The sequence below is a fragment of the Stegostoma tigrinum genome, chromosome 27 (assembly GCF_030684315.1).
Source record: "Stegostoma tigrinum isolate sSteTig4 chromosome 27, sSteTig4.hap1, whole genome shotgun sequence".
NCBI classification, from domain to species: domain Eukaryota; kingdom Metazoa; phylum Chordata; class Chondrichthyes; order Orectolobiformes; family Stegostomatidae; genus Stegostoma; species Stegostoma tigrinum.
Window position 1 is genome coordinate 32,387,389 of NC_081380.1, and position 144,179 is coordinate 32,531,567.

Here is a 144,179-nt window from a genome sequence, read left to right on the forward strand (position 1 = left end):
ATGTGTCTGCTGGCCTTGTCCTTCTAGATGGAAGTGATTGTGAGTTTGGAAGGTGCTGTCTGAGGATCTTTGGTGAATTTCTACGGTGCATCTTGCAGCTGGTACACACTGCTGCTACTGAGCATCAGTGGTGGAGGGGGTGGATACTTGTGAATGTGGTGCCAATCAAGCAGGCTGCTTTGTCCTGGATGGTGTCAAGCTTCTTGAGTATTGTTGGGGCTGCGCTCATCCAGGTAAGAGGTGAATATTCTATCATACTCCTAACTTGTGCCTTGTAAATTGTGGATAAACTTCAAAGAGTCAGGAGGTGAGTAATTCGCTGCAGTATTCCTGGCTTCTGACCTTCTCTTAGATTAGATTAGATTAGATTCCCTACAGTGTGGAAACAGGCTATTCGGCCCAAGAAGTCCACACCGCCCCTTGAAGCACCCCACCCAGACCCATTCCCCTATAACCCACACACCCTGGAACACTATGGGCAATTTCGCATGGCCGATCCAACTAACCTGCACATCTTTGGACTGTGGGAGGAAACTGGAGCACCCGGAGGAAACCCACACAGACACGGGGAGAATGTGCAAACTCCACTCAGACAGTCGCCCGAGGCTGGAATCGAACCCTGGTCCCTGGTGCTGTGAGGCTGCAGTGCTAACCACTGAGCCATGGTGCTGCTCGTTGTGTTCATGTGGTGAGTCCAGTTAAGTTTATGGTCAAAGGTAACCCCCCAGGATGTTGACAGTGAGGATTCAGTGATGGTGACACCATTTAATGTCAAGGGGCAGCGGTTAGATTGTGTTTTATTGGAGATGGTCATTGACTGGGATTTGTGAGGCACGAATATTACTTGCCACTTACCAGCCCAACCCCAGATATTGCCCAGATCTTGCTGCATTTGAACATGGACTGCTTCAGTATCTGAGGGGTCACGAATAGTGCCAAACCTTGTGCAATCGTCAGTGAAGATCCCCACTTTTGACCTTATGATGGAAGAAAGGTCATTCACAGCACTCTGTGTACTAAGTCTCTGTAATTTCCCTGCAGTTAACAGTTCAAATTGTTCAGTTACTGGTGTTATGTTAAGCAAACTAACGTCCAGCAACCCTTCTTCTTTTAAGGGGCAAAACAATCCCCATTTCTCCAGTTCTAAATAGGAAAGGAAGCTATAGTTAAACAGACAATGTTTGAATAATTACACCTAGCAGCTTAATAACACAAAAAAAATGACTGACTTCGTTCCTTCATCAAGTTTCCCAACATCAAATATCCAATTCAACATAATTAATACCTTAATTTCTGTTCCTATCAGCTTATTATCTCACAAACCACTGCAAACTTACTGGTCAGGATGAACATTTTCTGCTAAAAGCTGAAATTAAAGATGAGCATATGATGCCATATATCCCTCCTTAACAATCTTACACTTTCTTCTGCTAGATTTAAAAACGTACAAAAAAACCCATGCGTCAAAAGTCGTGGTATGTTGTGCCCACAATGGCTTCAGGGCTCACTTTGAGAAACCAGGTGTCAGGTGGTTTTTTAAGACTAAAAATGACGGGAACTGAAAGCTGGCCAACACAATCAGCTGACAAAGATGAAAGACAAAATATGTTAGATGCGGCATTGACACATGAAGGGGCACATGCATTCTAGTAAGGCTTAGTTTGAGTTAGACATTTAACCAGTGTTTCCTTTACTGCAGAAGTGGGTTGCTACACATTACATGGTCATAGTAGATATCTGCTTTTTGATTCTATGTGATAACTGTGAGCTGTGAAAGACAATACTGGGTTTACTGTGACCAGTCGTGCTCTGGTATTTGTTCTAGATTTCCATATAAGGATTTGTGAGTACTTTGCAAAAAAAAACCTACACTCAGAACCCATTGCAGTTGCCTTCCAAAAAAATGACTGATTGCAATATCTGACTGTTAGTGTGTCATCAAACAATCCTTCTTATCTCAAAACCGTGATGGGGGTTTACGGATGGCTCTAGTTTTTAAGACAATTGAATAAAAGACAGAAGCCCATAGGTGTCTGCAACAAAAGTTTGGAAAACACCCACCAATTGAGGGATCAATTCATAAAATCTCTACAGGCCATTCAGCCCATCAAGTCCACACTGACCTTCCAAAGAACATGCCACCCAGGCTTACTCCCTGCCCCCCCCAAAACCTATAACCCTCCATTTCCCATGGCTAACCCACCTAGCCTGCAAATTCCTGGGCATTATGGGCAATTTAGCATGGTCAATCCATTTAACCTGCACATCGTTGGACTGTGGGAGGAAGCTGGAGCACTCAGAGGAAGGTTATGGAGAGAATGTGAAAACTCTGCAAAGACAGCCACCTGAGGGTGGAATTGAACCCAAGCCCCTGGTGCTCTGAGGTAGCAGTGCTAACCACTGAGCCACTGTGCACCTCCAACTGCTGCATGACTTGGGCAATGGCAAGGCAGTTTTGAAAATATTGCAAGATTGAAAAGAAATCAGATTCTTGATGTTGACAACGTCTGAGAATAGTGAGATGAAAATCTGCTCGTGAACAGCAGTAGGCTGTATTTGATGTGTTTATATCTCATTAGTATCTAATTTCACTTCATTGCTAAGTAGTTAGCTGCTGTCCCACGTGCTGGATGGAAACAGATGACGACAGTTCCCAACACGTAAATGGCTTGCTCCTCCAGCCCTCCCTCTTGGGTAGCAGTCCCCAACATCATAGGTACACTCCACAGGCAGCCACCACCTGCCATTCCCCCATCCATGGAGGCATTGGCTAGCCTTACCACATCGTCACGGCACATCACCGACTTACGTAGAACACAACTGCCCACTTCTGCTGCACGTTGGAGCACCCCAGCACATTTCATGGTGATGTGGCTGCCAGGGCACACTGTGCTCAAAATCAGGCACCTACGTCAAGGATCGGGCCAAGTGTACTCAGGGCCTGTCGCTTACTCTCTGAGACACTGCTCACTTTACTCTTGTTCTCACAACATCTCTGCCGTGCTTTGTCTTGCCTTTTCGAAGGGAGTCTGCTTTATGTTGGGATATTGATACCATAAGTCAAATGCACCATCCAATATCAGTCCAGGGACTTGATTATAGTTGACCTTTGAGATGTTCAGCTGAGGGGTCCTTACCTCTACAATCTGGAGAGTGGTAAATGGGCATTCCTTCAGATTTGGTTCAACTTGTCCCAGGGATTGTGGAGAGTGAATTAGGGAGCTGCATGGAGATTAGTCAGGGTGCTGATCCTTCATCAGTTGGGGCTATCAGTTCAGTTGGCCAGGGGGATGGGCCAATGTCTGTCTAAGGGTGTGTCCAAGACTTGAAGGACCATTGTGGGGTTACGAGGGGCCACTGCTTGTGTTAGGGAAATCAATACTAGGCACTGAAGGCAGCCTGCTGGGGCACAGAAGCAATAGCAATTGTGAAAGAGGGTAACTCAATATATAGATGGTGGTAGGTGATAGAACATGGCAGAGCAAGGGGTACTGCAGGAGATAGGGGTGGGTCATCATTGACAGTCACCACCGCATTGGCTTCAATAGGGAGACAGAGTGTGACTGTGTTCAACATGATTACACGTTATGTTTCTCATCCTCATCCAAATTGCAAATGTGTAATGGACATGAAAATGACTGGCAACATCCTGGGCGATTGGATATTAAAGTGTTTCATTCTATGAGGCAGGGGGAAGGGTTCCACAATACATAAAACAAATGCCCACACGGTATAGGTGAACGACATCTGTTATCACAAATTGCTGTCTGTGGGCCTCTTGCACTGAACATTTCTAAAAATTCATTCTTCGGATGAGGGTGTCACTGACTGGGCCATCATTTATTGCCCATCCATAGTTGTTCAGAGGTCAGCCAAGAGATAACCACATTGCTGTGGGTCAAGAGTTACATGGAGGTCAGACCAAGTAAGGATGGCAGTTTCCTTCCCTAAAGGGTCTCAGTGAACCAGGTGGGTTTTTGCTGACAATCTACAATGGGTTCACACTCATCATCAGACTTCTAATTAAGATTTTTTAAACTTCCATAGTGCGGTTCAAACCTACATCCCCAGACCTGTGTCTCTAGATTAATAGTCCATCACCTCCTTTACCAACTGTATCCACTAAAGATCCAGCCACAAGTGCTCTAGACTACATCATTCATCATTACAAATCAATCCTACACACGGCCAAGAGGCACGTACAATTTTTTTTGGAATAGAAAGATTCATTGTCGTTGCCGAGGTATCGATCACAAGTTACACAAGCTGCAGGAGGTGCTCACCTCCACACTTTGGATAATAAAATGCCCAAACTATTCACCTCTACACAATGCTGCCTTTCTTGTGGAAGCTTGGGGGAGGAGTTCTCATTATTTCTCCAACATCTACAACCTGCTACTGCATATTCACTGAAAAGTTTGAGTAACAGACGTCCGTAACAGGGCAATAATTGCAAAATCGAGATGGAGGCAGCACATTAGACCCAATTACAGGATTCTCCACGTTCTGATGTTTGGAGGGCTTTGTTTGATGGTTATTTGTGTCTGTGCTGTGACTGCTGAATGGTCAGGGTTTGAGTGAAGATTTGTAGCTCAGGTGCTGGTTGTAGATTTTGGTGTGTTCGCCAAGCTGGGAGATTTGATAGCAGATGTTTCATTTCCCCTTAATAGGTGACACCCTGACAGTACTGATGATGTCACCTAGTAAAGGGGTGAAATGTCTGCTATCAAAACTCCCAGCTCGGCAAACACACCAACATCTACTGCTGAGTGGTCACTTTCCTGAGGAGGTGCTTTAGTTCTGCAATGGCCTACATAGGCTCATTAGAACTGTTTTCTCAGTGGATCCAGATACAGAAGTTGTGGATTTCCGCGTAGTCACTGTACTAAGGGCAGCTACACAAATGGGTAAGGGACATGTGTATCCATATCAATGTCTAGTGGATGTGTAACTGAACCCCTATGGCAGAGTTTCTGCATTGGGGGCGCTCATGATAAGGTAAGGAAAGCCACAGTTGCTCGCTTCCTGTGGAATGTTGTGCAGAGGAGAAGGGAAGTGGTTTTATACTCTGTCTGGAGATGGAGGTCAGAATGCTGTGTTGTGCTGTCCAGTGTATCTGCAATGAAACATCTCCTTCCTCTGAGGGCTATCAAGGGAATGACTTGATCCTCGCAAAAACTCTGCCCTGGAAAACTGGAGAATGCACAGAGATGATGGGATGAATGTTAGGATCCATGATCACTGCAGCATTGTGCTGAGCAAGATAGTAGGATGCTCTTCAGAGGGAACAGCTTTCAATATCCTACAGTGAGCAGCATCAGGCAAAGCAACAACTGACAGGATGTCTCTGCGAATAGAACTACGCTGCATGAATTCATCTTTCACTGACTGTAACAGATTAGATGCTGCTGAGGCCAGTATCCCCTGTATAATCCCAATGGTTTAACTCTTTGATCTTTCTATGCAGTTCATGCTTTTTAGCAAAGTGTTACAGTTACAAAAGGGTGGAAACTTTCTTAGCATCTGATACTCCTTTATTCAGTGATGTACATGAAGGTCATAAGGTCTCACCTAAGAGATTAGCATGTAAAATTAAAGCTTGTGGCATTGAGGGTGCTGTATTGAGATGGATAGGGAACTGGTAGGCAGCCAGGAACAAAGAGTAGGTCATTTTCCAAGTGGCAGCCAGTGATCATATCAGTGCTTGGACCCCAATGGCCTCAATGAGTGAGTTGGCCATGCAAAAAGCACGCTGGGCTAGCAGTTTGTGGAGTTGGGGATATGGGGTGGTTGCTACAAGCTAGTGCAGGCAGATGCTGTGTGCAATAGTGAGAGTGGTGGAACATTAGCTTTTGTGGGAGGTGTGCGCAGTAGCAGAGTGAGAGTGAGTGTGAGGCAGCAGAGAGAAGATGGTGACACTGAGAGTTGCAGAGTGCGTAAGGTCACAAACTTCTTCCTGCAACCACACGTTGTCTGGGCCATGGAAATGGCACTGAGACAGGTGGTGGCTCTGAACCAGGCTGGCAGGGTCTGGTGCCATGGTCTCCACTGGCAGTCCAGAAGAAAGAGATCCTGGAGATCCCAGCAGTGGTGAGTACTTCTGCTGTTGTTGCATGAATGAAATCATGAGCACAGCACCATAGAGCCAGTGTGTAAACAAATTGGGGCCAGCAATGAATAATTGCTTGAGAAAACTCACTGGAGCTCACAGAGAGGACCTCTCCATGAAAATCCCTGAAATTAGCCCTTATCTCATTTTGGGCAAAATTCAGCACAGAGTTAGTTTGCCTGTTGTGGAACCTTTATTATTTCCTTGTGCTGAAATCTCATTATTTGACTGTAGATTGGCCAAAGACAAAACTTCATAGAACCCTCAGTTCTGTACAAGAACAAGTAGAAGTCTAGCTGGCTAAAACTGCACAGCCTACTAGTATGCACATGTAATATGCTTCTCACAACTTGCCCACTGAATATGCCACCCTCACAGTACCATTGTTGCTGATTGCCTTTTGAAGGTAAGTGTCCTGAGATACCTTGGGGTCAGCTCTGACATTAGGCTACAGTCTCTTGGAAGGATTGCTACTTCTGGTAGTTATTCATGGTTTGATTTTCAAGGCCTGCAATTTCCTCATCTGCCTGATTGGTTTCTTTCATAATTTTAAAATCTGTCTTACAATAACGACAGATGCACTTATTTTGCTACTTCCGCGGGTTATTTTATCCTCCAATTCCATGCCTGCATTTGCTTTGGTGTCTGCTTACAAAACTGAATTTTTTATTGCCATGGTAAGTGTAGACATGCTACTGCAATATTTTCAATGTTTCCCCTCCTGACTCATGTTCCTGATGCTGCGCTTTGAATTGTATTGTTTTCATTTTGCAGTAATTGTTGTCAGGCTCACTGAGGTAGCATGCTAGAAACCAAGCCTCACTGTTCCCAGAGTTGCAACAGATGTGGAAACTTAATGGAGCTATTAAAAGTTGCAGTTTGTCTCTGAAGGATAAAAGGAAACCGTACCAGATATTTTCTGTAACAGGTAAAAAGTAGTTCTATTGATTATCATACTCACAACTTTTAACACAAAATGTAAAATAATAAGATTTTTGATTTATGTAAATTAAGCTTTTTTCTTAAAAGCTCCCACATAGACACACAGAAAGAAAATAAAAAACAGACCGAACATTTATATGATGAGGGGAGGAAAGATTATTCGGATTCTTTGCGGAAGTAACAAGCAGATCAGGTAGAGGGAATCAGCAAATGTAATGCATTTGAATTCCAAATTTCAATAAGGTACCACATTGAAACTGGTTAATAGGTAAAGAGGGCACGGTGTTGATGGTGGTATAACAGCATGGATAGAGGATTGGTTCACTAATAGAAGACTTAGAGTTAGCATAAACATTGTATTTTTAGGATGGCAAATTGTAACCCTTGAAGTGACACCGAGATCAGTGCTGGGGCACATTAATTTACAATGTATATCGATGACTTGGATGACAGAAGTTAATGTTTGATTACCAAGTCTGCAGAAAACACAAAAATAGGAGGGGACAAATGGGGTCTACCGTGGAATACAGAGAGTTTAGGTGAGTGGGTTAAAACTTGACAGATTGAATATATTGTGGGAAACTAAATGGTGTGCTCTTTATCATGAAGTACAGAGGAACTTATATGATTTGAATGGTCAATGATGCAGAAATCTGCATCATAGAGGGATTTGGAGGACTCTGTGTAAATCACAATCAGCACCTAAGTTTGGCAGGTGGTGGAGAAGGTTAATGGTATTTTGGCCATTATTTTAAAGGTAACAGAGTATAAAAAGGGGGAAGTCTTGCTAAAATTGCACAAGGTATTTGTTAGGCCACAGCTGGAGTACTGTGAATGTTCTTGGGTCCTTTATTAAAGGAAACATATGTTGAATTTGAAGGCAAACCAGAGAAAGCTGACAATATTGATCCTGGGCATGGAGGGATTTTCGTATGAGGAGAGATTGAATAGTTTGGGTCTATTATCATTGAAGTCTAGAAGAGTGAAAGACAATCATAGTTGAAACATTTAAGCTTCTTAGGTTGACAAGGAGATGCAGAGTGGTTGTTTCTCGATGTGGGAGAGTCTAGCGAGAGAAGGCATGATCTCAGAATAAGGCGTCACCTATTTAAGAGGAAATTCTTTTCTCTCAGAAGATAGTGAATCAGTGGAATTCTTGACTGCAGAAGGCTATGGAGGTTGGGCAGAATTTGAATCAGCGAGAGAATCGAGGATTATGATGAAAAGCGGGAAAGTGAAGTTGAGGGTTATGATTACAACCGACGATTTCATTGAATGGTAGAGCAGTATTGATGGGCTAAACAGTCTCCTTCTGCTCTTACATTTTACTATGGCGTGGCCTAATGACAGAAAATAGTCAGGAAATGTAGTTCTGTATCACCAGCCCAAATAATAAAACTAAATGGGTTAGTGTCACAATCCTTTGAATTCTTTGATGGTTTCTTGATGCTACCTGCACAGCAGTGATCAGACTGTAGTTCACTGATTGGACCTTTCTGGTTGTCTTTACCAGATTTTAGAATAATTTTTTTCAGCATCTCCAAAAGTAGTCTTTTCTGCACTTCTGTTAGAAAATTGCATCAAGAAACTTCACAGAGAAAGAGGAAAGAGAAAGATTGATGTGGCTATCTTCTGGATATCTCTTTGCTTCTGTTTGTTAGTCTCCTCACAGAGTCTGTATTTAGCTATAATCTTACCAATCAGAGGGTTGTTGCTATGCTGAGCTTTCCTGAACCCATCACAAATAGCACCAATCCTCCCAATTGCAAACAACTCCTTGGACATTCTTTCCGCTTTAAAGCAGTGCCCATTTTCCCCATTTTTCGTCCACAGTCCAGAAATAAAAAGACACGTTTTCCTACACTGTTATTAGGTGTTATGGTCTTACGGTAAATGTAACCTTATGGTCTCAATGGTAAATATATTCAATGAGTACGTTGTCCATTGTACATTATATTTAGGTGAGTTCCTGAACCAGAAACAGTTTAGAACAATCATGTAACAACCTACAAACTACATTATTCCAGTTGGATGAATTCCTACCACCGCTGTGTAAAGATATTCTGCAACTGACAAGTATAATGTGTTCCCAATTAACAAATAAATTTATGTCATGCAAAGGCAAAGTTTGATCAATATACAAATATATGTGAAATACCCCGAATGAAGAGAGACACTTCTATCTAATGCCTTTCATGATGTTAGTGATTTACATTTTTGAAGTAATTTTCAAAGTGTTGTCACTGTTGTAATATAGGAGACCGAGCAGCCAATTTGCATGCAGCAAACACATGCAAAATTATAATGACCAAATAATCATCTCTAACATTTACCATAGCCATGGAAAGAGAAAGGAGCAGTTACCAGGGGAAGATATTTAACTGGGGAAAAGGAAACTATGACGCTATCAGGCAGGAGTTGGGCAGTACAGATTGGGAGCAATTGTTCCACAGAAAGGGCACAACAGACCTGTGGAGACTGTTTAAGGAGCAGTTGTTGTGAGTGATGTATAAATTTGTTCCTCTGAGACAGGTAAGAAGGGGTAAGGTTAAGGAGCCTTGGATGACGGGTACAGAGGTGCTTCTTGTCAAAAAGAAAACGGTAGCTTACGTAAGGTGGAGGAAGCAAGGGTCTAGCACAGCTTTAGAGGATTACAGGCTTGCTCAGAAGGAGCTCAAAAGTGGACTGAGGAGGGCCAGGAGGGGGCACGAGAAAGGCTTGGCAGGAAGGATTAGGAAGAGCCCGAAGGCATTTTACTCATATGTGAGGAATGCTCAGGGACAATATAGGGCCGATCAGGGATAGCGTAGGGAACTTGTGCATGGAGTCTGAGCAGATAGGGGAAGCCCTAAATGAGTTTTTTGCTTCGGTTTTCACTAAGGAAAGGGACCTTGTTGTGAATGAGAACTTTGAGGAGCAGGAAAACAGGCTTGAACAGATCAAGATTGAGGAAGTTGATGTGCTGGAAATTTTGGCAAACATTAAGATTGATAAGTCCCCAGGGCCAGACCAGCTTTATCCTAGGTTGCTCCAGGAAGCGAGAAAGGAGGTTGCTAAGCCGCTGGTGAAGATCTTTGCTTCCTCACTCTCCACGGGAGTCGTAGCGGAAGATTGGAGGGTGGCAAATGTTGTTCCTCTTTTCAAGAAAGGGAATAGGGAAATCCCTGGAAATTACAGACCAGTCAGTCTTACGTCTGTGGTCAGCAAGGTTTTGGAAAGAATTCTGAGGGATAGGGTTTATGACTATTTGGAAAAGCATAGCGTGATTAAAGGGAGTCAGCATGGCTTAGCGAGGGGCAGGTCGTGCCTTACAAATCTTATTGAGTTCTTTGAGCAAGTCACAAGACAGGTTGATGAGGGTCGAGCAGTGGATGTGGTGTACATGGATTTCAGCAAAGCATTTGGTAAGGTTCCCCATGGCAGGCTCATTCATAAAGTCAGGAGGTATGGGATACAGGGTGATTTGGCTGTCTGGATTCAGAATTGGTTGGCTGACAGGAGGCAGAGAGTGGTTGTAGATGGTAAGTATTCTGCCTGGAGGTCAGTGCTGAGTGGTGTCCCGCAGGGCTCTGTTCTTGGGCCTCTGCTCTTTGTAGTTTTTATAAATGACTTGGATGAGGAGGTTGAGGGGTGGGTTAGTATGTTTGCTGATGACACAAAGTTTGGAGGTGCCATTGATAGTATCGAGGGCTATTGCAGGCTTCAGCGAGACATTGACAGAATGCAGAGCTGGGCTGAGAAATGGCAGATGGAGTTCAACCTGAATAAATGTGAAGTGATGCATTTTGGAAGGTTGAACTTAAATGCTAAATATAAGATTAAAGGCAGGATTCTCGGCAGTGTGGAGGAACAGTGGGATCTTGGTGTTCAAGTGCATAGCTCCCTCAAAGTTGCCACCCAGGTTGTTAGGATAAGGTTGTTAAGAAAGCATATGGTGTTTTGGCTTTCATTAACAGGGGGATCGAGTTTAAGAGCCGCGAGGTTATGCTGCAGCTCTACAAAACCCTGGTGAGACCACACTTGGAATATTGTGTCCAGTTCTGGTCGCCCTATTACAGGAAAGATGTGGAGGCTTTGGAGAGGGTGCAAAGGAAGTTTACCAGGAGGCTGCCTGGACTGGAGGGCTTGTCATACAAGGAGAAGTTGACTGAGCTCAGACTTTTCTCTCTGGAGAGAAGGAGGAAGAAAGGTGACCTTTTCGAGGTGTACAAGGTAATGAGAGGCATGGATAAAGTCGATAGCCAGAGACTTTTCCCCAGGGCAGGATTGACTGCCACGAGGGGTCATAGTTTTAAGGTGTTAGGAGGAAGGTATAGAAGAGACGTCAGAGGGAGATTCTTCACCCAGAGAGTTGTGAGCGCATGGAATAGTTTACCAGTGGTAGTCGTGGAAGCGGACTCATTAGTGACATTTAAGCAACTGCTGGACATGCACATGGACAGCAGTGAATTGAGGGGAATGTAGGTTAGGTTATTTAATTTTTGGATTAGGATTATTCCACGACACAACATCGTGGGCTGAAGGGCCTGTACTGTGCTGTACTTTTCTATGTTCTATGATCTATGTTCTAACAGCGTTGCTTGAGGGATAGATTTTGGTCGGGAGACTGTTCTTCACAATTGTGACTTGAGATCTTCTGGGTCCAATTGGATGAGACCTTTTTTTAGATCTCACTAAAAAGGTAAAAGTGGAGAATAATCTGTGATTAAAAAATTGATTTTTCTACATAGCCCGAGATCTAAAAAGAACACTTCTAAAAGCAAAGGATTCTGGGTCACACCAGCTAAAATGTTGCATTTTTAAAGAATGCAAACTTTAGCTTTGAAGGTCCAAATTCTACATTGTTCTAAGATAGTTCTCTCATTACTGAGCTTTTGTAGGGTGTTGAAATGCTACTGGGTTCTTGAGCTAACAATCAGAGATGTACAGACTGCCGTAGAACAGAAAGGAAAGCTTTCTCGCTGCTTTTGAAGTGCCTCTCAAAACTGGGCTGTAATTTGCAGGCCCGCCAGAAGTCTTCATTTCTACAACCTGAATGCTCTTAAGAGAGAATTCCAAATCAATTTGACTTGCCCCAGCCAGTACTGCAGAATGACTGCTGTGGTAAGAAAGTCCAATCTTAAGAATATATTGCAAGCTTGACTCTTTGACTTGGTGGCAGTGTCTCATTAGTGGATCAGATGAGCAATGAAACAGGTTTCAGCAACAGATGATGCTAGTTATTTTACTCTGCTACTACTTTGTATCAAGATGCGTGTATCAAGATCAGGATGCTGCCATTGACCCCAGCACACAAATATGTAAAGTGGTATATAAATTTCAGTGCCAGGTATTTAGGCTGTGCAGTCTGGTGATTTCTGGATTGTATATAACAGCGTCTCTCTTTGGCTATTCAAAAGAGAAACAGAATTGACTACATTCAACGGGTCTACTGCTGCAAAACTCAGAACATAGTATCCAAAATCAGAGATGATTGGACATTGCTTACTGTAAAATTGTGAGTCTGCTAAGAATTGCACTATAAACCAATTTTAAGATTATAAGTTAGGCTTGTAGTATGGCTCACGTATGCACGCTAGAAGCTACATCTATTCATACGTAGTGCCTTGAACCAAAAGAAAGAATATGTCAGGGCATTGCACATTTTTTCAGTTAAACAGATGCTTGGGGGATAATGTCACCTGGTGCCTTCCCCATTGTGATGCTTCGATTTATCAGGGTCAACTTGCCTTTTTTCAATCTAAACAACATGTTCAGGTACAAATGCATCCTGGTGCAGTCGCCTTGGCAACATCTCAACCAATCAGAGTTCAAACAGCACCCTCTTTTCATACAATCTAACTTGTAATTATGTTTGAAAAGTAATATTCTTATGTCTGTCCTGATGAGTGCAAGATGTAAACCTATGACAGTATTTTTAAGCAATGCTCAGATTTCTGCACTGCAAAGTTACTTTGTTTTGTCATACTTTCAATAGGTCAAGAGCTGTAATATTCCGTGATATGTAAATGTCCCAGTGAAAGGTATATTTGTTTTGTGTTCTTTATTGTTTTATGGAATCTACTAAGACATCTTTTGATAAATGAGTTTTATTTCGGGTCTAAAAGGCTGTGAATCATGTTATTGAAGTTCTTGAGTCAAATCAAGAGAAGCTCATTGATTGAGTTTTACTTTTCAACCAGGTTTATTCTTGCAATATTTTCAGTTGTTCTGTTAAATGTCACTGATGTTAGCTAATAAGCACATATTTTTGACATTCATGAAAGATTTCAGTTCAGAAGTAACAATCAATGTTTTGCTAGTTTACAATGCAAGATTCAATGCAACTTATTACAATTTAAGAAAAACAAACTGTAACATTATGTAGCAAAACATGGCCTGGCTTATATTTTTAGATAGTAAGATAATCAACATGCATTGTACTATTTTGTTTAAAATCAGACAGTAATAGCTCAAAGGTAACATTCTTTACAAACAAAATGACTGAAGGATAATGAGGGACAGTACTGGAATTATAAACAAAGTCCTGATTTTTGAATTTTAAAATACAGGCAAAGGTTAGGGCGGTGGCAATGTCAATAGTCACCATTTATGTATTGCTTTAAATGTAGAATTATCCACAGTGCCTCACAGAGTTGTGAAGAATGCTGAGTCAAAACCGGAAGATTAGAAAGGGTGATTAGAAGTTTTAATAAAGTCCTAATGTAATTAAAAGATATTAAGAGAAGAGAGGGAATTAGAGGATGAAAACTGAAAACCATAGGACTAAAAGTGCTAATGGTATAACCACAAATGTTAGTACCGAGCAGCACAAACAGCCAGAGATGTTGAATGGAGTATTATGTGTGTTGTTCTGGGACAGAGATAAGCACAGAAATAGGTAGTGGCTATGTCAGAGGTGATTTATAAATATTTTAAAATAGATTTACAAAAGCTTATAAATAAAACTTAAGAGATTAGAGGTTCACTTTAGCTCACGTACAGAAGGAAGTGTTTGGCAGGCATGGTTTAAGCTGAAGTTTATAGAAAGGGACATTTTTTTAATATTCATTCATGGAGGATGAATGCTGTCTGGGCCAGCATTTATTGTCCATCCGTCATTGCCGGAATGGAGGGTAGTTGAGAGTCAACCACATTGCTGTGGGTCTGGAGTCACATGTAGTCCAGGCCAGGTAAGATTAGATGAGGTTAGATTCCCTACAGTGTGGAAACAGGCCCTTCAGCCCAACAAGTCCACACCACCCTTTGGAGCATCCCGCCCAGACCCATCCCCCCATAGCCCTGAACACTACAGGTAATTTAGCATGGCCAATCCACCTAGCCTGCACATCTTTGGACTGTGGGAGGAAACCGGAGCACCCGGAGGAAACCCACGCAGACACAGGGAGAATGTGCAAGCTCCGCACAGACAGCCGACTGAGGGTGGAATCGAACCGAGGTTCCTGGTAATGTGAGGGAGCTGTGCTAACTACTGAGCCACCCTGCTGCCCGAAGGATGGCGGTTTCCTTCCCAAAGGACATTAGGGGTGAACCAGATGGGCTTTCCCCAACAATCCACAATGGATTCATGGTCATCATTAGACTTTCAATTCCAGATTTTTTGATGGATTCAAATTCCACAATCTGCTGTGGTGGGATTTGAACCCAGGTCCCTGGAATAATAGTCCAGTGATAATACCATTAGGTCATCACCTTCTGCTGTTAATTTAAAATTCTGTACTCCCAAATTTATGAAGCTGCATGGTCACTGAGCATAAGTGGAAACACACTTAGATATTGAAATATAGTTTGGGAGTGACAGCACAGTTGGTGATATATTCACTGTAACTTTTATGCTCATTTGTTTCTCAGACTGTCTGTTTGCCATCTCATCACCATCGATAATCATAAATGACCAGAATGTCGTTAGCCCGAACTTCCTACATCCTGCCTTTTGCAGTCATTTTGAGAACATGAAAACATTCAAATGGTTCCCAGACTGATTAACTACCGAGGCTCATTTGTTAAAGTGAAATGCAGATCCAATCACTTTACTCTTTCAAACTTACATATTCACATTTCAATCCATACAATAAAGTAGATAATAATTAACAAAAACATTGCAATCAGGATAATTTAATAATTCTGAGCCAAAATACATGCTAATTCTATACAAAATAATATACAATATACAGAGCCATACATAAATGCAATGGACTAGCAAGAGGTGCCCTTGAATGTGCAAAAATTGTTCAGGAATTGTTGGTGAGGTGTGATGAGTGGTATTGCAGTTACAGGTGATATTTTACAAAGATATCACTGATGATATTTGAGCATATTTTATTAATTTGGTTTCCTCCACCATTTCTGCTATGGCTGCATAATGGTTGTATTTCCTCCAGCTCACTGTATGGAAGATGATTGCTCTGAAACTCAGAGCAATGGGGAATGCACAGCAATGTAAAATAATACCTGGTTTTCCAACCCCAGCTTTTCCTGTCCAAAAAAGCACACCTCTTGCCTAAAGCACACCTCTTGCCTCTTTTGTTTTCATTAATGTATGTCCATTATTAGCTTACATAGTAGTCTGCTATAAACATTACAAAAGTTGCTTTTTATGAACATATCTGAATGCTCGATAAAGGAAAAGCACCACTTAATCAGAAAATAATAATGCTACAAAATCAAACTACTTTTATCTAGCTTTAAGATGAGTGTATTGATAATAAAGGATGATTTCCTTGTGCAAGTGTTGCGTCCTCAGAGTGAAAGAATTCATGTTGTAAATTCTGTAACAGAAAGTAAAAGTTTAAGTCATGAAATTAGAAATTAATGTTGATCAAAATAATTTATGAGGTTCAATTTTATTCTTTGCATTTTAACAAGTCTCACAATGCAGACATTCCACCTCACCTTTGATGCAGACAATCATGCCTGATGCCAAGCCATGCAATGTTTTTTGTTTTTCTGACTTGCTCCATGGAGTGAACATTATGTGCATTTTCACTCAAGGTTTCAGACATTCTGTGAAATGAGAGGAAGAGTAGGTTCAAGGGTGAAACACCCTGTTCTATTCTCCTTCTTCCTAAATGCATGGGAACGGGTCTCATGTTACCAGAACACGTCACTGACCACCTCTGTATAAAGAGACAGGATATTTTACAGACAGTACTTTTTGTTCAAATTCTCCTTGTTTTCTAGATGCTCAGTTTCGAATGTGTTTCCCTGTTGAGCAATGGTGTGTATTGGGAATTGAGGAATATCAGGAGCAGCTGAAACTATCTGCTCCTAAAAACAAGCCTTAAATGAGCAAAGTAGCTCAAATTTTTCTGATGGTGGGCACGTTTAATGCATAAAGTTATGAACATTTAAAACCATAAAGTGTCTTCCCTGTACAGTCAAGTGGTTTACAAAAAGCCCATTTTAGATTGTGGTGGTATTGGATATTGGTAGGTCCAAAACAATAAATGTATATATAAATATGTAACTGCAAAATTTGAATGCATACCATAACTGTTAGATCATGAACAGGTGCAGCACCATCTCCTGCGATTAAATCAACTTAGAATGTTTACATGTATAATGCACATATTGCAGTGTTATAAACAACATAAAGCCCCATAAAATACACACAATTTTAGGAACTAGAAAACAGATGTTAATTTAGGAACCAAACCCTTATCTTACAAGTATTTTACTTTTATTTACTTCTGAAAGGAATTTTGAAAGTTTATATTCTAGAACTATTCTAAATGCATTCTATAATCTCTTAACAATATACTAATTTTTCTGTACATTTTGGCGTGATTGAACAATTCAGTAAAGAGCTGTGCCTGGAATTCCTGGGAGTGGTGGTGGTAACGGTGTTGGAGCGGGTTAGACTTCCCAACCCCAAGGGAGATGCTTGCCGGTGGTGAAATAAATTAGAGAGTGAATCATTCATGTTTGCTCTCACACACCTTCAGTGGATAGTTGGAAACTTGCTTTGTTGGCAGTCTGGGCGTAACCAACATGATGTTGCACAAGGTAGAGGTCACCATGAAAGCCATGCCTCCTCAACCTTTCCCCTTTCCTGAGGTGTGGTGACCTTAAGGTTAAACTCACTACCCATTGTCTCTCTCTAATGAGGGAGCAGCCCTATGGTCCTTTGGGACTATGATGCAGTTCATGCTCAATGTAGAAGATTTAAAGAAATTTGTCCAGAAGATTTAGGGTGTAATGGCAATCTTTTGCATGATATCTAGCCATACTTGTAAAAATGTTCCCCAAATTGATGTCGCTTTCCCTGTTGTTTTGAGATCTCATGCAAACCTTGGGCAGGAAAATGGGGTGCTTGAAATAGCAGATGAAAATAAACAATGCGGATGTCAGCTGTTGCTGGGTAAGTAACACATTTCCTTTCGTGTCAAGGTTGTGAATTCAAGTCCCACTCCAGTGACATGAGCAACAGTAGGTAGCCAGCACTTCATTGCAGTACTGAAGGGGTGCTGCAGTGTCGGGGGGTGCTGTCTCTTAGACGTGTTGTTAAAACTAGATCTTGCCTGCCTTCTTGGGTAGACAAAGAAGATCTCATGGTTCCATGGCAATATGTTGTCAAGGTTTTATCCCCTCAAAAGGTGAGTTATTTTGAGGCTTTGGAAAAGATGCAGAGGAGGTCTAAAAGATGATTCCGCAGTGTAAAACAGCTTAATCCCAACAGAGTATATTCAGAAGAGAACTGACTGAGGTTCATAAGATAATGCCAAAACTAGATTGTGTTTATCTGGACCATTCATATCAACTGAATAATGTATCAGTTGGTTGGATCAGGGCGAACAAGTAATTGTGTTTACAAATCAAATGAAAGGTGGGACTAATTGGATGTTCCTTTTATTCCTAAAGAATAATAAATGGGCTACTGTCTCAAGTGTGCTGAGTTGCTGTATTTTTACAGGACAGACTGTTTCTGTCTGGGAAACTGACCTTGTCCAAGAGCATGGTGCCCTATCATATAAACCAAGGTTGTATCAGTGATAATGGGAACTGCAGATGCTGGAGAATGCAAGATAACATAGTGTGGAGCTGGATGAACACAGCAGGCGAAGCAGCATCTCAGGAGCACAAAAGCTGACGTTTCAGGCCTAGACCCTTCATCAGAGAGGGGGATGAGGGGAGGGTTCTGGAATAAATAGGGAGAGGGGGGAGGCGGACCGAAGATGGAGAGAAAAGAAAATAGGTGGAGAGGACAGTATAGGTGGGGAGGGGATAGGTCAGTCCGGGGAAGATGGAAAGGTCAAGGCTGCTTGGCCTGTTGTGTTCACCCAGCTCCACACTTTGTTAACTGCTGTATACTGATGCTCAGTCGCTACTTGGGCTGACTCTTGTTGAGAGTGTTGAAGGCTTGTACCCTGACTGACTTACCAGTGCTTATCTCTAAAATGGTTTGGTGGTTTTGTCAAAATGAAATCTGGCTTTTTAGCTGTTTCACCAAGGTTTTGAAACTCATGCATATTTTTACTCCTATCATCCGCAGCTTAATCATTATTAGAAGAGTAATTTAGTTACAGTTTGATTTCATATATGCCATGCCTTCATTAGGTTTGTTTCTTCACTCAGAATGCCCTGTACTGACCTATGTTGACTCTGCTTAGATTCTTTATGATTCTATTAACATTTTTCATTGCCACATCAGCCTTACCATTTGACTAGGGATAATGTGGAGATGCATAGTGTTGAATTACCCAATTATTTAGGAAGTGGCTAAATTCTTCACTCTGAACTGAGGACCATTGCCACTCACCTCTGGAAATTCATATTGGCTGAAGTGTTCTTACAGGCATTCTACAGTTTCAAAGATAGCCATTAAAATCAGCTGGTCTAACTCCCAACAGTCAGAGAAGTAGTCTGCAATTATAAGATGAAGCAATTCCTACTAGGCTGAAGAGGTCTGCTGTATACTTATTAGGGTTTGCTTGGTTTGCTTGATACTTATTACATATACTGCTCTAGTTGATGTGGTACTTAATCTCATTGCCAATGTTTGGTCAGTACTGCATTTCCCTTCTGACTCGACCTAATTCCTTCATAGTTAATGGCTCTCCCCTTCTCTCTGTGCCATTTCTCTGATGGGTTGATGATTCTCTGATGTTTGGCTGTTGCTTCTCATTGAATCTAAAAAAATTCTCACACTGTATTAGCATCCTCAACCCTTTCAACTCTTGACAGCAGGCCAAAAAATTCCACATTTTTGTCTGTTCCTTTCTTGTCTGACCCAATCAGATGGTATCTCTGACCAGAGTAACATTCTTTGCAGATACTTCAGAGCAGATGGCCACAGTTTGAGGAAAAATGTTTTGAAGTGCCCTGTGGTTGGAATCAAACGTCATTTTGTCTGTTCCTGTAAATATTAGTGAAAATGTTCACAATTAGGGACAATAACCAAATGTAATTAGTTGTGCTTGCTGCATAAGCGTTGCTCCAAATCCTGACACATTGGCATCACATTGACATCATCATTAATGTCATAGTACCTCAGCACTGGTTACATAATTTCAGTGAATGCTGTATACTGTTCTGTGGCCCAAAACCACTGCGCATCCTTGGCAGTAAGTTGGTTCACACAGCAAATTGGGCAAATGTTTTGCTAAACATTTCTCACCACAATACTTCTATAGATCTCACCCTTTTGAGATCTGGGCAAAAGCCTTTCGCTGTCATAGAGTCATCCTGCACAGAAACAGGCCCTTTGGCCCAATTCATCCATTCTGACAAGTTTTCCAATCTGAACTAGTCTCATTTGCCTGCATTTGGCCCCTATCCCTTTAAATCTTTCCTATCCATGTACCTGTCCAAATTCCTTTTACATGTTATAATTGTACGCACCTCTACCAATTCCTCTGGCAGCTTGTTCCATATACTGTGATAAAAAGTGTCTCTTATATACCTTTTAAATCTTTCCCCTGTCACCTTAAACCTATGCCTGCTAGTTTTGATGACATACATATTTGACAAGATATTTAAATGCAATTTTTTTCTTGTATGGCTTCAGGCTTTAAATGTAAATGTCTTTGAAACAATCCTCAACCCACACTGGCCTGCAATTGTAGTTGCTGTGTTTTGTAATCTGAAATTGCCCTGAACAACTGCAGGACCTTATTTTTTTCCAAACTCATTAATACACCAGAACAGAGCTAGCAAATGCTGTCCATGTTAACAACTCCACCTCAATGACCATCCAATTTTGTTACCAGCTCTAATTTCTCCTTTTGTGGCTTGGTGTCAAGTTTTAATTTTTAATGCTCCTGTGACGTGACTTGCCGTGTTTTTGTCTGGCCAAGGAATAACAGAAAGATTATTGCTAGGACCTGAAGAGAACATGCTTCCTCACTGAGTGGGAAGGAGGAATTAAAAAGTGAAAAACCACAAAGCACTTTTGGTATATCTCCTATTTGTGAATTAAACAGTGGCAGTACATTGCTGGATGCCTGCCTCTCCACTAATCTTGGGAAATTTAATACAATGCTAGGACGAGAGGGATACAAGAACTTTGTAACTGTAGAATTAAGATGAAAACAGGTAGGCAATATTTACTCATGCAATGGGCTCAAACTATTTTATAAGTTTCCTTCATTTGGAAGAAGTTATTACATTTCCAAATTTTGTACTGTTCGCAATAACATTCACAATAGCAGACATTGCGTTGTGTGATGCTTATGCAGCACTTCCCAATGTATAACAAAGCCACAATGCACTTCTTAGACATACATTGAAACAAAACATGAATGCTGAGCTTTGGGATGCTCTAGGTCAGTAGTTGGACCAGAGTGTGTAAATAACTAACTTGTCTTATTTTAACTCGCCAACAGCCCCCATGCCCTTAGTTGACACCAAATGAGCCAAGTTAAAAATCAAGGCCAAAATATTAGCTCAGACAGGTTGTCACAATATTATTGCATCCAAAATGAACTGAAAACAAATCAAAAATGATTCAATGTTTATAAATCATTACGTTAAGCATGCCTTTTTTTAGTGCTCCCTATGGTTAGCACTTGTAATAAATGCATAACATGGACACTCTTGCGGGGAGCAATATACTGTTTTGAGAAATCACAATACTTTTGATGACTGTCTCTGGAATTTGGCGAATATTGCAGTAATTTTAAACATTGGGATTTTTGTTGAAGAGTCTCAAAATTATGGTGCATTTTACGTTTATTGCTCAGACAAGTGGGAGAGAGCTTAGAGGACTGATGAATATTCATTTGTCTCAAAAAGAATGTTGAAGTGTTCGACCAATTTCCCTGCCCCTCCACTCAGGACATATTGGATCACCTTCACAGATTGATTAAAGACAAATTTGGCAGAGCTACAATATACCTGTTAAAGGGGTTCCATCTGATTTTCCTCTGTATGGCATCCTAGATAATTGGGTGCAAGTAGAGGAAATCCTGCCAATAAATTTACCTTAAAATAAGATATGTAGAGCACATAATTTTCAACCACCTTAAGCATAGTCTTTGTCTTCACATAGGCAAAGTCATATATAAACACAGTAATATATAAGCAAAGTTATATATATAGAAAAATATAATTCATCTATTAAATATACTACCCAAACAAACTGTTAAAAATTCCTTTTAAAATTCCTGTGATGTCAGTTCCGAAGAAGAGACTCAAAATGTTTCCTCTGTTTCTCTCCCCACAGACACTGCCGGACCCTACTGAGTTTCTCCAGCATTCCCTGTTTTTATTCACATTAAAATTCCCTTCCAGAGTAATTACCAATTGCTCCCTTCTAAATAATCCTCTGATTCCTTCATTGTTATTAACAGTTCGATTGATATTTTCAGTCTTGAAAAGAGTTATAAATCAAGGAAAGTTAAAAAAAAGTGAAATGTTGATGACTAACCTGTTATACTGGTGCAGCCTAAGATGCAGAATTCTCTTCCTCGGGTTCAGGAATTTCAACTGTTGTCTCTCTGAAATTTAAACGCAATCATCATCTTACACCGTTTGTTACAAACAAATTGTTCACTGGAATCAATTCTAAGGCAATGGTATCAATCTGGAAAGATGTTTGAAAAATGAGAGGAACATTTAGCTTTTAATCTTATCAGAATGTAGAAAAATTGGTACATATGAAAGATTGCTGATGTTGTGATTGATCTGATTGCATTGTATTAATCCTACATGAAATGTTTCGATGGAAACATTGAAATAGCCATAGAAAGTCAACGAACAACAGTGAGGATGGATTTTACAAATGAGCAACCTCAGCACTATTGAAATGTTGTAGGTTTTGAGAAATGTCTTAAAAATTACCTCTGCCTAAAAGAAATTTCAAAATGAGATCATAAATGAAGAAACTTTTCTGAAGAAGGATCTATGCGCAAAACATCAGCCCTCCTGCTCCTCTGATGCTGCTAGGCCTGCTGTGTTCTTCCAGCTCCACGCCTTGTTATCTCAACTATTTGACTGATCTTGCTTGCGTCAGCTTTTTGAAACTTAATCCAACTATCCTATTTCTTCCCTGTAGCAAGAGGGCATCTTTTTCCTTTTCAAGTGTTTCTCTAATTTCCTTTAGAAAGTTACCACTAATTCTGCTTCCATCTCCTTTTGACCCTCTTTTCATTTTTGTTTCTGTTGGAGATTGCTTGAAAGCGACTAATCTGGTGGCTGTGGTATTGCGTGTATCAATGATCAGGCAAATGTGCAGCTTTATGAAAGCTAAGGGTGAAATCATGCCATGAAATAGTGTGACATTGTGTCATGTGATATTTATGTATACAGGTGTCAGCCCTATCTTGAATACTTGTTTCTGTACTTTGGAATCTATCAAGAATTTCAGTTTGTCAGTCAGCGTGCTTAAGTGAGAGACACAGACTATATAGATGTGCCTGATAGCGTTGTAACCCATTTAGTTGCTCTCGGAATAGATCTCCAGATAATTGTTCTCAGTCAGAAACCCATTCAGTGTTCATATTATAAGAGCTAAAATAATAACTTCCTGATCTCTGTTTTACACAATCCCCAAAAGTTAAATGATCCCACAATATTTCTTAATTTAATTCTTTATTTGCCTGTGTAAGTATATTGTATGGGCGTGGCATCAACACCTTTTTATTACAGCTAGCAAATAGTGAAACTATCATTTAACAGTTTCGTACCAGCTGTGTTTCACCACCTATTTCCCTTTTCAAACGCCAATTGCTGAGAATTTGGATGAACATTACTGTCTATTGTTCACTGCTTGCGAAATAACCCTACTTGTGCTGAGAATTATATCAATGACCAGTATAAAACTATCATTCTGACTCAGAGTGTGGATCACTTACATGTGCTGGAAACATCCCTGCTGGAACAGGACCCTTTCCTTTGTAAGTGGAAACAATACACGCTGGCATGACACCTTTTCAACAGTTCCAATTATTGTTATTCCAACAGTAAACATAAAAAGCATTGGAATTGGTGGTGTCACTCGGCCTAATAGTTCAAAAGGGAACTAATAGTGCAGGAAAAACATATTAACTCAAGATAGCTCTGAGTTATTGAAGCTACTTTGGGCAGTTGACCTTTACAACACCTTTAGGATGCATGTGGTAACAAAGTCAATAGGATTTGATAGTTAAAGTAAGGTATTTTGCTTTCTATTAAAGATATGGAAATGATTGGGGTGTTTCTGTAAGATATGCAGCCGACATGATTCCAAGTCAGGGGAAGTTATTGGTGGGATCGTGCTGTGATGCAATGGTTTAATTTGCATTTACGACTATGACAACTCTACGTTAGTGAACACTTCAGTGAGAGACTGAATAGTGGACAAACAGATATCAGTGATGGAAGGAAGTGGGTTATCGGAAGATTAAAAGAAAAGGTGCAGCTGAAAATAAGATCTTCGGAGCTGGTTGTTGAGAGATTAAGGTGAATTCCAGAAAATAGGCCTGAGATGACTGGAGTCTCAACATCCAAGGTTGGATAGCTGGAAAATGGTGAGGATTAGGAAGCCTGTGTTACAGATCCAGAGTCATGTAGCATGGAAACAGACCCTTCAGTCCAACCAGTACATGCTGCTCATGTTCCCAAACTAAACTAGTCCCACCTGCCTGCGTCTGGTCCATATCCTTCCAAACATTTCCTATTTATGAACTTATCCAATCATCTTTTAAACATCGTAACAGTGTGTCTGCATCCACCATTTCCTCTGGCAGTTCATTCCACACACAAACCACTCTCAGTGTAAATAAAAACTGCCCCTCACGTTCCTTTTTAAATCTCGCTCCTCTCATTTTAAAAATATACCCACTGGTCTTGAACTCTCCCACCATAGGGAAAAGACCCTTGTCATTCACTTCATCCACGCTCCTTATGATTTTAAAAGACTCAATAAGATCAAACCTCAACCTCCTACACTCCAGTGAAAGAAGTTCCAGCCTATTTGTATACCTCAGACTCTCCATTCCCAGCAATGTCTGGGTAAATCCTTTCTGAACCCTCTCCAGTTGAATAATATCCTTCCTATAATAAGTAACCAGAACTTTACACAGTGCTTCAGAGGTCTCACCAACAAGATAGAAGATGTGAGAGACCAGGTGAGATCTAAGGATGGGATGACTGTGGAATTAGACTAGCATAACACCATGTAGGTAACAATGGCATTGAATCAAATGAATAATAGGATGTAGAGCCAAAGTGAGTATCTGAGAACAGACGTTCAATGTGGTAAGTGTTAATGAGGCGCTGGCACATAGTTGGTTTTTCTTGGAGATGTTAGAGCTTGTTAGGGTGGACAGTTGGGAGTCTGAGAAGTTGAACATGGAACACGGAGCGCATATATGTTAACGGAATAATGACGATTTTCATGCATGATGGAATGTTGCTCTGAAGATCACTGTGAACTTCGGGAGAATTGGAAGTATTTGCAAGGAACATGAACTGAAACTCTAAGTGTAGAGAACTTGCTTTTAATGAACGTACAAAAGTATATGGCCTGTATGAAGACAACACGATAAAACATAAACACTTACTCCAAATGTGTCATTTCAGGATACATGTCTGCCATTGGGACGGAGAAAGTTCCAAAAACAATGACAGCATTTGTACCATAGGGGTCATCTACAGGTTGTACGGGTTTCTGTCAGGAAGAAAGAAGAGTATCACTTTAACGAGATTCATCTCAACTTATGAATAAAGATGGCACAATCTAAACATCTCCTTGTTGTATTTCTGTTGAGTACCATGTGCTTTTAATTTCAATCCCAAACTCAGATTATGAATTCATTTTTTTATAAGGTGGATTTTTAACTTGCTAATTGTGCCCAAGACTGAGGCTGAGTTGGTCATCCATTTTTTAGATTCGTTGTAATCAATGGATGTGTCCTTAAGGCACAGCTGATCTCCTATGATAGTTTAACTCCTGAGGAGCAAGTTGATCGCTTTTCGTCTAAATTCTTAAACAGGCATTGGATTTATTCCTGTAACTCCCAAGGTGCACAGTCTAACTTTTGCTAAAATGAATGTTTGCACTAGAAGTCTGACAAAATTTGTATTTGGTTATACGATTAGGTCAAACAAACTGCTCCTATAAAGTTATGTATCTTTGCCACTAATTTATCACTAAACATTGCTAACAATGTGGCACTGAAATATCCCAGTTGTGTCACAAAAAAAATCTTTTAATTGAGTCCGCGATGCGTAAATTGAGACTTTCATCTACTCATTGCATTTAAAGCTGATGTTAATTGCATGTATTCTTAAAGGAATGGTATGTTTGATTTGATCAAAAAACCAAATGTGGCTTTTTCTCTCATGAGCTGTGTAATGTGAAACTTAACTTGCAATGGATTTTTTAAAATGTTTTGAGCAGGCATCAAATGCTAACTGTAAGTTTAAAAGTGTGATTCTTCAACATTCATTGATACTAAACTTTCAAACAATATACTTCTGTTTTACAACCACTAAATAATTTATTTTTTATGCCCTCCTCTGAGATCATTCTAAATGCCTTGTGATATTTTGCTGCACGAAAGGAATTATATTCATTCAAATTGTCAGCTATGATATTTTCCCTATGCCAAAGCATAAAGTGGCTTAGAGACTGATTTAGTAAATTAAAATCTGCAAATTACACTGAATGATTAAGTGACATTGCTATGATTTGACCTTAACCATCCCACTAAATTTAAGTCCAACATTTTACTCACAACCACATAGACTTCTGTATCTGACAAATACCAGTTAACAAGCAATTAAATCACAGGAAACTATATTCACACCAGTTGTGAATGAAGGTTGGTAGGCTTCCAACTGTTATAAAACACATAAACTGATATCATTAATTGTCATCACAACTGCTTGGTCAGATCTCATCTGCCTGTGGTATCACTGTTAAGAAGTATGAATGCTCTAAATGACCAACAATGAGACAGGACTTTGTGCATCAGTTGCTAATGTTATGCACAATATCACAATGATGAGAAAGTTGACTGTGTGCAAATTGGTGAAATAAGTCATAATTGTGAACTTTTTGGAGCAAGCCAGGGTAGAGAAATGGGTCATTAGGGATCAAGATGGAGAAGAAAGCAATTAAGCCACAGTTGAAGCTTAGAACTTCATAACAAGTGCTCAGAAAGGTACAGTCAACCATGGAAAGACATAAGTAAACGAATCTTGATTAAGTGCTCTCAGGGATTTATTTGATCTAACACCTGAAATCTCCTGAAGTTTCAGTTATTTATTAGATCAGCTTGCATTTCATTTTCTTCATAAACATAAGCCTGCAATTTTTAAGTGAATTCTGTTTTTTTCCAGCAATCTTGTCTTTGTTTTTAGGGAAATGGTTTGAAAAGTGAATTTGTGATGTGGTGCTGTTGACCCAGTTTAAATCTCACAAGTGAGAAAGATTAAATACCATTTAAAGATAAAATTGATTTTGTGCTTTGTCAGTATCAGTGTAAATAAAACTGATTTTCTGGAAAAAGCATTGACAGTCTGACCTATGTTAGTCCTTATATGTTCTTTATTATTCACTAAACGGATTATTGACCTGATTTTGTTTTGTGTGTGTACAAATATGGGGAGCACATTACCACATTCACAGAAACATGAAATTGCTTTCAGATCTTCTCAGATGTTTGGTCCTTCATAGTGGGGAACCCCCCGCCAAGGAGATTCAATAAAATAACTTCCCTTTATTAAGACATAACAAGGTATAGAGCTAGATGAACACAGCAAGCAAAGCAGCATCAGAGGAGCAGGAAAGCTGATGCTTCGGGCCTAGACCCTTCTTCAGAAATGGGGGAGGGGAAGGGGCTTCTGAAATAAACAAGGAGAGAGGGGGAGGCAGATAGAAGATGGACAGAGGAGAAGATAGATGGAGAGGAGACAGACAGGTCAAAGAGACAGGGATGGAGCCAGTAAAGATGAGTGTAGGTGGGGAGTTAGGGAGGGGATAGGTCAGTCCAGGGAGGACAAACAAGTCAAGGGGTGGGGGGGGGGAGCGGAATAAGGTTAGTAGGTAGGAGATGGGGGTGGGGCTTGAGGTGGGAGGAGGGGATAGGTGGGAGGAAGGACAGGTTAGGGAGGCTGGGACAAGCTGGGCCTGGTTTGGGATGCGGTAGGGGGAGGGGACGAGCTGGGCTGGTTTTGGCATGCAGTGGGGGTAGGGGAGATTTTGAAGCTTGTGAAGCCCACATTGATACCATTGGGCTGCAGGGTTCCTGAGCGGAATATGAGTTGATGTTCCTGCAACCTTCGTGTAGCATGGTTGTGGCACTGTAGGAGGCCCAGGATGGACATGTCGTCTGAGGAATGGGAGGGGGAGTTGAAATGGTTTGCGACTGGGAGTTGCAGTTGTTTAGTGTGAATCAAGCATAGGTGTTCTGCAAAGCAGTCCCCAAGCCTCCGCGTGGTTTTCCCAATGTAGAGGAGGCCCTTCATTAAGACCTCTGAAACATTGAAACTACCTAGGCCTGAAACGTCAGCTTTCCTGCTCCTAAGATGCTGCTTGGCCTGCTGTGCTCACCCAGCTCTAGACCTTGTTATCTCGGATTCTCCAGCATCTGCAGTTCATATTATCTCTAATACTGAAAATGTGCTGACTTACTCATACTGATCAAGACAAGATCCATAACAGTTTGTACTATTCTTCATACTGGTTCCTAACAGTCCAGATTAGAGAGTTGGACATGACCAAGGTGTAACGTCATAGAGTCATGGAGTCATACAGCATGGAAACGGACCCTTCAGTCCAACATATCCATGTTGACCATAATCCTATGGCCCATCTTGCTCCAAACACTTCCCACTCATGTACTTACTCAGTCTGAGAAACAAATCTCCATCAACACCCTCTGTCTTCTGACATTAAGACAATTTTATATCCAATTGGCAAGCTCACCCTGAATCCCAGAACTTTACTAATTATTCTAATATGCAGAACCATGTCGAAGTAAACATAGTGTACTGCTCTGCCCTCAAAAATATCAATATCTCCGCAAATGGGAACTAACAGCACATTCCAGGCAAAATTTGAGAATCTATTGTTCCATTACCTGAGCTAAATTTGATGGATCAAGTATGTTTTATGGCAACTCTGATGGATTACTCCATATTTACCTCATCATCAATGTTCCCTCTGCCATTATGAATTCCACTATGGTTCAATGTTCCATGAACAAAACTCAGAATTGTGTACAGTAAGGATAAAAATTAGAGGGAAGACTAATTGCCATATGTCACTGCTTTCCCCTCTGTACTTTGTGCAACAAGATTCTAACCACATTCTTGATAAAGGGATTAATCATATAGTTGGGTATAAACAGGGGAACCTTTGCACTATTCTGTACAGATCTTTGATAAACTGGACTTACTTGATGATACTGCTGGGTTTTGGTAATGCTTCAGAAAATGTGCCAGGGCATTTTACCTGTATACAATCAAAGCATTGAGTGGCAACATTCCTGATAAAGTTAATGAATTTATCGGAATTAACGCGACATATTAGGAATCGGTAGTAAAACTAATCTAGAAAGAGCTTCCTTCACTGTGATCATCTTCCTCAAATGTTCAATGAAAAATAGTTCACAGCAGCAATATGTCCCTTTCCCAGGAATAAATGGATAAACAATAATAAAATCACCTCATCCCAAGAGGTCACATGCATTGCCTGGGAGTTAATAACATTGGTACACAGACATTTCACTCAGTTATTTGAGGTTCCTCTGTCTATTATTTTCACTGGGATATTGGGGAACATGATATAATTTTGTCAAATATTTATACAATCAACTCTGAAGATTCAATTCTTAATTTTGATGAGAAATGGGAGAGCAGTGAATTCTCCCTTGCCAACTGAATTCAAAGTCTATTATGATTATTATTAAATAAACAGATCCAATTATGACAGCAATGTTAACAAAATGCCACACTTAAGCATTTGAATAGATTTTTTTTCTGACAGGAACTAGCGTAGTTGCAGGTTTAGAGCTGAAGCAGGACTCAGATTAAACATAATGAATTCTCCCCAGATTATTTCTTCTCATAAGAAACAAACTTTTTTCCTTGACTCTAAAAGTAGTTCAGCCAAGAGTAATCAATATATGCTTGATGAACTGCCACATTTGGTAAACATGATATTATCAGCCCTGAAATAATGGTGTTCCCCACAGAATTTAACTTTGACTATCTCTATGCTGCCAGAATCATCTTTATGTCATGACAAAGTAGTTACACCAAAAATGGTAATTAAACTGACAATGTGTAGGTGCTCTCCCCTAAGTATCATATTTCAATTTGACTCACATACATTCTAGCAGGCTCACATTGATTTCTACTGGATTCTGCTTTCACAGATTTTGTTTATTACTGCATCTTAACAACTTGATTGAAAAAAGTCCTCGACTGAACCAAAATCCTACGTTTTATCAAATCAAGATTACTGATTATGGAATTCTGATGAAAGGGCATTGACCTAAAACATTAACTCTATCTATGTCGCCAGAGGGACTACCTGACCTGCTAAGAAAAACATTTTCTATTTTTATTTCAGATTTCCAACATTTGCAGTAGTTTGCTTATATTTAAATAAAAATAATGTATTCCTGGGATCTGGTCATCATTGACAAGACCAGCATTTGTTGCCCATCCTCCACTAGCCCTAGCACTAAGTGGCTTTCTTTGCCATTGCAGAGGGCAGTGACACTGCTGGGTGTTTGGGGTCATAAGCAAGCCAGAGCAGGATTACAGACTCCTTCCTTAAAAATGACACGAGTGAATCAGATTGGTTTTAAATTTTAAGATCACCAGGCAAGAAATTCTGCAGTTGTCTATCAAGACTCGATAATCCCGTGTGTACATTTTTTGGAGATATACATATGGATTGCTATAGCCCAAGGACCAACATATACAGTTCCACAGGAAGAAGTCTTCCATTTGACATATGTTAATATGATTAGAATACTTTTCCTTCCACTCTCATTTAGAAAAGTTCCCATCCGCTTCTATGTTTACTGATTAGTAACTGAAATTGGGAGCTGTCTCTCCCTTTCTAATGATACCAGTTGTAACGTCCCTCTCTCTAGTTGAGATTAACTCATGCAGCACATTCTAGGGATTAAAACATAGGCCTTCCTAACTTTTATGTGCCCACTGCTCAATGGATAAATTTGTTGAAACTTTGGAAAATTAAATGTTTCTATTTATACAATGCCTCTGTGTCCAATTAAACCATATCTCAGGACTAAAACTGATCAGATTGTCTCAAATGATCCCATTATTGGAAATGAACAAAATATAATGTATCATTTATTCTGCAGCATTCCAAAAAAATTGTGCTTTAAACTGCAGATTCGTGACAAACACACAGGATTGGAAAATTCGTTCTACTTTTAAGTGCCCACTGAACGTTAGTCTCAGAAGACACTAGCAGACAAACTCTTCATTTCTAAGATGCCTGACAGCTGAAGCCAAAGCATTCACTTATGTTTGAATCTCAAAACTGAAGCAAAACATCAGCTTATCCGGCATTCTTTAAAATACAAATAACACATTATTGACAAAAAGTTAGATGCAACTGAGATCCCAATAATATTGAGCATTTAACTAAATCAACAGAGATTTTTCAGAAAACCAAAGTGCATATTTTGATAGATAAGTATAAAGCAAACACGAAAGGAGCTATAGCTTTTTAAATTCACAACCTGGTCCGCTGACCCTGACCACTGTGTGTTAAGAGCCACTTTGTGTAGATTCTTCGGCTGATAAGAAATAAGGAACTGTGCAGGCAAACCTCCCGAGATCGTGAAACATCAATGCATGAACTTAATTTTAAACAATCTCCACCACAAAGTACACAAATCTCCATATTAACTTATAAAACATGAAAACTGTATGATATCTAATGAAGTGAAATACACAGAAGGAAATCTGTTCAAGAGACCTCAAAAACTTTCTTTATGCATTTTCAAATAGCAGAAACAATTACTAATAGGTGATACACACATCCGTTATGTTAGTAATTACACAACAAATGTCTTAAGTAGAGTTATTTATTTTCATTGAATTTAATTATCAGTTGTCTGTTACTAAAGTAAAGTACTTATCTTCATTCTCAAGTCCTCAATCCTCAGTCCATCACACACAAAACAGCAAAAAATTCTCAGAGCAAACTTAAGTTGCAATCGCTGAAAACTTTTGTAAAATAATTTCAATTACAAACCTCAGTGGTAACTTCAAAGTATGGTACCGCCATTTTGAAGCCACGTAAACACCAACTACCACGGTCTCAATCGATCTCACAATATGAAATTGCATTTGACGTGTGACGTATACATCAGGTGATTCACAAGGCTTGACTTTACAGAACCCACCTCAATAGCAAATTGGGCACTTCCAATTTTGGATTTGAGCGCAATGAAACATTGAACGGAATAGCATTGCCCTTGTTTTAGGGCTATGTTGATTTCAGCATCACTAAATGACTAATAGACTATGTGGTACTAGTTTTGGAAACGCATTTTTCAACATAATCATCTGGAGACAATTAAGCTGCGATTATTTTTTCAGATAATATACCATTTTAATTCACACTTTAGATATGTTACAATTTGAATGCAAGAAAGTCCAACAATGTCTCTACTTCCTCAGGAGGCTAAAGAAATTCAGCATGTACACATGGTGTGGCAACTGCTGTTCTCAAGACCACAAGAAACTACAGAGAGTCATGAACACAGCCCATTCCATCAGGCAAACTAGCCTTCCATCCATTGATTCTATATATACTTGCTGCTATCTTGGGAAAGCAACCAACATCAGCAACTCTTCCCATTCCAGGTATGCTCTCTTCCACCCTCTTCCATTGGGCAGAAGATATCAAAGTTCAAATACACATATGAATCGATTCATATCTTCCCAGCTGTTGTCAGAGTTTAGAATGGACCTCTCAAATGTTAATTCTGGTCTCTCTCTCTCTCTCTCTCTTTCTCTCTCTCTGCACCTTCTCTGCAGCTGAAACAGTGTATTCTGCATTTTGTTCTGCTACCCTGATGCACTTTGTATGGCACAATCTGCCTGTATAGCATGCAAAACAACACTTTTCGCTGTATCTTAGTCCATGGGACAACAAGAAATCGATCAATCAGAAAGCATACTGTGTGCAGAGTATTCAAAGAATAAAAGAATGCAACAAAATAATTCATGATAATAGAAAACCTATAATTCACTGGCTAGTTTAAGTTCTCCTAGTGTTACGTGAGGAATTTTTTTAACCTACTTTTCCTAGTCAACTATTTTATTGCACTTTTAAAGCTATTTGTTAGTTCATGTGGGCTTTAACCACACTACTTAAAAATTTGAGATAACTAGATTAATAGCAGACTGTGGGATTTCATGGGAATGCGAAGTCCACAGTATTCAACAGCACCTCCTCAGCAAAGGGCTCACCTTTGTCCCCCTCCACCCACACATCAACGAATACCAGTCACGTTTGGACATTGAGCAGTTTTTCCGCAGCCTTCGCCTCCACACTTAGTTCTTTAACTGTGAGCCTAACCCTCCCTCTACTGATCCCTTCTCCTGCCTCCAACACAAGCCCTCCTCCTGGACACCACCCCAAGGCCTCCCACTCTCCCTTGACCTCTTCATCTCCAACTGCCATCGAGATATCGATTGCCTCAACCTCTCCACCCCTCTCACACACTCCAACCTCTCCCCCGCAGAACGTGCAGCCCTCCTCTCCCTCCGCTCCAATCCCAACCTCACCATCAAACCCGCGGACAAGGGAGGCGCAGTTGTAGTATGGCGCACTGACCTCTACATTGCTGAGGCCAGACGCCAGCTCTCCGACATTTCCTGTACTGCCCCCGGATCATGATCCCGCCCCCGGATCATTATCCCACCCCCGAGCACCAAAACATCATCTCCCAAACCATCCACAACCTCATCACCTCAGGTGACCTTCCACCCACAGCCTCCAACCTCATCATTCTCCAACCCCACACAGCCCGCTTCTATCTCCTTCCCAAACTCCACAAACCTGCCTGCCCTGGTCGACCCATTGTCTCCACCTGGCCCTGCCACACTGAACTTATCTCCACCAATCTGGACTCCATTTTCTCCCTCTTGGTCCAGGAACTCCCTATCTACGTCCGTGACACCACCCACATCCTCCACCTCCTCCAGGACTTACAATTCCCTGGTGCCCAACACCTCATTTTCACTCTGGACATCCAGTTCCTATACACCTGCATTTCCCACACAGATGGCCTAAAGGCCCTCCACTTCTTCCTCTCCCGCAGGCCCGACCAATCCCCCTCCACTGACACCCTCATCCGAAAAACAGGGGCACAAAATGTCAGCTTTCCTACTCCTAAGATGCTGCTTGGCCTGCTGTGTTCATCCAGCTCCATACCTTGTTATCGCACATCCATTGTAATGTTTTCACTGAGCTATAATATGCACAGTAACTATGCAGATCACTTATTCTATCTCAGGTAGCCATTATTTCATATTGGTTAAAATGGGAGACCAATACATCTTCAAAGACATTCAGGAGCAAATTATTGCACTCCTTATTCATAAGACCCTTGGACATAGGAGCAGAAGTCTGTTCACCAACTAATGAGATCTTGGCCAATTTGATAATCCTCAACTCCACTTTCATTCCTTATCTCAACAAAACTTAATTTCCTTTCTTATGGAAAATCATTCTATTTCAGCCTTGAATATACTTAATGATCCAGCCTCAAAGACTCTCTGTGGTAAAGAATCCCATAGGTTGACTACACTCTGAGAGGAAAAAAAAATCTCATCTATATCCTAGCTGGACAACCCCTTATTCTGAAATAATGTTCTCTGGTCCTAAACTCTATTCTTAAAATTTCTTACTTACTAACTCACTCTCTCACTTACTCAGTTACACACTTACTTACTTTCATTTCCATTTATTTATCTTTTCCAGTTATTTATTCCCTCTCCCCCTCTTGCCCCTTAATAAATTAGTCATTTTGGAATGTGGTTAATATCGTGTACTGTGAATATTGATAGATTGCTGCAAGTTTTATTTAATCTTTATTTAAGTACTGCCACTTTCTAGTTCGCCATTATTACTGCCCCAGCAAAGATGTTCTTGCTGTCCATATTTTCTATTAGTTGCATGTTTACCCTCTATGTTTGGTTTCTCCCTTTTCTTGGTCGTTTTTAAAACTTTCTCAATCCTAAGGCTAACCACTACACTTTGTCTTTTTGCTTTGTTTTCACTTTGATACTACTCTTAACATCCTTGGTTTATCACAGTTGGCTTACTCTCTTCCTCTTCCATACAAGGATATATTTTGGTTGTGAGTCATAAACTCTTTTCTTTAATATCTGCAATTGTTACTTAATCATCTCAATTATGCCACCCTCCTTTCCCAGCCAATTCTGCCCTCATCTCTATTTAAGTTTAGCACATTTACTTCTAGAATAGAATCCCTACAGTGTGGAAATGTCCCTTCAGCCTAACAAGTCCACACTGACCCTTGGAGCATCCCACCCAGACCCATTTCCTTACTACCCACCTGAGCTACACATCCCTGAGCACTACCAGCAATTTAGCATGGTCAATCCACCTAACCTGCACATCTTTGGACTGTGGAGGAAACCCACACAGATACAGGGAGAATGTGCAAACTCCACACAGATAGTCACCCAAGGGTGGAATTGAACCTGGGCCCCTGGTGTTGTGAGGTATTAGTGCTAACCACTGAGCCACCGTGCCGCCCTGATCCATAGTTCCCACTCTCACATTGACTGTTAAATTCCTCCATCTTATGGTCACTGTTTTTGAGGGAATCTGTCACTCTGAGCTCATTCAAATAATGTAAATTAAATTTTCCTCATTGTACATTACCAGGCCCAAAATAGCCTGCCCTCTAGTTGGATTCAATAAAATATGATTCTGGGAGACTGTCCTGAATGTACTGGACGAATTCTCTCTCTCATGGTTACCTCTGTTAATTTGACATTTCTAATCTACATGAAGATTAAAGTCACCCATGACTAATGCGTAGCATTCTTTTCATGTCCTCATTTATTTCCTGACTTCTTTTCTTTCCTACAGTATACCCACGATTAGAGAGTCTTAGACCCTCCCACCATTGTCTTCTTGTAATTTTTTATCATCACCCAAACAGATTTTACGTCTTCTAATCATTTCTTGCTATCGTATTTATTGCAGCCATGCTAACAATGCTACCCCATCACTTTCCTTCCTGCCTGTCCTTTTGAAAAGCTATATTCACCTGAATATTTAGTTTGTAACTTTGACCTTCTTGTAACCATGTCTCATTAATGGTTTAAGATCATACACTTTAACCCCTGTTTTGTCATTAATTCATTTATTTTATTCAAAATATGAAGTTGCATTTAAAAGCCGTTAATTTAACCCTTTTTTCTCCTTTGACTATTTGCTGCTGTGTTTCTATGTTTGTGCGCCTCCTGGCCCACTCTGGAGTCATTATTCAAATAGCTGCTCTGTAATGTTGCCATATCCCCTTGATTTGCAAGCATGAAATTCCTGCTACCAAATCTTTCCCCTACAATAATTCGGGCAAAGAACTCTGTACATCCCTAGTTTTTTTTTAATTCACCAGGGAACTGGTCACAGCACTGTTCAAATGATGCCCATCCCACCAGGACTCCCTCCTTTCTACCTCAATATTGGTACTCCACGAACAGAAATCCATTCTACCCACACCAATTTCTCAGTCATTCACTTATCTCCTCGACTTTGTTTGTCCTATGCCAGCTTGCCTGTGACTCTGCTAGTAACCTAGAGATTACATACTTTCTTGGAGGTTCTATTTGTTAATGTAGCTCCTAACTGTTCAAATTCTTTCAGCAGAGCCATCTTTCTGCTCCAATCCATGTTGCTGTACCAAAATAGATGATATCTGGATCCGTCCCATCCCATTCCAAGATCTTCGCCAACTCTGAAGAGACGTCTTCAACACTGGCACAGGCAACATAGCCTCCAGGACATGCTCACACCTCTGAGAAAAGTATCTATCTCCCAAATTAGGCTGAGCCCCCCTACCACAACTATGTTCCTATTTCCTCACCCACTTTAATGGCCCCCTGTACTTTGGTGAGCAGCCAGGGATAAACAGCAGTGGTCTGGGCGTGGTGGTGGTGGTGGTGGGGGGATGCGTGGGGGTGGCGGGGTTGGAGTAATTTGTTCACCCATTACTGAAATCAGGGTCACTACACTCAAGTGAGTTCGGCCCGGATCAAATTGGAGGGTTTTAAAAAGGAACAGTTAACCACGTGGAAGTGGAGGAGGTTTTGTGGTGTCCTCTGTGAAGCAGAGTGTCCTCTGGGTAATGGACAAATTGCCTCTCAGGACTCCAGTGGCTCATCATCCCTGTAGTCCCCACTCTCTGTCACATAGTTTGCAAGAATGCAATGATTGTTGGGCAGTTGAAGGGTCTGAAGCATCTTGGATGCAAAACCATTCCCCCACCCCAGGCCTCGTTCATACCTCACCTGCAGTTACACCCTCCATTACCATGCCATTTAGCTTACCAAACCTATAATGAGTCAGGATGATTTACTGACTAATTTTTGCCTCAGAGGAGATGGTGGTCATGCCGCAAAGCCAGTAATCCTGAGCACTGGGGTGATGTTCCGGTGACAAGGTTTTATATCCCATCCCTTTAACACGTGGAATTTAAACTCAGTTAATAAATCTGGAATTGGCTGTGATGGATTTGTTCTGCCTTTTGCGTAGAAGATACGTTTGGGCAATTTTCCTCCCTCCTCCCTACGTCCCCACATACACTTGCCATTACTGGCTCCATCCCCACCTCTTTGACCTGTCTGTCTCCTCTCTACCTATCTTCTCCTCTATCCATCTTCGACCCGCATCGCTCTCTTTTCCCATTTATTTCCGAACCCTTTTCCTCTCACCCATTTCTGATGAAGGGTTTAGGCCTGAAACGTCAGCCTTCCTGCTCCTAAGATGCTGCTTGGCCTGCTGCATTCATCCAGCTCTACGCCTTGTCACGCTGCTATCTAGTAGGACAGGAGGTGCAGGTACATGCAAATACCACTGCCTGCAGGTTCCCCCCCAAGCCACACAACATCCTGGCTGAGAACTTTATCACTGCTCCTTCACTGTCACTGGGTCAAAATGCTGGATCTCCTTTTCTAACACAATAGTGGCTCTCCCTTAACTGTAAGCTAACTGTACGTGGTTCAAGCAGACAGCTCACCATGAACTTTCCAAAGGGAATTAGGGACTGTTGATAAATATAGGCCCACACTATGCTGCTCACATCCCATGTCTGAACAAAAATGAATGAATAAAAAAGATATAAACAAGGAAAATGGTATGCAGTTTAAGTGAAAGAGCAGGGGAGTGAACAAATACAAAAGAGCTGATTTCAGTTTCTGCGGTACTGTTTTCCAATACTATAGTGAAATTGCTTTAATGGTGTTTGATCAAAACAACACCGTATACATGTGAATGTGAAAACCTGGCACATCATTGTAATCTGAAACTGTCTGCTTTCTAATATAGTTCCGAGCATAGGTTAACTGATGGAAGTGAAGGTGATCTGACCTTTGAAACTACAAGTTTAATGATGAATTTCCAGAGGTTCTTGATGTTGTTATTCAATAACATCAGCGGCTTTTGTCCATGTTTTTATACCACTGTGAAACATCTCTCTGTTTGAGTAGTTTATATTTGTTTGTTAAATGAATTGCAAATACAATATGAAAGCATAAATGGTAGAGAAAGTTACTCCACCCCCATGAAACTTTAATGTAAGGATTTTGCAAATGCTGACTAATTGATCTCAAATGTAATCTGTTCAGTTTTCAAAATATTTGGCATTGCTGCATTCCGACAGGGCCACAAGAAAGATGTAGGCCGCTTTGGCCTTCTAAGTTTATGCCTCTTGTGAAGCATATAAATAACCTTACTTCATTAAAGGGGCTACGTAAATGTAAGTTGTTGCTGCTGGTTCTCACCCACCTGCTTTAGCAACAGAGGTTGGATAATTCAGTCATTGTATCCTTGCTGTCATGATCCCAGCTGATGTAGCTACTGGACAAGTCAGATTTTCGAATGATAACAAAGTGTGGAGCTGGATGAACACAGCAGGCCAAGCAGCATCTCAGGAGCACAAAAGCTGACGTTTCGGGCCTCGATGAAGGGTCTAGGCCCGAAATGTCAGCTTTTGTGCTCCTGAGATGCTGCTGGGCCTGCTGTGTTCATCCAGCTCCACACTTTGTTATCTTGGATTCTCCAGCATCTGCAGTTCCCATTATCACAGATTTTCAAAAGACTCTGGTTTGATTTAAAATATATCGTCTTTTTTGTAACATGGTAGCCTTTCACAGAAACATAAGCAAACAAGGCTACAGATTTGATTTTAACAATAAAACAGAAGTTTGTTACATAAAGAAGTAAAAATAAAAATATATTGAATCCATCTATCTACATATAACATAGTTTGAAAGATTTCAAAATACTCTGCAAAATGCCATCTTTACAGTTCATCAAAATCATGGGAAATTTTCCCTCCCTGTCCAATTTGTAGGTTTGACCAATCTGCGTCTTTTCAGTTCCAGCCCTGTAAGATGCTTCTTTCTCCAGAACATTAGCATTATGAGTGCAGTGATAATAACCACAGCCTAACTGTCTCATCATTTGGGTGAGAGAATGTAATAGAACTCTGAGATATTAAAGTAACAATCCCAACAATATTGAAGTTTAGCCACAAGTTGCCTAGAGATGGTATTGACATGATGCCTGTGGCTCAGCAATCATTCGAAAAAGTTATTATTATTTAATTCTGATGGATCAGAATGGTACTGTTTCAGAATCCTGAACCAGAATGGTCAAAACACAAGACAAATTGGTTCCTGGCTCGCACTGCAGTAATTGGGATGTGTTGTATTGCCTCTAGGCACCTCTCCTTCAGGTAGCCTGATGGATTGTGGGTTGTTTGCCTCTACAGCAGAGGTATTCAGCTTAGGCCATGGTGGAGGTATAGTCTAGGAGGCAAGAGACAGGAGTAGGATTGCTTGGAGTGGGGTTGGCTGGACTGGGGGAATAGTGCTGCAAAACCATGAGGAACACAGCTCCTACTTCCACCTCCCCTTGGCCCAACTGGAGGTAAACCTCCCGACAGCCTCAAGTTGTCTCCATAGGAACTACCAGTTGGTTTGTAATAGGACTGCCACACGCACAGCACATGCTCTGACCAATGTTGCAGGTTCTCAAAACCATGCCCTCTGCTCCGTTTGAAGCAGCTCCCATGGCTACCTATAAAAAGAAGCCCTGGTCAGATTTGCTGTGGCCCACAGTTTCAGATGCGCAGGGCACAGATGGTAACATGCATTACTTGGGTACAACTGTGAATCTCCTGCCTATCATGTATTTTGAGGTATTTAATCCTTCGTCTCGCTCATGATCTTTAACCTTTCAAACCAAATGGAGCACAATCATTCATGTTAAGTGTACTTATTTCTAAAGAACAGCAGTGTGTGGGAACACCATCCCCTCCAATGCTCAGACAACCCTGACTTGGATATATCATTGTCCCTTCACTGTCGCTGGGCTAATGTCCTGGAATTCCCTACCCAACGTTACTGTTGAAGGACCACCATCACAAGGAGTGCTGCCTGTACCTCAGCATGCTCCATGTCCCATTTACCCAACTCCTGGGAAAGGTAGCGGATTGTTTGGAGTTGGGGGCGGGGTGGTAGGGCAGTGATGAATGGCTGGAATTGCTGTGCTCCCCCTCTTCAGGATAGAATGGATAGGGAATTGTTCCCTCATGACTAATTGCACTCTACATCTGGTCAACAGTCTGACTCTAGACCAGGCAGCTTGACCTCAATATGAGCTTGCGACCTTATATCTTCATCGTTACCAAGGCCACCTATACACCCATAACAATGTCTAGCTTCACTGCTCCTCAGCACATCTGCTACTGAAGCCCTCATTCATTTTTTGTTACTTCCAGGCTTGGCCATGCCAAAGCTCTCCTGGCTGGCCCTTTGCCTTCAGCTATCAGGAAGCTTGAGGTTGCTCAAATCTCTCCCGCCTGTACCTTAACATGCTCCAATTCCCATTTACCCAGCTCCTTAGTGCTTGCTGACCTATATTTGGCTCCTGTTCAAGCAACACCTTGATGTGAAAACTCTCCTCTGTGATCTCCTCCAACAGCACAGCTCTGAGGTATCTATGTTCACCCACTGAGCACTTGGGAATTCCACATTTCAATTTGTTTCTGCCATTGGAGTCTTTATCTTCATCTTCCTCAACCCTAGAAGTTCGTCCCTAAATTATTCTCATTGCCATCTCTTTCAAGACAGATATTCTGAGTCAATCTGTTCAGGTACGTCTTGACACAGCTTCAGGGCTTGAACTTGGGTCTCCAGGCTCAGAGATAGGGGCAATACAACCACAGTTGGTGTAAATTACCTCCAAACAAGTTCCTGATCATCTGTCCTAATTGCCTTAAGTCTCTATTTCGCTTTGTCAAGCTTGGGTGCGTAACCCTTGGAGATATTTCACTAAGTGACAAGGAGATACACAAATATAAGTTGTTGTTGAAGGCTGTTCTTGAAAATCTCTGCAGCGTTTGTGAAGAGAATGAACGTGACTAAAATGTTTCAAACCAACAACATTTTGAAAGGTTGCTGTCCTGAACAATGAACTCTCTTTCTGGCGTTCCCTGTCCGTACGACAATCTCCTGTGTATTTGCTTTGTTTTTTATTTCAGAATTTGCTTTCAGAGATGGGAAAACTGGTTTTCTGACACGGAATTTTTGCTTCTAAAGAGAATAAGAAAATGATCCTGCAGTTGCTGGGGACAGTATCACAGAACAAAAGTAGAGGCAGACAGTTAGAGTCTGAAAAGCTGTTGCAGAAAAAAGACATGTCGAGTGTGAAACCTCTGCACCAGAGCTGTGTGTTAAATTTTAAAATTCCACATGGGTCTCAGAATGTTAAACGAGTAACACAGGATGTGCTACGATGATATTGAAAACATAACATAGCTGTAACTTAGAGCAGCTACACTGTGAGGCTGAAGGCAGAGACAGATTGGTTACACACATTTTCAAAATGATTTAATGTCCCTGTATGCTCATGAGGGCATTTTAAAGGGGCTGCATCGCACATGCAGTTCACTGGATCCCACAGGTTAAAATTTCTGGACCTGCTGCACAGCTCATGCCCAGACAAATCATAAAACATAGGAGAAGATTGAGGCCATTCAGCCCATTGAGTCTGCTTTGCCATTCAATGATATTGTTGCTGATTCGATAACCCTCGACTCCACCTTCCTGCATTTTCCCCATGACTTTTGATTCCCTTACTGATTAAAAGTCTGTTTATCGCAGCCTTCAAAATACTTAACGATATAGCCTCAAAAGCCCTCTGCAGTCAAAAATTCCACTGTTTCCTCCAGGAGAAGAAATTCTGCCTCATCTCTGTTTTAAACAAGTGACCCCTTATTCTGAGATAATCTCGTTTTGACTGAAACTCTACCACATGGGGAATCAACCTTTCTGAATTTACCTTGTCAAGTCCTGGCAAAATCCTGTATGTTTCCATTCTTCCAAACTTCAATGAATACAAGCCCCACCTACTCTACCTCTCATTACAGAAAATCCCTCCATGCCCAGGATCAACTAAAGCAAACTATCTCTGGCCTGAAACGTCAGCTTTTGTGCTCTTAAGATGCTGTGTTCATCCAGCTCCACACTTTGTTATCCCTGGACTGCATCTGGTCTCAGAGTATGTTTCTTTATAGATAAGGGATTTAAACTTGTCACAGTATTCTGGTTCAGAGAGAACATCACCAGTCAGGTGGTTAAAAACACTTCATCGATCAATGGGGTTGATGATGTGATTACTTTCAAAAAGTAAAAGATAAACATCTAGGGAGGTGGAATAAAGTTAAAAGCATCCAAACTAAAGTGTTGAAAAAGATAACTAGACAAAGCGTGAATCCTAGGAAACAAGGAGGCTTTGTTAAAAGCAAACGGAGATATCTGAAAGCTGGTACAGAGCTGAATAAACATCCACAGCACAGATATAGCAGGCATGCCACTCCAAGAACATCTGCATATTACAATACTGCAAAGCCATGCTGCCCCCCGACAGGAACAGTCACTGACATGGGCCAACTTCTGAATATACCATTCTACAAGGAGAGAAATTATTCATTAATGGCTGTTTGCGAAATTGTAATAAAGCAATCTCATTATTCACTAGCGTGAGGAATAGCAAGAGCAAAACAGAAGCAGCTGGAGCTTCAGACTTCAGAATCTGAAACTGTACTTGTCGACTTGAAAAAGGTACTGCAAATCACCTGCTACGAGCTGAATGTTCACCTCCTTGTGCGCTGCACTGTCAGAGGGTCAGTGCTGAGGGAGTGCTGCACTGTCAGAGGGTCAGTACTGAGGGAGTGCTGCACTGTCAGAGGGTCAGTACTGAGGGTGTGCTGCATTGTCAGAGGGTCAGTACTGAGGGTGTGCGGCATTGTCAGAGGGTCGGTACTGAGGGTGTGCTGCACTGTCAGAGGGTCAGTACTGTGGGTGTACTGCATTGTCAGAGGGTCAGTACTGAGGTAGTGCTGCACTGTCTAGGGGTCAGTACTGAGGGAGTGCCGCACTGTCAGAGGGTCAGTACTGAGGGAGTGCTACATTGTCAGAGGGTCAGTACTGAGGGAGTGCTGCACTGTCAGAGGGTCAGTACTGAGGGAGTGCTGCACTGTCAGAGGGTCAGTACTGAGGGAGTGCTACATTGTCAGAGGGTCAGTACTGAGGGAGTGCTACATTGTCAGAGGGTCAGTACTGAGGGAGTGCCGCACTGTCAGAGGGTCAGTACTGAGGGAGTGCTACATTGTCAGAGGGTCAGTACTGAGGGAGTGCTGCACTGTCAGAGGGTCAGTACTGAGGGAGTGCTGCACTGTCAGAGGGTCAGTACTGAGGGAGTGCTGCACTGTCGAGGGGTCAGTACTGAGGGAGCGCTGCACTGTCAGAGGGTCAGTACTGAGGGAGTGCCGCACTGTCAGAGGGTCAGTACTGAGGGAGCGCTGCACTGTCTAGGGGTCAGTACTGAGGGAGTGCTACATTGTCAGAGGGTCAGTACTGAGGGAGTGCTGCACTGTCAGAGGGTCAGTACTGAGGGAGTGCTGCACTGTCAGAGGGTCAGTACTGAGGGAGTGCCGCACTGTCGAGGGGTCAGTACAGAGGGAGTGCTGCACTGTCGAGGGGTCAGTACTGAGGGAGTGCTGCACTGTCAGAGGGTCAGTACTGAGGGAGTGCCGCACTGTCGAGGGGTCAGTACAGAGGGAGTGCTGCACTGTCGAGGGGTCAGTACTGAGGGAGTGCTGCACTGTCAGAGGGCCAGTACTGAGGGAGTGCTGCACTGTCAGAGGGTCAGTACTGAGGGAGTGCTGCACTGTCAGAGGGTCAGTACTGAGGGAGTGCTGCACTGTCGAGGGGTCAGTACTGAGGGAGTGCTGCACTGTCAGAGGGTCAGTACTGAGGGAGCGCTGCACTGTCAGAGGGTCAGTACTGAGGGAGTGCTGCACTGTCAGAGGGTCAGTACTGAGGGAGTGCCGCACTGTCAGAGGGTCAGTACTGAGGGAGTGCTGCACTGTCGAGGGGTCAGTACTGAGGGAGTGCCGCACTGTCCGAGGGTCAGTACTGAGGGAGAACGGCACTGTCGAAGGGTCAGTACTGAGGGAGTGCTGCACTGTCAGAGGGTCAGTACTGAGGGAGTGCCGCACTGTCAGAGGGTCAATACTGAGGGAGTGCTGCACTGTCAGAGGGACAGTACTGAGGGAGTGCTGCACTGTCAGAGGGTCAGTACTGAGGGAGTGCTGCACTGTCAGAGGGACAGTACTGAGGGAGTGCTGCACTGTCAGAGGGTCAGTACTGAGGGAGTGCTGCACTGTCAGAGGGACAGTACTGAGGGTGTGCGGCATTGTCAGAGGGTCGGTACTGAGGGTGTGCTGCACTGTCAGAGGGACAGTACTGAGGGAGTGCTACATTGTCAGAGGGTCAGTACTGAGGGAGTGCTGCACTGTCAGAGGGTCAGTACTGAGGGAGTGCTGCACTGTCGAGGGGTCAGTACTGAGGGAGCGCTGCACTGTCAGAGGGTCAGTACTGAGGGAGTGCCGCACTGTCAGAGGGTCAGTACTGAGGGAGCGCTGCACTGTCTAGGGGTCAGTACTGAGGGAGTGCTACATTGTCAGAGGGTCAGTACTGAGGGAGTGCTGCACTGTCAGAGGGTCAGTACTGAGGGAGTGCTGCACTGTCAGAGGGTCAGTACTGAGGGAGTGCCGCACTGTCGAGGGGTCAGTACAGAGGGAGTGCTGCACTGTCGAGGGGTCAGTACTGAGGGAGTGCTGCACTGTCAGAGGGTCAGTACTGAGGGAGTGCCGCACTGTCGAGGGGTCAGTACAGAGGGAGTGCTGCACTGTCGAGGGGTCAGTACTGAGGGAGTGCTGCACTGTCAGAGGGCCAGTACTGAGGGAGTGCTGCACTGTCAGAGGGTCAGTACTGAGGGAGTGCTGCACTGTCAGAGGGTCAGTACTGAGGGAGTGCTGCACTGTCGAGGGGTCAGTACTGAGGGAGTGCTGCACTGTCAGAGGGTCAGTACTGAGGGAGCGCTGCACTGTCAGAGGGTCAGTACTGAGGGAGTGCTGCACTGTCAGAGGGTCAGTACTGAGGGAGTGCCGCACTGTCAGAGGGTCAGTACTGAGGGAGTGCTGCACTGTCGAGGGGTCAGTACTGAGGGAGTGCCGCACTGTCCGAGGGTCAGTACTGAGGGAGAACGGCACTGTCGAAGGGTCAGTACTGAGGGAGTGCCGCACTGTCAGAGGGTCAATACTGAGGGAGTGCTGCACTGTCAGAGGGACAGTACTGAGGGAGTGCTGCACTGTCAGAGGGTCAGTACTGAGGGAGTGCTGCACTGTCAGAGGGACAGTACTGAGGGAGTGCTGCACTGTCAGAGGGTCAGTACTGAGGGAGTGCTGCACTGTCAGAGGGACAGTACTGAGGGAGCGCCGCACTGTCAGAGGGTCAGTACTGAGGGAGTGCTGCACTGTCGAGGGGTCAGTACTGAGGGAGTGCTGCACTGTCAGAGGGTCAGTACTGAGGGAGTGCTGCACTGTCGAGGGGTCAGTACAGAGGGAGTGCCGCACTGTCAGAGGGTCAGTACTGAGGGAGTGTCGCACTGTCAGAGGGTCAGTACTGAGGGAGTGCTGCACTGTCGAGGGGTCAGTACTGAGGGAGTGCTGCACTGTCAGAGGGACAGTACTGAGGGAGTGCTGCACTGTCAGAGGGTCAGTACAGAGGGAGTGCTGCACTGTCAGAGGGTCAGTACTGAGGGAGTGCTGCACTGTCAGAGGGTCAGTACTGAGGGAGTGCTGCACTGTCAGAGGGACAGTACTGAGGGAGTGCTGCACTGTCAGAGGGTCAGTACTGAGGGAGTGCTGCACTGTCGAGGGGTCAGTACAGAGGGAGTGCTGCACTGTCAGAGGGTCAGTACTGAGGGAGTGTCACACTGTCAGAGGGTCAGTACTGAGGCAGTGCTGCACTGTCGAGGGGTCAGTACTGAGGGAGTGCTGCACTGTCGAGGGGTCAGTACTGAGGGAGTGCCGCACTGTCAGAGGGTCAGTACTGAGGGAGTGTCGCACTGTCGAGGGGTCAGTACTGAGGGAGTGCTGCACTGTCGAGGGGTCAGTACTGAGGGAGTGCTGCACTGTCGAGGGGTCAGTACTGAGGGAGTGCTGCACTGTCAGAGGGTCAGTACTGAGGGAGCACTGCACTGTCAGAGGGTCAGTACTGAGGGAGTGCTGCACTGTCGAGGGGTCAGTACTGAGGGAGTGCTGCACTGTCAGAGGGTCAGTACTGAGGGAGTGCTGCACTGTCAGAGGGTCAGTACTGAGGGAGTGCCGCACTGTCAGAGGGTCGGTGCTGGTATGGGGCTGGGTAAAGGAAATAGAGGAAGATGTTCAGGATTCAAAGTTATCCACCTTGATATTGAGACCTGAAGGCTGCAGGCCCCCCAAGCAGAAAGGAAGGTATTGTTCTTCCAACTTTCCCACTTGCACTGAGATTCACTGGTGTGCTGAGACAGAGACGTTGGCCAGGGAGCATGATGATGTGATGAAATGGCAGGCAACAGGAAGCTCAGGGTCATTTTTGCGGACAGAATGCAGGTGCTCTGCAAAGCAGCCTCCTCAGTCTGCATTTCATCTTCCCACTGTCGGGCAGACCACATTACTGTTTTATTACCTAACAAGTAGCAGTTGTTCGAATCGTATTAAGCACCTAGTTGGTGTACCTCTAACATTAAACAAACATAACAAACCTGACAGAACTTTGCATGTAAAGAGACATTTTGCTTTTCTGTCCACGATTAGAAAGGAATTCAGAATTTGCTGTTTGTAAGTCAGAACCTCAGCCTGTACACAATGAATCATTGAATTACACAAAGCAGGAGGCCATGCAGCCCATCATGTCTGTGACTGCTTTATTGAAGGAACTCTCAAACTATCCCATTCTTTATGCACGGGCCTGCAGAGTAGGCATTCTCATTTAACCTTTATGAAGGTGGTTCACTCTGGATGGTCAGGATGGGAATCTTGGGTATGTTTTTGTGGACAATTTCAGAACTTGCATTTCTATAGCACCTTTTCTGACCTCAGGGAAACCCAAATAATTTACTATAGATTAGATATCTTTGAAGTGCAGTCACTGTTGCTGTGCGGCCAGTTTGTGTACAGCACGATCCCACAGCGGAGCAGGGCCACATCGCCCTGATATGGCCTGTCGGATGAATAATCACCTAGAGACTTGCTCTTCTTAAGGGTGGCACCGTGGCTCAGTGGTTAGCACTGCAGCCTCACAGCGCCAGGGACCGCGGTTCGATTCCTGCCTCGGGTGACTGTCTGTGTGGAGTTTGCACATTCTCCCTGTGTCTGTGTGAGTTTCCTCTGGGTGCTCCAGTTTCCTCCCACAGTCCAAAGATGTGCAGGTTAAATGGATTGACCATGCTAAATTGCCCATAATGCCCAGGAATTTGCAGGCCAGGTGGGTTAGCCATGGGAAATGGAGGGTTATAGGTTTGGGGGGGGAGCAGGGAGTAAGTCTGGGTGACATGCTCTTTGGAAGGTCAGTGTGACTTGATGGGCTGAATGGCCTGTAGAGATTTTATGAATTAGTGTTCAGGTGTGTGGGTTATAGGGGATGGGTCTGGGTGGGATGTTTCAAGGGGCAGTGTGGACTTATTGGGCCGAAGGGCCTGTTTCCACATTGTAGGGAATCTAATCTAATTCTTCAAAAACTATAATCGACCATGAGAGGGTAGGTGGGGCCTCAATGTAAATCACATCCAAAAGTTGGCATGCCTGGCAGTGTGGCACTGTTACAGTAAAGATTGGCGTGCCTTTGATATAGAGATAGAAGCCCAACTAAAGGACAAAGATAAATATTTTGATAATGACTTTAGAGTCCCAAAGCCAATATTCCTTTTTTATACATTCGCAGGATATGGGTGTTGATGGCTGGGCTAGCTTTCGTGGGCTTGTCTTCTTGAGCTGTCCATTTGTACACTCACAATGCTGTTAGGGAACGGGTTTTCCCAGGATTTTGACCCAGTGACAGTGAAAGAAAGGCGACACATTTCCAACTCAGGATGGCTTGGAGAGGAACTTGCAGCTGGTGGTGTAGCCATGTATCTGCTGCCCTTGACTTTCTAAATGGAGGCGATCACAGGTTTGCAAGGTGCTGTCTCGGGATCTTCGGTGAATTTCTACAGTGAAGCTTGTAAATAGTACACACTGCTGTGTCTGAGTGTTGATGGTGGAAGGAGTAGATGCTTGTGATGCCAATAAAGGTTTGACTCGTATCATGGTTCATATTCATGACTTTAGTATGTGATTGCAGGATGTCTGGCGTTCCCTGGATGAGAGACAAGAAGATGATTTTTGACTCCTTTGGTCAATAGGTGACATTATCCGCCTGTTCTAACAAGCCTGTTGCTCACCATGGTGGAGACTGCCACCTGGTGGCTACGAACATAGTTACACCATTAGTTTTTTTCATCAAACTTGATTTTTTTTGCAGCTCTGCTAAATACAAAAGGATTGTCTACTGGGTTATAGTATAATGCGTCATTTTTCAGTACCATACCCGAACAGTGACGATTTGCAGGCTAGTCAACTGTGGTAGTTCTCAGAGTTGAGGCCACAGCTGTTCTCATTTGACATTCATGCTCACATATCTCGAACAACATCCTTCACCCAACTCAACTGACCCTACATACTTTGAAGCTCTTTATAATCTGTAACTTAAGCAGAACATGTGCAACCAATGGATTGGAACATTTGGCTGGAAAAGTTATATGACAGTAACAGACCGTAAGACATAAGAGTAGAATTAGGCCTTTTAGCCCATAGAGTCTGCTTCACCATTCAATGCTGATGTTTCTCTATTTTCCGGCCTTTTCCCCATATCCCATGATTCCCTTACTGATTAACAATCTATTCATCTCAGCCTTGTATATACTCAATGACAAAGCCTCAACAGCCCTCTGCACTAAAGGATTCCACAGATTCACAAACTCCTCAGAGAAGAAGTTCCTTCTCATCTCAGCATTAAATACGTAACCCCTCACTCTGAGAAGATGCCCCCTTGACCTAGTCTCTTCCACAAGGGGAAACAATCTCCTGTTCCTTTCCAATTAAGGCAGGTTCACGCCACTTTCTCCGTCCTTCCTCAAGCTTGGCCTGCTGGCCCATTCCCCTCAGGAAGGGAGGTTACTGTGTGGCCAACAGAAGGCTACCACAGTGGGTGGGCTCAATTGGTGGCGAATGGGGCAACCAGGGTTTGGCACTCTCTGGCACTGTCGGCCAAGTGGTTCATTGGCAGTGAGAGCTGCCATGACTATGGCCAGGATGAGGCCCCATCAGGCCTAGAAAGGACCGAGCAGGGAAGGGTTCAGCCTCACTAATACTTTGAAGCTAGGATCCGATGGCAATAGCAATTCTTTGAGATCTCCAAGAACCATACAATCCCTAGGGTGAGGGAACAGGCCGTTCAGCCCATACTGAGCCTCCAATGAACATCCCACCTAGATCCACTACCTCAGCCCATCCCATCCCTGCGTTTCCCATGGCTAATCCCACCTGGCCTGCACATCCCCCGCATGCTATGGGACAATTCATCATGACCAATCCATTAGCCTGCACACCTTTGAACTGTGGGAGGAAATTGGAGCATTCAGAGGAGTTCTGCATGGACAGAGGGAATATGTGCAAATCTGCGCAGCGAGTCACCCAAAGCTGGAATCGAACCGAGGCCCCTGGCACCATGAGGCAACAGTGCTAACCACTGAGCTACTGTGCAACCCAAAGGGGAGAGAAGGAGAAAGAGGAGAGAATTAAACAGATGTTCTATAACAGATACGAAATGAGACTGCAGGATTATTAACACCAACTCGAACAGAGATGGTGGTATGTGACTAGATTAGTAGGTCACATGCAGTGTGCTGGTCCCTGGGTGCTCATGTCCTACGATGGTAACTAACAAGATTTGAATTCAATTTAAAAAAGACAATCTGAAAGTTTAAAAACCTTTGCGGTGACTAGAGTCCATTGTCTTAAAGCCCCTTGAGTTTACTAATGCTCTCTAAGGAATGAAATCGGCTGGTCCAGACCCATAGCAATATAGTTAACTCTTAACTGCTCTCTGAGCAATTAGAGATGGACAGTAAAAGCAGGCTTTCAGTGAAAAAGTTATTGTTACTTAAGAAAACATTAAGATTGCCAAGCTGTTTCTGCTCTGTCACCAATGATGAAACACCTTGGAGACTGACCTGTTGGGGGACGATGTTCTCTGATGGGGAGGGGTATCCCTCCCGGAGACGGTGTTTTGGTTGTGTTTTGAAAAGTTTCAGTGACAGTTCAGTAAGCTTACTTTTCGATCTTTGGATTTGTTAACTGGCGGTGGTTAACCTATGTAATGTCAATGTAAAACTTGTCAGAATTACGATTAACCTTTAGGGAAACAGGGGCTGGGTGTATCGTCCAACCTGTGGTACTGAAGTACTAAGCTTGATAAGTTTCCTTTGACGCTTTGATCTTTACTTGGCGACAGAGCTCCATCTGGTACAGTCAAACCCAGTCAATGTTGATTTACGGGGAGGAGAAGGGAGGATTACATGATTCTTCTGACATAGTTTTAGTGACCCTTCCTCTGAGATAGAAACTCCGAGTACAAATTGGAGGTGACTCCTAGCATGCCGGAATGGGTCAGTTCGAAGTACCTTGTCGAGAAACAGAAATTGGCAACGAGAAATAACCAGAAGCCCATTACACATAGCCTGAGGGTGTTTGGGTTGTGAGGTGTGTTTCGAACAGAATTGAGGAAAAACGTCTTCACCCAGAGAGTGGTGGATATGTGGAATGCTCTGCCCCCAAAAGGCAGTGGAGGCCAACTCTCTGGATGCTTTCAAGAAAGAGATGGATAGAGCTCTTAAAGATAGTGGAATCAAGGGTTATGGGGATAAGGCAGGAACAGGATACTGATAGTGGATGATCAGCCATGATCAAAATGAATGGTGGTGCTGGCTCGAAGGGCCGAATGGCCTACTCCTGCACCTATTGTCTATTTCAAATTCCGGTCTTGAGGAAGGAAAGGGGGCAATGTTATCTTCAGTAGGAAAGGGTTGCACAAGGTAGAAAGGGCAGCCCTCAAAAGATTGTACCCATTTCTTAGAAATCACTACAGAGTAGAAGCAGGCAACTTGAGTCCATGCCAACCCTTCAAACAACATCCCATCTCCCTACCCTATCCCTGCATTTTCCATGGCCAATCCACCCTAACCTACACATCTTTGGACGGTGGGAGGAGACCCACACAGACAATGGGGAGAAAGTGGAAACACCATGTGGACAATCACACAGGGTGGGATCGAACCCAGGTCCCTGGCCTTGTGAGGCAGCAGTGCCAACCACCGAGCCACCGTGCCATCTCACTGTCCCCACTTGTCCTTTTAAAAACCAGGCTGCCCACTACCGCCCACGCTAACTGCGTTAAGGTGTGTGCGGTGCAAGCTCAGTTAAGCTCATCAAGTTCAAGTGACCACTTGATTTAAATGTGGCAGTCGGGCTGCCCAGTTTTGCTGTCTGGCCACCCTAATATTATCAGGGCCATCTTCAGGGGAGGCGGGAGGGGTCATGGGTGGCACCCCAGATTTATTTAACATGACTTTTGTCCCAGAATCCATCTGACAGGAGAGGGCTGTAAAAACCAGTCCCAGCGTAGTAACAAAACAGCTCTCACCACAAGTCAAAATGAAACCCAAGTTACTATAACAAAGGTCCTCGCTCATCTCATTCAGTGGTAAAAGTCCATTCTTCTGAATTCCCTATCGGGCTTTCCTGGTGACTGTCTGGTGAACTCTCCTTTGGATCTCCCTCACAAGAGGAAACATTCTCTCTCTCTGTATCCCGACCACCAAAGGGCTTTCTTTATTTTAAAGACCTCTTTTGCGTTACCTCTCAACCCTTTTGTTTGAACAAGAAAGATCCACACCCCCTTTCTCCTTTCCTGATTGGAATATCCCTGCTGTAAAACCTACCCTTTTTGGTCATGTTTTGCCATCTCTGAGCTGTACAAGCCCCCAGATGCCAGTCCATGCTGTGCTAACCTATCCCTGCCTGGGGTACAGGTGGGATGATCAATTTGACCACAGCACTCAGGGATAGGTGATGGAAGTTCAGCCCAGGTTCTCTCTTCCAATTGACGCTTGTGGACACACAATTTAACTCTACTGCATTCTTGTGCTTGGTGCTAATCTGATTTGTGAAGTTCATTTGGGTATAAAAGCCTGGGAAAAAGGAGCAAGAGCAGGCCATTCAGTCCATCGAGCCTGCTGTACCATTCAACAGGATCACGACTGATGTTGTGACTCAATGGCACTTTCGCACACCATACCAGTATCACTTGTTATCCCAAATATCCAAAAACCTACCAATCTCGTCTTTGAATCTAATCAAGGCAGAGTTTCTGTGTTCCTTTGGGGAGAAGGACTCACTATCATCTTCGTGAAAAATTCCCACCTCTTCTCATAGGATCCTGACAGTGTAGAAGCAGGCTATTCAGCCCAACATGTCCCACACCAACCCTTCAAAGGGCATCGCACTCCCTTCCCTATCCTTGTAACCCTGCATTTCCCATGGCCAATCCTAGCCTTCACATTCCTGGACACTATGGGCAATTTAGCTTGGCCAATCTATCAAACCTGCACATCTTAGGACTACTAGAGGAAAGCCACACAGACAGTGGAATTGAACACACATCTTTGGCATAGTGAGGCAGCATTGCTGACCACTGAGCAACCATGCCACCCCAGTCCTGAATAGTCCATTCCATTTTCAGAAACTGTGTTTCCTGGATCTAGGCAACCCCACTCCAGTCACGTCCTGTGTTTATTCTGTCAAACCCTGTAAGAATGTTGCCTCTTTCAAAGAGATAGCCTCGAATTCATCCAAACTCCAGAGAGCGTAGGATCATTCTCCTCAATTTTTCCTTGGAACAATCCAGCCATCTCAGGTGTCAATCTGGTGAATGTTTGTTTCACTCTATCTAATGATAATACATCCTTCCTGAGGTGAGGAGATCCAAACTGGATACAGTCCTCCAGATGTGTTCTCACCAAGGCCGTGTACGATGCAACATGACGTCTTTATTCAAATCCGCTTGCAGTAAAATGCTACAGGACCCTGGCATCATGTGGTACAATAAAAGCACAGCTTGGTGTTGGATTTATTGCATGCTATTGCACCTGAGCCAGCCTCGAATTAGCATTTACCCTTCAACATTTACAAAATGGGACTTGAGTCTTGCTAAAAAGAAATGACACATTTTGTCAAAGTTTTCAGCCTAGTTCCCCATCAGGATACTTTACAAGAATGCTAATATGAGGGGATAACAGCATTCATACTGCAGGGAAGGAGAATGCTGATTGATTGGCATGTGAGCTCTGATTTGAAGTGGCTTTGCATTGGAGAATACACCCATGAATGGAAGTCCTGACTGGGCTAGGCAATGTTCGCCATGGAAGTCCCAGAGAGAAACAAAACCCGCTTCAAAACTTCAGTGAAATCCCACGAAGAAAGCATCCGGCACAGGTTGGCAAAATAACAAAGTGTAGAGCTGGATGAACACAGCAGGCCAAGCAGCATCAGAGGAGCAGGAAGGCTGATGTTTCAAGCCTAGACCTTCCTACTATCTCTGCACACGTCAATGATGTCCAGTTCATATAACACTTTAAAAGTTGCTGTGCAGTTTTGGAGCACAGAGAACTTGGGAACAGAAGTAGGCCATTCAGCCCCTTGAGCTGCTCCACCATTCAAATGAAATCATGGCTGACCTGCGGCCTAACTCCATATACCTGCGTTTGGCTCATATCCCTTGATACCTTGCTTAACAAGAATCTATCTGTTGCAGGTATCAGGTTGATGGCATAAAAACGATCAGATTTCTCAGCATGTTTTAATCCCATAAATGTACAAAACTGTAAAGGATGAAAAGTGAAAATAACGCTGCAAATCCATTCAGGGCAAAGACTGAATTTGGAGTAAACCTCGCAGACCTTCTACAGGACAATCTGCAAACGTTGATATGTTGAGCTGCAGCTCACAAACAGAGTGCCAAGGAATGTATCATTTACACAAATACCCAACAAAATCTTAAAGATTTGATCCAACACTTCGGCCTTTGCTACAATCCCAAAGATATTTAAACAATGTTTAAACAGGAGCCCTCCCAGGTTACATTTTTCCAACCACAGCAACCAAGGCTGACTGAGACGTGGTTTCCCCACTAGTGGGCAGTATACGCACAGCTGAAGAGGAAATCCTGGGCAGTCCTATCACTTCACGCAGTGATGCCTGTGTACACTTTCTGATGAATGAAACCTCGAGTTCAATAAGCCTGAACCATGCACATCTTTTAATTTGGTGGGATGTTCTGCGATGTTTGTGACCGACAAATGTGCGTGCATTTTTTTTATACCATTCCTGTAAAAATACTGGCCTGGATGATTTTGTGTTCATAACACCAGCATTTGTTGTCATCACCAGAGTGAATTTAACAGCAAGCCCCAGATATCCAGAAATGCACAGGGAAGTGTGGAAATTCGGAGCTTGCCATGCTGTCAGAAACCACCCTGACCCTTGTGAAGGTGCCCCTTCTGGGGTCCTTTCTGATAGACTTGGCACTGATCTTACTGCGATGATACAAACGTGGTGCGCTTACTCATTACTGCTGTACTCAAACTGTGTAAAAATTCTCAGGGATCCTGACTGCACAAATAACTGAGATTTTAAGAGTTTTGTAAGTAATATTTACTGTTGCACAGACTCTCTGAACTCGATACTTCCTTTTGTAAGTGTGGAGACTCATTCATCCAATGAGAAATGACAGACCTGTGAGTCTTAACTTTCTGAGGAAGGGTCTAGGCCCGAAACGTCAGCTTTCCTGCTCTTAAGATGCTGCTTGGCCCGCTGTGTTCATCCAGCTCTACACCTTGTTATCTCAGTCTTACATTGGTGGCAGATAAGTTGTTGAGGGTGATTCTGAAAGATAGGGTTTACATGCATTTGGAGAGGCAAGGAATAATTCGGGGCAGTCAGCATGGTTTTGCGTCAAGGAAATCACATCTCACAAACTTGTTGAGTTTTTTAAGAATGTTACCAAAAAGATTGATGAGGGCAGAGCGGTAAACGTTGTCTACATGGACTTCAAAGCCCTTGACGAGGTTCCGCATGGTAGACTAAATAGTAAAGTTAGATCACATGGGCTTCAGGGAGAGCTTGCCAATTGGATACAAAATTGGAATTGACCACAGGAAGCAGAGCGTGGTGGAGACTTGTTTTTCAGACTGGAAGCCTGAGACTAGAGACATTACACAGGGATTACTTTGTTCATCATTTATCGGAGAATAAGAATTTCGGAGGCATGGTTGGTAAGTTTGCAGATGATACCAAAATTGGTGGGATAGTGGACAGTGAAGAAGGGTATCTAAAATTATAAAAGGGTCAATGACTTGAGAAGTGGCAGATGGAGTTTAATTTGGATAAGTTCAGAGTATTTCATTTTGGGAAAACAGCAGGGGCAAAACTTACACAGTTAATGGTAGGGCCCTGGGTAGTGTTGTAGAACAGAGAGACCTAAGAGTTCAGGTAAGTAATTGTTTGAAATTTGCATCACAGGTAGTTTAGCATGCTTCCCTTCATTGCTCAGACCTTTGTCAATATGAGTTGAAATGTCATGATCAGTTTGTACAGGACATTGGTGAGGCCTCTTCGGGAGTACATTGTCCAATTCTAGCCCCCTCTGCTGTAGGACGTATATTATTAAATTGGAGACTGTTCAGAAAAGATTTACCAGGATCTGGATGTGAGTTTGCTCGCTGAGCTGGAAGGTTCGTTTTCAGACATTTTGTCACCATTCTAGGTAACATCATCAGTGAGCCTCCGACGAAGCGCTGGTGTTATGTCCCACTTTCTATTTATCTGGTTAGGTTTTCTTGGGTTGGTGATGTCATTTCCTGCATTGGTGATGTCATTTCCTGTTCTTTTTCTCAGGGGGTGGTAGATTGGCTCCAAATCAATGTGTTTGTTGATGGAGTTCCGGTTGGAATGCCATGCTTCTAGGAATTCTCGTGCATGTCTCTGTTTGGCTTGTCCTAGGATGGATGTGTTGTCCCAATCAAAGTGGTGTCCTTCCTCATCTGTATGTAAGGATACGAGTGATAGTGGGTCATGTCGTTTTGTGGCTAGTTGATGTTCATGTATTCTGGTGGCTAGCTTTCTGCCAGTTTGTCTAATGTAGTGTTTGTCACAGTTTTTGCAAGGTATTTTGTAGATGACGTTCGTTTTATTTGTTGTCTGTATAGGGTTTTTTAAGTTCATTAGCTGCTGTTTTAGTGTGTTGGTGGGTTTGTGGGCTACCCTGATGCCAAGAGGTCTGAGTAGTCTGGCAGTCATTTTGGAAATGTCTTTGATATAGGGGAGAGTGCTTATGGTTTCTGAGCCCGTTTTGTCTGTTTGTTTGGGTTTATTGCTGAGGAATCGGCGGACTGTGTTCATAGGGTACCCATTCTTTTTGAATATGCCGTATAGGTGATTTTCTTCTGCTCTTCGTAGTTCCTCTGTGCTGCAGTGTGTGGTGGCTCGTTGGAATAATGTTCTAATGCAGCTTGGTTTGTGGGTGTTGGGATGGTTGCTCCTGTAGTTCAGTATTTGGTCCGTACGTGTTGTTTTCCTGTAGACGCTGGTTTGAAGTTCCCCATTGGCTGTTCGCTCTACTGTGACATCTAGGAATGGCAGTTTGTTGTTCTTTTCCTCCTCTTTTGTGAATGTTATGCCAGTAAAGGGTATTATTGATGGTCTTGAAGGTTTCCTCTAATTTGTTTTGTTTAGTGATGACAAAGGTGTCATCCACATAGCGGACATAAAGTTTGGGTTGGATGATTGGCAGAGCTGTTTGTTCGAGTCTCTGCATTACTGCCTCTGCTAAGAACCCTGATATCGGAGATCCCATGGATGTACCATCGGTTTGTCTGTAGGTTTTGTTATTGAAAGTGAAGTGAGTGGTGAGGCATAGGTCCACTAGCTTGATGATGTTGTCCTTCCTGACGAGGTTGGTGGTGTCTGGTGTATGTGTCTTCGGTTCTTCTAATAGTGTAGTCACTGATTCTTTGGCCAGGTTGATGTTGATGGCTGTGAACAGGGCTGTTACGTCAAAGGAGACCATTATTTCATCCTCTTCTATCTTGGTGTCTTTGATAGTGTTCAGGAATTCTTGGGTGGAGCGAATGGAGTGGTAGGAGTCTTCTACTAGGTGTTTTAGTCTTTGGTGTAGTTCCTTGGCTAATCTGTAGGTTGGTGTTCCAGGTAGCGACACTGTGGGTCTAAGGGGGGCTCCTGGTTTGTGAATTTTTGGTAGTCCATAGAAGCGTGGTGTGTTGGATCCATCTGGTTTCATTTTTTGGAAGTCTCTCTTGTTTAATTCTCCAGATTTTTGAAGTTTTTTGAGGAAGGCTGTTGATTTGGTTCTCTAGTTGTGGGGTCTGGTCTATCGCCACCTGTTGGTAGGTGTCGGTATCTGCAAGCAGCTCGTTCGCTTTCTCAATGTAGTCTATTCGGTTTAAGATGACTGTCAAGCGACCTTTGTCTGCAGGTAGGATAACGATGTTTTTATCTTTTTTGAGTCCTTTTAGGGCTTTCCTTTCTTGTGTATTGAGTGTGTTTTCTTCCTTTTTCCTGCTTAATGTTGGTGCAACTGTCGGCCTGATGGTTTGCTGGGTTTCTTCTGAGAGAATCCTTACACATCCTTACAATCCTCTCGTATCCTTACATACAGATAAGGAAGGACACCACTTTGATTGGGACAACACATCCATCCTAGGACAAGCCAAACAGAGACATGCATGAGAATTCCTAGAAGCATGGCATTCCAACCGGAACTCCATCAACAAACCCATTGATTTGGAGCCAATCTACCACCCCCTGAGAAAAAGAACAGGAAATGACATCACCAACCCAAGGAAACCTAACCAGATAAATAGAAAGTGGGACGTAACACCAGCGCTTCGTCAGAGGCTCACTGATGATGTTACCTAGAATGGTGACGAAACGTCTGAAAACGAACCTTCCAGCTCAGCGAGCAAACTCACATCCAGAACCTCAACCTGAGCTACAAGTCTTCTCAAAATTTACCAGGATGTTGCCAGGACCGAACAGCTTGAGTTATAAGCTTAGGTTGGGACTTCTTCTGCTGGAACATAGGGGGATGGGGGTAACCTTATAGAGGTTTATAAAATCATGAGGGGTATAGATAAGGTGAATAGCAAAGGTCTTTTCCTGTAGGGTGGGGGAGGTCAAAATTAAGGTACATATTTTTATTGTGAGAGGAGAAAGATTTAAAAGGGGCAACTTTCTCACACAGAGGGTGGATCGTGTGTGGAACGAACAGCCAGAGAAAGTGGTGCATGTGGGCACAGTTACAACATCTAAAAGACATTTGGACAGGTACATGGATAGGAAAGGTTTCGAGGGATATGGGCCAAATGAAGGCGAGCGGGACTACTTCAGTGTTCCTCCAGCTCCACGCTGGGTTATCTCTGACTCCAGCATCGGCAGCTCTTACTATCTCTGGGGCTAGTTTAATTTGGGAAACTTGGTCGGCATGGACTAGTTGGACTAAAGGGTCTGTTTCTGTGCTGTGTCACTCTGTGACTCTTGCATTGAAGATGTTTTAAAAGTTATTTTGGCTTCCAGCACAAGAGTTGGGTTTAATTTCTAATCTTGCTTCATACTTGATGGTTCGGACTCTGTGTAGGTCATCAAGATTCTTCACTAACTAATTGACAAAACCCATTTGCAAAACCCGCATTTTCTATTGTATGGGTATAGCCCCCCGATGAGGGTCACTTTGTTTGCACCTAAGCCCATGGAAACTTTGTAAACTGCTGTCAGAGAGTCAGTGTTAAATATCATTCCTTCCATGTTGACAGCAAAAGACAGGCTATGTATTAATCCCAGGAAAATCCATAGTTTTAGGAAGGGTGAGATGAGGGAAGATGTTGGAAAGAGCTGCCTTGCAGTGACAGCTGATGATTTGTGGAAGGAATAATTTGGTAGTAATTATAGAGATTCGGAGACCTCAATGACAGGCACCGAAGCGACATAAAGGAAGAAGCAAAGCAATATCAATCTGGACTCTGAGACACTGGAGAGTTACCATCACTCCAGGCCTAAATGACGGGACTGGGGCATTGCTTGGATGTTGCAGTAAGCTTCTGCACCATCCACACACCAAAAGACAAGCTATCTGCTCCAAACATCATCACAGTAAGTGCTCAACAGGAAGGCAGGGGCTTGCAGAAGAAAAAGCAACATTCTCCCTGACTGATGGAAGTCTCTAGGCCAGGATGGCTCTCAATTAGAGAGGGAGCATTTGCAAAGGTGCTGACAATTCTGAATGTCTCTGATAGTCCCAGATGAAGGCCAAGTGCATGTAGTAGAAGGAGCATGCTGAATCCAGAGTGCCCCAAAAGGAACAGCCAGTATCTCTGATGAATGGGAACGGCTCCACCTCATCTTGTACACCTCAAGATAGTGCTCTAGTTCAGTTCCCAGTGGTACTTTCATTTTTACAGACATTGTGATCCACCTGGGGCAGGGTGTCTGTACCCAACATCGGGCTGAAAGAAAGTAATCTTCGTTCCCAAGAGACTGCCCAAATAGAAGAAGAAGTTGTTCTATGTTCTATGTTTCACCTGCTTTCATTCCAGATCATATCCCCCATGTCCCTGTGGCTAACCAGTTCTCGCTCGAGGCCTTTGACTCAGGTCATCAGGTAAAGGGCAAAAGCTGAGAGGAAATCAGAATGAAATGATGTACATCTTTGGAAGAGTAGCGCGACTGTAGCAGGGGCTGAGAAGGTAAATATTTCCAAAGTTAAGCAGCAGTGTTGATGAAGATGAGAGAGGATGTGAATTCACAAACTGAATAACAGCCATGTTTGTGACCAGCAATGCCTCATTAACTCAAGAAACTGATTTCTATTTAAAACCACACTGCGTTAAATATTTGCTTCTCTGCGCTGGTAGAAAATAGCAGAGTTTAGCTGACTCTTTCATGCGACTGAGAAGGATTAGGAGAGTCGATAGGAACACATGCGATTGTGCACAGGCCAGGGAGGGAATGGGTCTGTTCAGCTTTACTAGTTCAGTGGCTCCCATTGTTCCTTCAGAAAAGAAGCATTTTGTATTTTTAGACTCTTCTCAACTTAATGCCATGGAATTCTCAAATTAGGCAGGAGAAGTTTGACACTCTTCCCTCCCACAAACCGCAGTTGCTGCTGAGGCAATTGTCAATATTGTATCTAATGTTGATAGATTTTCTTAAGAATCAAATTAATGAAGGGATATGGAACAACCCCACAACCACTACCAGTTGTCACCCAAGATGGCAGCAGAGTAGCAAGGTTGAGGCTGCGCTCATTCACTCTTGTCTGCTTTCTTTCTTTTCTGTCCCTTTTACTTTTGATCTTTTTCTTTCTTTGTTTTACATTTCATTAAAGCCCCTATGTGGCGGTTCGGTGGCATGGCATGGCAGTGAGGGATGGGCCAGGCATCCAATGGTGGCAGCCTCCCGGTGGTCGGAGGTGGTGATGGGATTCCGGGCTCCTCTCGGTGACGGGGGGATGAGGCAGCAAGGCATCGGCAGTGAAAGCGGGCCTTTCGCATAATGGTGCTAGCCACCGTCTGGGCCTGGCAATAGGATGCGGTGATGGCAGCAATGACACAGCTCCTTTCAGCATTTGGGAGCGGTGGTGGTGAACCTTCTCAGGGCGATTGGAAGCAGCAGCATCAACAGCAACAATAAGAAATTTGGTTCCTCCTGGAGATTGATATAACACACGCAGGCTGACCTAGGCTCCAGGCTGTGGCTAGGCCTGTGTGCCTACATCATTGGCTGAGCATTCCAAACACTTTTATGGAGATAAGACTTTCAACTTTAAGATCTGGACATTTTCTTACGTTTTGGCTCTTCGGAACTTTTTTCTCTTCTTTTACATTTGGTTTTGTAACCAAGATGGCATTGGAGAATGGCGACATTGTACACTTTTCACTGTACTCATGCATTCCTGTGCTTGAGTACAGGTGGCAACGCAATCTAATTACAATTCTAGAAGGTCAAGTGCAGTAAATAAATGGAACACCACCATCTGCAAGACCCCCTCCAAGCCTGTTACCATCGTGGCTTGGAACGATGTTGCCATTCTTTCTCTGTCAGTGGGTCAGTGGAACTCCTTCCCAAATGGCTTTGTGGATGCACATACCGCAAATGGACTACAGTGGTTCAAGAAGGCAGCTCACCACCATCTTCTCAAGCTTGGGCAATGAATGCTGATCCAGCCAGTGACATCCACATCCCACGAATGAATTGGACAAATGGTCAGGATATAGACTTATGTGGCAGATCAGCCAAGATCTCAATGAATGGCAGACAGACACAAGTGGATAAATGCCTAGTCTTGTTCTGATCTTCCTGTATTCCTAACCTGATGTTCTTTTGCTGTCTGTCGAAAGGAAGACAACTTTAGTGGTGAACCAAGAGAAAGGGGTAGGTTGTTGAGAGTGCTTTGCTGTGCTTGTCAATGTATTATCACTAGCTTTAGAGGAAGACCACAGCAGCCAGCAAACTCTAGAATGCACAAACTTTCTTTCTGATGACACATCAAACTCACAATTTAAACCAAATCTTTTACAGTTTTGGAACAGTAACGAAATTTAGAATTAATGGGCTATTTATATTGTAGGAATAATAGTGGCACTGTGAGTTGCTAAGTGAACACAGTGTATACTGTGTTCCCATTCTCCACTCTTGGTTGGTCTATATTCTTGTAAAGATTAGTCAGACATTCCGCCATCCAAGTCTATTCTGTTATTCAATTAGACTATGGCTACTCTACACTTTATTTCCCATTGACTTAGCTTCCCTACCAGAGACCAAACTTTACTCAGAGTAGATCATGAAATGAAAATGTGTGGAGTTTGCACATTCTCTCCGTGTCTGTGTGGGTTTCTGCTGGGTGCTCTGGTTTCCTCTCACAGTCCAAAACCATGCAAGTTTGGTGGATTGGCCATGCTAAATAACCCCGAGTGTTCAAGGATATGTAGGTTAGGTGCATTAGCCATGAGAAATGCAGGGTTACAGGGATAGAGTAGTGGGATGGCTCTGGGTGAGATGGTCTTCAGCGGGTTGGTGCAGACTTCTTGGGCTAAATTTCTTGTTCCCATACTGTAGGGATTCTATGATAAAAGGAAGAAGACCACCTGTCATATTTTTGCCCACTCACCTATCGCCAACCATTTTCACACCCCCTATCTCTTCTTGACAACTTGCTTTCCTATGTATTTTGGTGTGATTGACAAGCTTAGACATCATACAATCAGCCCCCTCATCCGTGTTATTGGCATAAATTGTAAATCAGCACTAACCCGAATCTCATTCCACTGTTGTAGGTCAGCGCCTGGAAAAATGAACCATTTATCCCTGCTCTCTGCTTGTAGCGCCTACCTGATCAAATGGTTTTTGAAAATCCAATCCAGCATATCTAAGGTCTCTCTATTGTTATTGTTTTTTACTTCCTCAGAGAACTCCAATAAATTAGTCATTCAGTAGTACAGAACTAGGGTATTGCTGAAAAAGGACACTTTTCATCTGGCAAACATCAGGAATTTACATCCAAGAATACCAATTCAAGGAAAAAAAATTATACTGTATGAGGAGACAGTGCTGATTGGCACATAGGCCTTGGTTGATAAATTGACATTCCACCAACCAGAGTCAGCTCAAAGATTTTCTATATGATGAATAGGTCACTGGATCGTAACCTCCTGGACATTGACAGCTCCACTACACAGACAGCACACTGTGTGTGAGATTATGAAGATGGTAGACGCTGTCACTGACACCAGGGAGGCTATCATTGATAGCCTTGACCTCTGGAGTCTGACTGTTTCAATGGGTATTTAAAGAGGTGAGCAGGAATGTAAAGCTCAGCTGGTGGAGAAGAAGACCCAGAGAAAGCAGAGACCACTGAATAAGGCACATTCTCAGCCCACACAGGCAATTGCAGCAGACATTCCCGTGCCAGAATGGGGCCCTGAAGTCACACTCGGAGATGCTTAACACAGAGGTAACCACCAAGGTGCAGATCATTGTTTGAGAAGACAAAAAACTCACTTCTGAAGAAGGGCCCAGACCCGAGATGTCAGCTTTCCTACTCCTCTGATGCTGTCTAGCTTGTTGTGTTCCTTTCAGCTCCACACTGTGTTATCTCTGACTTCAGCATCAGCAGTTCTTACTATCTCTGAAACTCATTTATCAAGCTGTCTTTGTTGGGCATGCTGTTTCTGGTGTTGCCAGAGGTGGCGCTCCTGAGCTAGTGGTTGCCTGATTAGGCTGGCACAGCTTTGGGGCTGAGCCATCATTTTTAATTGGATGTTGGCTCTGGTAGTGATCCCTTAATTGGCCAACACTGGCAGTATGCCACTCAGGATGCCACCACCAAGCAGAGTGCTGTTGGCCCTGGTGGGACTTCACCATTACCATCACCATCAAAACGCAACCCTTTCTGGATTACTTTGGTCTTATTTCCATCTCTTCCTAAGTTTTCCCAGACTTGCATATTTCCATTATTTTTTGCAAAGTGATGAAGACAATTTCTTTTAGCTTCATATAATGCGACCTCCATTGTTGATCACCTTTGCCAAACCACTTTGCATTTTTGGGTATGTATTTGTATTGTGTTGTGTTAGATATTCCTTTGAATAATGTCCTCTCTTTACCTTTTAATACTAGTTCAAACCATTTTATTGTGATCAATTAATTTCTAATTCCTTTGCAATTTCCCATACTTAAAAACTGTGAGCTTCCCTTCTCTCTCTTCAAGCTGCTCAGCTAGATTTTGAAATCAACACCAAAGTGATGGCAGTGTTTGTCGCTGATTTTGAAGCAAGATGTCCTCAAAGTTCTAACGATCTTCGTGGTGTGCCGTCCCCTGTGTGCCCAGACTTCAGTTTGAATATGGCACCAAAGTAAGGGGAACTCCAGGAAACATTGATATTACCAGCCATAATAATCAGCCAACCATATTTAAGGAATCTCATAGGTGACAAACCAGGAAGTAAAACACATTCATTAGCCTTCACTGGTGTTGGAATTTTTCCAGGAGCTAAAATAAGGGATTGGACCATACAGAAGGCATAGATAGGAGCTGAAATATTATTTTTAAATGTTTTTATAGTTAAAATTATTACTTTAATATATCAGTATGGTTATTTTATCCAGAATGGACATTCCACAACTTTATTATTTTTTCAGGGCCGGGGATGTTGTTCAGCAATAACGATGAGAATGAGACAACATCAAAATCTTAAGTTATTCTTCAGACAATGAAGTGTAATACTTTCAAGGATGTTCCATCACATTATAACAGGAAAGAGCATACTCTTGTCCATTCAGTGATTTCTAATTTTTGCTGTCAGTAGAGGAATTCCACAACACAACCTGTGGAGAATTGTGAGATAACAAAGCGTGGAGCTGGATGAACACAGCAGGCCAAGCAGCATCTTAGGAGCACAAAGGTTGACGTTTCGGGCCGAGACCGTTTATCAGAAAAAGGGGAGGGGAAGACGGTTCTGAAATAAATAGGGAGAGAGGGGGAGGCGGATCGAAGATGGATAGAGGAGAAGATAGGTGGAGAGGAGACAGACAAGTTAAAGGGGCGGGGATGGAGCCAGTAGAGGTGAGTGTAGATGGGGAGGTAGGGACGGGGGTAGGTCAGCCCGGGGAGGACGGACAGGTCAAGGGGGCAGGAAGAGGCTGGTAAGTAGGAAATGGAGGTGCGGCTTGAGGTGGGAGGAGGGGATAGGTGAGAGGAAGGACAGATTAGGGAGGTGGAGATAGGCAGGGCTGGTTTTGGGATGCAGTGGGGGGAGGGGAGATTTTAAAGCTTGTGAAATCCACATTGATACCATTGGGCTGCACGGTTCCTAAGCGGAGTATGAGTTGCTGTTCCTGCAACCTTTGGGTGGCATTGTTGTGGCACTGTTGGAGGCCCGGGATGGACATGTTGTCTAAGGAATGGGAGGGAGAGTTGAAATGGCTCGCGACTGGGAGGTGCAGTTGTTTATTGCAAACCGAGCGTGGGTGTTCTGCAAAGCGGTCACCAAGCCTCCGCTTGGTTTCCCCAATGTAGAGGAAGCCACAATGGTTGCAGCGGATGCAGTGTACCACATTGGCAGATGTGCAGATGAACATCTGCTTGATGTGGAAAGTCTTCTTGGGGCCTGGGATGGGGGTGAGGGAGGAGGTGTGGGCGAAGGTTTAGCACTTCCTGCAGTTGCAGGTGTGGTGGGTTGGAGGGGAGTGTGGAGTGGACAAGAGGATCATGGGGATGGTCGTCCCTCTGGAAAGCAGACAAGGGTGGGCTTGGAAAAATGTCTATTTTGGTGGTGGGGTCAGATTGTAGATGGCGGAAGTGTCGTAGGATGATGTGTTGGATCCGGAGGTTGGTGGGTTGGTACGTGAGGACGAGGGGGATTCTCTTTTGGCGGTTATTGTGGGGACGGGGTGTGAGGGATGAGTTGGGGGAAATGCGGGAGGCACAGTCAAGGGCTTCCTCGACAACTGTGGGGGGGAAATTGCGGTCCTTGAAAAACGAGGACATCTGAGATGTGTGGGAGTGGAATGCCTCATCCAGGGAGCAGATGCTGCGGAGGCGAAGGAATTGGGAATGGGGGATGGAATTGTTGCAGGAAGGTGGGAGGGAGGAGGTGTATTCTAGGTAGCTGTGGGAGTCGGTTGTAGAGTCTTGTGACTTCCCACCCATGCACAGGATCCAAATATTTCTTGCATTTCAGAGGCAAGGCAATAACCATCAACACCAGAGAATCTGAACATCTCCCCTTGCTATTCAGCGCCGTTGCCATTAATAAATCTCAGTATTGACATCCCAGGGATTAGCATTGACCAGAAACTGACTGGACTAGCTTTGTAAGTACTGTAGCTGCAGGCAGATGTCAGAAGCTAGGGATTCTGTAGTTGGTACCTCATCTCCTGACTCCCACCTTCCACATGGTGAAAGTCTGGAGTGTGATTGTATACTTTCCACTTGCCTGGCTGAAAGTAACACTCAAGATGCTTGATGCCACACAAAACAAACCAGACCATCTAATTGCCCACACATCCACAAATACTCAGTCCCTCCACTACTGACACTCTGCAGCAGTATGTACAAGATGCACAGCAGAAATTTACTAAGCTTCCTTCAACAGCATCTTTCAAACCCATGATAAGGACAGTGGGCGCATTGGAACACCTTGCGTTTCTCTCCCAAGACACACACCATCCCGATTTGGAACTTCATTGCTGTTCCATCGGTGTTGTTGGGGCAAAATCTTGGAGCTTCTACCCTCACAACCCGGCAGGCGTCCCTACCCCATGTGAACTGCAATGGTTCAAGAAGGCAGCTCACCACCTACTTCTGCAGGGCAGTTAGTGAAGGATAGTAAATGTTCACCTATCCAGCAATGCCTCATTCCATGAAAGAATTAGCAAAAGTAATAACTGTGAATGTTGACGATTACACTGTCATAACAGCCTTGAAATCTGGGCCAATATTAAATTAAAGCATATTGCAAAAGGCACTTCCACCATCAGATGTGAACTAATTTGGCTTGTCATTCACCATTAAATTCAGTCTCGGTTGCTTCTATATCATACATTTTGAATGTTTTTCTACAAAACTTGACCGCATTCCCAGAAATGCGTTTCCTTCGTTGTGTGGTCTGTTTTGCTTCTCCTCAGTCGATGCAAAAATTAAAATTGTCCTTCATCATCACTTTGCATTTGCTGCTCACCTCCTTGATATCTGTATTTATCCATTCCCCCATTACAGGCCCAACTATCAGGATACTCTCAGATAATCTGTATTGTAATAGGCTCTTGTTAATTGAGATATAAAGGCACCAGAGAAATGCAGCACATCCAAGTTGTATCAAACAACACTGGCAGGACTATGGCCCTCCTCAACTGCCCAGTTTCTAAGTGTTGTTTGTAATTTTCTGCTTGACGCAAATGTGCTCTGGTATTTTTTAAAAAAGCAAAGAATCCAAGTTGAGAAATATGGTCAAAGAGCAAGTATTTGTGAGAACCTTTTATAACCAGATCTTGATAAAATAGGGGAAAGTACACTGAATTAAAAATAATTTAGTACATTACCAGAAGGAAACTTTAATTGCTGATGGGTTGTGACTGTGGTCTCAGTGGTCAGGTCACAGGTAAAACATTTTCCATTGTCTTCACGCATGTCAGAATTGGATGGTACATGACTAATGGTGTGCCTCAGGGGTCAGTGCTGGGCCCATTGCTGTTTATTATCTATATCAATGATTTGGGTGAGAATGTACACGGCATGACTAGAAAGTTTGTGGATTACACTAAAACAGGAGGTATCGTAGACAGTGAGGAAGGTTATCAGAAATTGCAGCAGGATCTTGATCAATGGACTGAGAAATAGCAAATGGAGTTAAGATAGATAAATGTGAGGTGTTGCAATTTGGAAAGTCAAATCCAGGTAGGAGTTTCACAGTAAATGGTAGGGCCTTAAGGAGTGTAGTGGAATTGAGGCACCTTGGAATTCAGGTGCACGGTTCCCTGAAAGTGGAGTCATCGGTAGACAGGGCAGTGAAGAAGGCTTTTGGCAACTGGTCTTCATCAGTCGGGGCATTGAGAATAGAAATTGGGAAGTTATGTTGCAGGATGTTGGTGAGGCTGCAGTTGGAGTATTGTGTTCAGTTTTGGTCACCTTGTTATAGGGAGGATGTTATTAAACTGGAAAGAGTGCAGAGGAAATTTACAAGGATGGTGCCAGGACTCAAGGGACTGAGTTATAGGGAGAGGTTGGACAAGCTAGAACATTTCTCTGTAGAGTGTGGAAGACTGAGGAGGGATCTTATAGAAGTGTATAAGATCATGGGAGGCATGGACAGGATGACTGCACTCAGACTTTTCCCCAGTGTTGGGGAATCGAGGCCTGGAGGGCATCAGTTCAAGGTAAAGGGAAAAGAATACATTGGAACATGAGGGGCAACATTTTTGTACAAGGAGGGTGGTATGCATATGGAATGAGCTGCCAGAGGAAGTGGGTGAGCCAAGTACATTAACAGCGTTTAAAAGGCATTTGAATGAATACTTGGATGGGAAAGGTTTGGAATGTTATGGGCCAAGTGCAGGGAAATGGGGTCAGCGTGGATGGTCATTTTGGTCAGCATGGGCCAGTTTGGGCCGAAGGGCCTATCTCCATTATGTAGGACTCTATGACTCTATGACCTGCTATGACAAGCTTTCAGTAGGTTTACCAACTTGTCATAGGATGGGGTCAAGGTCTATGAGGGATCAAGGTGAAAACAAGATTGATTAAGGGGGGCTGAAATTTTTGGCAGGATGAAATTTAAGCAAACCACATTGTCGCTGGTTCATTTTCTCAATTAAGATCTAGCTCCATAAGCCTGTAATGGCAAATGCTTAATTTAGCCTCAGGAAATAAATTGGGCAAGATGGTCATGTTCCTAACTTGATGTTACAACTGAGGAGGATCTCTCTCACTGCTTTCTCACATTCTGATTCCTGGCTGTTGGGATATAGCAATAATGCCAAGCCATTCAGCTTCTCAAAACCATTTTGTCAGCTGCTGGGTGATAATGGCTGGCAGAACATGGTGACTACTGGAATTTTACATAAAAATATTTGCCCGTGGCTTGTGGATACTATGGGCAAGACCAACATATATTGCTTACTCTCAATTGTCTTTGAGAAGGGGTTACTTAAACTCGATTGGTAGAGTTCAATTGTTTCATGGCTGAGCAAGTAACAAACTTCTTAATAAACTTTGCTCCGTCAGATGATGAGACATTTGACAACTTAAAGGAGTGTGTCAACAGCCTTATTTAGTCACATCCAGATTAGTTTGGCTGGGTTTCCTATCCTATTTTGCTGGACCCTGCTTTGCAGAAGAGTCATGCACCTGATCTAGAACTATGGGCTTGAACAAATGCTACTCTGTTGACCATATTAAAAGAAGACACTGCATTCCTAACAGAGAAAAGAACAGCCAGAGGGAGAACAGTACACACTTACTTTTGATATATAAAGAAATCTGCTTTGCTGCTGTTGCTTTGTTCGCAGTGGAGAAAACTTTGGCCACATGCTAAAAATAGCAGTCACAGTTGGGTAACTAGGCATGAACACATTCTGGTAACCAAACTCATGCCCACACATTGCAATCGCATTTTCAGAATTCAGACTACGTTCACCACTAGCATGTTCGAAGGAAGGTTTGTAAAAAGAAATACATCTATTAAAAAGAAAGATTTGACATTTGATTGACAGCTTTTGCAATTTGCAGATGTCCCAGAGCACTGCACAACCTTTAGAAGCACTGTCAAATTGGAGTCAACATTGTAATGCAGGAAATACAGCTGTCAATTTACACAAAGGAAGCTGCCACCACCAGCAATGTGAGAATGAAGGATGCATTTGTTTAGCACACCAGAGATATCTCCCTTGCTCTAGGAACAGGACCATTCGGCCCATTGAAGCTGCTCCACCATTCTAGTTTTGATCATGGCTAATCATCTATCTCAATGCCTGCTTCCCTCAGCGCTACACAAGAGTGACAGCTTTGGTTTTTTTACTTTCAGTGCTCTGAAGTGGCACCATAACAAAGAGACTTTTGACTCGGAGGGAAAAGTGTTACCAGTGGAGCTGTGCTTAACATTACTGGGTATGTTTCTATTTTACATGCAATGATACAAATTAAAGCAGAAGTAGGCCACTCAGCCTCTCATGTCTGCTCCAACATTCAATAGGATAATGGCCGATCTGATTACTCCACATTCCCACCTACCCACATTAACATGTGATGAAGGGTCTAGGCCTGAAATCTCAGCTTTCGTGCTCCTAAGATGCTGCTGGGCCTGCTGTGTTCATCCAACTTCACACTTTGTTACCCACATTAACATCTCGCTTCTTGTTTATTGAGAATCTATCTACCACTGCCTTAAAAATATTTAAAGACTCTACGTTTCCTGCCTTTGGAGAAGAGTTCCAAAGTCTCATCACCCTTTGTGAGAAAGTAAATTCACCTCATCTTTGCCTTAAGTGGGCAGCTTTTAAGGTTAATCAGAGATAATGGGAACTGCAGATGCTGGAGAATCCAAGAAAACAAAGTGTGGAGCTGGATGAACACAGCAGGCCAAGCAGTATCTCAGGAGCACAAAAGCTGACGGTTTGGGCCTAGACCCTTCATCAGAAAAGGGGATGGAGAGAGGATTCTGAAATAAATAGGGAGAGAGGGGGAGGCAGACTGAAGATGGATAGAGGAGAAGATAGGTGGAGAGGAGAGTACAGGTGGGGAGGTAGGGAGGGGATAGGTCAGTCCGGGGAGGACGGACAGGTCAAAGGGGTGAGATGAGGTTAGTAGGTAGGAAATGGGGGTGCAGCTTGAGCTGGGAGGAGGGGATAGATAAGAGGAAGAACAGGTTAGGAAGATGGGGATGAGCTGGGCTGGTTGTGTGGTGCAGTGGGGGGAGCGGACGAGCTGGGCTGGTTTTGGGATGCAGTGGGGGAGGGGGAGATTTTGAAGCTGGTGAAATCCACATTGATACCATTGGGCTGCAGGGTTCCCAAGCAGAATATGAGTTGCTGTTCCTGCAACCTTCGGGTGGCATCATTATGGCACAGCAGGAGGCCCGGGATGGACATGTCATCTAAAGAATGGGAGGGGGAGTGGAAATGGTTCACGACTGGGAGGTGCAGTTGTTTAGTGCGAACGGAGCGTAAGTGTTCTGCAAAGCAGTCCCCAAGCCTCTGCTTGGTTTCCCCAATGTAGAGGAAGCCACAACGGGTACAACGGACGCAGTGTACCACATTGGCGGATGTGCAGGTGAACATCTGCTTGATGTGGAAAGTCATCTTGGGGCCTGGGATGGGGGTGAGGGAGGAGGTGTGGGGGCAAGCATATATCCATTTCCTACCTACTAACCTCATCCCACCTCCTTGACCTGTCCATCCTCCCCATACTAACCTATCCCCTCCCTACCTCCCCACCTATACTCTCCTCTCCACCTATCTTCTCCTCTATCCATCTTCGGTCCACCTCCCCCTCGCTCCCTATTTATTTCAGAATCCTCTCCCACTCCCCCGTTTCTGATGACGGGTCTAGACCCGAAACGCTAGCTTTTGTGCTCCTAAGATGCTACTTGGCCTGCTATGCTCATCCAGCTCCACACTTTGTTATTTAAGGTTATTCAATTCTGGATTCTCCCACAACAGGAATTATCCATTACATATCCACCCCATCAATAACCCTCAGCACCTTATATGTTCAATTAAGTTGTCCCTTTCTTCTGCAAATTCCAATGGGTACAGTCCAGCAATTTAACTTTTCCCCCTAAGACAATCTGCCCATTCCAGATACTAATCTTGACCAATCTTCTGTAATTTTCAACTGCTTACAATACATTTGCATCTTTCCTTAAAAATGCTGGCTAATATTGTACACAGTACTGCAGATGCAGTCTTACCAATGGCCTGTATGACTGAATCATAACCTCTCTACCATGATATTCAATTTCTCTCACTATAAATGATATGATTCTATCAACTTTCCTAATTACTTGCTGTACTTGCACACTAATTTTTTGTGATTCAAATACAAACCCAACCTGAGCCGTGTGCATCTCAGAATTGTGCAAATTTCTGATTATTTCAATAGTATGCTTTGTTTTTATTCTTCCTGTCAAAATGGACAATTCACACTTTGTCATTTTACATTCCATTTGGCAGGTCTTTGCCCAGCCACCTAAACAATCTGTCTCTCTTTTTAGATCCTTTATGTCTTCTTTACAACTTACTTCCTCACCTATCTTTCTCTCATCTTAAAATGTGGCTCGCGTACATTCTACCCTCCATCCAAGTCAATTATTTAAACTGCAAACCACTAAGGTCCTAGTACCAATTCCTACAGCCTACCCTTCATTCAGAAAATGATCCAAAAATGATTACTGTCTGCTTCCCGTTAGCTAACCAACCTCCTAACCATGCTGACCTATTACCCTCTCCACCTTGAGCTTATATCTTTTTCAATAACCTTTAATGAAGCACAACAATTCCATTGGCTCCTCTTTATCTAAAGCACATAATTTTCCCAAAGACAACACAAATTCCTTTTCACAAAACCATTTTGACTCTGCCTGATTACCTTGAATTTTTTTATGATGATTTGCTATAATGATTTTTATGATTCATTCTAACATGTTCCCCATTTCAGATGTTAACTGGCCTACGGCGTCTTGCTTGATTGAAGTCTCACTGCAAATCATCCTTGCCCTCCCCAGACTGACCCCTAATGATGAGCAGCCTGCCTATGTGTCTGTGCAATACAATATAGTACCAATGGCCACTGGTTTTGGCTGAAGCATCAACACACTAACAGGTACATGTGGAAAGGCAGGGATGTTCTGAGCATGCTGTTAGGTGCTGAGTGAGTGAGTGCTAAGATGGTGAGTAAGCAGTCTGGTCCAAACCATGAGTGTCCTGCAGAAGTCCTTCAACATGAGTTACCAGTGTCCCCTCTGTGTTTCCTGAGCTCACTGTATTTGTGTTAGAGAACTGGCATGAAGCTTATGAGAGATGTTGGATACCAAGGGCTATGTGTGGCTGGTGCTTGTAGATGCTGAGCAACATGGAGGTTTCTTTTAATCAGCCATGAGCTGAAGTCACCACGTACCCACCTGGACTTCTGCATCGAGAATTCTCAAGATCCAACTTGTTTGGTTAATGCAGAAAGTTCAATTCTAATGAGGTGAGTTGTGGCATTAGTAAGGTGTTTAACAAGCCATAATGCCCATCACAACATGCTTTGCTGGACTTCTGACATGAATCAGCCTCAAATCTCTCCATAGACTCCTTATATTTATAGAGACCCTACAGTCTGGAAACAGGCCATTTGGCCCATTGAGTGCACACTGGCCTTTTGAAGAATGTCTCACAAATCCCCACCCCCTAACTTATTCCTGTAACCCTGCTAACCCATCTAGTCTGCACATATCTGGACACTATGGGTAATTTCCCAAGGCTAACCCATGTAACCTGCCTATCTTTAGGCTGTTGGAGGCAACCAGAGATCTCAGAGGAAACACAAGTAGACATGAGGAGGATTTTCAAACTCCACTGACAAAGCTGTGCATGGATGTATTGAACCTGCGTCCCTGGGGCTGTGAGGTAGCAGTGCTAACCACTGAGCCAGTGTGCTGCCCCTTGACAGACTTGCGTGTTTCAGGAAATGCCTGGGACAACCAGAAAGCAGCTTTAGGAGACTCCTCAGTAGTTTGCAATCTCTGAATAGAAGCCCAAAATATTTTAGCCAAGAAGCTTTCAGTCAAGTGAATGTTGATCGGAAAATATTTGTTGGCAGAGGTGAACTATATCTAAAGTGAACATGGAATGTTTCCAGGTAGAGTGTGTCCAATGTAGGATAAAGGTCACTGACTGTTCTGATTTAAGCTATCTATTCACAAAGGAGAAGTTGATGTTAATGAGATTACGAATCATTACATTTGTGTCTTGGATATATCTGTTGCTTCTGATGCCCAAATGAAACCCCCGTTAGTAAAACAGCAGACTCATCAACAGTTGATATCCAACTCCCTAGTCCAAGGGTACAAATAATCACTTGTTGATACTGAATTTGAGTATTGCTGAAAAATAGACACACTTTGTTGAAGCTTTTCTTCTTGCAGTACTTGAACCTATGTGTATGGATATGCAGGGTACTGTTTCATCCAGACAGAAAGGAATACTGTTCCCATTTCAACCCAACAAAACAGTTGTCAGCTTTTTCATGGTGTGTCCCTTGGGGCAACACTTTGACCAATCAGAGTCAAACTGCTTGGTTTAAAATGTAAACTTTACACAAAGCTTTGCAGTTAACTGTCAGTCATCAACTAATTGGCCCACAGTGACTCCTCTACTTTCAGACAGTATAAATGTTCATTTCACTTTAAATTGGCATTTCTTGTGAGCTGCCTTGATGAGAGCAAGACAAAAGGGCTTGACAAACTGCCTTTTTTTAAAGCAATTCCAAAAGTATGTTAACTTGCTTGAAGAAATAAAGGAATGGCCTATTAAGCTGATTAAAGCCTATGATAGTGAAGATTGGAAGAAACCACTTTGTCTAGTTTGGGGGATGATGGGAATCTGGGAAAAAAGGGGGCAAATAATTAAACCTGGATAGTGGCTGTGTTCACATGAAGGATAGGGGAAAGCTGTAATTCCCTGCACTAAAAAGTGTTGAGAAAAATTGAAAATTCCAGAACTGAGCTTGATAGATTCAGTTAAACAAGCATATGAAGGAACCAAAAACAAAACTGAGGACAAAGCTGAAAGTTTTGGAGAGACTCAGCAGATATGATAGCCTCTATGGAGAGAGAAATGTTAATTCTGTTTCTCCTGCTCCAGCCACTGCCAGAAATCCCAAGTGTCTTCAACACTTTCTGCTTTTATTAGGGAAATGAAGGTACTAAGGATAGGGTTGAGGTACATACAGCATAGCTGCCCTTGTCCTTCTGAGTAGTTGAGGTCACAAGTTTAGAAAGTGCTGTTGAAAAGATCTTTGCAACTCCTGTTGACATCATCCACAAATGCAGGCTCAGTTTTACAAACCTGGTGGCAACACTGAGAGCTACCCCAGTACCAGCTCTATCAAGCCCTCATTGCCTCTTGATGGTCATACAACTTTTATGACCCCCAGTGCTGGACTGGGTGAGCAGGATTTTCATCCAAGGAGGCATTGTGAAGAACCAAACCATTATATTCAGTCTTTGCTTACATCCATGAATCCCAACCCTTTCCCTGGCAAATTGCCCAAGATTGAACAGGACTGCTCGCAACCTCAGTATCATATTTGATCTTGACATGACCCTATATCTACATCAATGTTAGGCTAAACCTGACCCAGCTCTGTAACATTGCCTGACTGTCTGACTCTGCTCCTGCCTCAGGTTTATAGGAGCAGAAACCCTTGACCGGTTGGTCAGGGTGGGTGGTGAGGGAGGGTGGTGAAGTGTCTCTTGGCTCAGTTGGCTGGACAGCTGGTTTGCCAATACAGCGTAAAATCGACAATACAGGTTCAACTCCCACATGGGCTAGGAACACCAGGAAGGTCCTGCCTCCTCAGCCTTGGCACCTGGCTGAGGCATGGTGACTCTCAGGTTAGACTCACAACCAGTTGTCTCTCTCTCATGAGAGAATGGTCCCTAATCCACTGCAGCTAAAGTGACTTTTCCTTTACTTTATAACTATTCTAAGCAATCCTGGCTAGTGTTCTATGTTCTACACTTTCTTAACTGGAGGTCTTCTAGAGTTCTATTGCCCTTGCCCTGACCCTTGTCAGATCCTGTTCACCAATCATTTTGGTGCTCACTGATCTGTGTTGATTCCCAGTTAAACCACCTCTCCATTTTTAAAATTCTCCTCCTAGTTTTCTCATTCTCGTCCCATGGTCTAACCTTTTCTTATCTGGAGGTAATCACCTCCAGCCTCCTGACCCTCCCAGGTACCCTGTTCTGGCCAATTGGGCATCCAAGATTTTAATTGCTCAACTAATGGTGGCCATACCTTCAACCATCAAAGCCCTGAATTCTGAAACACCCTCCCTAAACCTGTCAGCCCCACTACCTCTCTTTTCATCTTTAAGATATTACTTGAAAGCTACCTCTTTACCAAGGCTTTTGTTCCCTCTCTCTAGGCCTCTTTAAGTGTCTCTGTGTCAAACTTTATGTGTGAAGCACCTCTGGGCAGCTTATTACTTTAGAACAGTTATATTTAGGAAAGTTTTCATTATTAGGGGGAGTGGTTAGCTCACAACATTTCAGAAAGACCGACCTTTCTGCTGCCAATGTAAATTAAACCATTGTAGAATGGACCTGAAATACTTTGGAATTGCAATTTAGTGGCTTATACTATCATATTTGTTCAGCTAAAATGGCTAAAGTATGTCACAGGAAGTGTTGAGCTATGAACAACACAGATCAGAGGTACAGTTTTGTGTAAGATGCTTGCAAAGTCTTTTTTTTCCATGACAGGCTTACTTTTGCAATACTCAAATGCCATTCACATGTTTTTATCAAAATAATCAAAGTGCCACTCTTTAAATTTTGAAGCTGAACTCATAAAGCAGAGATATTCATCAAGATAAATTGTTCTTAGAATAACCTATTTGAAGTATCGAGAACTACATACAGCTCTTTCCTCATTAGCCTCTATTTGACAGTGATGGCGTGCCACATCTGACACTTTTCACTCTCAACACTCTCTGGATTATTAGCTGTTATGAAAGCCTCAGGTATTTAGTTCTCTGGAACATTTTGACTCTTGCACAATCCTGATTTTTATCCCTCCACCACTAATGCAGTCAACTCAGTCCTAAACTCCAGAATTCTCTTTCTCGAGCTCTCTGCCTCTCTCTCGCTTTCCTCTTTTAAGTTACTTCTTAAAACTTGTCTTTTAGGCCATGCTTTAGACCATCTAGACTAATATCTCCTCATGTGGCTTGGTGTCAGATTCAAATTGACAACTCTCCTCTTGAAGTGCCTTTAATCATCCAAAATGTTAAAGTCGCTACATAAATGCAAGCTGTTATTGTTGTTAACCTTGATGTCTGTCATAAACAACTTATGCATTCAAAAATTGTTTTGGAGGGATGGGAATTAAATGACTGATTTTAAATCATGAATCATATTGGAGAGCCTACACGTTGTGGCACGGAAGGGTGAGATTGGATTTGGCTTCTGACATTCAGTCTCCGAATATGTTTTCCAAGCCAAGAAGTGCAAATAGCAATTAGTATCTTCTAACTACAGAACAATGGAGTTAGTTTCCTTATTCTTAATGAAAACTAAATTGTTCCCTTTTTTCTGACATTTTCTACTTTCAAACAGTCCCTATAAGGTGTACTGCTATATTAATTAATTTGTGGCTCCAGGGCAATTTCACATTATTTTATGGCCCTATGTTTCAGCATCTAATCATAAAGGCAAAGCCATCTCTCTCTATTCTGATTTTAAATAATTTCAATGTCAGCTGCTCAATGCTGCCTTACAGACAAAAATATTTCTGACTGCGTGACCCATCAATCTGTAACTCTTTGCAGGGTTGATACTGCAGTTACTGCCATGGAGAGGGGTCCCCACAGTTTTCCCATTCAAATAGATCACTCCTGACATCTTCATCAGAGTAGGCAGCATTGAGAAGCTAAAACAATTCCACATATACAGGATGAGGTAGTGTGCAGTATGACTCAGAAATAAACTATAGCTACGAACATTCTAGAAATGAAACAACAACCTAACTGTGCAGTTTAGCACCATTCAAGAATGAAAATTAGACCTTTATACAAGGAATGGTATTATCTGTGCAGGGCTGTGCCGCATTGGACCAGAAAGGGTTAAATATTTTCTTGGAAAACTTCACCTTTTGGAAAGAAAACTGGCAGCCCTGTAATCACATCCTGACTTGCTTGTGAGGTTGCATTGAAATTTTCAGCATTTGGAATTAATTGTATCGCAGGCCAGATTTATATTCCCTTTCATTTCTGCATTGTGTCCCTGCTGCCTTACCCCTGACTTCATGGGTGCACAACATGTTCCCAGGCATTACCTCCTGCATCAGCTCATTAGTAGCTAAGTACTGCAAATGCTGGGGATCTGAAAAACAAACTGAAATTGCTGGAGAAACTCAGCAGCTGTGGATGCATCTGTGGAGAGAGAAACAGAGTTAACGTTCTGAGTCCAATATAACTCTTCTTCAACTCCTCAGAACTAAGAAGTGTCCAGAATGACTCATCTGAAAATGTTGGACTCAAATATTAACTTTGTTTCCCTCTCCATAGATATTTCCACACCTGCTGAGTTTCTCCAGCACTTTCAGTTTTTTAGTTATTTTAGTGCTAAAGTCTGGACTAAATCCTAAAACCAAAATACTGCAGATGCTGGACATCTGAAATAAAAACAGTGAATGCTGGAATGGTTCCAGGGGCTGATGGCCTTTCATTAGGGCCATTCTGAGGGAAGATAGTCAACTTCAGACTTTAGCAGTTTGTCTCTCTCTAAAGATGCAGCCAAACCTGTTGAGTATTCCCAACACTTTTTGTGAATGTTTACCCCACACTTTTCCTGATTGGGTGAAGATGTTTGGTGTTTAGTAATAGATCCTGAAATGCATTGGTTGAATTGGTTTGGAGAGTAGAAGGAAGGGGTAGTGGAAATAGCAATTTTTTTACATTCTTACACTTCAAAACATACACCAGTGGCTGTAAAGCACTTCGGGTAGATGCTGCGCAAAGGCAAATCTTCTTCAAATGCCAATCGCATGTCTCTATCCAATGTTTGTTGCTATTCCAATGTTCTAAGCATCATTCCCCAGCTAAAACCAATCAATCTAACTCATGTCCCTCAGAAACAAAATGCTAAATCCTTACACAAGCATTAACTGGCTGTCGACATTCCAGCTCTTCTACTATTGGGCACACAGAGAATAAATGCTCAGTGTTGTGCTCAGATAATGCACATCCCAGAGAACCTTTAAAATGCCACACAAGGGATTTGCTATCCACAAACTGAAATCTTACCTTTCAGTAGTATGCCCCATCAAGAATCTGTCCATCACGCAACACCTCCTGATTACATCCCATATTTCAATCTGTTAAAAGATGCTCAAACTTTCATATTTCTCTATCAGTTATCCAACTTGTTACTTTTGGTTGGTTCAAAACTGAAGAAGTTTTGAGGTTTTAGATGCTCTAGATAATAGCATTTAGCGTAAACAGTCAAAACCATATTTTGACGTAAATATTTCCATGGGTGCAAGGTAATGAGTTGAGGTAGAATTACACCCACGCACTGCTCAATGATTCGCCATTTCAAATTAAAGTTTTTATCAAAAAGGAAACTACAGGGTTAGTTCTAAGCAGAAAAGATGTTTGCCTCGCCCTGTTGTCCTTGTTTCTTATTGTAATTTCAGTTATAAAGTCACAGCAGCAATTAACCCTTTGGGTGGTTCTCCTTTAGAGCCTTCTTTACCAATTCCATAAAGAGCTAAGGATTATCTTTTTCTGAGTTAGTTGAGATTAATGAAAGAGTCTGTTACTTCATTTAGCTCCACTGCAGTTGGGGCTGGGACTTTGATATTTTATACCACAGGATGCTAAGCCCCATGTCCATAGATCAGTATAAGATGTCTAATCTTAGCTCCTTTGGAAGAGATAGGGATCAATCACTTTTCTGAAGGAGAAATGTGGATTTCTCACTTATGACATCGCCATTATTTATCTTTCAACCAACACCACAGAGTCAAATCAGGCATTGTTCTGACTCACTAACACAATCTCAACTTTTATCTCCTGCTTCCTGATTTCAGCCTGGAATGTAGTGACAGTGACAGCCTGAGGAAGGATTCAAATGGGAGGTAGAGATAGAAAAGAGTTATTCTCTTCCTCCCTGTCTCCCACTTCCCACTGGAAGCCATGCTGGAGACAGGGTGAGCCAAAGTGAAAATACTGTTACTTGTGGGTGACAGTCCCGTGGGACTAAATTGTTGCAAACAGTTAGGATCAGGAGTGCAATCCCAAGGATGTGAATCTTGAGCATCAACTAGTTTAGTGGCTCCATCACATTGGTGGTGGGGACGGGCATAGGTACGGCAAGTGGCTTGAACGATTTGATGGATTTACCCTGCAATTCCGGGCACAGCATTGCTCAGGACAACTGCATTGGGTTACCTTCACCTGGAGCTCTGTATTGATCTCCTGTGCAATGGCAATGGGGTTGAAGTGAAGGCATAGTGGTGATCCATTGCACAGCTCAGGCTGTTGTCCCTGGTGCCGCTGTTGGGGTTGGAGTGGGTCCTCCTGCTGTGGTTTCCCATAAGAGGTCCGTGCCATAGCTGTGGGGATATCAGTCACTTGCTGTAGTGAAAGCTGCCAGCCTGGAGATTCAGACCATGGTGACCAAAATCCGAGGTTGGTGAAGCAGCGAAAGACATTCCTAAAACACATGCAGGGAGCAGAACTCTTTCAGATAGGCTGGCCAGTGATTGTACAGTTTTTTAAAATTTCCCTCTCTGTTTATAGGTTTTCCACCTAAGAATGGAAAAAAGGTTAGAGCACAGAAATGGACTATTCGGCCTATCACCCCTATACTGGCCAAGTAGCCTAACTTCCTATTCTAATCCTATTTTTCAGCCATTGGCCCGTAGCTTTGCCGGTTACAGCCCTTCAACAGTAGATTCATGGTCTATTCAAAGGAGTTGAGGATTTCTGCCTCAACCACCTAACTGGACAGGGAATTCCAGGCACCCACTACCCTCTGAAGGAAAGATTCTTTCCTCATGTCCCCTCTAATCCTTCTGCCAGTCACCTTAAGCCTGTACACCCTGACCTCACTGCCAGGGAAACAGATCTTCCCTGTGCACAATACCTAAGATTCTCTTTATTTTGTACGCCCCAATTAAGTCACTTTGTTTTGTGGAAATCAATCCTAGCCTGTGATATCTTTCTCCAAAGCTGTATTTTTCAAGCTCTTGTAAATCTCTTCTGTACTCTGCTTCCTATTATGTGGTCAAAACTTACTCAAAATTCCAGCTGTGGTGTGCAGTTATAGCATTATAACTCCGCCCTTCTATTGAAAACCTTACCCATTGAAGGATGGCATGTGGTATGCCTTCATTATCGTCTTACCTACTTGCCCTGCCACCTTTAGGGACCTGTGGTCATGGACCACAACATGCACCTTCTCAAGATTCTCTAGTTTATTCCTTTGCATTTTTGACCTTGCCATTTGTATAATCTCACACTTCTCTGGTTTGAATGCCACTTGCCACTATTCCACCCACTGAACTGAACCAGTCACATCTTCCTGCAGTTGACAGTCATACTCGTTCCTATCAACTTCTTGGCTGATTTTGTGTCGTCTGCAAATTTTCTAATCATGCCTCATTAATCATTACCCTTTGTTTCTGGTAACTGAGCCATTTCAGATCTAACTCACTACATTCCCCTATATCCCATGAGCGTTAACTTTACTGGCCAGTCTGTCAGGTGGGCCCTTGTCAAATGCCTGACTGAATTCCATGTAGACAACATCCACTGCACTATCCTCAAAGAGGCTCCTTGTTACTTCCACAAAAGTCAATTAAGTTGGTAAGGCATAATCTACCCTTAACAACACCATGTTGACTATCCTTGTTTAATCCACGTCTTTCTTAGTAACTGGAAATCCTACCTCTCAATATTGATATAGTAAATTGCCCACCTCTGAGATCAGACTGATTGGCCTATAATTATTTGGGCTATCCCTCACACCATTTATGAATAAATGGTAGGACATTCACTGACCTCTGGTGTTTCACCTCTTTCTCTATAGAGCATTTGATATTTCCTCCCTGACTTCTTTTAATAGCACAGGATACAACCTAGTTTTGAAGAAGAGTCATTGGTCCTGAAACATTAATCCTGCTTTCCCTCCACAGATGCTGTGAGATCTGCTGAGTTTCTCCAGCAATTTCTGTTTTAGTTTACAATATAGTCTGTCTGTCCCTTCAGGGACGTCTGTCCTTCCACTATCGCCCTTCTCACTTTGCTTAATTAATCTGATATTTCACACTCCTCCTTTTCAACTAGAATATTTGAAACTTCCCTCTCCTTTGTGAAGACGGAGGCAAAATACTCATTGAGAAACCTGCCCACATCTTCTGCATCAAAGTTTCCAGTACATCTCTGGTGGTATTTACCCTTTCCCTAGTCATTCTCTTGTTTTTAACACACTGACAAAACATATTTGAATTTTCCCTGTCTTTATGAACCGTAAACTTATCTTTGCTTTCCCTATTCCCTTTTACCTGTCACCACCACTCCCCGCCCCCCACCGTACTTCCTATGCTCTTCTAAGTTTCCTAAAGCATTACATTTTTTGAGATTGACACAAGCTCAATTTTTCTCCTTTATTTTACCCTTTGGACCTCGATAGCCAGGAGGCTCCAGGTTTAGCAGTCCACGATTTTTTCTTTCTAGGGATATATCTACAAAATGTAGCAATAAAATCTTGCTTTTGAATTCTTTCTGCTGTTTTGCCACTGATGTACATTCTAGGCACTGATTCCGGCTTACTTTTGTCAGATCATCTCTTGGCCTTCTAAAATTTGCCTTCCAGCCATTCAGAATTTGTAGCCCTATTCTTTCTATGTCTCTGTCAATAATGATAAATCTAACTCTGTTTTGGTTACTACTTCCTAAATGGTCACCTACTGCTACTTCATCCACTGGCACAATATTCCCTAAGAATGAATCGAGAATTACACCCTCTTTAGTTGGGCTTGTCATGTGCTGGCTAAAAAAACAGGTTCTCTGATGTAGGGTCTAGGCCCGAAATGTCAGCTTTTGTGCTCCTGAGATGCTGCTTGGCCTGCTGTGTTCATCCAGCTTCACACTTGGTTATCTAGCATGTCTTTGAATGTAGTTCAAGAATCTGGTGTCCTCTGTATCTTTCAATTTGTTTAGAATCTCCTAGAATCTCTACAATTTGGAAGCAGGCTACTTAGCCCATCAAGTCCACATTGATCCTCTGAAGAGCATTCCACCCTTCCCTATGCACCTACCATATCTCTGCAACCCTGCATATCTGATTGGTTTCCTTATCTAACCTGCACAGCTATGGACTGTGGGAGGAAACCGGAGCACCTAGAGGAAACTCACGCAGACACAGGGAGAATGTGCAAATTCCAAATGGGCAGCCGCCCAAGGGTGGAATTGAACAATGAGCCACCATGCCACCCTTTTGTATCTCTGTGGATGTTAGGGTAGTTGAAACCCCTACTATTATTGCCCTATTGTTTTTGCACTCAGAAATTTGACTACATATTTACACCTCTAACTCATCCTACTATTTTCATGTTTCTGAGCTCAAATCATATAGCTTCATTTACAAAGTCGCTCCCTCCTTGGTGCTTCTTTCTCCAAGAACACTATGTCCCCAAATTATTTTATCCCTTTCTTTATCCTGCCTGAATATTTTATATCCGAGGATGTGAAGATGCAATCCTTTCGCCTCTTGAAACAAAACTTGCAGCTTTTCCACCTGTCAGTTTCATTGATCAACAGCTTTGTCCTTTTCGACCCTGATGAATTTCACACATCCTGGGAAATGTGTGTGTTGACTGTTAAAGATTTAAAGGCTGAATTTATCATTGATTATTTAAACATTTAGATGACTGGCCCAATCACTTCACAGACGGTTTCCCACTTGTCTCCAAACTCGCTTTGGTATTTCCCAGAAATGGGTGGGGTCAAATTCTGACCCACTCGCATTTTTGGGGGTTTAATTTACTGGCCCATCCCTTCAAGCAGTTAAAATTCCGCCCTACATTTCAAAACTACTGAAACTAGACTGTGAAATCTGATATATGCATTGATTTTTTTATTCAGTGGGTTTGGGATGTTTGGATTAAGATTCAGTCAGGGTATCTGAACGAATGAACTTTTAAATTAAAGTCAGTTTGGTTTGAAGGCAGTTTATCATAAGTAGCTATGATTGGCCGAGCATAATATATCTGTGTCAGTTTCCCTTTGACAAAGGGGTACCTGACATAGTCAAAATTAACCGATATTTCCTGCAAATTGAAAGACACTACATGTTTTTGAATTAAATTATGCACTATTTTCACACTTCTAACTGCAGCACATAGGAAACCAATTATCTACTTTTAATTTGAATGCTTCAAGGAAACCGCAACCTTAAAGAAAATGTGATGTACTCACACTTCTATTTTTGCCTTAGTGCCTGTTCGTTTGGTTTTTATAAAGTGCAATTTTGACAAAATGCAACTAATTCCAGAAGGTAAGTAAGCACTGCACTCCCACTGCGCTATATCTACTCTAGGCTGACACATGTAAATGAACAATAAACTGAAATACAGAGGAGTGATTTAGTTATAAACTAGACTGTCTAACACGGAAAGAGACCCTTCAGCCCATCAAGCCTCTCAACCATTGCCAAGCACCTGTCCGTTCTAATCCCATTTCCAGCACATGGTCTGTGGGTGTGTGTACAATGATGTGTCAAGACAATAAGATATAGGAGCAGAGATAGGTTATTCTCTGCTTGCCATTCCCAGAGATCTGATCTGATAACCCTCTACTTCCCTTTCTGTCCTTATTCCTTACTGATTAGAAATTAGATAGTCTCAGTCTTGAAAATACTTAACAATCTGTGTTGTTAGGTTTCATGCTGTGGATGTACTTGTGTTAGACTGCGTGGACAAAGTCAGAAGTCACACGACACCAGGTTATGGTCCAACAGGTTAAATGGTCTACCCTGTATCCTGTGACTGTGACCCCAAACAGGGAGAGCATCCTCTCTACATCTAGCCTGTCCAGCTGTGTTATATTTCTATGCATTTCAATCAGGCTCCCTCTTAACCTTATAAACTTTAGCGAATACAAGCCCAGTCAAGCCAACCTCTCTTCATAGGTCACCCTGCTATCAGCCTCATGAACCTCTGCTGCACTCAGTCTATGGCAACTTTATCCTTTCCTGTTTAGGGAGATAAAAACAGCTCACAATATTCCATGTGGTCGCACCAAGGCTCTGTATAACTGTAGTAAGACATCCCAAATTCTGAACTCAAATTGTCTTGCAACGAAGGTCAATATATTAATTGTTTTCCTAATCAATCAATGCACCTGCCTGTGTATTTTCACTGACTGGTGTACAAAAGAACAAAGGAGAAGAATGGCATAGGAACAGGCCCTTCAGCCCACCATGCCTGTGCTGATCATCATGCCCTAACTAAACAAAATAAAAACCTTCTGCCTTTATTAGGTCCATGTCCCCCATTCGCTCGATACTCATGTAACCATCCAGATGCTTCTTAAATGTAGCCAATGTGCCTGTTTTCACTACCTCCTCTGGCAGTGCATTTCAGGCTCCTACCACTCTCTGCCTGAAAAACTTCTCTTGCACATCTCCCTTAAATTCTTCCCCTCTCACCTGGAATCTGTAACCCTTGTAATTGACACTTGACCCTGGGAAAAAGCCTCTGACTATCCACCCTATCAATGCCTCTCATGATTTTGTAGACCTCTGCCAAGTCTCCTCTCAGCCTCTGTCTTTCCAATGAAAACAATCCTAGTCTTTTTAATCTTTCCACACAGCCATGCCCTCAAGACTGGGCAACATCTTGGTGAACTTCCTCTGCACTCCCTCTAAAGCATTCATATCCTTATGGTAGTGTGGTGATCAAAACAGCACACAATACACCAAATGCGGCTAACAAGGGTCTTATATAGCTACAACATGTTTTGCCAATTCTTGTACTCCACACCCCGGGCAATGAAGGCAAGCATGCCATATGCCTTCTTATTCACCTTTGCCACCAGTGTTGCCGCTTCTAGGGAAACGTGGACCTTCACGCCCAGATCCATCTGTGTGTAAATGTTCCTATGGGTTCTACCATTTACAATTTAATTCACATCCAAATTTGATCCTCCAAAATGTATTGCCTCACATTTGTCTGGATTAAACTCCACCTGCCATTTCTGTGCCCAAGTCGCCAATCTATCTATATCCTGTTGTATCCTTTCACAATCGTCAGCATTATTAGCAATTCTACCAATCTTCATGTCACCTGCAAATTTACTAATCAGACCACCCACATTTTCTTCTAGATCATTTATATATATTACAAAAAACAGAGGACCTAAGACTGATCCCTGTGGAACACCACTAGTTAACAATATCCACTTTGAAAAACATCCTTCCATTATTCCCCCTGCCTTCTATGAGCAAGCCAGTTTTGTATCTATCTAGCCAGCCAACCCAGAATCCAATGTGATTTTAGTTTTTGTACCTGTGTGGGACTTTATCAATTGCCTTACTAAAGACCATATAAACTACATCCTTCCCTCATCAATTACCTTTATTACATCTTCAAAACATTCCATCAGGTTGATGAGACGCGACCTTCCCCGTAAAAAACCATGCTGCCTGAGACTAACTAGTTCATTTTCTTCCAAATGCGCATGTATCTTGTCCCTCAGTATCTTTTCCAGGAGCTTCCCCACCATAGACGTCAAGCTCACCAGCCTATAATTTCCTGGATTATCCCTGCTTCCTTTCTTAAGCAAAGGAACAACATTGGCTACGACACTTGCTGTAAATCAGGAACAAAAACAGACGTTGCTGGAAAAACTCAGCATCTGTGAAGAAAAAAATCAGAGTTAACATTTCAGGTTCAGTGACCCATCCTCAGAACCGATGGCAGCTAGGAAAATGTCACTTTATATGCAGAAAATAGGGAGGGGGATAGGATAGGGAGTAAACGATAGGATAGAGCCCGAAGAGAGAGAAGAGCAGTTGGATAGATAAAGATGTTGACAACAGTCTGGCTAGGAAGGTAAATAGCTATTAATGGGGACTGTTAGTAATTAACAGCATTGGCTAATCAGAGATAATGGGAACGGCAGATACTGGAGAATCCAAGATAACAAAATGTGGAGCTGGATGAACACAGCAGGCCAAGCAGCATCTCAGGAGCACAAAAGCTGACGTTTCGGGCCTAGACCCTTCATCAGAGAGGGGGATGGGGTGAGGGTTCTGGAATAAATAGGGAGAGAGGGGGAGGTGGACCGAAGATGGAGAGAAAAGAAGATAGGTGGAGAGGAAAATATATTTGGGGAGGTGGAGAGGGGATAGGTCAGTCCGGTGAGAACAGACAGGTCAAGGAGGCGGGATGAGGCTGGTAGGTGGGAAATGGAGGTGCGGCTTGTGGTGGGAGGAGGGCATAGGTGAGAGGAAGAACAGCTTAGGGAGGCGGGGACAAGCTGGGCTGGTTTTAGGATGCAGTGGGGGGAGGGGATGAGCTGGGCTGGTTTTGGGTTGAAGTGGGGGAGGGGGAGACTTTGAAGCTTGTGAAGTCCACATGGATACCATTGGGCTGCAGGGTTCCCAAGCGGAATATGAGTTGCTGTTCCTGCAACCTTCGGGTGGCGTCATTGTAGCACTGCAGGAGGCCCATGATGGACATGTCGTCGAAGGAATGGGAGGGGGAGTTAAAATGGTTCGCGACTGGGAGGTGTAGTTGTTTATTGCGAACCGAGCGGAGGTGTTCCGCAAAGCGGTCCCCAAGCCTCCGCTTGGTTTCCCCAATGTAGAGAAAGCCACACCGGGTACAGTGGATGCAGTATACTACATTGGCAGATGTGCAGGTGAACATCTGCTTAATATGGAAAGTCATCTTGGGGCCTGGGATGGGGGTGAGGGAGGAGGTGTGGGGGCAAGTGTAGATTTTGCAATGGTTCTTGTAGATTCTACTCATTACTGCTGCCGAGCATCAATGGTGAAGGAAGTGGATGCTAATGGTGGTGGATGGGATGTTAATCAAGTCCCTGATGCTTTCAAATGTACTGAGTGCTGTTGGAACTTCATTTATCCAGGCAAGTGTGCCATCACACTCCTGACATTCCTTGTAGATGATGGATAGGCTTTGGGGAGTTAGGAAGTGAGCTACTCTGCCTCTAGAAGTCTCGCTTCTGACCTATTCTTATAAACACAATATTTCTATGGCTAATGAAATTCAGTTTCTAATCCCAGGATGTTGACAGTGGCGGATTCAGTGGCGGTAGTACCAATCAACATCAATGGTCACTCTCAGTCACTCTTACCTACATTTTGAAGCTCTTTGTTTGGACCACAGCTGCAATGAGATCCAAGTGGTCTTGGTGGAACCCAAACTGAGTTAGTGAACAGGTCATTGCTTTGTAAGTGCTGCTTGATAGCACTGTGCACAGCCCCTTCTCTCACTTTATTGATCAAGAGAAGATTTTTGGGGTGGTAATCAGATTGGATTTGACCTGCTTTTTGTAGACAGGACGTACCTGGACAGTGTTCCAAATTATCAGCTGGATGCCATTGTTATAGCTGTACTAGAACTTCTTACCTGAGCAGAACAGCTAGTTCTAGAGCCTAGGCTTTTTGTATCACGGCCAGAATATTGTCAGGGATCAAAGCCAATGTTTTCAGCCTTCTCTTGACGGTCATGAGGAGTGAATCAAATTGGCTGAAGACTGACAGCAGTGATGCTGGGGACCTCTGCAAGACGCTATTCAAGTATAAAATGATGACAAAATAATTTTTATTCATTAACAAACATATAACAGGTCAGGAAATGCACCTCATTTGTTACAATGTTTGTTGCAGTGGTGCTAAGAACAAGCTGTGGTGTGATGGACAGGTATTCTAGTCTGGGGAGAACCGAGCATGAAGGGAAATACATTTACAGCGCTGTGTGAACAAAGGAGGAGAATGAGATTGACCTGATTGTTTTGCGGATTTGATGAGACAAATAGCTTCCTTCGGAGTTCTACTGAATCAATGATCTCATGGCTTTCAATGTAAGTACAATCAGATTCAAAGGTAGCTTTCATAACGATATTATTTCAGAAGCACAGTGCTGACAATGAAAGCTGAACAATCTTTCACACTCCAGCTTGGACATTTCTGGCCCCATTGGAAGATGGCCTTGGGTAATTCATTCAGTTCTTTCCTGGGTTTGAGTTGACTTCTAGTGGGAGCAGTTTTGGAGATTTCTGAATTTCTTCCAGATGCATTTATTTCATATGGATAGGTTGGCCACTGCAGTTTCCCAAATGCCAAGTAAATAATTTGTGGTACACAGACCTTATTCTACAGTGGATAAAGAAAACCCTCTCATACTAAATCTAGCTTGAATCTTGTTGATGATATAGCTTTACACATCTGTTTGTCTTCTCAAACTGAACTAATTACCCAACCCAGGTCTCCATTGTCTTCCAATAATGGTCACAGCTTGTCTAGTTTTATTACTCCGCTTCTCCATGAAAATACATCTTATTGCTCATGAATGAGAAGAGCATTTCACTCCAAGGAGTTTAATTCTCTAAAAGCAAAAATACAAATAAGAACATGAGAATTATTCAAAGGTTACTTGGTCCACCAAGCCTCTCAGCCTTTAGTAATCTTTAAATCAATATTCAAATGGCATATGATCAATTCTTAATTCTGTCATCCCGTAATCTAGCCAGGAAAATTATTCTCTACACTCATTACAGACACCAGGAGGAATCTGATTTTGTAATGCATTTACTTCCATTAGGTTTTTGACGATACTATGGCTCTAGGAGGTGTATTTTGTCTTGTCCTTATCAGGGAGAGAGATAGAACATAGAACATAGAACATAGAAAAGTCCAGCACAGTACAGGCCCTTCGGCGAACGATGTTGTGCCGTGGAATAATCCTAATCCAAAATTAAAATAACCTAACCTACATTCCCCTCAATTCACTGCTGTCCATGTGCATGTCCAGCAGTCGCTTAAATGTCACTAATGACTCCACTTCCACAACTACCACTGGTAAACTATTCCATGCGCTCACAACTCTCTGGGAGAAGAACCTCCCTCTGACATCTCCTCTATAGCTTCCTCCTAACACCTTAGATTCAGACCGAGGTACCAAACAGTCAGCTCCAAGCCAATAAAGTAAACAGCTCCTATACTCTCCTCTCCACCTATCTTCTTTTCTCTCCATCTTCGGTCCGCCTCCCCCTCTCTCCCCATTTATTGCAGAACTCTCACCCCATCCCCCTCTCTGATGAAGGCTCTAGGCCCGAAACGTCAGCTTTTGTGCTCCTGAGATGCTGCTGGGCCTGTTGTGTTCATCCAGCCTCACATTGTATTAGCTTGTGAGACCTTTTTTTTTAAAGTTGGAACAATCGAAGCAACCTGAATGGGTGGGGTCAAGCACCCACAGAACCAGGATTCTTAGTGTAGCTTTCAGTAACAATTGCTAACATCTTGGAGCTGGCTCTGGATGCTTTTACTCTATCTCTCTGTTACAGCTAAAAACTGAGGTTCTCTTCTTGCTGCCAGAATTACATGTGAGACAATCTCTTTCACTGACTTTGCCTCATTAAGGGTGCGCTTATGGGATGTTTTTATACTGAAACAGTTAAAGAGTAGTTTATTATTTTGTTATAATAAATTAACAAAGTTTAATCCAATTCTTTTCTCTTTATTTTGACTGTATTTTAACTATTAGATTAGAGTAGATTAGATTCCCTACAGAGTGGGAACAGGCCCTTTGGCCCAACAAGTCCACACTGCCCCATGCATCATCCCACCCAGACCCGTCCCCCTGTGACCCACACACGCTGAACACTACGGGCAATTTAGCATGGCCAATCCACCTAGCCTGCACATCTTTGGACTGTGGGAGGAAACTGGAGCACCCGGAGGAAACACATGCAGACATGGGGAGAATGTGCAAACTCTGCACAGACAGTTGCCTGAGGCTGGAATCGAACCCGGATCCCTGGCGCTGTGAGGCTGCAGTGCTAACCACTGAGCCACTCAGTCACTGTGCCGCCCCTATACAAATAAAGAGGGTTTTGCTTCAAGTCTGATAGTTTGACCAATCAAATTACATCTGGAAGGCAATGCCTGGCATTTGCCTTTAAAATGAGAGAAAGTTAGGGCCCAAGCTGTCTGTCTCCTTGCCATGCTTTGAGATGGTCTGGTCTGGTTGATAACAGGTTGTTCTTGCATATGGGGAGGCAAAGTCTTGGTGACCATGTGCATACAGAGAAGTCACAAATGGCACTGAACATTGTGCACTCATCAGAGAGCATCGCCATTTCTGACTTTTTAATGGAGGGGATGTCATTGATGAAGAAGTTGAAAGTGGTTAGGCAAAGGGCACTACCCCAAAGAATTCCAGAAGCAATGTCCTAGAGCTGAGACAATTGACCTTCTATGACCGCAACCACACTCCTCTCTGCTGGTTGTCCTTCTAACCAGTGTAAGGTTGACCCCAACAATTCCTTTTGACTTCAGTTTTGAAAGGACTCCAAGATGCTACACTCAGTTGCATTCTGTGTTGATGTCAAAGACTCTCCTTCACCTTTGGAATTTAGCACGCTCATGCATCTTTGGACCAAGGCTATAAGGAGGTCAGAAGCTGAGTGGCCCTCTTGAAATCCAAACTGAGTGGCAATGAGTGGGTTATTCCCTTCCAAGTACTGCTTAATTGAGTGCTCACATCTTCCATCACTTTGCTGATGATTGAGAATAGACTGGTACAGCACTATCTGACGGGATTTATTTGCTCTGTTTATTTTGGACAGGATGCATAGGTGCTGGTGTTGGACTGGAGTGGACAGGGTCAGAAATCAGACGAAGCCAGGTTACAGTCCAACAGGTTTATCTGAAATCACAAGCTTTTGTGAAGTCTCCTGATAAAGTGGTTACACTTAGAAAGCTGGTGGTTTCAAATAAACCTGTTGGACCATCACCTATTGTGGACTAAGAGCACTTGGTCAATCTTCCACATTGACAGGCACATATCAGCATTGTAGATTATATATTCCTCTTAAATAGTAAGAAATGATAAGACTTATGTCCTAGATTTTAATGAGAAATTAACCCTTTATTTTAACAGGGTTCCCTCTCACTTATCCAACCACCTCTTTTTTATAAACTTCCCCATTAGTGCACTCAGACTGGACAAGTCAAAGTTTCCTCAGAGAATGTGAAAAGTGGGAGATCACCAACTAGTTCCTCATTCAAATTAAAAATATTCAATGTGCATAGATTTTGCTGATTTGCTTTCAGGGAAGGTATTAACGTATGCTGTTACTCATTTGTAAATAGTGCAGAAACTTCAGAGTGTCATGGTCCTGTTCAATATGGAAACCCCAAAGTTGCAGTTTGAACTGTGCCACTTCAGTTTGGCAATGGTTGGCATGAAGTTGCCCTGTTTGCACTGTAGATGCAAAAATAATTTTCAACCGGAAATTAGTTTAAATCTAACAGCCTGTTTAATATTGTTTGGCAGTAAAAATTGACCAATTCGAGTGTGGCATCTATACTTTCAGGTTCTAAATGTGATCATGGCTTTGGAGTCAAATAAATGTGCTGTGTTTGTATTTACTAAGGAAGGAGATGCTGTCCAAGTCACAGTGACAGAAGAAGTAGCCCAAACTCTGGAAACATTTCAAATTAGAGGAGGAAGTATTGGATGGGTTGCTAGTTCTTGATGTTGATAAGGCATGGGGACCATATGAGATGTATCCAAGGAGATTGAAGGAAATGAGAGTTGTAATTGCAGAGGCACTGGCCACAACCATTCATTCTTTCTTTGATTGAGAAGTGGTTCCAAGAGACTGGTGAATTTCGAATGTAACACCTTTGTTCAGAAAAGGTTGCAATGTTAGTTTCGATGAGGCTAAGTGTGAGGCGGTACATTTTGGTAGAAAGAACATGGAGATTGTAGTGATTGTAACAAGATCAGCCAGGTGGACCTCATAGAATAGGAGTTCCCTGATTGGGGCTATTAATCAGTCCAATCGGGGAGCCCTGACTGACAGATATAAACAATAGTGTTAGACATCCTGTTCACTTTGAGAGCTGGCTCTGAGGAAGCTGGATCAGTGTCAAGTACTAAGGGGTGACTTGGTGACAGGATACCGACCTCTGTGGAGTTATTTCAGAGCTAGCATAAAGTAAAGAGTGTGCAGGAGCAGGGAGCCTGGATGGATGTACTTACAAGTCACTAAAGGTCACAAGAAAGCAGTTAACAAGTCATACAACATTAATCGAGGCCGATGTCCACTTCAAGCCCACTGACCCCCACAGCTACCTGGAATACACCTCCTCCCACCCACCCTCCTGCAAAACTTCCATCCCCTATTCCCAATTCCTTCGCCTCCGCCGCATCTGCTCCCAGGATGAGGCATTTCACTCCCACACATCCCAGATGTCCTCGTTCTTCAAGGGCCGCAAGTTCCCCCCCGCAGTGGTCGAGAACACCTTCGACCGTGGCTCCCACATTTCCCACACCTCATCCCTCACACCCTGCCCTCGCAATAACTGCCCAAAGAGAATCCCCCTCATCCTCACATACCACCCCAGCAACCTCCAGATACAACGCATCATCCACCGATACTTCCGCCATCTACAATCCGACCCCACCACCAAAGACATTTTTCCCACCCCACCCTTGTCAGCCTTCCGGAGAGACCACTCTCTCCGTGACTACGTTGTCCGCTCCACACTCCCCTCCAACCCCACCACGCCCAGCACTTTTCCCTGCAACCGCAGGAATTGCTACACTTGCCCCCACACCTCCTCCCTCACCCCCACCCCAGGCCCCAAGATGACTTTCCACATTAAGCAGATATTCACCTGCACATCTGCCAATGTGGTATACTGTATCCACTGTACCCAGTGTGGCTTCGTCTACATTGGGGAAACCAAGCGGAGGCTTGGTGACCGCTTTGCAGAACACCTCCTCTCGGTTCGCAGTAAACAACTGCACTTCCCAGTCGCGAACCATTTAACTCCCCCTCCCATTCCTTAGACGACCTGTCCATCCTGGGCCTCCTGCAATGCCACAATGATGCCACCCGAAGGTTGCAGGAACAGCAACTCATATTCCGCTTGGGAACCCTGCAGCCCAATGCTATCAATGTGGATTTCACCAGCTTCAAAATCTCCCCATCCCCCACTGCATCCCAAAACCAGCCCAGTTCTTCCCCTCACCCCACTGCATCCTAAAACCAGCCCAGTTCATCCTTGCCTCCCTAACCTGTTCTTTCACTCACCTATCCCCTACTCCCACCTCAAGCCGCACCTCAATTTCCTACCTACTAACCTCATCCCGCCCCCTTGACCTGTCTGTCCTCCCCAGGCTGACCTATCCCCTCCCTACCTCCCCACCCATACTCTCCTCTGTGCCTATCTTCTCCTCTATCTATCTTCAGTCCGCCTCCCTGTCTCTCCCTATTTATTTCAGAATCCTCTCCCCATCCCCCTTTTCTGATGAAGGGTCTAGGCCCGAACCGTCAGCTTTTGTGCTCCTAAGATGCTGCTTGGCCTGCTGTGTTCATCCAGCCTCACACTTTGTTACCATGGAGTACAGGAGAATGGAGGTTAGGCTGAACTTGTACAAAACACTAGATTGACTTGTGCGGGAGCATTGTGCATAGTTCTGGGTGCCACACTCTAAGAAGGATATAAAAGCTTTAGAGAGAGTGAACATGTTGCTTATGATAATATTACCCGGACAACAAACTTCATTGATGAAAATAGATTAGAGAAGCTGGGACCATTTTTCTAGGACAGAAGGCTAAGAAGAGATTTAGCAAAAGTTTTCAAAATCATGATGGGGCTGTACAGAGAATTAGTGTGAAACTGTTCCCTCTCTTAAAATAATTGAGTACTAGAAGGTATTGACATGAGGTAGTTTGCAAAAGCAGCAAACAAGGTATAAAATGAAACTTTTTCACACAGCGAATAGTTTGAGTCTGGAAAGAACTGCCTGGAAATGTGGTGGAGGTAGATTCATTTGAAGCATTCAGGAGGGCATTAAATGATTATTTAAATAGAAACAAAATTCAAGGTTATTGAGAAAAGGCAGGGCAATGGCAGTAAATCATAATAGTCATTCAGAGATCTGGTGCAGATGTAATTGACAGATGACCTACTCAGCACTGTAAGGGTTCTGCGTTCAATGTTTTTTGAAACAGCAGGTTTTTTTTACATTTCCTTTCCATCTCTTCTTTCCTGCTCTAGTAACCCGGTCTCTCTTTATCTCACATTTATTTATCTGTTCTATGCCTGATTTGATACTGAATTCACCTATTCTCACCTACAATTCCTTCTCAATGTCTACACTTTACATTTCACTCACACAAACTGATCAGTTAGAGAAATAGCCGGGTTGTGTGTCCTGTTCACGTAGGTAACAGGTGCCTGTCTTCCTTTACTGTGTCATTGTCTGCTTGCAGTTTTAGCAACTTGCCACACAAAAATATTTAAACCCTAAATGTGCGAGGACATTTCTAACAGCTGACAGAGGCTGTTAGATGTGTTGACACCGCACAATCTGAGCCATCAATTCTTGATGTAAGAGCTGCTCCTTGCTGGGAGTGTCTAATGGTGAGAGCAGCCAGTGTTTTTTCAACGGGATCTCTTCACTGGTCTGTAAAATGTTTCAGCTTTGAGTAAAGAAGTCCCATGGACACACTCTGCCTTCCCCTTTTCAGAGTTCCATTCACTAATATTGGTCGTCACATCTAATTCATGTGGAATTATTTACACTGCAGCGAAGCAACTGGCTCACAGAGAGATTGTCTTACCAATAGACAATTTCACAGTTGGATTGGTCCATTTTGTGTATCATTATTTCTCAGCAATGCACCAGTACCCAAGCAAACATGTCTTTTCCCATACTTTGTTAAAGCAAACAATTTCCAGATGGGCAGCTTGCCTGCCTCTCAACAGTGAAGTTTTGTTGTCTAAAAATGTGGCAGAAATGTTTTGGAGGCATTAAGTTGTTGGAATAGATTTGTATGCTGGTGCTGTGTGACAATAGAAGTTGCAATTGTCAATGCCATTCACTTATAGTCCATTCCTCCTGCCTATAATAAATAACTTTGAATGTCTTTTATTCATCAAAGGTCATTATTTACAATCTACCTCGATGCTTTCTGATATTGAGCTTGTATGTGTGAAATGGTGACCCAGAAACAACCCGCTCAGGTGCTCATGTGGCATCATTGAATGATGTCTGACCTTTCCCCAAACCCTTGTTGTTTCTCTAAATATTTCAATCCAGGTACATTGAGCTACATACACCACTGGCATAGAAACACTATCGGCTCTGTTTGACTTATCTGTGGCTTTAAGTGTTCTCTGTTGCTTCTTACCCTGTGAATCTCCATTTTAGCTACACAGATGCAGTCACATTGGCACCTTAGAGGCAGGGAAAAGCTTGAATGAATAGACAAGGTGGGCTGTTCTTTGATTAAGTTTAGTGACCATGACATTTTTCCCAGGATGTTAAACAGAAGGTAGCCATGCAGGGAAAAAAAATCTTATTTCTATATAAACTTACCAGTGTTGGAGCTGGGGAACAGTTTGTACATGTTAGGACTGTATAGACCCTTGAGCCTATTCTGCCGCCATTCAATAGATCATTGCTGATCTATAACCCAACTTCAACTTTTCTTATATCCATGCCCCCCATATATTTATCAAACAAACTGTTATTAACTTCAGTCTTAGAATATTTAATTTGCCTTAGCATCCACAGGTCTTAGAGAGAGGGGGTTCCAAGGTTCCCACCACAAATATTTCCTGAACTGACTTCTAAATACTTCGGTGTAATTTAATGGCAGTGCCTTTTTGTTCTGGATTGCTTCACAAGGGGAAATAATTTATCTAGATCAATCTTAATAATTCTTTTATTGTTTTAGAAACCTTGTTGATAGAACCCCTCAATCTCCTAAAATTTAGGAAAAAAAACTGAGTTTTTACAGCTTTGCTTCATCATTTAAACCCTGGCATCATTTTCAAAGCCAAGATTCTCTTATTTTTCTATGTGAAGGACCACACTATTATCTGCTGTCATTGAGCTGCATTCCATCACTTGGCCCCACCTTTAATTGGTCAAAGAACTGGAAAAAACATTTTTAAAATAAAATTTGGCACCCCCCCAGGATTCAGAAATAATTTGGAACAGCTTTATTTAGCACTGGATGTACCTGCAAAAACATTTACAGTAAAATAGCGCCTTCATTGTAGAAATACTTTTTGAAATCCCCATGGCATGTTATTCCCCATGCCACTCACATCCTCTTCTTTCCTTTCTTCTAGTGTAATTCCTATCCCATTCCCCCATCCCAACGCTTCTTCATGTTCCAGTTTTGTTCCACTTCTCCCATGCCACCTACTATTCCATACCTGCCACGCATTCCCCATCCACACCTTCCACCTTTTCACCTTTTAAACTGTACCACTGCCTCATCCACTCCAGGCACAATAAACTCTGTTGTCAGGCTACTCTTACCACAAAATCGACCCACCAAACAATTAGAACAGTGTGCACCAACAAAACCTCCACTCAATAATTACAAGATTCCAAAGTTTAAGCTTCTAATGCCCAGATAGTTTCAACAGTGGTGCCATTTTTTTCCTGGATGTTTGGTAACATTTCCAAAGAATGAATTACTGAAGAAACAAGAAGAACAACAAGGAATAGTCCCAGAATTCTCCTTTCAAATACTGCATCCCATTATAAATTCACTGTATTGGTTAATTACCATTTAACAGACCCCATTGACTTTAAGGAGAGTTTTACATTCTGACTCTATTTTCCTTCAGTTTTTTAGTCATCATCTTAAGTTTGTACCATCTCTTACCCTGTTTGTCATTCAATGGATACAACTTTTTATTATGTACTTTTCAAATAATCACTGCAAATTAGAAAATTTCCATTTAAAAGCCTGTTGAAGAGTGCAGCCTGGTGCAGCTGGAGTACCACACACTACCTCATTTCGAAATGTGTTCTAATCAGTCAGCTTACCATGAAAAACACACCATTACTCTAATAATGCAACTTGGGGTTTTGCCTCATATCTGTTAAAGGTAAACTTTTTATAGGCTTCTTTAAACAAGTTTGAGAAAACTGTGTAATTGAGAAGCCTGAGTAACATTTTCTAGCCCTAGTACCTCTATCCACTACTTGGTAGCATGGGTTTACATTGATTGCATTATTCACTGGAGTTATTAAGAGCATGCATTTTCATGTCAGATTAATGTAGTTGCACAAAAAATGATAATAAAAAAACTGCTGCTATTAACCTACAAATGCTACTGCTTTGAATTTTACCCCACTGTGATTCATTTTTCTGTGATTTGTAGAGTTTGGCTGAAGACCGCATCAGCTATTGGAATCCATTCAGGGAGCTGTAAGACCTGCCATCCGAGTTGGAGCCTAATGGTATTATTGCTAGCCTGCTAATCCAACAAAGCAGGTCATGTACTGGAGGCCTGTGTTCAAATCCTATGATGGATGCATTTAAATTCCATAAAAATCTGAAATTAAGATGTTACAAAAGATTACAGGTTTAAAGGTGATGTACAAGGCAAGCTTTTTTTATGAAGAGGTTGGTGGGTGCCTGGAATTCACTGTCGGGAGAGGTAGTGGAAGCAGATATGATAGTGACTTGTAAAGGGCATCTTGACATATATATGAACAGGATCGGAAAAGAGGGATACAGGCCCTGGAAGGGTAGGGTGGTTTAGTTGTGACTGACAGCATGTTGGTGCAGGCTTGGAGAACCGAAGGGCCTGTTCCTGTGCTGTAATTTTCTTTGTTCAAGGACCACAACGTCTCCCCCCACCCCCCGCAATGATCGAGAATGCCCTTGACCGTGTCTCCTGCATTTCCCGCAACTCATGCCTCACACGCCCACCCCGCAATAAAAATCAAAACAGAATCCCCCTCATCCTCACTGCCACCCCTCTAGCCTTCGGATCCAACGCGTCATCCTCCGACGCTTCCGCCATCTGCAATCTGACCCCACCACCAAAGACATTTTTCCCTCCCCACCCTTATCTGCTTTCCGGGGGGACCACTCGCTCCGTGACTCCCTTGTCCGCTCCGCACTCCTCTACAGCCCCACCACACCCGGCACTTTCCCCTGCAACTGCAGGAAGTGCGACACCTGCCCCCACACGTCCTCCATCACCCCCATCCCAGGCCCCAAGAAGACTTTCCACATCAAGCAGATATTGACCTGCACCCGCTGTTTGTGGCCTCCTCTACATCGGGGAAGCCAAGTGGAGGCTTGGGGAACCGCTTTGCAGAACACCTATGCTGGGTTCGCAATAAACATCTGCACCTCCCCAGTTGTGAACCATTTCAACTCCCCTCACATTCCTTAGACGACATGCCCATCCTGGGCCTCCTGCAGTGCCACAACGATGTTACCCGAAGGTTGCAGGAGCAGCAACTCATATTCCGCCTGGGAACCCTGTAGCCCAATGATATTAATATGGACTTCACAAGCTTCAAAATCTCCCCTCCCCCTATCGCATCCCAAAACCAGTCCAGCTTGTCCCTAACCTGTCCTTCCTTCCACCTATCCCCTCCTCCTACCTCAATCTGCACCCCCATTTCCTTGCTACTAACCTCATCCCACCCCCTTGACCTATCCGTCTTCCCTGGACTGGTCTATTTCCTCCCTGCCTCCCCACCTATGCTCACCTTTACTGGTTCCACCCCCGCCTCTTTGACCTGTCTGTCTCCTCCCCACCTATCTTCTCCTCTATCCATCTTCTATCCACCAACCCCTCTCTCCCTATTTATTTCACAATCCCCTTCCCCTCCCCTGTTTCTGAAGAAGGCTCTAGACCCGAAACATCAGCTTTCCTGCTGCTCTGATGCTGCTTGGCCTGCTGTGTTCATCCAGCTCTACACCTTGTTATCTCAGGTTTACTAATGTCCTTTAGTGAAGGAAATCTACCATCCTCACCTGGCCAGGCCTACATGTAAGTCGAAGCTCAAAGCAACATGGTTGGCTCTTTACTGTCCCCTGGGCAAATAAATGTTGCCCTCACCTACACCTTATTGATCCTGAATAATTACCAGCCATAATTTGCTGTGGTAGGACATCTAGTGGTGTCTGTCATTGGCGAGACCTGGACCTGGCACATTTAGGCTTTTAAATATAGTATATGACAAGCCATAGAGAGTCATAGAGTCATGCAGTAAAGAAACAGATGCTTTTGTCCAACTTGTCCACGCTGACCAGGTTTCTCAAGTGAACCTGGTCCCATTTGCTCGCATTTGACCCATATCCCTCTAAACGTTTCCTATTCCAGGCACCCACCATCCTCTGCGTGAAAAAGCTTGCCTTGTACATCACCTTTAAACTTGTAATCTTTTGTAATATCTTAATTTCAGATTTTTATGGGATTTAAATGCATCTGACATAGGATTTGAACACAGGTCTCCAGTACATTACATGGTTTGTTTGATTAGTAGGCTAGCAATAAATGTCTTTTAAATATTGTAACTGTACCTGCATTGGTTATTCTACATATGAACCACGTTTTGTGTGAAAAAGCTGCACCTCAGGTCCCCTTTAAATCTTTCTCCTCTCACCTGAAAAAATTATGCCCTCTAGCTTTGAACTCCCCTACCTTAGGGAAAAGACCTTTGTTGTTCACCTTATCTATGCTCCTCATGATTTTATAAACCTCCATATAACTGAAAGTACAAGGTAGTTTGGTGTAACAAGGGAAACAGTATATCTGGATTGTCAGTAAACATGGCTAGCAGTTTTCCAAACTAGGAAATTGAACGATTGTGAATTTGGCTGTGCAACGAGAAGGTCATGCACATTAGAGTGGGTAAATTCAAACTTAAATCTAGTACAAAAACAGATAGAGAGGGGTAAAAGTGAAAGCTTGTAGAACTGGAAAACACAGGTGGAAAGGAAAAGCAAAGAAAATTAATCCGACATTTTATGAACATCCAATGAAAATTAAAACATAAACACATGAGATATCACAATTTTAGTGGTTGATATGAGAGAGGTTGGGAAACAGTAAAAACATGGATCACATTTATAAAGAGATGCTTATATTTGAAATGTTGAGACTCTCCTTCTCCCTATCTGGTGTACAAATGTAGTAACTTCATGTTGTACAGTGCATTTTAATAGCAAGGCAGACAGTGCAATGTTCTTTTCAAGCAGCTATCCATGGAGTGCTAACCATCACCCTGGCAGTGATTTTTCAGTATTTGGATTTAACTGCACATCTTCTCCTTGTCTGAAGTCGCTATATTATTTGTGAATGAATAATATCAGTCTCTGAATGTTTGGATAAAACATTTTGGCTCAAGATTTTAAATTATGTTATATTTAATGTTAAGGAGAAAAGATGTTCAGGCACAAGACTGTCTTTTTGTTGATGGGTCTGAGAGAATGTCTGGAGCTGGATTAGACCTGAGGTGGCACTGTATTTATGTTGACTTGTAACTTTAAAGCTGCTGAAGTGAGTAATTTCTATAGCAAGTGGCCCAAACATTGGAGGTTGTTCAGAACTTCTGTTGATTGGTAGCTGTTTGGCTCCTTAATTTCTGGAAGATGCATGTTGCCTGGAAGTCAAAGAAACCAGGAGGTTCAATATTTGTACATTGTTTACAGCATTTGCAGTCGTGACTTGTTGGCGTTTTATACAGAATGTGGCGTCTGAAGCACCCTGCACAGAAGCCAAACTATGTTACATAGACCAGCGTTGTGGAACCGGGCAAGTTCCCCCACTTACCCCATCATTATTTCAGACATGACAGATGCTCATAAATGTCTAACACTGGGAAGAATTTTCACATTTCCAAGATTGTTTCATTATATGTTTAGAACGGGTTCTAAATTTAATTCACATTATGATGCTGTTTTGAGGAGGAATTTGCTTCATGATGGGTTAACTCACAGGTACGTATCAAGTTGTCCAGCAGATTGACTGGAAATGATATCCCGAATGCACAGAAGTTCACAATTTCACAATACCCTAACAATTGTCGTCAATGAGATGATTTGTGGGATAATGGTGAGGGAAATGTTAAATTATGTGTATAGTCCACAGATGTTTGTGGCTCTCATGTTGAAATAGTTACTTTTCAGAGGTGCCAGGGTGGGGGGCTCTAGTTGTTTTGATAACATGATTGACACGGCATCAACATAAAGGATGAAGAGGAGAATAATGATGATTTCAAATAGCAAGAAGAAGCAAATGAAAAAGTCCTGTTTTATGCAATTTACCATTTCCCATGTTGCAAGGAACAATAAGGAATAGGAAAAACCTCACTTTAAAAATGACATTTGTTTGATTTATGTGCTACACTTAAAATGAGTCAGTCTTTTTGAGTTCACATTACCAAATCATCTATCGTTTGGCATTCAACAAGAATGAACAAATACACAAATCAGAGATAATGAGGCAAATCAGAAAAATTGGGCCAGATCTTCCAATAGGAGGATGGGTGCTGCAGCATTGTAGACCAGAAATGCTTGTGGAACCAGGCAGAAGTCCCTAGGCACCTGAGGTCATTGGAATTGTCTGGGAATTTAAACTTCTGATGGAGAATCTACAACCTCCAAAAACATATCCAACTCTGAGTTAGAATTGAAGAGTACAGAGATTCCAATTTACTTCTTGAATACCTATCTCAGAAATGATTGAGAAATGAATCCTACTCCCTCCCACCGCTGACTGAGTCCAGCTCTGACAATGTCACCCTCCCTCTGACTTACTCTCCCCCTTGGATTGCCTTCCCTGGCCTGACCTCACAACCTGACATTCCTCACCTCGCATACCAAAGCCTACAACCCCCAACTTCTCCATGACCTGACCTTGCCATCCTTGCACAGCCCTAACTCCATGCTTGACACCCTGCTTATAAACATCTCTGACCTGACCTCGCCCTGCCCCCAAACACTGACTTGACTCCGTCTGACCTCCCCATTCTCCAGCTCAACTAACGCAACATCACCATCCACATTCTCCCATCCCTCAAGCCAACTCTTGCTCAATCACCTGCCACCCTAGTCCCTGTCGTACCTTCCAAGCCAATGCATCTGCTGCGCTACACCCGCATCTACACTCCGTCACAAAGAATCTTGAATGTTAATCCTGTTTTGTCACAATGGAGCTTCGGGGAGTAGCCAGCACTGGCGCCCTGGCTGTAATTGACGAGATTACCCTACAATTGCTGTCAGATGCCAATTGGAAGTTCTGGATCAATGTCATTGTTGTGGCTGGTGGGTCACACTGCCAAATAAATGGGTATTTGGAGTGGTAGACTGCACCTCTAATCTAAGAATACGTTGATAAGAACTGGTGGTATATTGGCAATGTCACTGGACTGATAACCCAGAACTCCAGGCTTACTGATCTGTGGAGATGGGTCTGAATTCCACCAGGGCAGGTGGTAAAATTTGCATTCAGTAGAAGTGAAGAATTTAAAAACCTAACCTTGTGGCAAGCATTGTTTAAAATCTCTTCTGACTCACTAATGCCTTTTGAGAAAGAAACCTGATGTTCATACCCAGTCTGGCCTACACGTGACTCCAGACCTATTGCAACATTGTTGCCTTTTACCTGCCTTGTGGACAACTAAAGGTGGGCAATCTATGCTGATCTAGCCAACTGTGCCCATGTGCCGTGAATGAATTAAAAGAAAGAGGAATGACATTGTATCTGAGAGAGTATCTTTTAGAGATTTAGAAGAAAGTGTGCATCATTATTTTGATTCTGGCATGCCTCTTGAAATATTGGGAAATATTTCCAATTTAATGAGTTCCTTTTTGTGTTTATAATCACTGCTGTTATATGTATTTATCTTTAAAGGACTTTAGAGCTTCAAGAAGTTAGCTCACTGGCACCTTCTCTAGGACAGTTAGGGAATATCTTGTCCTTGCCATTGACATACAACATACCATGAAGCCACCATTGGGTGGTTGGGAAAGGGGAGACAAAAAGGGCTGTGAATTACCACAGAGCAGGATGCCTTCATTGGGTACAAGATGCTTGAACAGGACAGGCCAACCAAGAGCTGAAGTAATGCCAATTTAGTAAACTATCAGCCATGGTGGAAACAGAGCTGAAAGAGGCTATTAATACCTGACTATAGGTGAATTGTGCAATTCAACATCAGCACTGAGATGTGGGTATCTGATTTCTAGTTAGAGGTATGAAAGGCCAAGAGTTCAATGAGATGTCAATCTTGTTTTGATATAATTGTGTTGGTTGTCTGACAGATCCTGCAGGTGGTGCCAATTTCAGTAAGACCTACTGATTTTCTGTGCATATTTCAAATAGTAAAACTTCCCTGAGGGTTTATAAATTGTTATGTATGTAACTGAGCCCAAATTCATCCCAGACTGTTCCACACACAACTGCTGAACCTCTGTTGCAGTGACATAAGGCAATTAATAAGGGTCGAGCACCTTTATGGAGAGATTCTTGGGGTATGAGCAACTGTTCTTTAAGATGTGTAACACATCTTAGTGTAACATAACTTAGGTATCTTTCTCCTTCTGACAGCATTTCCATCATATTCAAAGTGAGAGCAGCAAATTCTTCCCAAGATATCTTAGTCAACTAACAAATATTAAGCTGTGGGTTGATGCTAATTAGAATACACAGGAATGCTACAAGTTGCAATATTTAATTAGGATTTAACTTAGAATGAGTGGATTTTCCATAGCTCACGATGAGTTGGGGAATACAGAGTTACTTTTATGACTCAGAGCTCCCAATGCAAAGGGATACACACTCACAATGGTGATAATGGGAACTGCAGATGCTGGAGAATCCAAGATAATGAAATGTGAGGCTGGATGAACACAGCAGGCCAAGCAGCATCTAAGGAGCACAAAAGCTGATGTTTCAGGCCTGGACCCTTCATCAGAGAGGGGGATGGGGAGCGGGTTCTGGAATAAATAGGGAGAGAGGGGGAGGCGGACCGAAGATGGAGAGAAAAGAAGATAGGTGGAGAGGAGAGTATAGGTGGGGAGGTAGGGAGGGAATAGGTCAGTCCAGGGAATACGGACAGGTCAAGGAGGCGGGATGAGGTAGTAGGTAGGAAATGGAGGTGCGGCTTGAGGTGGGAGGAAGGGATGGGTGAGAGGAAGAACAGGTTAGGGAAGCGGAGACAGGCTAGGCTGGTTTAGGGATGCAGTGGGGGGAGGGGAGATTTTGAAGCTTGTGAAGTCCACATTGATATCATTGGGCTGCAGGGTTCCCAAGCGGAATATGAGTTGTTGTCCCTGCAACCTTCGGGTGGCATCATCGTGGCACTGCAGGAGGACCATGATGGACATGTTGTGTGACGAATGGGAGGGGGAGTTAAAATGGTTTGCGACTGGGAGGTGCAGTTGTTTATTGCGAACCGAGTGGAGGTGTTCTGAAAAGCGGTCCCCAAACCTCCGCTTGGTTTCCCCAATGTAGAGGAAGCCACACCGGGTACAGTGGATACAGTATACCACATTGGCAGATGTGCAGGTGAACATCTGCTTAATATGGAAGGTCATCTTGGGGTCTGGGATGGGGGTGAGGGAGGAGGAGTGGGGGCAAGTGTAGCACTTCCTGTGGTTGCAGGGGAAGGTGCTGGGTGTGGTGGGGTTGGAGGGGAGTGTGGAGCGAACAAGACAGTCACGGAGACAGTGGTCTCTTCGGAAGGCAGACAAAGGTGGGAATGGAAAAATGGCTTGGGTGGTGGGGTCGGATTGTAGATGGCGGAAGTGTCGGAGGATGATGTGTTGTATCCGGAGGTTGGTGGGGTGGTATGCGAGAATGAGGGGGATCCTCTTGGGGCGGTTGTGGCGGGGGCAGAGTGTGAGAGATGTTTTGCGAAGAAATGTGGGAGACGCGGTCAAGGGCGTTCTCGAGCACTGCGGGCGGAAAGTTGCGGTCCTTGAAGAACTTGGACATCTGGGATGTGCAGGAGTGGAATACCTCATCCTGGGAGCAGATGCGGTGAAGGTGGAGGAATTGGGAATAGGGGATGGAATTTTGGCAGGAGGGTGCGTGGGAGAAGGTGTATTCTACATAGCTGTGGGAATCAGTGAGCTTGAAATGGACATCAGTTTCTAGCTGGTTACCTGAGATGGAGATTGAGAGGTCCAGGAAGGTGAGGGATGTGTTGGAGATGGCCCAGGTGAACTTGAGGTTGGGGTGGAAGGTGTTGGTGATGTGGATGAACTGTTCGAGCTCCTCTGGGGAGCAAGATACAGTCATCAATGTAACGGAGGAACAGGTGGGGATTGTGGCCTGTGTAGGTGCGGAAGAGGGACTGTTCCACGTAACCTACAAAGAGGCAGGCATAGCTTGGGCCCATGCGGGTACCCATGGCCACCCCCTTTGTCTGTAGGAAGTGTGAGGAATCGAAAGAGAAGTTGTTGAGGGCGGCCTGATTTGTGGGCTGTGTAATTCTCTGTCCCATCACTTCATGAAAACAGAGGTTTTAAATTGTCAAGTAGAATTTAGCTCACATTGATACTGAAATGAGGACGCGCTTTTCCATTCAGTATTGCCAAACAGTGTTCAGTAAAAATCTGGTGAAGAAAGGGCTACAAGTAATCTTGTCTCCAAATTCTGAGAGTGTTGTGAGTGCGAAACGCACTTTGATCTTGAAAAAGAAAAATTGCCAAGAGTCTGCACCCTTAACATCTTGACAAATCTTATATACAAGGAAAGCAATGTTTTTCAGTACATTTCAGTTGTTATATTCTCAGCATTATAAGAATATTGAGCCTCATTGTCACACTTTGTATATTTTGCTTTTAGCCTAACACATTACGAATCGAAAACAACAACATAATTTTTGCCCATGGTGCAAAAAGGATAATTTTGGAAACCTCCCATTATACATACTGACTAATTTTTACGGCTATTAAAAGTCATTTTATTCAAATGCTGAAAGTTAAAATGGTCCCCAACATCTTGTTCAGAGTGATGACATAGACACAATGTGCTGTAGAGCCTCCTTCCGAATTCTGCAATTCCAAAGTGACATTTTAAGCTAGAAAAGATGCACATGGTACCTGTATTATTTCAGGGAAGACAATGGAAAGAACTTTATGTATCTCAAAGTAGCAGATCAGCAGGAGGAAATTTTATAACCAGATGGTGTTCATGGACTTTCGATGGAAGGGACTTGATGGGTCGATTGGCCTTTTCTCACTTTAAAGTGCAAATTGAATAAAGCTGTTGAGCTTCACTGAGTGAGGATTAGCAGTAAAACTACCCCATTCCTGCCTTGATGTTTCTGCCTATGGTCACTGCCAGTGAAGCTTCAACCCCTGCCCTGTGTTATTGGTTACTTGTTACTGAAGCTGGAACAATAATTTATTGAGAAATCTCTCTTATAAAATTCAAGTATTCTTACCTTAATTGATTTTATCCATCTTCTCCATTGATTAAGGCATTCAAATGATACTGCACTGTTTCCACTAACAATTCCAACTGTTCTTCGGTTGGGAGCACCAACAGTTTGTGTTGGTGCCTAAATCAAACAGACAATAAGTGCTATAACTCCTGACAGCATTATTGCAAGAACGAACAAGCATTTTCATATTGTTCCAAAAAGACAAGACCATTCGAGATTTCCAAATGAAAACCCAATTCATCCATTTACCCTCTCATGGATTCTAAGCATCCATGATGAAAATCCTTCCAAAGTCATTTCTGAAGCCCAAAAACAATCAAAGTAATGACAAAAATATCCAGGGAAGAGCTTACTTCTACTCTTTAACTCTAATTGGCCGCCCTCCTCAGATGATATCTACCCCTATTATCACCTCCTAGTCACAAAGGCACAAAAATCCCCTCTAAGCTTTTTGCCTTTCATGTTAAAATTATCAGAGATAATGGGAACTGCAGATGCTGGAGAACCCAAGACAACAAAATGTGAGGCTGGATGAACACAGCAGGCCAAGCAACATCTCAGGAGCACAAAAGCTGATGTTTCGGGCCTAGGCTCCGCCTCCTTAACCTGTTCTTCCTCTCACCCATCCCTTCCTCCCACCTCAAGCCGCATCTCCATTTCCTACCTACTAACTCATTCCGCCTCCTTGTCTTCCCTGGACTGACCTATCCCCTCCCTACCTCCCCACCTATACTCTCTCCGCCTATCTTCTTTTCTCTCCATCTTCGGTCCACCTCCCCCTCTCTCCCTATTTATTCCAGTTCCCTCTCCCCACCCCCCTCTCTGATGAAGGGTCTAGGCCCGAAACGTCAGCTTTTGTGCTCCTGAGATGCTGCTTGGCCTGCTGCGTTCACCCAGCCTCACACTTTGTTATGTTAAAATTATGTCCCCTCATTTTTGACCCTTCAACTAGGGAACAGCTGCTCTCTATTTACCTCTATCCATGCCCCTCATAATCTTAAATACCTCAGTCAGGGTCATCCCCTAACCTTTTCTACTCTGAAAAATACTGCCCAAGCCTAACACAGTTTGCTCCATCCTAGGCAACATCCTGGTAAATAAAAACAGAAAGCACAGGAAAAGCTCAGCAGGTCTCACAGCAACTGTGAAGAACAATCAGAGTTAACATTTCAGGTCTGGTGACCCTTCCTCAGAACAGGTGAATCCCCCCTGTACCCTCTCCATTGTATCACATCCTTCCTATGGCGTGGGAGCCAGGCCTAAGGGACGTGTAAGGATGACACAAGCCAAGATAGACTATGACTGCAGCTCACCTCGTAGGAGTAGCTACAAGCAGACAGAGTTGGGAGAGATAGCAGGCTGTAACCTGTGGAGGGAAGTGCTCAGATTATCACATTGACTAATACAACATGAGTAGCCATGGACTTCCGGAATTTTAATGAACCAGCAAAGTATTTCCCATAGTCTGTTTCCTGAAATTGCCCACAAGGTACATAGGAGAGTAAGTTAGCCAATTTGTGCACAGGCAGGACCCACAAAAAAATAAATGAATGAGCAGTTATTTGTTTTTTTTGGTTACTGTTGCATTGAATGGCATGTTGGCCAGCACACTGGGAAGACTCTTGTTAAAATTTACCCTTTTTCAGGTTACACCATGAGATTTCTTACATCTATTTGAAATAGGCAGGTGTAACATCTAATGCCAAGAAGTGGATTTAATTGGAATGGCAACCCCATTCTTATCAATGAAACAAACAACTGCAGATGTAGACAATCTGAAACGAAAATAGAAATTGCTAGGAAAGCTCAGCAGGCCTGGGAGCATTTCTGGAGAGGAAGCAGAGTTCACTTTCAGATCCAGTGATATTTCTTCAGGACTTGTGAGGAAGGGATACTGGATGGGATATTTTACCTCTGTTTTTCTGCCCACGCATGGACTTCTTCACACTGGGCTGAGTGATCCAAGTTGTTGACAAGGCCAAATGTAGAATTGCTATAACAGTGTGAACCCAGAAATCATTTTCAACAGAATCCACGATTGTTCAGGCAAAACTCACCATTTCGAGATCGGCATTACAGCCATATGCTGTGACCTGTTTGTTCCATCGCCGCCATGCTTCAATACACAAGGAGTATGCATCTGATGGTCCATAATCTGACGGAAATTTATCATGTAGGTCACCCTCAGCTTGGACTGGCAGCTGAAACAGAAACCAATTTGTTAGGGGATGAAATGTTTCAATGGTTCAGTTGTCACCTCAGATAAATCAACTTGAACCCCGGTTCACCTTTCTCTAGTGACTCAGTCTGTAATAAGTGATAGTGCACCCAAGCCCATGTGGACCAGCAGGTTCCAACTTTGAGCCCAGGTCTGTATTGTGTTAAGGTGGAGGTAGCTGATCCCAAATTGTCTCACATACTCTGGATTGGAGGGGGATAAGCAATCAGCTGCTCACCCCCATCCAGTAACACCTGCTGGAAGGAATAGAGAACTCATATTACTGTAAGGCTGGTCACATCCTCGGGGCACCTCCAAGCCTTCACATTTTTGTTGAAGTGTGGTCAACTGTTATGTAGGCACTTTACCTCAGGTCTCATGAAAAATGAGCTTGATGACCACCTTAATAAATTTTGGGAGAGGCATGCATTCTGCCATTGATCCAAGGCTAACATTAGAAAACACGGTGTAGGGAGGAACATATGAGCAGGGCTAAAGGATTGTTCAGCTAACAGGAAGCAGACAGAACAGGTAAGTCGGTCTTTCTCAGTTTGCTAAGTGACAAGTAATGGAATACACAGGAATCAGCACCAGGGCCACAATTATTTACAACTTGATCAATGATATGAATGAGGGATTAATTTATGGTAGCTACATTTAACAATGGCACCAAATAAGTAAAGTTATAAATAGAAGGCAGTAAGTCTGCAAAGGGATATATTCAGGGCAGTGGAATATAGATAGAGTGGACAAAAATTTGGCAAATGGAATGTAATTTGGACATGTCAGTGTTTTGACCAATGTCTTTTAAGGGTATCATGGGTAAAAGTCTGGAGGTAACTGAGAAACAGCCTCAGTAATGCCCTTTTAAAACAGAGGTGCAGTGGATGCATCTACACCCCTGCCAACCAGAATTAACATGGAGATATAAAGGGATTTTTGGGCACAAGAGTTACCAACATTTTTCTCCCTCATCATTCTGCAATGCAATGTGGATGTAGAAATAGCAGGACATTTAGAAAAGTTTAATGTAATCAAACAGAGGTATCATTGTCTGTAAAAGAGAAATCATCTTTGAAACGTTTGCTAGAGTGCGTGAATTGATAGTGTATTTGAAGTCCCAAAAAGAAATTTGATCAGATGCCACTTAAAACATTGTTGCATAGGATAAGAGCTTGTGGTATTGGGGGTAATATATTAGTATGGATTGTGGATTGATTAATACACAGAAGACTGAGACTTGAGATAAATCTGTCTTCTCCCGGTTGGAAGGATATAATTAGTGAAGTGCCACAGGATTAGTCCTATACCTTATGGTTACTCATTATGCTAGTGACTTAGAGGAGGGGCAGAGTGTAAATTTCTCAGAAATATAACATAGATGGGAGACTATGTGTGGTGACAACGTAAGGAATCTGCAAATGAATTTAGATAGAACATAGAACATTACAGTGCAGAACATGGCCCTTCAGCCCTCAATGTTGTGCTGACCCATGAAACCAATCTGAAGCAGATAGGTTGAGTGAGGGGCAAAACATTGGCAGATGGATTTTAATGTAGGTAAGTATGATGTCATACATTTTGGGAGGATGACTCAAAAGGTAGACCATTATTTCAATGGTCAGAGACATCATAAATGATGCAGAGCATTGTGATGTATGTGCACAAAACACAGAACGTTACCCTGCAGTGCAGAAAGAGGCAAATGAATTAAAGTGTCAAATGAAATTTTGACATTCATTGCTCGGGCGTTGAAGTTTGAAAGTAGTCAAACCTTGGTACATTTGTACAAGGTGTTGGTGGGGCCACCCCTAGAGTTCTGTATCCAGTTTTGGTCGTTGTACTTTAAAGAAGATCTGTGACATTTTAGACAGTTTAAAACAGGTACACTAGGCTGATTCCTGGGGACGAAGGATTGTCTTATCAAAAATGGCTTGGCCTTTATTCATTAGGGTTTTTAGATAAGAGGTGATCTTATTGAAATATGCAAGAATCTGAAGGGGCTTGACGGGGAGATATGACAAAGCTGTTTCCACTAAAGGGGGAGTCTCGAACTAGGGGACATAATTACAGAATAAGCAGACACTCATTTAAAGCTGAGATGCAAAGGAATTCCTTCTCTCAAAAGTAGTGAATGTCTGGAATTCTACACCCCAAATAATTGTGGAGGCTAGATCATTGGAAGTATTTCAAGGAGAGGTAGGTAGATTTTTGAAATATAAAGAAGTTGGGGCCTATGAGTAGCTGGCATGGAAGAGGAGTTGAGGCCTGAGACAAATCAGCCATGATTGTTTAGAATGACAGAGCAGCTGTGAAGGGCTGAATGGCCCTTCTGAACAAGAGTCTAGGCCTGAAACGTCAGCCTTCCTGCTCCTCTGACGCTGCTTGGCCTGATGCGTTCATCCAGCTCTACACATTGTTATCTCAGATTCTCAAGCATCTGCAGTTCCTACTGTCTCTGGCCTACTCCTGCTCCTTTTCCTCATGATGTGGCTGGTAAAGTCAGTATTTCTAGCTCATCCCTAATCATCCCTGAACTGAATGGCTTGGCACGGCCATATCAATGGGGAAGTTGAGAACCAGCCACATCACTGTGGATCTGGAGTCACAGGTAGGCCAGAATAGGTGAGGATGGTAGATTAATTCCCTAAACAGCGCCAGTGCACCACAAACATTTTTAACGATTGGTGATGGCCACCATTACTGAGACTAGCTTTTGCTAAACTCCAAATCTATGAATTAAATTTCAGTTCCATCAACTGCTGTAATGATGTTTGAAACCCTGTCCTCAGAACATCAACCTAAAACCCTGGATTACTAGTAATTCTATCATCAACCCAACCCTCTACCCAACAACACTAACACAATTGCTGGCTCATGGCTTCCGGAAATCTTCACTCCTTTCCACCCCCAGACTAGACTATTCCGATATTCTCCTAGCTGGCTTGCCATCAACCCTGAACGGTAAGCAATGCCCCATGCAGCACTCTGTTGCCCTTACCCCACCAGCCTGTGGCCCTGCTGATATACATTTTAAGCATGTCGATCTTGGCTCTAAAAAAACACTTCAGCCCTTGCTTGACCGACTGGGGCAGATTTCCCCCTGAGGCCCATCTTAAAGTTGGTTGGCATATTTGGGGCCATGATCCCACTCCTATTGCATTTAGAAGAAGGCCAGGTCAGAAACAGCATCGGGCTTGCCTGCAAGCAATGGGTGGCTTGTTAAAGCTAATTCAAAGGGTAGGAAAGGCAATGACTTGGAGGTAGATTAGGATCTTTCCTGGCTGGAGGTGGCCTGGCTGGAGTTTGGGACCAGTGCTACAGACAGTATTTGAGGCAACCCCATCACCCCCAATCCCATTCCATCACCGTTCTGACTACAGCTGCAGAGCCCTACAATGGTGTCCTAAGGCCCTTTAGTGTAACGAGTTGATTCAAGTTGCTCAAAGGGTGATTACCCACTGCTCTCCCTTGCCTACAATAGCAGATTGCAGCTCAGTCTGAGCTGAAGGGCTTCCTATTGGCTCTTCACCGTCTCAAAGCCATCCATCCAACATGAGATCAACAAGTACGCACTCTCGCTTCTAATTGGTTAATTCAGGGGGCACCACTGTTAAATGGACTGCTCCCCACAGAATGTAGGGTCATGATCCCAATAGACCCTGCCTTTGCTGTGCTAGCCCAATCCTGCCCATTACTTCAAAATGTGCAAGATGAAAATGAATCCCCAATTATACATCAGTATTTTGATGTGCTTTTTCACGTAGTTGAAGGGAGACACAGCACCTTTCCAATGATAATTTCGTGGTACAGTTGTGTCCCTTCACGAATCTAAGACCGTTTATAGAGATGCTCTTTATCGAAAAACACAGGCCTGAGATCTTGTCAGAAATCAGCCCGGCAAAGCACTTTGGAACATATTTCAGCTTCTTGGTTACTTTATAAATTTTGGTTTCAGTTGTTTCTGATAAAGTTTTTTTTTAAAGGACATATTCTGATGCAGCTAGAGTCTATGCATCTTTGAAAGCAAATTTATTCAAACTACTTAATCAAGCAGAGATAATGGGAACTACAGATGCTGGAGAATCCAAGATAACAAAGTGTTCTGATGAAGGGTCTAGGCCCAAAACATCAGCTTTTGTGCTCCTAAGATGCTGCTTGGCCTGCTGTGTTCATCCAGCTCCACACTTTGTTATGCTGAATCATGCAGTTCTTTTAAGCATTTACTTCTCACTTTGCTTATAATTGTGTTGCTTAATTCCAATTTTTAAATGTAAATAACAATTTTCAGCAATTAGCCGCAGATTTAATGCTGAAAACAGAGGAATTGACGTACGGAATTCATTAATTCCTCCACATTGTTAGACTTAGCCCTGATAAGACCTCAGGCCTATAATTTTAAATCAGTGCTACCTTGCTCCAAATCAATCAGCCTTTGGTAACACAACCGCACAATGAACTAATCGAAGGAACAGTGATGTGTCTCACAGAGATCTTTAACTACATGATAAAGAAACTTAAATAACTGCTGGTGTGTCATAGGAGAGGCGATTTTTATCATAACAAAGTGATGTATCTTGAAATATTCTTACTGATGCTGCAGAATGACGGCCTCAGTATAACTCTCACCAGGTTCGAACAGCTCACAATATTTTCACTTCGACCAGCAAAATAATAGGTGCAGTATTGAACAATGCAGAGGATTATGTCACAGGTTCGACTCTTTTTATCAGCTATCTTTGAAACAGAACTTGGGCGAGCTTTTGCATTCATACAAATTGGGGTTGATGCATAGTCAGCAGCAAACACCTTGAAATTACATTTCGTCCAACCCGTGGGAAAGTCTAATATGCTGAGATTGCTTAAAATAAAAGCGGCCATTGAAATTTTGTTACCTCACTTACAAGTTCAATTTCTTCAAAATCGGAGCACATTTTTACTGCCAAAATTGGCCACACCTTTTTCCTTTCTTTATATGAGGAAGTCTCCACTTGGCAGGAAGAGCGCAGAATGCCGACTTAGTCTCGCGATATTTGACGTGCCACAACGCAACAATCCAACAGGTCAATGGGGCATCCTCCGGTTGAGGAAGGCACTACAGCAATGCAAATTATTTATTTTTTTTTAAAATGCTGCGACCTATGACAAGAAAATGGCTGAGATAAAGTACATGCTAGTATCAAATGTAAGAAACGATACGTTGGCAACTCTACAGAGAGGGTTGGGAACAGATTTATGAAAATATGAAGGACGTCAATGCTTTCTCTTTCAGTTTCCCTGAGGACAGTTGTCTTTTCATTAAAAAGAACCAATTATTGTCTTAGAGTTTAACAGTTTCTGATGGCAAACAGGACAGTTTGAAAAATTACAGTATCAAAATTATTCTGAACCAACTTAACACTTACTGGATTTACACAACATTCTTGGAACCATCATTCCAGCAAATCCATGAACTCAAGGAACAAAAAGTTTCCCAATCGCTTTTGCTGTTTGTCTACTATTATCACCAGCAGTAATTGTGGGCCTTTCAGAATCAGCACATAAAACAGAAACTGAAAATTTGAGGCCTTGGAGTTTCGTCTGACTCTAATGCATACTGCCATTAAACAGCTGAGTCATCAAAGAAACCCAATGTTTATTTTTTGTTAAGAAGAATGCAGCTTGATAAAACAGATAAAACTTCGACAGATCAAAACAACAAACAAGGGAGAGTTAAAGAATGTCACCTCTTTCATAATTTTGGAAGAGTCCCAGTGCATTGAAATCCTTTGTTGCACTTCCCGGGTTACGTGATTGCTTCCACCCATCATGGATTTATCAGAGCTCTTTGATTTCCAATACCTTTAGATGATGGAGATACGTTAGCAATTTATTGCTGAAGTCGTGAAAGATGGCACACTTTCAGTTTACAAGTTAATGAAATGTAATCATGTGTTCTTTTAAAAATTCATTCTCGGAATCTGGGCGTTGCTAGGAATGATGAGATTCATTGGCTTTAGTTGACATTGGAAGGCGGTGATGAGTGCTTTTCTAGGTGTGGTGAAAGATTCATACAATGCTGGTAGAACCAGTTCCCACCTATTTCCTCGGTCAATTCCATGGGTTTGTGGCAGAAGGTGGTGATGTTCGAGTTGTATTCTCTAGATAATCTATGTAGCTCAACGCACTTACCCAGTCATGTTTTGGGGACCTGAGTTCCGATCCTAAAACATTCCTATTATTGGATTATCCCAGTTCCATAAAATCTGGAATTAAGTGTCTAATGATGAAACTGTTGTTAATTTTTGGGGGGAGGAAAGTCCGTCTGGCTCACTGGTGTCCATTAGTGAAGGGGATCTGCATTTCTTACCTGGTCTGACCCACGTCTGACTCCATTCCCACAGCCAATGTGGTTAACTCATAAATGCACTCTAGGCAATTAGGGATGGGCAATAAATGCTGGTCTGACGCTCACATCCTGTGAACAGATTTAAAAATCTTCTCCCATTTATATAGAGAAAAGAAAATTGCACTGAGGTATAGGTCCAAGACATCTCAAACTGCCTCATTTCCGAAGAAATGTTTTCAAGTAAAATCAGATAATGCTGAAAATACTCAGCAGACCTGGCAGCATGTGTGGAGGGAAAAACAGAGACAAAGGGGCAAGTTTTTCCTGGGGTTTGGGAAACTGAGGACAGGCCCAAGTGGGAAAATGCCTGAGTTCACCACCGTTGAGATTGGGCAGGGCACTTGGGTGAGCTCCCTTCCTCATTGGCTGCACCTAAGTTCACCACGTCTACGTCTGTTCCTGTTGGCTGCCAGTCCAACAACATTGAGGTCTCAGCAGCCTCACCGAGAGAGAGAGAGAAAGCTCTCAGGTCAGAGACAGAAGCTGCCGGGCCTCCTGAATATTTCTGGCACTTTCTATTTATGTTTCAGGTTGCCACTGCTATAGATAGGCCAGAAAGGTTCAATACCAAGGCAGGCACAATTACACCATTTAGAATTGAGGCAGAACAACAGAAAATACACGAATAGGAAAGGTTTAGAGGGATATGGACCAGGAAAAGGCAGGTGGGACAAGTTTGGTATAATGTTCAGTATGGACTGGTTGGACCGAAGGGCCTGTTTCCCTTCTGTATGACTCTATGAAGATCCCAAAGGAGCGAGTCCTGACATTTGGGCCTCCTCAAAGCATTTGGAATGATGTCTGTTGCATATTAGATATTAGTTGCTAATGTGCCATTCCTCTCCCCCACTAGACTAGCAGGCCCTGCAAATGAAGAAGACAGTGCCAGTGGCTGCAGTATTTTGCTTTTGTGTCGATACTTGTGAAATGTCATCACTGATGGAGTGTAGGAAACATGGCAGCTGTTTTTGCAAACAACAAGAAGTCAGTCATGGCAATGTGATAATGACCAGATCATTCGCTTGAAGTGATGTTGATTAAGAGCCAGAGCATCCACTCTTCTTCAAAACAAAACGCAAAGGGATCTTTTATGTCCACTCAGAGAACAGATGGGGCCTTAACATCTCAGCAGAGAAATGGAGCCTCCAACTGCCGAGATCTCACTCGGCACTGCATTGAAATGGTTCTCTGGATAATAAGGCTCTGAAATGGGATCAGACTGAGGCATGGTGTAACTTACAGACTCCCGCCAGAGATGGCAGTACTAACATCAAAACCAAGCAGATTAACAGATAACAAAGTGTGGAGCTGGATGAACACAGCAGGCCAAGCAGCATCTTAGGAGCAGAAAAGCTGATGATTTGGGCCTAGAGAGATGAAAGGTCGAGGCCGGAAACATCAGCTTTTCTGCTCCTGAGATGCTGCTTGGCCTGCTGTGTTCATTCAGCTCCACACTATGTTATCTTGGATTTTCCACTATCTGCAGTTCCTGTTATCTCAGATTAACAGATGCTGTGTGATGCCTTTGCAAAACCAGCCCTGCAAAATGCTCATATTTTTATGCTAGGTCTTGAATGTTTCAATTGACCAGAGCCTTTTGGGGAAGAAAAGACCAGATTCTCACTACACCTTTGGATTGAAAATTGCTTCCGGATTTCACTCTTGAGCAACTTGGCTTTAATTTGCAGATCATGTCACATGTTATGCATCCCTCTAACAGGAGAAGTAACTTGGCTGTGTTGAACTATTGGAGTCCTCTTCCCCAATTTTCTGCAGCACTGCTTTCCACTCTGCATATAGTTCAACTATGGTCCATTCACAATAACGCCAATAACAATGACTTACATTTATGTAGCCCCCTTTAACATTGTAAAACCATCCCAAATTCCTTCACAAGCCTGTGGTTAAACAAAATGGACACTGAATCACAGAAGTTGCGGTTAAAGCTCAAAGAAGTGGGTTACAAGGTTTGTCATAAAAGAAAAAGCGAAGTGTAAGAGGGGGAATGATGTAGAGACAGAATTCCAGACTATTAGCCAAAGTTAACTGAAGGCATAGCCGCCAATGGTGGCACAACTAAAGTTAGAAATCTGCAAGAAGCCAAAATTGGAGCAGCGTAAAGGTGAATGAGGGTTTTAGAGCTGGTTGAGGATTTGGATGTCAGGAGCGTGAAGCATTTTAAAACTAACTTAAGAATTTTAAAATCACGTCATTGCCAGCAATGGTTGCACCTGTTGGAAAACTCTTCTGTATGTTTGTGCGTTTATATTTTGTTTGAAATGAATAGTGGTGGGTCTATTGTAGTTAAAAGGATCGTGTTTATGTCCCAGAATAAATCTTGTCACTGTGCCTGAGGTTAGAAGGGATAGGGATGCTCAGGCGTCCACTGGGGCTCCCAGCGAGAACCACAGAAAGAGTCATTCATGCAGAAGTACAACTGCTTCACATATCTCTTCAATTCATTTCACATCCATCAATTGTTGGACCCTACTCTTCATTTATGAATTTCAAATATTTTTTTCCCTTTAAACATATAAATGGATCAATCTATGTTATTATACAATCCAGGCAGAACCTTTGATGGTATCGAAGTAGCCAGTTACACATCACAGAGCTCAAATGTTGTTCCTGGATGGTTTGAACTTCACACTCAGTTGGTCTTTGCATGTGTCTGATATCTGAAGTATGTCACTGCTTTGTAATACACTGCAGCCTGTATGCTGTGTACCCTGACCTTTTCTCCTGCATGATGGTTCTCAAATTATAACCATCAAGGGAAGTCTGCTGTATTAGACCTTACCATTTGGGGGCAGTGATGAACCACTGTTTTCAGAAGGCATTTTCCAGAAGGCAACAACTTGTGCTGAACATGAGTAAAGATGCTGCATTGTGAGAGTGCTCATGATGCAGTGGTAGTGTCCCCAGCTCTGGGTCTGGAGGCCTGGGTTGAAGCCCCACTTGCTCCAGAGGTGTGCCAAAGCACATCTGAACTACTTTTTTACAAAGCGTGGTTAGGGGGCATGTGGAATGAACTGCCAGGGGAAGTGGTGGGTGCGGGTACAGTTTCAACATTTATAGGTCATTTGGGTAAACATGAATAGGAAAGATTTGGAGGTGATATGAGCCAAATGCAGGCAAGTAGGGCTGGTTTAGTTCGGGAATGTGGTCAGCATGGACAGGTTTGGCCAAAGGGTCTGTTTCCATGCTGTATAACTCTGACTCTGACTCTATGAACCGGCTGATTAGAAGTCTCTATGTCCTGCATTGTCCCAATACGGCCATTCTTCATGTGTGAGCAATGAGGAGCTTTAAAACCAGTCAGCACCACCTTGTCTCCCCAAAGTCTGCTGTATTCATTTTTGGAAGTAAAGTTGCCACAGTCCCAGAAGATGAGATAACAAGGTGTAGAGCTGGATGAACACAGCAGGCCAAGCAGCAGCAGACGAGCAGGTAGCTGACATTTCGGGTCTGGACCACTACATGGTTCTGCTCCTCATTAGAGGGAGACGACTGATGATATTTAATCTGAGCGTCACCACACCTCAGGTGAGAGGAGAGGGTGAGAAGGCAGGACCTATATCGTAACCTCAGCTGGTGTGGGAATTGAACCCACACTATTGGCATCCCTCTGCGTCGCTAACCAGCTGCCCAGCTAAGTCTTTTTATACTCTCTTGGGCTGTGTCCGTTGCTGACAAGTCTGGCATTTATTGCTATCCCCAATTACCCTTGAGCAAGCGGTAGTGAGGCTGCCTTCTGGAACTGCTGCAATCCATGCGTATAGTGCAGCCGGGAAGGGAGTTCGGGGTCTGTGGCCTGACAAAATTGAAGGTCAGAGGTATAGTTCCAAGTCAGGATGGTGAATGGCTTGGAGGGGACCTTGCAGATAAATGGGAGTTCCCATGTATCTGCTGCCCTTGTCCTTGCAGATGGTAGAGGTCGGGGATTTGAAAGATGTTGTCGAAGGAGACTCGGAGAGTTGCTAAAGTGCATCTTGTAGATGGTACACATTATGAATGGATGCTGGAGGGAGTGGATGGATGGATGGGCTGGTTCAGCCCTGATGTACTGAGGAGGAAGCCTGACAGAATCTCAAGAGCAAGGGAGACCCTGGCTGTTCTCTCATCATGAGGCTAATCAATCCCAGGCTAATCATGTCCCTCCCATTAACTTCACTGGCATAGCTTCAATGCAAAAGGTAGGGAGGAGTTTGAGGAGACTCTTTTTCACCCAGAGTGTGGTGGAAATCTCAATGCTGTGCCTGGTCAGGCAGTAGAGGCAGGCAGACCTTACAAAAATACATGGATGAGGACTTGAAATGTCATAACATTCAACGTTATGGGCCCAGTGCTGGAAAGTGTGACAATTGTAGATTTAGAGTAATTCAAGTTAATACAGGCTTGTTGGGCTGAGGGGTCTCTTCTGTGTTGTGTGTCTGGTTGACTATACCTCTGTATCTCTCCAGGTAAGATCAGCATAATGTGGCCCAATCAATCATCATCAAGCTACCACAATAGTTCCACCCAACTCCTGCCCTAATTCCAACAGAATTGGGGCAGCTCTATTGAGACCATTGTGAAGGCAAAGCTGCTGGTTTTATGCTTTTAGGTGAGGACCATACACCTCTGATAGTCTCGACATGGCTTTCTAAAATTTGGTGGCAATTCAATGTCACTGGATTGCAGCTTTACACATAGCTGGGAAATTCTGTTGGAATTAGGGCAGCAGTTTGGGGGAGCTATTGTGGTAGTTTGAAGATGTAGAGCTTATCCCCTTGAGAATAGCAACAGACAGTTATGAACATGACTACAGAAGATGGCAAAGAGGACACATTACTTGCAGCTTTACAGACCCATCCTCTAGATCCATTTGATCTGATATCAAGGTGACCCAGCCCCCTTTGTAATGCAGCTCTACCTAGAATAAAGGTACTGTATAGAGGTCATGATGTTTACAATTTTATTGCAGCAGAGCAGATTACTGGAAATCATCATAAGGTGAGGGAGGGAACAACATTGGCTGATTTTATTTTCGTCTCTCACCTTCAGCCCAGCACTTCAGTCAACTTGTCACACCTTCCAAAGCCTTCCATTAACCGAGGTCAATTCAATAGGCTGAGGCTTGGGATAGAACCTGGCAGCAAACACTTCCTCAATGTGCTGTGCAATCATTCATGAGCCCATTCATAAAGACACCGATCACACTTCCACAGAGAAAACCCTCTATGCTCCAACTGTTCCAGGTCCTGGACTGTACGTACTGTGCCATATGGTAGGGATTTGCCAACTGGGCCACTGGGAAAGCCGATGTGTTTCATTGCCGCCTGCTCCTGTCACTTGGATCGTTTAGCCCTGTTTACTTTCAGTCAATGATGCCAGTTTCTGAGCTGTCCAGTTTGAATGCAGTTAAAGGGAAATCAATCATTACTCTAGCCATTTGCGGGTAGTGTTTGTCAGCTTCTCTTGCCTGAGCAGATCTAGCGTTAATGTGTAGCTTGGAATGTTCTCATACCACCCAGTTAATGGGTAGTGCCTGCTGCAATCTAGCAGCCAATTCCAATCACTCAGAAACATTAGCAGCAATTAGGCTTCTGCTTAGCCCCATAGTAGAAGTCGTGAGAAGTGTGTGTGTATGTTTGTGTGTGTATGTTTGTGTGTGTGTGTGTGTGTGTGTGTGTGTGTGTGTGTGTGTGTGTGTGTGTGTGTGTGCACGCGCGTGCGTGTGGGTGATTGTGCGTGTTGTATGTGGGGTGTGTATGTTTGTGTGTGTTGTGTGTGAGTATGTGTGTTTGTGAGTGGTGCATCAGTGTGTGTGTTTGTGTGTGTGTTGTATGTGTGTGTGTGTGTTGTATGTAGGTGTGTGTGTTTGTGTGTGTACAAGCATGCATGTGTGTATGTGTGTGTGTGTATGTTCGTGTAGTGTGTGTATATTGTGTGTGTGTATGTTTGTGTAGTCTGTGTATAGTGTGTGTGTGTGTGTGTGTGTGTGTCTGTGTGACTGTGTGTCCAGGAAGGAGGGGAGCGAGGATGATTTTACAAAACTTTTAAAGAGAAAACACTCACATTTGTGTAGTACTTTACACAACCACAGGACATCCCAGAGCACATGACAAATGGTGTCTCTCTGAAAGGAGGGGACGCGGAATTTGTTTAATGGTACATCCCAAAGGTGGCACCTCCAACAATGCAGCACTTCTGAGCTGCCACCTCACAACGGGATAGGCACGGTGGCTCAGTGTTTATCACTGCTGCCTCACAGTGCTAAGGACCCGGCTTCGATTCCACCCTTGGGTCACTGTGTGGAGTCTGCACGTTCTCCCAATGTCTGCGTGCGGTTGCTCCAGTTTCCTCCCACAGTCCAAAGATGTACAGCTTGTGTGGATTGGCCATATTGTTAGACAGATTAACCATGGTGGGACGTGGGATGCGCTTCAGAGGGTTGGTATGGGCTGAGTGGCCTGTTTCCACACTGTAGGGATTCTATGAATTGAATTTTCTGTTATGAAGCCTGCCTTCTGATTTGAATTGATAACAGGAATAGGAAAAGCTCAGGAGTTCTTGTGGTGCAGGGAGTAGCCTCCCAAATCTGAGTCAGAAACTTTGGGTCAAGTCCTAATGTAGGATTTGATGGACAAGGAATGCCTGTTCAAAACATCGCCCATTCATTCATGTTTTTGCAGGTGGTAAGGCCAGAAGAGATTCCTGGTGAACTATACCCTGGTTCTCAGTCCTGGTTAAATGGGGAAAGCCAGTGGCAGGAAGACTATCCAGCAATAAAACAGTCTGGTTATCCCTGACTTGATGTTTAACATCATAATGATCAGTTAGCATGGCAAAAAGCTGGAAGGGGATGAAAATCCCAGGAAAGACTGATCCAGAGAACTTTGTCAGCAGCACCTTTGCCAGATACTCATGAAGTTTGATAAGGGATGAGTTTTTTTAAATAGATAAAATTGCAGATTACACCACCCTGCTCGTTTTGATATTAAAGAAGCAAGTGCTGGAGAAATTCAGCATGTTGTGCAGCATCTATGGAGTGAGAAACAGAGTTCATGCATTGACCGAGATATAACTCTTTAGAGTCATATTCAGTTCAAAACTTAAACTCTGTTTCTGTCTTCTGCTGGACATGCTGAGTGTTTCCATCATTTTCTGTTTCAGGTTTGATGTTGACACAAGGCTCCAGCCATAGTGACAGAATGCCCCATATTGACAACAAACTGGGACAACATCATTGCCCCTTCATATAATTTTTTCATACCATTTAATTTGCGTGTTAACAGCAGGAATGTATATCGTCTGTAGGTCTTTTTAAACAACATTGTCAAAACCTCTGTAATATCATTATCCAGGAAATAAAATGATACATTTTCTGATTATCACTGCAAGGCAGTTTCATCTGATCATTTCTCTGTGACCAACATCGAAACCGTCTTTTAATGACCTTGACCTTTGATGGCCATGGAGGAGAGTGAGAGCCCAGTTTCATACTTTACAAATTATTGAGTACAACTGACATTCACTGACAGGAATAAATACAACCTGCTTACTGTGTTTCACATAGAGGAATCCAATTGAATGCTGATGGCTTAGTGTCTGTCAACTTTTCCTGTAACGCTCCTGTTGACAATGACCCAACCGTGAAGACACAAGTTTGTACTGCTGAGGTCTTCACATTCTTGTGTCAAATCCTGATTTGCATCAAATATGGTTTTTGCTGGCCACCATTGATGAAGAGCAATGGGTGGGATCAATGTCTTGAGTTTTGATTCATTGTAAATCCAATAACTGGCGTTTTTACATTAACAGAGACATTAATTTCAATAAGTATGACTGGCAGCAGCCACTCTACCTATACGTTGTTGGCAACTAAAACCTAAAAAACCTAAAACAGAAAGGTTCAAAATATTCCAAGGCACAGTTGATGATTGTCCAAATAGTCTTGACCCTTGTTAGGATGTAACAACATGCTTGGGAGTACCAGAATATCAGCTCTGGTATCAAAATTCTCTAGATTTGAGCTGTGTTACTGCTGTGTGAGAAAGTCAATGCTATATCAGCCAAATGGAAAGAATTTACTAGGTTTTTCACTCGTTCAGACTGAAGACTGTTAGGCTTGTTAATGGATTTCTGCATGTCAGACGCTCAGCCAGGGGTAAAAATGATCGTGAAGCAGTCAAGATGGGAAGGACGTGTGATAAAATAGATTTCCATTCGAATAACCAAAGTTGTGGCAAAGATCGCCATTTGCAAATTTACAGACAACATCATCAGAAGTTATACAGCTAGTAGGAACTGCCGATGCTGAAGGATCTGATATGGCAAGGTGTAGAGCTGGATGAACACAGCAGGTCAAGCAGCATCAGAGGAGCAGGGAAGCTGACGTTTTGGGTCTAGGCCCTTCCTGAAATTCTGAGGAAGGGCCTATACCTGAAACGTCAGCCTTCCTGCTCCTCTAATGCTGCTTGGCCTGCTGTGTTCATCCAGCTCTACACGTTGTTATATCATCAGAAATTAGCTCTAAGTCAGGTAGGTAGCAACTGTAAAAAGGGAATGGGAACTGTCACGTGGACCCCAGATTTTTCACTCAGTTTACGTTGGTAAATCCCACTCCTTTATTCCAGTAACAAAGCCTTTCACCCTGGCTTCTGTTAGTTTATGAGTCTCCCAATGGCAGAAGCTTCACAGCATTGACAGTGGTTTGCTCCTTTTGGATTCAGGTCAATTGATGAAATTAAGGTTGCTGAGAGTCGTTGTTCTGTTGCCTGAAGTGTTAATCATCAGGCAGCGGTCAGGTTACAAAAGATCCAGAAGGTGTTAATAATCCATTTAGGAAAAGGTGAAAATTAGCTGACACACAATTTCCAACAGCGCATATGGACATTAACGGCCTATTGTGGAGACAAACTTCAGCATTCAAAGCTGTTACTCCTGCTGTCATGCTCTGTTCTGTTGATAATCTATAAATTAATGTACTCTTTTCTCCCATCCTCAATTTGCATGCATTCATTACTGGCTATTGCTTTGCTCTCAACACATCATTTTTCTATGGAGCAATAGACTGACTAGTGCTCTCAAATTAAAATGAGGCACAGCAAAAGGATATGTGCATACAGTGTTCCACAGATTCAGTGTGCATGTAAGTGTGCAAGTCTGTATTATCGTTTCATAATATTCTAGTCAGGGTTGTTGAGCACTGTATTATTGGGTACGATCTATGAGATTAGGCAGTTAGAATGTGAAAGGGTTACATAGAGACATAGAAATATAGAATGTCGGAGCTATACAAGGCTTTTCAGCCCTGTGAGCCTGCTCTACCATTCAATATGATCATGTTTGATCATCTGGCTCAACGTCCTGTTCCCATGTTTCCCCCATACTGGGATCAATAAGATAAGCTCTGTCTATCAGGATACCAAAGACTGTTGGGACTCTTGTGAGACAGTGGTAGTGTCCCTCCCTCTGAGCTAAGAAGCTCAGTTTCAAGCCTGACCTGCTCCGGAGGTACAGAATAACATCTCTGGAACAGGTTGATAAGGAAAAAACATATAAATGACTGTTTCTGGAAGGTCCTAACGAGTTCTTCAGTGATTGCTCTTACGTTTAACAACATGTAGGTAAAGTAATCACATGTACTTATCTCAAGTTGTTATGTTTTTAATGAAATAATCCTATATTTTAGATGTAATGTAACTAGCTACTAAATAATATATGTTAACCATATTCTGATAAACCAAGACCTAGCCTACATTCTGCCAAACATATTGCACAGACTTCCTTCCCTACTTGGTATCAGTAGTTAATGCCAATAAGAAGGACTGGCACTAGTGAGTCTATCTGTAATATGATGGAAGCAACATCATAACTGGCAAGCTCTACTATGGGTGAGTTAGACATGTGCTTGCCTCTGAGTCTGAAGGTTCTGGGTTCAAGCTGCATGCCACAGATTTGAGTTCAAACGGCAGGCTGATGCTGCAGTGCAGCACTGAGGGAGTGCCACACTGTTGAGGTGAGACTTCAAACTGAAGCCCCAACTTCCCTCATCAAGCGAATGTAAAAGATCCCATGGTACTAGTTCAAAGATGACTGGGGCAAGTTCCTCCCAGCATCCACGTTGAAATTTATCCCTCAACCAGCATCACTGAAAAGGACACTTAAATATTCCAAATAGATTTAATGTCGCTCTTATGTTGTCAGGATAGTAAAATGATAAGAATAACTCTAAAAATGATTAGAAATGTTATCTCCCTTCATTACTCTGGAATGTGCAATTGATCTCAGATAAAAGGGGCCTGATTTTAACTATGTGAATGGGCTTTGACTGAATTAACATCAGGCCTGATGTAGTGAACCTGGAAGTTTTGAGAAATAATGGACAAGATCCAGTCATAAATGAAGAAACTTGAGAAGGAAGATCCTTACGGCATCTTAATGGCTGCGAATCTAGAACAATCATTTATATTGGAGATGTAGATGCTGTGGATTGGTGTATCAAAGAAAATATAATTTCAGTAGTTACCTGAAATTTCTGACCCACAGCAGATTGACCCTAGAAGACTGTTTTAGTAAGAATCGCAAGCCGTTGATTTTCTCCATTATGATTTGCACAGTTTTCCCAGCACATGCAGGTTACAGACCTACTAATAGATTGAAGCATCACACTTGAAAAAGTATATGCTATAGCTAATGTGCTTTTTCCATTTCACATCAAGATTCTGATTACCCTGCCCTCCTTGGAGGTCAAAAGTTTGAACTAGAATTTAATATCAGCGGGAATATGACCAGCGTCAGAATGCACACATTAGACCTGATCATTCCCTTGGAACATTCACAAACCAGCAATTCATCATCCCCTAATTATATTGCATATTGCTGAAAGAAGAGATGCTGACAGACATGGCTAGTCAGAATTTGCAGCAATTAAAACACAAATTATAACCTGTTGAGAAGGAGATCACTACTTCCCGACCCTGGTGGAGTTCATGTGTCTCGGCTACATTATTAAGGAGGGAGGTTTTGAACCTGTATGAGGATGTAGCAGAACATTACATGGTGCTGCTTTATTATTCCCCTTGTATATAATGTTCATTCTGGCAGGAGCACTTCCTTCTTTCAATGAGCTTAATTAGCTCAGTGAATCGGAGCTCAAAAGACATTGCTCAATATTGCTTCCTTGTTCACAAGCAATGATGCTTTAGCTCTTGTCAGTCTTTGATTGTTACAAAATTCACAGTGATGCTGCTTGCTTTCAGATTAAGGGTGTCATTTGAAAACAATCAAAAACATCTCAATCGACTGCCACATGAGGCATTAAGTAACAATTTCAGGTACATCCAAGGCTCAGCATAGTAGAGGTGTCAGTGGGCTGGAATTGCACCGTTGCTGATACCTGAGACAGTTTGCGGTGGTGGTGAGCTCGGAGGTGGGAGGGACACACAATTAGGTGGAGCGCTGGCCTACCCAGACCCTTGCCACCTTCTCATCTCCCCCAGAGTTAACATCTTGGTGTGAAGGCCTTACAGTTGACCGCTCCAAACCTGCTGCAAATTGCGACCCTTATGTGGCTGGCTAAGTCCTGTCTAAGGCAGGGCTTCCAAAAGTGGGGTTGGGACCCCAAGTGGAGGCTAACATTTCAGAGTCATGAGATTTGAGGGTGCCTGGGGCTCCAACCACGTCACACTGGCTCCAGTTCTCACGGAGGGGCCCGTGACTGGGGTCATGGTGGGAAACTAATTGCAAAGCACTGACTGAAAGGGCTTCAGCTCGCTACCAAGGGGATTAATCAACCGGGCTTCAAGTAGAGGGGAGCTTGTTGCCATGTGGCATTACCAGTAGCTGCTACCCTGTTAGTTTGATTGGTGGGGGAGGGGCCTGATTGAGGGGACTAAGCATTGTGGGGGAGAAGGGTGTTTGCAGTGGGCCCCCCTGTTTGGCAACCCCTTCCCCATTCCTCTAATGCTCCTCAACCCAAGAAACGGATGCAACCCCCGACATCATTTACCTCTGCCCTGAGATTCTGAGGTTACTCTCCTGACTGTAGCTGCTGCCCCCTTGTGGTGATGCTGCAAAGCACTAAAACTGCAGGGTTTCGATGGACGGGGCCTTCTTTATTAAGTAAAAGCCAAGAGAACTGGGGATGCTGCAAATCAGGAACAAAAACAGAAGTTGGTGGAAAAGCTCAGCAGGTCTTGCAGCATCTGTGAAGAATAAGAAAAAGTTAATGTTTCAGGTCTGGTGACCTTTCCTCAGAACTCTGATATTTTTCTTCACAGGTGCTGAGCTTTTCCAGCAACTTCTGTTTTTGCTCCTTCCTCAGTGAGGTTTGTTGGCATGAACTTGGCTAGATGTATAGTGGTATCTTTCTATCTGAGCTCTTGTGGTTCTTCACTTTGTTGGAATGAAATTGCAGTATTGGAAGTTGGCTACAGAGATTGGCATGCTCAATCCACAAATCAAATGGAGCACTGGGAAAATAATGCATGTTACAGACTGGACAGTCCGACATCCACTTCTGAATTCTTGACATGTGATAATAAGGGTATTGCTGGCTAGGCAGCATTTATTGTCCATCACTAATTGCCCAGGGGCAATTAAGAGTCAATTGCATTGCTGAGTGTCTGGAGTCACATCTAGACGAGGCCAGGTAAGGATGGCAGGCTTCCTTCCTTAAAGGTCATTAGTGAACCAGATGGATCTTTGCAACAATGGTTTCATGGTCATCATTAGAGTCTCAATTCCAGATTTTTACTGAATTCAAATTCCACCATAGTGGGATCTCAACCCAGATCCCCTGAATGTCACCGTTGGTCTCGGCATTAATAGTCCAGTGATAATATCACTTGGCCATCACTCTCCCCTCCCCCCATTCATGTAGACAAAGCTGTGCCCTGGGAGTGACCAACCAACACTGTTTTTAAAGAGAGAACATTTGTATAAAGGTATAGAAATCAAAGAGAATACATTCAGTTGCTTTTAAATTCATTTCATGATTTCAGCGTGCTCGGCAAGAGAGGCAATATTTCAAAGAATGCCAACTTGACTGCATTGTGTCAGCCAATGAGGGCAGGATTTAGGCAGGACACACAGCAACCACTATTCTATAAAATTTGTTTTCTTGGCAATCAGAGACAGTTTATTCAATGTATAACAGCAAACAGTCAGAAAGTCATTGTCAGAGTCATACAGCTTCAAACAGACCCTTTAGTTCAACTAGTCTACACCAGCCCCGAGTTCCTAAACTAAATTTCTTTAATCTTTACTCAGAGAGTAGTAAGGGAATGGAACGCTTTGCCTGCAACGGTGTAGATTCGCCAACTTTGGGTACATTTAAGGCGTCATTGGATAAGCATATGGATGTACATGAAATAGTGTAGGTTAGATGGGCTTCAGATCGGTATGACAGGTCGGCACAACATCGAGGGCCGAAGGGCCTGTACTGTGCTGTAACGTTCTAATGTTCTAAACTAGTCCCATCTGGTCTGCTCTGGCTCATAGCCGTCTAAACCTATCCCACTCATGTATTTATCCAAGTCTCTTTTAACTCTTGTAACTGTACCCATGTCCACGACTTCCTCTGGCAGTTCATTCAAACACTAACCCCCCAAAACAGTTGCCCTCATGTCCTTTTTAAATCTTTCTCCTCTCACCTTAAACATATGCCTCCTAGTTTTGAATTCCTACACCTTAGGGAAAATACCTTTACTATTCGCCTTACCTAATATGTCATGAATTTACAAACCTTTGTGGAGTCTCACAGATTTACAAGATGATGAGAGGCATAGCCAGAGACTTTTTCCCAGGCCGGGAATGACTTTTATGAGGGGGGCGTAGTTTTAAGGTGATTGGAGGACGGTATAGGGGAGATGTCAGAGGTAGGTTCTTCACACAGACAGTGGTGGGTGCTTGGAATGTGCTGCCGGCGGTGGTAGTGGAGTCAGATACTTTAGAGACTTTTAAGCGACTCTTGGATAGGCACATGGATGATAGTAGAATGTTTGTATATGTACAAAGCATAATGTAGGCTATGCAGGGCAGTTTGATCTCAGTAGGATAATAGGTTGACACAACTTCATGGGCCGAAGGGCCTGTACTGCGCTGTACTATTCTATGTTCTAACTTCATACCTCAACATCGTATGCTCCGGTGATAAAAGTCCCAGTCCATTCAGCCTATCCTTAGAGCTCAAATGCTCCATTCGTGGCAACATCCTGTAGGTGTAACCTCTATTACTGCATCAGTAACATCCCTTTCCAAAACCTCTACCTCTCAGACTTCCTGCTGTCTACAGAGTCTATTTCAAAATAGTATGTATGAGTTACCGCAGACAGAGCTCATGACAGAGACTACTGCAAAGTCTTCATCTGAAAGCAAGGCAGTTTCCAAATGCAATAAATGGATGATTGCCATATACAAATTATGAATGCAAAATCAACCTTAGTCACTTGCAGCAGTGCAATCTGGATGTGTGATTGATGAGGAAAATACTCAATCATTTCAATGCTGGAGCCAACAATATGGGTCTTAATAAATACAGCTAATATTTATTCGTCAGACTTCAGTGCAGAATCTTTGCTGATGCTTGAAGATGATTTCATTGGAAATAAATTCAGTAAGGTGTTTCTATAGCTCCTTGAATAATAATTATAAATTTTATTGCCCATTTAATGGAACTTTCATTGACTTTGGGAGCTGCCTGTTGAATTATAGCAGTTGCTCCCTGCCAATAGGCATACCTCAGTTTGATAAACTGTAGCATCTGTACAGAATTCAATTGCATCTACATCACTTGCAAGTTTCAAGCAACAAAGATGCTGTGAAAGGGGAAAGAGTAGATGAACTCACATTTATATAGCAACTTCTGTAACATCAAGACAGGCTAAACAGCTTTACAGCCAAGGATCTTTTAAAATTTTAGGAAATCTAGCAAATAATATGTGAACTGCAAGGCTCAACAAATGAAAATGAAATAATGAGCAGTTCAAAGACCATTAGACCTCATTAGATTTAGGAGCAGAATTAGGTCACTCAGGCCATTGAATCTGCTCCACCATTCGATCATGGCTGATATGTTTCTCAACCACATTCCCCTGTCTTCTCCCTGCAACTATTGGTCCTTTTACTAATCGAGAATCTGTCTATCTCTGTGTTAAATACATGCAATGACTTGGCCTCCAAAGCCTTCTGTGGCCATGAGTTCCATGGAATCACCATCCTCTGGCTGAAGAAATTCATCTTTGTCCTCGTTCTAAAGGGTCATGCCTTCATTCTATGGCTGTGCCCTCAGGTCCCAGTCTCTCCTACTAGTTGAAACATCTTCTTCAAGTTCATTCTATCCAGGCGTCACAAAACTCTGTAGGTTTCATTGACATCTCCCCTCATTCTTCTGAACTCCAACGAGTACAGAGTCCTCAAATGCTCCTCACATGACAAGCCCTTCACCCCGGGATCATTCTTATAAACACCCTCTGGGCCCCTTCAAGGCCATACCATCCTTCCTCAGATATGGGGCCAAAACTGCTCACAATATTCTAACTGGAGTCTGACCAGAGTCTTATACAACCTCAGCAGTATATCCCCGATCTTGTATTCTAGCCCTGTCAAAATGAATGCTAACATTACTTTTGCCTTTCTAACTGCCAACTGAGCTTGCATGTTAGCCTTAAGAGAATCCTGAACTAGGACTCCCAAGTCTCTTTGTGCGTCAGATTGCTGAAGCACCTCCCCATTTAGAAAATGCCTATGATCCTATTCTTCCTACCAAAGCGCATAACCTCACAATTTCCCAGTTTGGGTGCCGTCTACCACTGCATTTTCCACTCTCCTAGCCCGTCCAATTCTCCATCAGCCTCCCACCTCTTCAAAACTACCCGTCCATCCAACTGTCTTTGTGTCACTTGCAGGCTTAGCAACAGTGCCCTAAATTTCTTCGTTGACACCGTTAATGTATACTGTGAATAGTTGTGGTCCCAATACTGACCCCTGCAGAACTCTACTAGTCACCAGTTTCCATCCTGAAAAAGACCCCTCTATCCCTACTTTCTGGCTTTAGCCAGTCAGCTAACCATCTATCCATGCCAGTACCTTATTCCGAATATCATGGGCTTTTCCCTGTCTGACACTTTTCTCACTGCTATTAAATGGCCTAGTATTGAGAAGATGACAGGCACACCACCTTACTTTCTCCCAGCCTGCTTTACAAGGGTCCCCTGCTAATCCCTAAATGGCTAGTCAAATTCAGCCCCTCATGTCCACAATGCAGCAAGTCTTCACGACCTACTTGACAGCACAACTCTGGATTGGCAAAAATCGTTAGCAGGGCAGGTGACACCTAAATTCAGTGTATATTTGGAAGACTCTTTCCTGGGAGCACTGGTGGACAATATTTGTAGCCATTGGAAAGCAGCTGCCTTCTTGCACAGCCCTTACAGTGCAGTACGCCTGCAGTGCTGTTAGGGAGAGAATCCCAGGATTTTGACCCAGTGCCAGTGAAGATGTGACAACATATTTCCAAATCAGGATGATGTGTGGCTCTGTGGGGAACTTGCTGTTCCTATTTCTAAGCTGTCCTTGTCTTCTAACCAGTGAACTTGAAGGTTCAGAAAGTACTGTTGGAGGAGCTTGGCGAGTTGCTACAGTTCATGTTGTAGATGCTACACACTGCTGTCACCATGTGTCAGTAGTAGAGGCAGTGAATGTTTAACTTAATGGATGGGGTGGTCATTAAGCAAGCTACCGTGTTGGTGTCAAGCTTCTGGAGTGTTGTGTAAGAAGTGCCCATGCAAAAAAATGGGAAGCATTCTAACGCAACTTACTGGTGGGGCACGCTTTTGGGGAGCGGCAAGTTGAGTTACTCATTGTGGGATTCCCAGCCTCTGATCTGCTCTTGTAGCCACGGTAGTGGTCCATTTGGTATTGGCTGGTCAGTTCTGATCAATAGTGAGCCCCCAGATGGGGAATTCACCAATATTGTTTTAGATAATTACTGTTTAATTTTGTTTTTAAAAAGCAGACCTGCCAGCGCAGTCATGAAGAAGGGAGGACTAACTTTAATAATGAAGCAGACTTTAAAATCTCATCTTTCTGGCTCTGATGACTGACGGCAGGTTGTGTTAAGTCTGTGCCCATGAAGTAATGAACTCAATGGTTCAGTAAGCACCGTGGATGAAGGAGGTGAATATACATGTGCAAGTTACATTTAGCTGTATTTGTATGTGTGTGCACTAAGGCATTTTCAATTGCAACTAGAGCATAAGGCTAAAACGGGCTTGCTTTAATTGTACCAATGGCCATAAATGATTTCTTGGAAAGCACTGGGGAAAGATTCAAGACTGGGGGAGGAATGGGAGAGAAATGAGCCTTTTAAAACTCACCCTCCCCTCTTCATTTTATTTTTTAGTGCAAATGCAGAAGGAGGACAGCCAGCCTTCATGACATCTCTAATAGTAACATAATCCATGAAAGCTCAACAATGGATTTTATTGGTTTGTTAATGAAGGGAGTCAATCAAATTGGAAAATAAAATTCAATACAAGAATATCTTTAGGCGCTTACCGGGTTTCGACTGACTGTTTCACACTCTTTTATTTTAGCTTGTGTTTGAATGGCAGCAGGTGGACACCACATGCCAGGCTGGCAGAGGTTCCTTGTTTCTGCTTGACTGACATACAGGCCGGCAGATGAAGTCAGGTCAACCATTGCTTGGGGCTACGTTATGCAGATCAACACAACTGTCAGAACTCTGTGGGGTACGAGCAGGACACCTGTCTGTTCATCTTCAACCAGCTGCCAATTAGCCCAGACCTTATAAACTTTGACATTAGAGACTGCCACAGAAAATTATGCCCAAAGGCCTGAGCTATATTCCGCCAGGCATTTCAAGATTTAACATTTGGAAATGTAATAGTTTCAAATACTCTTTGTAGAAACCATTAACTTTTCCAGCACACATTTGCAAGGCTTTTGGAATGCAATGCCTCATAATCAGCAAACCTCTTCATTATCCATCTGGACACACCATCCCCTTTCAGAGGGATGATTCTAATTTGGCATTTGCCAACTGAAAAATCATGAGAAAGCAAATCAAACTGACTTCACAATGCTCCTGGCAAATCTCTGACAGATAGAAATGACTGGGAAAGTGCTAGAGTTCGACTGTCCTATTTATATTGAGATAGTGCGTCCCAGCTGGGGTGATAATACCAAGTGGCAATTATGCTCAGCACCATGAGGCTCAGGGGAGGGATCAAAGTTGTCACAGCTTCAACGGCTACTCATGGTATCGTGGCTCCTCTATGAATCAATGTGTGATGTGGGGACATCAGGAGTGAGCAGCGTCGAGTTCAGCTCTAATTTTGCTCGATGCTTCACTTTCTGGGCCGAATTTGGGTAAGGTACTAAGGAACATCTGATGCCTGTAGAACAGTATTAAAACAAAAATCAACACTTTTGGGAAGGAGGAGAAAAGTACATTGAATTGACTACTGAAAATAAATTTGTATTTATAAATCATCTTTTGGCAAGGCACTTGGGGGTACTTGTGCACACACCACAGAAGGCTAGCACACAGGTGCAGCAGGTATTCAGGAAGGCCTATGGAATGTTGGTTGAAGTAGAAGAGCAGGGAAGTCTTACTGCAACTATATAAGGTGTTGATGAGATCATATCTGGAGGACTGGTCTCTTATTTAAGGAAAGATATTACTTTATTTGAGGCAGTTCGAAGAAGGTTCATCAGGATGGCCCCTGGTATGGAGGGATTGTTTTATGAGCAAAGGCTAAACAGGTTGGGATTCTATTCACTGGAGTTTAGAACAATGAGAGGTGATCTCATTGAAACAAATAGGATTCTTGAGGAGCTTGATATGGTAAATGCTGAGAAGATGTTTCCTCTCACAGGAGACGACATAGTCTCAGAATAAAAGGGTACCAGTTTAAGGCTGAAATGAGGAGGAAATTCTTTTCTCAGAGTGTTGTGAGTCTTTGGATCCCCTTGCCATAGAGATCTGTGGGGGCACAGACCGTGTGCATATTTAAGACTGAGATAGATAGATTCTTGATCAGTAGGGGAATCAAAGATTCTGGAGAAAACAGAGGAAAGTGGAGCTGAGGAATGTCAGATCACTATGATCCTGTGCAGCAGGCTCAAGGAGTCAAATGGCTTACTCCTATTCCTATTCCTGATGGTCTTAAAGCATTTCAACATAAATGAGTAAGAACTGCTGATGCTGAAGTCTGACATAACACAGTGTGGAGCAGGAGGAACACAGCAGGCCAGGCAGCATCAGAACAGCTGGAAAGCTGACGTTTCGGGTTGGGACCCTTCTTCAGAAAATCAACATCAATGAAGCTTTTCTTAAGTGCATTGACTAATGTAATATCAGAAATGGTCTAAGTCTACTTCTAAGTATGAAATTCTAACCATGTTTCAATCAAATCTCTATTTAGCTCATATAAATTTAACAAATATTTTTACAGGTACAGTACCAAGGAAACAGAATTACTCTCATCTGGCCAGCTCACAGCAAAAATTAAATCTGTACAAATCAAACTCATTGAACTTAATCTTCACTGTGATGGTTATAAGTGGACATTGTATCTGGCAGCTTTATGAAAACTAGAGCAAAAATTAACTCATGAAATTGAAGGATCTTTGTTTGTATTGGAAAACAAACCTCTAAGATTGACAATATGGAATCCAACTCTCCTGCTTTTCTTTCATAGACATGTAAATGTGTGAAAAGGAAGGTTATTCTGCCCATCATCTCCGTGCCAGCTCCTTACAAGAGCAACAAAATGCTCATTTCATTAGCCTGCTCTCCCCCCTCTCTCTCTCTCTCTCTCTCTCTCTCTCTCTCTCTCTCTCTCTCTCTCTCTCCACATATCTTGTCGGTGGTGTCCAGTATTTATTATCTATTTAGTATTTACCAGTATTTATTGCTCATCACTCTTTTCCCTTGAATTGACTAGTTTGCTAAGGCCATTTCATAAGGTAGTCGAGAATCCGCCCTGTTGCTTTGGATCTGGGGTCACATGTTGTCCATACCAGGTAAAGATGGTAGGTTTCCTTACCAGAAGTACTTTACTGAACCAGATGGGATTTTACGACAATTGACTCTAGTTTCACAGCCACCATTTAACTGCAGCGGTGTTTCCGGACAGAACTACCCAACTTCACAAGATATTTACCCCTTCTTATTTCTCCTGCCTCAAGATAAATTAATAAGGCCTTGTTTGCTGAAGAAATTCTTAAAAGGAAAATAAAGATAGGAAAATTTAGTTCGACCAGATAATCAAGTATTCTACTCTCAGACGCAAAGGTCTTTTTATATCTCAGCTGTTTAGTTGTCACAGATTGTCCAGCTCAGTGCCAAACTGCGAACAACCTGACCTGGTGCATGTTTGACATATATTTAAATAATGAAAGCATTGTGAGTAGCTATCAAATTTGCCCTGATGATGAAGCAAATATTTTGCCCGTGGACGTGATTTATATTTAACAGAAGAAAACTACCCGATTCTTACAGCACGCAGTGTGATCTCTGTTCAAACATTGGGATTGGTCATGCTTTTGGAACATATTCTTGGTCCCAACATTTTAGATTCTCTTTCACATATTTATCCATTGGTGCTCAAAGTTGGAAATACAACAGGAAACAACGGTGGGTGGATGGGGGTGTCTAGGATTGGAGAAACCGATACTTGCCTTTGTTGGGACTGGAGTCTGTTGGGGAGTGGGGGTCACTTATGCTTCCTGTGGCTGCACTGGCCTTCTTCCTCCTGCAGGCCAGCATTCATTGATTGTCAATGGTTAAAATGGCTCCATTTGTCAGGGGACTGTGAATTGAACATGTCTCTGAGCCACCCATTCAATCAGGCAGGCACATTGCTGCCCAAGAAAAACATGAGGTTGAGGGGTGACCTTACAGAGGTCTATAAAATAATAAGATCAATGGTAGGAATCTTGAGGTTGAGGGATTTCAAGACTAGGCGGCATATTTTTAAGGTGAGAAGAGAAAGGTTTAAAAAATACTTGAGGAGTAATTTTTTTATGAAGTGAGTGATTCGTGTGTGGAATGAAATTCCAGAGGAAATGGTGGATGCAGGTGCAGTTACAACATTTAAAAGACATTTAGATTAGCACAAGAATAAGAAATGTTTGGAGAGTTATGGGCCAAGAGCAGGCAGGTGGGACTAGTTTAGTTGGGGATTATAGTCAACATGGACTGGTTTCATGGACCAAAATGTCTGTTTCCATGCCGTATGACTATGACTGTATGACAGGGGATCATCAAGATGTTTGGAATGGAGCATCAAATTTGCCCCACCCCAGTTTAACGCCAGCACTGCTTAGTTTCCGCCAAATGGATTGATACTCTCCAGCCTAGTAAGAGGCATCTTGGAAACCTTCAAGACTTGGATGCTTGAGAGGAAAGATGCTGGGAAGTTGGCTTCCACAAATCAGGGAATCTAACTGGGGCAGTATAGTGGCTCAGTGGTTAGCACTGCTGCCTCATCGTGCCAGGGACCCAGGTTCAATTCCACCTTCAGGCAGCTGTCTGTCTGAAGATTGCACATATTTCCCTGTGTCTGTGGGGGTTTCCTCCAGGTGCTCCAGTTTCTTCCCACAGCCTAGAGATGTGCAGGCTAGGTGGATTGACCATGCTAAATTACCCATAGTGTTCAGGAGCATGTGGATTCGGTGGTTATAGGGGATGGGCCTGAGTGGGATGCTCTGAGGGTCAGTGTGGACTTGTTGGGTCAAAGGGCCTGTTTCCGCACTGTAGGGATTCTATGAAAACACAGGACACAGTTTTAGGATAAGGGACCAAACATTTAGGACTGAGGTGGAAGTGACTTTACTCAAAGGTTGTGAATTTTCTACCCCAGAAGATTGTGGATGTTCTGCCGTCACATACATGTAAACAGCAAATATTTGTTCTCTCAGGGAATACAGGAATATGAGGAATGAGAGTGGTGAGCCTGTGGAATTCTCTGCCATAGAAAGTGGCTGAGGCCAAAACATTGAATGTTTTCAAGAAGGAGATAGATGTAACTCTTAAGTTAAAGGGATCAAAATGTAAGGCAAGAAAGTGGGAACAGAAGACTGAGTTGAATGATCAGCCATGATCATATTGGATAGTCGAACAAGCTTGAAGGGCTGAATGGGCAACTCCTGTTCCTATTTTTCTATTTCTAATGTGTGGAAGCATGGAGTTGAAGCTCAAATTGCAGAATTATTAGGAGGTAGAAGAAGACCATTCAGTCCATCATGCTTGCACTGGCTCTGTTATGTAGCGTGGCTTTGTTATCTTGCGCTATTCCCCTGCCTTTTCCCCATATCCACACACCCTCACTGTTCAAAACAAGATCCAATGGCCTCTTGAATACCGCAGCCATGACAGAATGGGCTCAATTGTCTGTTTGGTCTACATTCCTCCTGTTTCTTGTATTCTGATCTCTAGAGGATTGCATAGTTCTGTCATTGGTATCCTCCCTGTAGAATCACCAAATGTATTGCTGAACTAAAACAGGGAAAACAGGAAGTTGGCATGAAAGGAATGAATTTTCCTGAAAATACATACAAAAATAAAAACAAAATTCAAAGAATCAGTTTCAGGAAAGCTCAAATGGACAAAATTCCTCAGCACCGTGTCACCTCAATGATTGCACTGCCATAAATCATATCCATTGTAACCCTAGGATACCTAACGTAAATGTCATTAATGGTGCAGTTTCTAAAAGTTACCAGTCAATTCATCAAAAATGAACAATTCTGCCTTATAGGTGGAAAAACAAAATCAAATGAAGCTCTGCCGTGTTTTGGGAATCTGATCCTATTTCTACAAAGGAATCAGACAGGATTTGGGAATTGGGAGTAAAGGCTGCTTTCAATATTGGCTTTTATTAACAAAGTATGTTTAGCTTTACTTTCTATAAAGAAGGATGTCAAGACTTAGGTGGTTAATGTGTGAAACAACAGTCTTTACTGTGGGATAAATAAGAAACAAATCATTAGCTTGTCTAGAGAATTCCAAAAACACCTTTCAATCATGAAGAAGGAGAAATTTCCTCATCCCATAGGCTTATTTGATTGTTACCAACATTGACTAATACAGGTCCCTCATGGCCAAGTCAAATCTATGACAGAGGCAAATAATACACATTACCAATTCAGATTTACTGTGGATACTTTCTCTGGTTCAGTGAGATCCAGACACCTTGCTGAGCTGTTTGAGAAGCTTCCTCCGATAGGCATAGACATACACTATCCAGTGATCGCTGCCCATCTAAATACTGCGCAGAGAAGATTCTGATTTCATTCCCAAATTGCCTGGGCAACAGGTTGCAGGACAGGGAATAAGGCTGAAAAAGAATCTGCAAAAGGCAGGAGATGGTGGGGAGAAAGCTGTAGGATGGAAAGTACAACTTCTTCCTTTCAAATGAAGTCCAGCTGAGTGGGAGATAGTAGGAACTGCTGATGCTGGAGAATCTGAGAGAACAAGGTGTAGAGCTGGACAAATACAGCAGGTCAAGTAGCATCAGAGGAGCAGGAAGGCTGGCGTTTCAGGCCTGGAGCCTTCTTCAGACCTTTTCTGAAGAAGGGTCCAGGTCAGAAGCGTCAGCCTTCCTGCTCCTCTGATGCTGCTTGGCCTGCTGTGTTCATCCAGCTCTACACTTTGTTATCTTGGATGTCAGGTCCCGACGGGTTTTGTTAATCTATAAAAAGAAATAACTCTGGGAATACTGTAGGGATTCTGGTTTGCGATCAGTAATCTGCAGATTTTAAGGTGGTTGGAGTCACCCCCAGCTCCCTGGTTCTGACACTGGATTTAATTTCGGAATGTGAAGTAGAGAAGGCAGTAGACAGTTGTTTCAGGGCAAAGAATCTCTGTGTTTATTAAATGCAAAGGTGAGAATATCACAAGAAATTTAAAAAAAGCAAAAGTAATAAACAGGGAAATAAAACAAAGGTGAATAAAAATTCAAGAGTTAAAAAGATGAATTCAAAACAGTGAAACTGACACAATTCATTATTACCTTAACACAGACTAATTACTATTAGAAACTACACAGTTGTTTCAAACACACTTTAATCTGATTTCTTGACCTTGGGGTGCTTTGCACTGTCACCGTCCCCTCCCTTCTAGCTAGATTGGTTACCTTGGCTCTTGAGAAAATAGGCTCACCACTGCGGATAAACACAATTTTGAAATACAGCTGGCCATTCCCACTTGCTGTAGCCAGTGCTTCACTGAAGACTTCAGACGGTGTTAAGTCTGTTTTGAGAGCTCGGGTTTCTTACTTTGTGGTGGTTTTATGAGCCAGTTTTCACCTCAGGATGTGTCTGAGGCCTTGTCAGTTAAAGCAGTGGTTTTCAGATGTTGTTTGTTGTCAGGTTGGCTGGTCCGTTACCTGGTATGGGACAGGCCTATGTTGGTAGGTGTCAGGGAAATAGCTGTGCAAGTAGTTCCCAGGGAGAGTAGCTGCCTGGGATCCCTCTTCTGTTGGAAGCTGTGAGGATGGCTCTCTCTCTCCCTCTCTCTTCCAAATCAGGGCCAGTAGTTATAAAGACTGTGTGTTCCATTATCACCTTGCACATTTTCTGAAGAAGGGTCTGGACCCGAAACATCAGCTTTCCTGCTCCTCTGATGCTGCTTGGCCTGCTGTGTTCATCCAGCTCTGCACTTGTTATCTCAGATTCTCCAGCATCGGCAGTTCCTACTATCTCTGTGTTCTCCATTGTGTTTCTGTTGTCCCCTTTTGTAGTGGACTGGTTTCCTGATAGTTTAGACTAGGTGTAAATGCATTTTGATTAAGTGGAATGCCCAGTTTTTCTGTGATAGTAATTGGAGTTGAATGCCTTGGTACCTCTGAAAAGTCCAATATGTCTGAAGTTGTTGCCTTAGGTCTGCTTCGTTGTTCCTTTAGGGCTAAGGCATGAATGGGATTTACCATAGTTCCAGACATCTCTCCCTGTGATTGTGCATTGCAGAGCTTAGCTGCCTTTCTTTTTGTTTTAAAAGTTCTGTTAAAAATCTAGGGTTTTGGCCCAGTATTCTAAATGACAGGGATTCTTGCTGACTCCGACAATGCCTGTTGGATTGTTTTATTCTGGAACTCTGCGCAGCTCAGTTTCACAGGCACCAACAGCCCTTACAGCTGGCTTTCCAATACCTCCCCCTTCGTACAGCTGCCTGGACAGGAAAAACCAATACTAAAATAAAACCACCAACTGAGAGCTCATGGAAGTCTGCAAATGTCACCACTGTTGAGGGAACAAGACCACAGCTAAACAGGTTGATATGAGTTTCTCTCCAACAGGGTGTTTTAGTCAATGAGGCAATGCTTCTGTTAAAAACCCTAAACTAGGTGTGGATTTTGTAGCATTGAAGAATCCAATACACATTTATCATAACTAACTATTACATTTCATTTCACAGATTCATTAACTGTCAGGGCTAATTTTAAGATCATAGGCTACTACAGGGGAACAGGTTATGAGTAGCATGTCATGCTTTGAGTGATCTGAAGTACGATGGAGTCCTGAATTTTACCCAAAATATGCTAATTGTCAATTCTGGTGAGTTTCACAAAGGGTTCCTTTCCATGAGCTCACACAGTTCTCTGCCGCTCATTTTGTTAGGTATGAATTATGCGTATGATGCCCCCATACCACAGCACGTGTGCAATCATGCTCTCACCAGCAATGAAGATATTCACCACAGCTACGACTTTCCAGGATTCGTGCTGCCTTTGTTGTATTTAATGCCCAGCTGTGCACCAGGTCAAATACCCCTGCCAAAAATAGCCCTTCACAGTGCATGTAGTTGGATGGAAACAGAAAAGAAATGCTTCTGAGAGCACATAGTTCGCTCACATGATTGTTTGTTGGAAACAGAAACTCACAAGAGAGTTGTACTGTCTTTTTGTATCATTATCTTTCTGGAATGATGCAATGTCCTTCGCACCACACCATGTTAGAACCCTGTCGAAAGGAGTGCTCAACTCTCCCTAACACCCAGCATAGAATGTCGGCTTATTTTGTTCCATTTGGGAGTGTCATATTTTGTAAGGCCTTCAAACAGTTCTTAATGTTAACTTTTATTGAACAATGGGAAAAGTGAGGGAAGGATGAACAAATAAGTTGCATTTGCTTTTGGGGATAAACAAGTCAAGGGTGGCTCGCTATTCATCAACAAACAGCGGGGCTGTCACAAACAGGAAATCATAGATATAGAGTGAGAGGAGGTAGGTTTAAAACTGAGACAAGGAGCAACTCCTCTTCAGAGGGTTATGAACTTGTGGAGCTCGCTGCCCCAGAGTGCAATGGAGGCAGAATCAATCAACAGATTCAAGAAAGAAACAGATATGCTTCTGATGAAAAGTGGGATAAGGTGTAATGGAGAGCAGGCAGGAAAGTGGAGTTCAGCCCAGGATAAAATAGACCATGATCATGTTAAATGACAGAGCAGGCTCAAATGGCTGAATTGCCGACCTCTGCTCCTAATTTGCATGTTCCTGTGTAATTCACCCAACTCATGCCTATTGGCAGTGGGTGCCATTGAGGTCCTGTCTGCTCGATGCACCCAGTGCTACTGACCCACTACCGTGCTGAAGGTGATGTTAGTCCTGCTCAATATTGTCTTCTCCTTTTTGGGAAGATCGCTGCCACTGTCCCAGCTCTACAGCCTCCAGTACATCCCTTCTTTGTCTGCTCCAGCCATGCCAAACACAGCATGTCTGGATTATATGACACAGTCTGCCTCAACTGGACTGCAAAGTCTTCCTCCAGACCAGTCCAAGCATCAGAGTTTCACCTTAAGGAGGCCTATTGAATGCTCCATGATGACCTTGGTGGGAAAATGAGCTGCTTCATATTTATTTATCCATTGCCACATCATGGAGCCATCAGCTGTGGTTGCAGGAGGTAGCTGTTGCCTCCCAGCAGCTTTCTATGTAAGGCAGCTGCCTAAGCAGGATCTGAGAGCGATCAAGGATGTAACGGCTCAGTAGGCTTTGTGGCAGCTTCCAGGAAACTCCATGCAAACAGACAAGGTACCGATGATCACAGATGACCAAATGGAACTCTTTTCTATTGATGAGCCCAGCTACATCATGAAGTTGTGCTCTCAGTGCAATGTATGCCCAGTGTATTGCACAATGCACCTGGGGACAAGCCAGTGATGTTGGCACAGTTACTGGGCTGCAGCACTAACCTTAGCAATGTGATCATTTAACATTAGAGCATCGCACACAAATAACTGTCAATACAGTGGGAGGTGGAGCATTCTGATAACCAAAGTCATGGAATTCCCTGTGCATGAATCTTTGACATTATTCTAATCTCTGCACCAAATGCCATATTGTGCAAGTACAGTAGGAGATTGTAACTGTGGTAGGATCAATGAAACCTCATTCCCCCAACCCACACTTCTCAAAATACCCAAGAAAGGCAGCATTACAAATAAAATGTTGTAAACTACTTAGAGAGAGCAAATCAGCTCCATGCCCTTAAGCAGCATATGAGACCTTGAATGATCTCTGTGAACTGTGGCCCGCTCACAGATGCCACCTTTAATATCACTTATGATTAATTCTGTTTCGCAGAGATGACTGTAATTCATTTGCAACATGGTGAGGATTGCTCGCGTCCAGGATTTGTATCCGATGTGGTTGGTCACTGCATGACTTCACATGTAGAATTAATGTAATGGCTCTTTGAAGGGCCTCACAACACTCAGAAGTAAAACCTGGGTGCCCAAACGGTGAAGTAAAAACACTTGGCCCAGGTCTAGGAACGGCCATTTTACATTTCCATTGGCCAATGGGGATTTAAAAAAAAGATGAAAGGAAACACAGTTTGTGTGTCACAGATTGAGTCTCAGTCTCAGCCTCGGTGACTGTCCCAAAGTCTAATGTTCTATTCTTCCCTACAGTCCCGATCAACCCCAGCTTCTCCCCATTCCCAATCACTCTTCCTCTTAAATTTTCATTGCCCTAAATTTGCCTCCCAGGCTGGGTCTACAGTTTAGTCATGCCAGCTGTCCCGATGCACCATCCCTTTGCTGAACTCAGAGCAGTGGAAATCACTGATTCACACCTATTCCACGGTAAGCCTTGTCCTCCAATGGTCTCAGAGATAATTTCCCTGCAACCGCAGGAAGTACTACACCTGCCACCGCACCTCCTCCCTCACCTCCATCCTCGGCCCCACGAAGACTTTCCTCATCAAGCAGAGGTTCACCTGCACATCTGCTAATGTGGGATACTGTATCCACTGTACCCATTGTGGCTTCCTCTACATCAGGGAAACCAAGCGGAGGCTTGGTAACCGCTTTGCAGAACACCTAAACTCGGTTTGCAATAAACAACTACACCTCCCAGTTGCGAACCATTTCAACTCCCCCTCCCATTCCTCAGATGACATGTCCATCCTGGGCCTCCTCCAAGGCCTCAATGGTGCCACCCGAAGGTTGCAGGAACAGCAACTCATATTCCGCTTGGGAACCGTGCAGCC

The 144,179-nt window shown here is 43.1% G+C and overlaps 1 long non-coding RNA gene across 1 annotated transcript; it reads right to left on the reverse strand.

The window, feature by feature from the left end:
- Nucleotides 1-13,434: 13,434 nt before the first annotated feature.
- LOC125464720 (uncharacterized) lies at nucleotides 13,435-79,044 on the reverse strand. Its single transcript, XR_007250071.2, has 4 exons — nucleotides 78,863-79,044; nucleotides 25,033-25,139; nucleotides 21,918-21,987; nucleotides 13,435-15,819 (listed from the first exon to the last, which is right to left on the reverse strand). It is a non-coding gene; the product is annotated as an uncharacterized LOC125464720 (long non-coding RNA).
- Between the last annotated feature and the right edge of the window lie 65,135 nt (nucleotides 79,045-144,179).